Here is a 102,495-nt window from a genome sequence, read left to right as displayed (position 1 = left end):
TCTGCAAGGAACCTAACGTCAATGTCACAGTTGTTTGTTTGTATTGCTTCAGTGTTGGGAAATGTACTAACATGCCCATCTCCATGTCCCTTACAAACAAAGACAGCTTTCGTTCAAATGAAAGAACTTCTTCCAAAAGTGAAATTGCAGTATTTCCTTTTCCCTGTAGCTTCCGATTCAACACGTTTAAATGAGAAGTTAAATCCACCATGAAATTGAATTTCTGCAGCCAGTGAGGATCCATTAGCGCTACATCCATTAGGCCGTTTCTTCAGAGGAACACCCAAATTTCCTCAAGACATGACACAAATCTCACCAGGACTGCACCTTTGGAAAGCCATCTTACCTTGTTATACATGAGAAGATCAGAATATTGGCTGTTAACTTCTCAAAGAAGCTCGCAAAACTGCCGATGATTGAGAGCGCTTGCTGTTATTTTGTTAACAATCTGCACAACCATTTCCATTACTTTTGAGATTTCCTCTGGAAAGGTTTGTGCACACAGTGCCTCCTGGTGGATTATGCAGTGAAATTAAATTACATCGTGCTCCATACTTTAAGTAAAGAAATTGCTCGGTGGTCCATCTGTAGCAATAGAAATTATTCTTTTGGTGTCAATATCTTTTTGTTTGACGTTCAGTGACAGCAGATGCAATATCTTTGCCCCAAGTTTGTCCTTTGAGTGGCAATAACGCGATCAGCTCTTCTTGAGGACCTCGATCATTAATGTATCTGCTGAGTAAGGCAACCTGAGCAATGTCATCCACATTGCATGTCTCATCGCAGGCAATAGAAAAACCTGGTGCGGATCTAATGTCACTAATCTGCTGGCTGGTTATGTCTGTGGCCATCTTAATAGTTTGGTACTTTACAGTCCTCACAGATAATGACATTTCTCTAATTTTCTGAACTATTTCATCTTTGTTTTTAAAATCGCTAAAGAGGTGCTCAGGTGTTTTAATGAAACAGTCTTTCACATATTCTCCATCTGTGAATGGCTTCCCTCATTTGGCAATTTCTTGAGCTGCCACGAAACTAGCAATAGTGATTCCGCTTGGCACCTTCATCCATTAGGCAAATGTAAATCTTGTTTGTTCTGCGTCGGAGCTCATCTACTGCATTTTTCCTCATATCTGGATAGGTTTCAGCAAACCTAGGTTTCACAGCTGGATAGGTTTCAGCAAATGTCCAATGTTTCTCTTCAAAATGTCTTTCTAGGTTTGATTTCCTATTGTTGCATAGTTTCTCATTGCAAATAAGGCACAACGGGAGTCCAGCTGAACTCTCTATAAAAGCATCAGACTCAGTCCAATCATTTTGAAATTCTCTATGTTCATCTTCTATCTCTCTCCTTTTGGTTGTCATTTTTTTGATTGAAAGTATTTATCTGATCTATTTTATTTCTGACTTTAGACTTTCAAACTGTTGGACGTTGGGAACCGGCCAATGGGAGCTGCGGGGGCGGTGCTTGAGGGCGTGGGCAGCGCACAGAGACCCGCTGCCCTCCTCCTCCCAAGGGGCGCACAAAGATGTGCCAGCAGCCGGCCACTTCTGGGAGCGGTGTGGGGCCAGGGCAGGCAGGCAGCCTGTCTGAGCCCTGCTGCGCCACTGGCCAGGAGCCACCTGTGGTAAGTGCCTCCCGGCCAGAACCTGCACCTTGCACCCCCTCAAAAAACAGCTGCCCACGAGGGGGCAGCCAAAGAGCCGCATGCGGCTCCGGAGCTGCAGGTTGCCGACCCCTGTGCTAGGCACTGTTCAAACACAGCGCACCAAGACAGGCCCTTCTGCAAAGAGCTTACAATCTAAGTGTAAGACAAGACACAACAGAAGGCTACAGACAGATGGGGAGTACAAAGAAACAATGAGACACTATTGGTCAGCGTGACAGGCTGTGGTCTAAGCACCTTGCAGCCTAACTGTTTTCTGGTGTTTATCTGTTTCATTGGTCACACCTGGCGGGTTCTCTCTACCATACCCAAGCCCCATGCTTTTCCCAAGCTCTGCAGCCTTAGCACTTGGCAGTCAATCTACCCCTCACTGAAAAGGTCAGTTCCAGAATCTGAGCTTTTTGGGTAAAATTTCTAGTGTTTAAGTGACATAAGGAGTCTAAGACCCAGTGAAAGTCAATGGGATTCAGGCACTTTTGAAAATTTTATCTGTATTGTTTTTTTTTTAATTGCTTATACACTTAACCCTCATGGCTCTGGCTGTGAAGAAAAGCTGAAAAATATGAACAGTGCTGCTGTCTTCCTCAGTTTGCAAACACTTGAAAGAATCATTTCGAGAGTTATATTCACTATATTCTCTATTCACCTTAATGGATTGTTGGCTTGGAAAAATCAAGAGGACAATTTAAATGCCAGCATTAACTATTTCATTAACTGAGCATTTTAATAGACACATGCGGGGGCGGGGGGGGGAGGGGACGGGGAGGGAGTTTAACCTACAGTCCCAAATTCCCTGGGCTCCAAAAGCCCCACTTTCAACCCAGCTGCCAACACCTCCATGTCCTGGTGACTTCCATGAAGCTCTGCAGTGTCAAGACAAAAATCTGCACTATACTGAACTCTGTGCGTGGGAAGAGTGCCACATAAATGGCCTTTAATATCAAAGGGCCCAACCCCCCCCACTATTTATTGTTCTCCTCGGTGGGATTATTTCAGGAGTAAAGTAATACTTGATACAAGTACAGGTGTCTGAATTGTGCCCCCCAACAATAATACAGGCCTTCATGTACCGATTAGACTATTCTTTTTCATATTCCAGGCAACAGAACGCCTCCATTTTAGTATTTAAATTAAGCGGCCAAGGAATTTCCAATGTATATCATCACCACAGTGCTCCAGATGCCACGGGTCTTGTAGCAGAGTTCAGGTCCATCTTACTGGGCTGTATTGGACCAGCCTTGGATGTACATACTTTCCTTCCATCTCTTTGTACTCACCACTACTGAAGTAATTGTTACTGCAAATACAGGTGTTTCTTTTCCTAACATTTCCATAGGATCATGCCACATGGGGGCCCACCTGCTGGTATGGAAGAGGGGCTCCTTTGCAGCACGTGGTCCTCTCCAATGCAGCTTCTCACAGCGGGGGCTCCATGGCAGTTGGGGCAGGGCCCACGGGAGGGAGGGAAAGGCACATGGACTGGCTGCACTCTGTGGCACAGTCCTCTTTGCTTTAATTGCCTGTTGATTCCCTCCACAACTGCTGCACAACAAGGGTGGCCTGGCCACCTCCTCTTACAGCTGCGTGCTTCAAATCCTCTGCTCCCTCCCACTACAGGGTGTAGTTTGTGGAAAATTCACAGAAGTCGCTTGCTTCTCTGGCCTCCTCCCATGTGTTTCTCCAGAGGCAGGGTGATCTGGACCTAAATGTTTTAGTCATCAACTGGGAGCAGCAAGATCCAGTGGCCTGAATGTCAGGAGACCTGGATTGAAATCCTGGCCTCTTTGAAGTCAATGGAAATTTTGCCGTGGGGCTGAGGATTTCACCCATGGGTTCGCTTCCTGGCTCTGTGCTTTGTTCTCCCCAACTGTAAAGTAGCAACTATGTTCCTTAATCCTCCTTTGTAAAAATATGTTAAGGTCTATGGATGAAATGTACTATAGGAGAATTAAGCATGACTTAAATTCTTGCAGTGGTGAATCCTTTTGACCTCAGCATCCAAACTGTTTGTTGAAATTTTTTTCCAGCAGACTTTGTTCTGCAGAGATCTTTGGCACCACATAGTAACGATTAATGGAAACCTCTCACAACATGGACAAACTGACCATTGGGAACTGCTGCAGAGCTGCCTTTGATTCTGAAGAACCCCTGCTAAAGCAGTGGTACGTGGTGTGAGTAGCTGTTTTGCGTGGCTCTAGGATCTATTCTGCACTGATTATGCAGGGAGCTTTATTCCAGAATCTCTGGATGCAATTTTATTTCTATTTTTCACCCATGTTGGATTAGATGGCGAATGTCAGGGTTTTGTTGTGGCTGGAGCTGCACATGTACTGTACACCGAACCAGGGTCGCTAATGCTGCACTTGGAAGTAAATGAAGCTCTGGTGAGTGCTGTACCCCCAGCCACTGAAATGGCATGTGTCCAACAAAGCCAAAAGAAGGACTTCTGCCTTTCGCCTGCTAGTGGCTTGCCAAACATGCGGTTCTGCTTTCCGATAAGTATAGCACCTAGTTCTTACACAGTGCTTGTCATCTGTAGGTCTCAAGGGAGACATCACAACAACGTAACACCAGGGTGAGAGGCGAATCAGGCCAGGAGGGGTAATATGACCTGCTCAAGGCAAATCAGCAACTCAGCTGTGAAGCTGGGATTAGAATGCAGGATTTGCTGACTCCCAACCATTAGCCCATCCTGCCTCTCACTACAAGGATTTCATTTTGCTTTGCAGTGAGAAGGTGGCTTTCATTTCACTTCCAGTCCATTTCTTCCTATTCAGTGCTCAGTTCATGACCCTCTGTCTCTGCACACCAGGCAAGGAGTTAGGGGTCAGACAAGCAGCTTTCCCCAGAACACGCCCCTTTATTGGTCAGAGAAGCGTAGCGGAATCTAGGTATTTTGCCGCCCTAAGCAAAAAAATGTTTGGCTGCCCTCCCCCCAGCCCTGGGCTCTCTCTTCCCCCGCCCCAGCCCTGGATTCTCCCACCCACACCTGCACCCCCCAGTGCTTGGCTCTCTCTTCCCCACCCCACACCCGCACCCCCTGCCGCCCCAGCCCTGGGCTCTCTTCCCCCACCCCAGCCCTGGATTCTCCCACCCACACCTGCACCCCCAGTGCTGGGCTCTCTCTTTCCCCCCACCCGCACCCCCTGCCGCCCCAGCCCTGGGCTTTCTTCCCCCCCTCCCACCCGCACCCCCTGCCGCCCCAGCCCTGGGCTCTCTTCCCCCACCCCAGCCCTGGATTCTCCCACCCACACCTGCACCCCCAGTGCTGGGCTCTCTCTTCCCCACCCCCCACCTGCACCCCCTGCTGCCCCAGCCCTGGGCTCTCTTCCCCCACCCCAGCCCTGGATTCTCCCACCCACACCTGCACCCCCAGTGCTGGGCTCTCTCTTCCCCACCCGCCACCCGCACCCCCTGCTGCCCCAGCGCTGGGGTCCCCCCCCACCACTGCTGACTCCACCCGCTCCCCTCTCGCCTCCAGCCAGTCCAGCGCTGGAAGGGTCAGGGTAAGCAGCGGGGCTCCCAGGCTGCACCTCAACCCAGGGTCCCTCCAGCTAGGGAGTGATAATAGCTGTTACACTTTTGCACCATGTTAGCATTCTTTACGCAGCAGAATATGCATTTATTCAATTCCACATCCATGCCCTAGAGAGTCAGCTTTTCAGTCTCTCATGAATGCTCCCTTTTATTTGCGTTAAGTGAAGAAGAGCCACTGCTCATAACCATAGGTTCTGATGAGCCTCTGTTCATGGGATGAGTTTTATTGTTCCACTGCCAGGCAGCCGAATGCTTTTCCAGGACAATTCTTTTATTTTAAAGCTATAAAATGAGAGATTCAATCGGAGATTGCATTTTTATGAAAACGTCCCACAAACATGAATTGCGTATTACTAGATTGTTCCATGCCACAGATTTATCCAGCTCCTTTCTCCCGCCCTTGCAGTACTTAATGTATTTAGGATTCCACTGGGGCGTGGCCTGAGCAATAGACGATGTGCACTTGTGCTGCCCCAGGTACAAAGCAAAGGCCAGATTGTGATGCTCTGGTTCCCGGTTCCCGCCTTGTTCTGGGGGGCAATGGGAAATACTGTGCTTCAGCCCCTATACCTGGCATGTTGGTTCAGCTGCACTGGCTGGCATGTTGAGGGAGGTGGAGCCAAAATAGCAGTTCCACAGAGGCTACTCTGCAACTCCTTGTGCTGTTACCCACGATGCGGGTAGCCAAGGCAAGGAAGTTCGATAGTCCCTTATGCCGATGTGTAAGGCAGCTCATAACCGAACCCTTATTTCGACAGAGAGCGAGGGGAAAAGGCCATGCTATATTTACTCTCTATCCCAGACACTGTGAACACCAGACTGTGTCATATACAGGAAGTTATTGTTTAAATAAAGCATCAATGCTGATGGGTCAGTTGGTTTGCCTTCACGCTGGCATGATACTGAGCCACACACAGTGTGTTGATTCACCCCTAGAGGAATGCACATCACGCCCCTTCATGTTCTGTGCGCGCGCTTGACTGGCAGCCAGGAAATCTGGGGTCTGTTCCCAGCTCTGCCATAGACTTGTAGGGATGGCTTTGGGCAAGTTGTTTAGGCTGTGATTTTTCAAAAACAGGTGCTTAAAGTTCGGCTTCTAAATCCACTGCGAGGCACCTAACAAGGGGCCTGATTTTGCAGCAGTGTTGAGCGCCCAACATCAGCTCAATGGCTGGCAGTGGGAGAAGAGCTTTTCTATTGTTGCTGCATGAAGTAGTTCCCTCAGGCTTGAGGCTGTGCTCTGACCCCTCCCCTCCTCAGCAGGACATTGCTGTCCAGGAATGTTGGGGAAGACACCATGGAACGTGGGCAGGTCACCCAGCACCCACTGGAGACCTCCTTGTGAACCTCGTGGCTAGGAAACACCAATCGATGGGAACATCTACATTTGAATTTTTAATTGCAACTTAACATGTTAACTAACACGGTTGTAAATTCTAGCATAGACAGGACACAAATGTTTATTATTGGTCATGTTTATCTTCAGCTTAGGGTTTAGACTCAACTGGGAATAAAAGTGTGTGTCCTGGAACAAACATTTGTCTAATATCTACCATAGAATTGACAACGGTGTTTGTTAATACTAAGGTGCGACGTTCCATTAAAGGTATTGCTGCCATTTACATGTGGATTTATTGTAGTCTGCATTCTTAAATATTTGTGATCTTAGAGGGATAGTCTATACATTGAAAAACAGACATATCTCACACCTCTATTGAATAGCTGAGGACATAAAATTGAAGAGAGCATTTTGAACAGCAGTGGTAAGTCCCTGACACTTGATGCCTAAAAATGACATTTGTCCAGTTCATTGTTTCCTTTGCTTCATTTCTGTTCCATTTGTTAAATTTTATAGAGAATGTTTTGTTTTTTAATTTGTAGCTAGTGCTTGGATTCAGCTAGAACTGAAAGAACAGCACAGACCTATGTATGATGGATCTCAGCCTTATGGTTAAATATACCTACAGGATGTATTCCTCAGCTATCAGATGTTAAATAGATACTAAAGATCTAGTAGGTATCTTCCACCTCTGACTTCTGTTCATCCTGCTTTCATATCCCCTATGAGTCTCCTACTCTCCAGTGTAGCTGCTCATATGCAGTGAGGTTTTAATGTGATGTCCATCACCGTGGTATCTGAATGCCTGCCACAATTGACGAGATTCTGACTGCCACTAATAGTGTTCTCAAGAACATACAACCTTCACCCTTGGACACTATTTGTGGGGAATTTTTTGTGCTCTGCCTTGTAGCCTGTGCAGCAGGCAATGGGGTTGCACAGATGTAAGCTGAGATAGAATTTGGTTCATGCTTTTTCGAATTTCAGAATATATTGTTCTGCCCCAGCCAGAGGCTTGTTTTAAGTCGTCCACAGTGCATCCTCTCCTATAAATAAATCATCTTAAATGGAGGTTTGCATGGCTTGTCAAGAGGAATGTTAGTATTAATAGAACTGAATGAATAAAAAGTGGGAAAACTTTGATTTGCCCTTTTGAAATGTTTTTTCTTTTTCTTCTGGGGGAAAATGGAGCATGGGGGTGACCACCCACTTGCAGTCAAACGTGCACAACTCTGCTTTTTAGCCATAAATCACATTATTCTCCAGTGGAGAATAGGCATTAAATCTACTTTTCTACTCATCTCAGTGCTTAGATGTTTAATGAAGACCTGAGAAAGTTGGTATTTCCCTGTACTGCGGCTTTATGCTGTAGAAACAGAACCGCCAACTCTTCTTTCCCATTAATATTAATGAGAGTTCTGCATATGCCATGACAGAATAAATGCCAAACTAGAGGAACCATTTACTCCCCAAGGGGAAGTGCAGCTACTTCAGGCAGTGTGAGAATAGGGCTAAAAGCAGCCAGAAAGACGAGAGGGAGCTTCCAGCAGTGCAGAGAAGAATCTACAGAAGATTAGTAATGCCAGGCAAGCAAGGGGTTATGGAGTCTAGCCACATGATAGTGCTTGGATTGGGCACTGGGAACCAAAGCAACCAAACATCACAAAGATAGTACCGGTAGGCAGGCAGGGCCCAGGCGCTATTGGAGCGGACTATATGAACTGGCTGACTGCTCCGACAATTCCTAGAGATGGAAGGCAAAGGCATAGCCATGAAATCTTTGGAAATTCTCCATGCACCAGTGAAGGTTGGTCAGACACAAACAGTAGGAACTGGCTGCAAAACCAACTCTTCTAGGACTAGCAGACTCAGCCGAAGAGCTAGAGAAGAGTAAGACACTGCTCAGTACACTTTCATGAGGCTCTTGTAACTGAGCTACTTCAGTAAAATCTGGTATTAACCCATTTCCAGGTACTCTCTTTTCACACACAGTTCCCATCCTGACAAGCATATCAGTAAACAAAGAGCCTCCCACTATATATTATAGTAAGTGCCAATGTGACAAGGAATGATACATTGCAAGAGAAATAGTCTTATTCTATTGCATTTATTACCTTGTGATACAAACCCAGCGCTTTCCTTCAGTAACTTCCCCGTGGCAGGCTTTGGCATGTCCCTTCTCCCTGTGCTTAAACACAAAATATGAACTTTTATATTTTAAAATTAAGCTGCTGGCTTGTTCACTTTCAAAAGCATCCCTCAGAGTGTAAACAATGAACACTTACCACTGCCTTGAAGAGAAAAGCAGCAGCAGCAGACAAGGTATTGAATCTGCCTTTCCACTCATCTTTGTGCTTAGATGTTTAAGGAAGACTCGAAAGGGTGGTATTTCCCTGTATTGCTGCTTCCTGCCATACAAACATAGCTGCCTGCTCCCCTCCCCCTCAAATTCCTATTCTTTTTAAAATGATCTCGAAAAAGGGGTAAACAGTGCGGTGGCAAAATAGCGGATACAAAACGACTCAAGATAGTTAAGTCCCAGGCAGACTGCGAAGAGCTGCAAAAGGATCTCTCAAAACTGGGTGACTGGGCAACAAAATGGCAGATGACATTTAATGTTGATAAATGCAAATGCACATTGGAAAACATAATCCCAACTATACATATAAAATGATGGTGTCTAAATTAGCTGTTACCACTCAAGAAAGAGATCTTGGAGTCATTGTGGCTAGTTCTCTGAAAACATCCACTCAATGTGCAGAGGCAGTCAAAAAAGCTAACAGAATGTTGAGAATGATTAAGAAAAGGATAGATAAGACAGAAAATATCAGATTGCCTCTATATAAATTCATGGTACACCCACATCTCGAATACTGCATGCAGATGTGGTCACCTCATCTCAAAAAAGATATATTGGACTTGTAAAAGGGCAAGAAAAATGATTAGGGGGTATGGAACGGCTTCCTGTGAGGAGAAATTAATAAGACTGGGACTTTTCAGCTTGGAAAAGAGATGACTAAGGGCGGATATTATAGAGGTCTATAAAACCATGACTGGTGTGGAGAAAGTAAATAAGGAAATGTTATTTACTCCTTTTCATAACACAAGAACTAGGGGTCACCACATGAAAGTAATAGGCAGCAGGTTTAAAACAAATAAAAGGAAGTATTTCTTCACACAACGCACAGTCAACCCGTGGAACTCTTTGCCAGAGGATGTTGTGAAGGCCAAGACTATAACAGGGTTCAAAAAAGAACTAGATAAATTCATAGAGGATAGGTCCATCAATGGCTATTAGCCAGGATGGGCAGGGATGGTGTCCCTAGCCTCTGTTTGCCAGAAACTGGGATTGAGCGACAGGGAGTAGATCACTTGATGATTACCTGTTCTGTTCATTCCCTCTGGGGCATCTGGCATTGGCCACTGTCAGAAGACAGGATACTGGGCAAGATGGACCTTTGGTCTGACCCAGCGTGGCCGTTCTTACATAATTCACGAAGAGGACCACTCACATCCCCACATCCTGCTCTTTGCTGAAGGACCCTGACATGGTCCTTGTGGGGCTTGAACAGTGATGTCAGATGAAGCTGGACCACTTGAGCTGCACCTTCCCCTCTGTTGAAATGAATGGGAAGACAAGCTGTAGAATCTGTATCCTTCCTCACTCCTCCCCAGGGGCAGCTCCAGGCACCAGTGCAGCAAGTGCATGCCTGGGGCGTCAAGCCACAGGGGGTGGCCTACCGGTGGCTGAGAGGGCGGCAGTCAGGCAGCCTTCGGCGGCATGCCTGTGGGAGGTCCACCGGTCCCACGGCTTCGGCGGCCCTTCAGCACGCGACTGGCAGATCACCCGCAGAAACGGCGCCGAATCCGCGTGACCGGCAGACCTCCCGCAGGCGTGCCGCCGAAGGCAGCCTGACTGCCGTGCTTGGGGCAGCAAAAAACATAGAGCCGCCCCTGCTTCTCCCAACTCCTCATACATCCCTTTATCCATGGAAGGGAGAGCTGCTGCTCAGGATACAGCTTTCTATGTGAACACTAGTCTGGTCATCCATGGATCTCAACTGAGTCCTCCAGCCAAAAGAGAGACGTAAGGAACAGATAAAAAGTGAAATGCAAGGTAGTGGGTCCCCTCCACCCCATCATAAAAGAGTGTGATGGCAAAACCACCATCACCTTTAAGGTCCCACACTGCATTGGATTAGAAGAAGCAACTGCTAATATGGGCCCTGATTCAGCAAAGCCTTGAGCATGTGCTAAAGCCTCATTGAAGTGAATGGGGTTTAAGCACATAAATCAGGGCTGTAGCCAAAAGCTGCTTCTGCCTAACGTGGTTTCAGCAAGTTAAGTTAGGGCAGCTCAGAACTGGAGAAGGATCTGCTTTGGTTTTATTTTTTTAAATGGGTAAAAGATATTTGCTCAACTGGTTTTTGAAAATGGGTAAAAGCCAGCTCTCCTGCCTTCCCCAGCTTCTCAGGTAAGGAGTCAGACCTGCTTAGAAAGTGTGTCTGCCAACAGGCCCAGGCCTACAATTTGATCATTAGAGAACACAGCAGTGAAACAGCAAACTCAAGTGGTCATGTGCCAATTTTAGGCTGGGATTTCCAAAGAGGGCTAAGGGAATTGGGCACCAACTCCCACATACTTCCAACTGGGCACCTAATTGCCCTAGGCCCATCTGGGGGAAAAAAAAAAAAAAAGCTTTACCCTTAATGCTGCCTTTCTTCTTCACAATTTTTCTGTGCCGGGCTCTTAGCCCATCCATCTCCAAAGCAGGATTTCCTTGTCTCACAACCTAGGCTGTAATTAAGAGTTTTTCTGCCCCTTATCTGTTTGTATTTTTTTCTTTTACCCTATTCCAGGGGTTCTCAAACTGGGGGTCGGGACCCCTCAGGGGGTCGCAAGGTTATTACATGGGGGGGTCACGAACTGTCAGCCTCCACCCCAAACCCCACTCTTCCTCCGGCATTTATACTGGTTAAATATATAAAAATGTGTTTTTAATTTATAAGGGGGGGGGGGAGTCGCACTCAGAGGCGTGCTATGTGAAAGGGGTCACCAGTACAAAAGTTTGAGAACCACTGCCCTATTCTGACCCCCTTCCCCGGCCCTGAGCAAGATATGTGACACTGCAAAGAAATCTCACAAGCCAGAACTGAATGCAAATGGAGACATGAAGATCATCATTGGGAGTGAATCACTCAAAATTTAGGTTATACTGACCTCTAGGGGACTACAATAAAAAGCCAAAAACATAAAGGCCTGAATTTCCATTTATACTAAGGCCCCTTCACAACACTGTGTGGCAACGTAAAGGGGCCTGAAAGTAAACGTAATATAATTAAACCCGTTTTCAGACCCCTGTACACTGCCACAGCTCTGTAAAGGGACCTCAGGTCCAAAGTGTTCCCATTCCCTAGTTTCTTTATAATTCTGATACCTTAAGAAAAGCACACACAACCATGCACCTCTGTGTATTTAAAACCAAGTAAGATACACATTTGCAAGTTATATAGTATTGTCAATTGCTGGGGCCAAGTGACAAATGTACGAGCAAAATATTTCTCCGATGCGGGAGGTGAACTATGAAGACCTATAGGACAAATGGGTTTGTTGTTGTGGGCTTTTAAAAAGGATTTATGGATCTGCTTAGATGGCATGCTTTCATTATGTTTCCTTTTGCTGCAATTGTGGTTGATGATGGAGGTGGGGTGGGCAGAGGCAAGATTTGCAATTTGTAGGCTACTGCTGGAACAAACTCTAAAGGAATTTTCCTCACCACAAAGCTAAATTTATCTACATCACTGGAATAGCCTTGCTCTTTTACTGACATGGAAGAGGGAGTGGCCCAGACAGTTGTATTGAAGCCCTGTGCCTCCTGAAGAGCTGTCTGAAACTCAGAGACAAGCTGGGTGAGGTAATATCTTTTATTGGACCAACTTTTGTGAATGAGAGAGACAAGCCTTTGAGTTTACACCGAGCTCTTCTTCAGGTCTGGGATCTAATCTCCTGCCTGATCCACAAAGGGCGGACACCTCGCCCCCAATGGGAATGGTTCAGGATACTCCACTGAGCATTCAGTGACATTTTCCTCTTAAATGGTGTCCCCTCTGTTGAAGGGAATGATTCCAGCCACGGAACTTATCAAAACAATATGTAGCGCGCTATGGTTAAATGCCTGTTCTTCACCAACTGAAAGTTATTTCAACATAGCAAATGACGGTGGATTTGCTAGACTGGCACAGTAATCTTTCAAACAAATCTGGGAACAGTACGCCAATTTCACAGTTGCATTTAAAAGTGCAGTGTTTAAACAGACATAGCAATGGACAAGTATTGCCATTTTCATTTATAGACAGAATGGATAACTTCCCAATTTCCACAAGACAGAGGACTTGTTAGGTGCTCAACCAAAGCCTGTGGAGCAACAGCAACTCATCTTAGGACAGTGCAACTACTGCCTCATGTTGTCAATGTTAAGGTTCGCTATTGGTCCACTTAGCTGAAAACAGCTGGTAGTGCTGAATTCTGGCCTCCCAAGACCCAGCTTAATCTGTAGGGTTTAGAACTAAATCTCATACAGTACCTTACATTTGCAAATTGTATTTGTTCCACCACACACTGATGCTGCACAGAAAATATTAAGCTCATATCCAGTCCCTTCTCCCTCTCACAGCATTTTCTTTGAGTTGTATACTCTGTCCTAGAAGCGCTGTTTAGTTTTATTTCACTCACAGAGAAAAGAATCCAGAAGTCATCGAAGTTTGGTAAGCTCTTTAATGGCAAGCTTATGGTGTAACTACATTGTTGGATTTGATGCCTAGGTGTCGGGGGAGAAAAAGTAGGAATGGAAGAATAGACAGGGTTCCATTGAAAGTTCACACCTTTTAAAGCATTTAACAAAAGGGCAACATCTTTTGGCAACCCATTTCACAGCTTTGTAGTCACAAACAGAGACAAATCTTCCAGCAAGAAAATGAGAAAAACCACACTAAAAACAGTTTTGCATGGCAAATGGCTCCTTATTTCTGCTTGATATGTTGCTGGCTGGATTGAGCCCAACATTAGTAGAGTAAAACTTGACAACAAAAATTGATTTAGACTGAACTCCAGTTTTGACATTTATTCCCCTACACCCTAAAAACTAAAGTAGACATCCTTTACATGCAATGTTATCACATATCTTTGTCTACATAAATAACAGTATGTCAGTACAGAAAGGGAATTTCAAAAGCTCAAAGTATTTTACATGAAACTGCTGTAGCTTTCCTGTGGTCAGTACTGGCTAGCTCAAATAATTTTTTCTACAGACAAATGAACACCATTTGTGATACTCTATACATTCCTGCTTACAACTGAGCTGATTGATGAAGCAATGTTACATGGCTTTATTTAAACTTGAGCTTGTAATAACGTAGCTGTGCCTTTATGCATAATACCCTTTAGAAATAATAAAACAGGTGATGTTAAAAAATCCCAACATAATGCATTTGACCAACAATTTAGCACACTGAACTGGTCATTGTAGGTGGGGCTTTTAAACAAATCTCCTACAGGGTGCAATGTGCATCTGCCATGGACATCAGATACCAACAATGCAATCTGGTAAATTTCAGACCAAGTCTGATTAAATCCTAAAAGGGGCAGTTTCTGGTTTCAGGACTCGAAATTTAAGTATTGAGGAACTCTGGGGAGAATGATGTGTCTCATTGTGTGTTTTTATTGTAATAAAGCCCTTTGGAAATTTAGGCCCCAATCTTACTCCTTCGCTCACAGAGGATGCATAACTCTCCTTCACTCCCAATGACTTCAGGGAATCCACCCACACAGAGCCTGTTAGGATTTAACACCTTCACTTCCTTCAGTCACTCCTGCCTAGTAATTAGGGACCATGGTTTTCCAACTGGGAACTCATATTGCAGAAGTGGGTTGGAAGAGAAGGGCTTTGCCAGAATTAAAAACCAAACAATAAAATGCCCCCCTTTGTTCAACACAATTCAGAACAGAGTACACACAGACACCAGATACAAAGTGCCTGCTTCCTTAGCTACTCAATCTTCAGAGCTGGAACCCCGGGCTGAGCAAGATTTTCAAGTGACTAGTGATTTCAGAGGCCTTCGTTTTTGGGTGCCCAAGATGGGACATCTTGAAGGGACATGATTTTGAGAGGTTGGGTGTTTAGCATTTCCTGGAAATCAAGCCTCATTAAGATGTCTCAGTCTGGACACCCAAAAATCACTAGTCACTTACCATCAAACCTTGACCAGTGTGCTTCAGTCTTGGGTCCTGGTAAAAGTACTCTTTATTGAGAGAAATTGGACAGCTATTCCCTGCTTCTGCGAAACAGCCATCTGAAAACTACTTTGACTGTAATGGATCCTTGGGACGGCTCTTCACAGCTTATTAAGAAGTAACTACAGCTGGGGCTGTATATGCCACAAGCTGATTCGCTGCAGAACACCTGCCCCACTCCTGCTCCCCCGACTCAAACAGCATGTCCTGCAACACAGGGTGAAATCACAATAGTTTGTACGCAGGCCACCGAGAAAGGAAAACTAGCTACAATTATTTTCAGCAAAAACTGCATTTTATGAGCTTACAAATTTCAAAGGCACAGAGCTACCCAAAGTGTGGGGGGGAACTGACTAGCTGAGAAATAATACGGGATAGGGCTCGCGATTTGGACAGGGCGGTCCTGAGAGGTTCAAGTTACTGATTACGACCGTGCGTGGTGGGGTTGTTAGTCCCCACATCTGTGTTAGTGAACAAAGAATTTAGTTTGTCTCTAAAATGCGTTGCCTGTATCCAGAGCAAGCTCTTTGGGGTCTTTTTGTTCTGTGTTTGGACAGCTCCTAGCACAATGGGGTCCTGGTCCATGGCTGGAGCTCCTATGCTACCACAATACAAATAAATAAATACCAACACCAGGCAAAAAAAAGTCTCTTAGGCCTGGTCTATACTTAAAATTTAGGTCAACACAGCTATAGCACTCAGAGGTGTGAAAAACCCACACCTCTGAGCCCAGGTCAGCATAGCTATGAACCCCCAGTTAGAATGCTTCAGTCCGCCTACCTACCGCCACTCAGGGAGGTGGAGTTCCTACAGTGATGGAAAAAGCCTATCCATCAACATAGGAAGCATCTACACTATCATGCTACAGTGGCATCGCTTCTGCAGCACAGCTGTCTCACTACAGTGCCTATAGTTGACAAGCCCTAAGTTAATCTTTTCTCCATCCCTCCCCCTTGTCACCCCCACATTTATCAATCATTATGCTAATTTTAACCTACACAGAACTACACCCCTGACTTTGAGACTTTATAGGAACATGTAGCAGTTTCTCTATGGACTGCATGGGATCCAGAAGCAGACTGCTTGGAGCTAAGTCTAAGATCTCTCAGAAATCCTGGCATTTTTTCTGAAAGACATCATTCTACTCTCTTGCCCTGTGCTACCCTCACCCCAACAAAACCTAGTTGTAATATTTATAAAACCTATTCCTTTTTTCCTGACGTTCCACCTATTTCTGAATCTTCCCAAACAGCACTCTGCTCATCGCAAAAGTGCAACATAGATTCAAAAGAGCCAGGTCTGAGAGTCTCTGTTCTGGTACATTTATATTTAGTTAGAAAATCAAATCTATACATGGAAAAAAGACTGGCTTTGCCCATTCTTTTTTACTGTCTTTTCGCCAACATTCTGCTTTGAGGATGGGCAATAATAAAATACTTATTAGTGTTCATCCCTAGATCGAAAAGCACTTTATATGGGTGAGTAAACATTACTATCATCTTCATTTTTTTTACAGGTTGGGAAACTGAAGTACAAGATTCAGGTTTCAGAGTGGTAGCCATGTTAGTCTGCATCAGCAAAAACAACGAGGAGTCCTTGTTGCACCTTAGAGACTGAGATTTTCAAAGGAAAATATAGGCCGTAGGCACCCATTTCCCACTGAATTTCACCAGGCTTTGGATGCATAACTCTCACAGGCTCCCCTGAAAACCGCAGTGACTCACCTAAAGTCAAGAGTGAATCAGTGGCAGAGCTGATAAGAAACCCCAGATTCCCTGACTCAGGCTCCCACCCTGCAAGCTCTTATCCATGTGTGTTTGCAGGACTCGGATCTCAGGCGGGTGTTCTATCCATTGGGCCATGACTCCTCCTTTTACTTACTGGGTAAGTGGCTAATAATTCCAACTCAGACAAGGGAAGTGAGAAGGAAAAAAAAAATAGTAAAAAGTTTGGAACCCTTGTGGTTCCACTAGATAATTCAGCATTTCTTGGATTGTTTGATAAATAAGAAACAATACCGTAACAACACAGAAACGGTTATGGTCAAAGTCTAAGAAACCAGTATTTTTGATAAAATACATTCTGTATTAATGCTAATTCAACATTTAATACACATATTAATTTATATTTTATCCTCGCTATATAAAATTCCAGTTTATTTTAAATGGTGCATGGTAGTAGCCTGACCCAGCAGTGGCTCAACATGCTCAGCTCCCGGCAAAATCAATGGGAGACGAGGGGGTTCAGCACTTTGCAGGACTAGGCCCTTTCAGGAGCCTGATCTTCAGTCCTTATTTGGGCAAAACTCTTGCTGGCTTCAATGGGAGTTTAACCGGAGTGAAAGCTGCAGGCTAGGACCCTAGGCAAGTTGCAGAAGTCACTCACATGGCATATGATGTTCAAAATAAAAACAAATGAATACAGGAAATAATATATCTATCTTCATAATTTACAGCTTCATGTTTGCTTATAACCATATTAATGCTCAACTGCTCATCTGCAGATCAGAGTCAATCAAAATGCAGGCAAAGGTGGCAAAGTGCAGAATACATCACAACTCCAATGTATGTAGTTCATAAGGGGTGGATCCTCCAGCCTTCACTCACTCAAGTAGCTCTTACTCACAGAAATAGTCCCACTGTAGTCAAACAGCCTGACTCTCATTTGCATTAAGCCTCCTGAAAATTACATCTATACTCATGTTAGAGCAGTGTGAAGGAGCCTTAATGTAAGGGAGTATCAGAAGCTGTGTGCAAAGTCATCTGCACCTGTGCAAAATCGGTTTAAATGGTTAGCAAATCAGAATGGTAGTATTTTATACCCACCTTGCATAGGTGCAAACAATGCACTGCTTTAGGTTCAAAGCAGAGGAAAATCAGCCCCAAAAGGTCTATTTGTATGAGTTGGAATCAAAGGATCAGCACCTAAGGAAGTAACCCCCAAAAAGCTCCTCTGAAGGACGCCCCTGTGTAAAGTTATGACAAGTCTCTTTTAGAGGGAAAGGAAAGAAAAACTTGGGTACTTAAAGCAGGGATGGAAACCACTCGTATTACACTTTATTTTGGTAAGCAAAAAGCCTATTGCTGCTGTACAGTGTTATACAATGAACTGCCACAGTTCTCACACCACTAGTCCATAGAAAATGTGTTGCGACTATCATATTTATATGCCTGCATGCCAAGAGAATGTACAAAGTTTCATTAAGCTCGGTTTCTTGTCTATTTTGTGATATTCTTAAACTCAGACTTTTACAGTGTTGCAGACACTTCTGTGCATATTCAAATACCATTTTCCATCCTAGTTACAGAAAGTTTTGCCTCTGTTAGAAAATTAAGTGTTATGCATCCCCATAGCCTTCATGAGACACACAAATCACTGAGAAAATTAACTCTTTAACTAGCCTTTAAAACAATTTCCTTTACAAATAGATCCAATAGGAGATACTGCTAATAACAGGGTTTTTAAAAGAGTGTCAGTTGTTTCTGAGAGTTGTCCAAGCATTTTCTCTTCACTAAGTGTTAATTTTTATAAAGCTAATGCTGTATTATAGGGCTTTGAAGTTTGTGACCTACATTTTGTGTTTTTAAAAAAGTTGTCTAAAAACAAACAGTCATTTAGAAATACTTTCCTAGATAGTGGAAAATTGCTGTACGAGAATGGAATCCCTTCTTTTCTTACATTTTCAGAAAAGGTGAGTAAATAAAGAGGTCCTGTCTTTTCACCATCTGACACTCACTTGAGAGTCACTTACACCTGGGCAATGAGGTGTAAAATACTATGGGTCTTACTTTAATTTACTCTAAAACCCCCTTCCACCACTCTGGGGGACAGGTCATCAGCTGATGGAAACTGTCATCATTCCATAGCCAATGACACCAGCCGAGGACCCACTCTAGGCAACGTAAAGGGACCTTAAAGTGGGCATAAATTACATCTGTGCTCCCTTCAAGACCTTTTTACACAGCGAGAACAATGTAAAGGGGCCTTAATGAGAATGAGAATCAGGCCCTACCATTCTGGTTTGGTAGCATTTTACACCAACTTTGACAAGCATGAATAGCTACACAAGGTACAAGACACTGAAGAACAAGGCCCAATGTGAAGCAGCGGATTCCATTATAACTTGAAGAGCCAGGTGCTGGGTTTATACCCTTAGGGCTTCAAGGTTAAGTTGCACTTTAATTCAGGATGCGGCAAGATTTGAATAAAGTTGTTGTTTTATTAAAGCCAGCGAAGCTGAAGGATGATTTTTGTGCAGGAGGAGACTACGCAATGGAAAATTTTTAATTCATTTAATGTCTATTAAAACAGTATTTGGCTTTGGAACAGATGGCATCAAAGTACCAATGTGTATCATCATGTGCACTGATCACACAAATGTCCTAATTATCCCCAGTGATTAACCCAGCACCTGTACATTCAGGTGGTGTTAAGAAACACTAAAATGTGCTGCACAAGCATTTCCCTAAATTTTGTCCATCCTAAGTAATAATTTTTTTTTCAAATCTTTATGTGCACTTCTGCAATATTAACCACTATGGAACTAGTGCTTTACAGGCATAATCACTCACAGTTTGATACTCTGACTGGTAGTATAGCAAAAAATAAAAATTAAAAAAAAATAAAATTGTTCAATTAAAACTAAAAGTGCAGATTGCATTTATTCTCTGCATTCATTTTCCTCCGTAAGGTCATATGTGAGTACTTCACACTCTATTCAACAGTTACTACATTCAAAGTACTCTACATTCATGTCAGTGAATGTTATTCTCAAAACACAAGTCAAAGAGACAGTCAGCAACAAAACTAGTTCTAAATTAATGATGGCAGAATGCTACCAAGACAACTCCATAGAAACCCCACTGAAACAGGAGTGAAATTCAGGTCACTTCTTAGCAAAGCTCATCACAGAGATATTTATGTTTTGATTTTTTTTTTTTTAAACTTTGATTCTGGGAGCCATATTTCCCATGTGATGCGCTAATTCAAAAATGCTAATGCAGGAGCACATGACCCAACCTGGTATCAAGGGATTAAGATCTGTTAATTCCTCAGATAATTACTGCTGGCTGACACCCATTTGTTGGTGATCGGCTTCTGGTTCCTCCTCTTCCACATCTGCGTTATATTCTTCAAACGCATCATCATCGACATCTGGAAGCCCCAGTAACTATTTTTAAAGAGAAAATGGGAAAGTGTAATAATCAACGGCAAAGATCAAACTGATGCCATGTTGCCAATTCTTGCAATTTTACCACGAGTCTCACCCCAATATTTGGCTTTTTTCTGAAAGCCCCAGAGTCACGAGGTTATGTGAGAATCTCAGCTCTTTTTTTTTTAAAAATAAATTTCCAGTCCTCATAGTTGCATAGAAAAGCTTCAAAATGTGAACCAAGTGCACCCTAAAGGCTCACAAACCAGCAGACAAATAAAATTATTCACAAACATTGGGGGACGGGGGGAGGAAGATACCTTCTGATCTTTATGCCAGTGATGATTTTTGAATGCTTATGGTTGGCAATACAACTGATGATGCTCTAAATTCAAAAGGACCCTGTGTAGTATACTTCAGCTCTAGTTAACTCCGTTTAAAATTCTCCATTTGCACTGCATTCAATAACCCTACAAGATGATCACACTTTTGCACCAAAAGGAAAACCATTCTATCCCACGAACACAGGATTGGCCAGAGTGCAGCTCATTGAGTTAGATGGGGTAGCCATAGGTGCTAAAGCCCTAAAAGACCAGAAGATCCCAGCAAGCAATCGCTTCATCTTGAACTATTCACCCTATCAATCAAGTTGGAGCATTTTATGCTGAGTTCAGTAGTCTTAGCAGGAGATAGCTACATATTAAAATCAAAATTGGCCACGATCCTCTCAAATTTCTACAAATTAGATTTAGGCTCCTGACAAGGTACCAATTAGGGCTGTCAAGCGATTAAAAAAGTTAATCGCCATTAATCACACTGTTAATAATAGAATACCATTTATTTAAATATTTTGGATGTTTTCTACATTTTCAAATACATTGATTTCAATTACAACACAGAATGCAAAGTGAAGAGTGCTTACTTTATATTTATTATTTCAAATATTTGCACTGTAAAAAATGAAAAATAGTATTTTTCAATTCACCTCATACAAGTACTGTAGTGCAATCTCTTTATCATGAAAGTTGAACTTAAAAATGAAGAATTATGTACAAAAAAACCCCTGCATTCAAAAATGAAACAATGTAAAACTTTAGAGTCCACAAATCCAATCAGTCCTACTTCTTGTTCAGCCAATCGCTAAGACAAACAAGTTTGTTTACATTTGCAAAAGATAATGCTGCCTGCTTCTTGTTTACGTCACCTGAAAGTGAGAACAGGCGTTTGCATGGCACTGTTGTAGCTGGTGTTGCAAAATATTTACATGCCAGACACGCTAAAGATTAATATGTCCCTTCATGCTTCAACCACCATTCCAGAGGACACATGTCCATGCTGATGATGGGTTCTGCTCGATAATGATTCAAAGTAGTGCAGACCGATGCATGTTCATTTTCATTATTTGAGTCAGATACCACCAGCAGAAGGTTGATTTTTTTTTTTTTGGTGGTTTGGGTTCTGTAGTTTCCACATCAATGTTGCTCTTTTAAGACTTCTGAAAGCATGATCCACATCTTATCCCTCTCAGATTTTGGAAGGCACTTCAGATTCTTAAACCTTGGGTCGAGTGCTGTAGCTATCTTTAGAAATTTCACATTGGTATCTTCTTTGCATTTTGTCAAATTTGCAGTGAAAGTGTTCTTAAAATTAACATGTGCTGGGTCATCATCCAAGAGTGCTATAACATGAAATATATGGCAGAATGTGGGTAAAACAGAGCAGGAGACATACAATTCTCCTTCCAAGGAGCTCAGTCACAAATTTAATTAACACATTTTTTTAACGAACATCATCAGCATGGAAGCATGTCCTCTAGAACGATGGCCTACGCATGAAGAGGCATATGAATCTTTAATACATGAGGCATGTAAATATCTTGCAATACCAGCTACAACAGTGCCATGCGAATGCCTGTGACATTGTAATTAAGAAGTGGGCAGCATTATCTCCTGTAAATGTAAACAAACTTGTTTCTCTTAGCGATTGGCTGAACAAGAAGTAGGACTGAGTAGACTTGTAGGCTCTGAAGTTTTACATTGTTTTGTTTTTGAGTGCAGTTATGTAAAACTGTAAGTTGTAAGTTGTACTTTTATGATCAAGAGATTGCACGACAGTACTTGTATGAGGTGAACTGAAAAATACTATTTATCATTTTACAGTGCAAATATTTGTAATAAAAAATGACAAAGTGAGCACTGTACACTTTGTATTTTATGTTGTAATTGAAATTGATATATTTTAAAATGTAGAAAAAAATCAAAGAAATATAATAAATTTCAACTGGTATTCTATTGTTTAACAGTGTGATTAATCGCGATTAATTTTTTTGAGTTAATCATGTGAGTTAACTGCAATTAAATCAACAGTCCTAGTACTAATACATCTCTCAGTGAGGCAAAGTTTGGATGCCTCAGCTCTATAATGTTTCAGATCATTGTAATGGCATGTGTTTTAGAAGATGGAAAAACTATTTGAACTTTTCCCTCTTCCTCCATAGAGACTGGCAAGCCAGTGAAATTCAGGAATACATAAACACATCCCAATGCACCTTCTTTGAAAATCTCATACCAGACTCCTCACAAAACTTACATAAACAGCTATTAATATCTGCAAAGCAAAATCATATGCTAAGCCTTATTGATAATACTAGGTATTTAGCCTGCTAAGACTGAAAGAGCAACCACAGACACACGCTGCACCTTCCTTGGAGAGGGATTCAGCTGTTGTCTCATAGGAGGGAAAAAACAACAGTCTCCACCAGGAAAGGGAAATTTTTATACAGGGATATGAAATTACAAGGCCAATTTTTAAAAATGTAAGTTACTTTATTATATTTTTGCATTCAAAACTATTCAATGGACACAAGGACAATATCCAGCTGTGGTCTTTGGGCCCAGCGAAGCTCATGGTTTTGGGCCCACCGTCCTTTGATCTGAGGGAAAACTAACCACATAAATGAGCTTCTTAACCTTCATATTTCTAGCTCTTTGCCTGAAAAAGTAGCACAAGAAGCATAATGAAATATAAACATATCACGAGGGTCGAAAAGGACAAACAACGCGGCCCTGCTTCTGTAGAGAGAGGCTGGGGACCTACAGATCACACACACATGCTGTACTCGTTATGTAAAATTAATCAGTTAAGTGAGGAGTCTACTCCAAAGAAGCATCTTGCTAGTCCTCTTTGAAATCCTTAGGGGATTAAATCCATGGACGTTAGGTGCCTAAATGCCTCTGAGAATCTGGGCCTATGTGACTTAAGAGCCTAAGTGCCATTTTCAAACATGACTTGGGCAGTTAGGTGCCAAAGTCCCTTTACTTTCAATGGGAGCTACACTTCTACATCACATAGCGCCTTTGGAAAATTTTACCCTTTGTTATTATTTGTACTGCAGTAGCAACCAAAGGGCTCAATCAGGCTCTGGGCCCAAAGCACTAGGCATCTGTACAAGCATTTAGGAAGATCCAGTCCATGCCTTAAAGTGTTTATAAAGAAACAGAAGGAGAGTGGGGTAGAGGGACCGAACAGGGAATAAAGTGATCTGGGTGATGGCAGCCACAGCACATTAGCATCATGTCATTATTCTTTTAAACATATAAGTTTAATATATCTGTCCTATTTATATTACAAAATCTTGGTTTTAGTGTGTTGGGGGGGGCATTGTGGGTTGAAGTGGTGGAAGAAGGGAAGGCTGGAACAAGAGAGGGGAATGGATAAAAGGAGAGAGAAAATGAGGAGGTGAGCAGGAGAACAGGATAGAAGAGAGAGGAGGGACAATGGAGGAGGGACAGAAGCCTAATGGGCATGGAGAGCTAGTCCACCCAGATGAAGGAGTGCACCAGGAGGAGATGGGCTGGATGAAGGAAGACCAACAAGCAATCACCGTACAGCAAATGATGAGAAAACAATCCAGAGTCCAACGTTTATTTATTCATTCAGTCCATGCTATTCATCTGTCAGGGATTTTGGGGTGCAGTGGGTCGATCTCTAAGTCTTACATAAGATTGAAGGCCATGAGCATATCAACTTTTACACAGAAAATGTCCTACTTGTATTTAGTCTTTCATACTGAAAGTACCACATAGTGTCAGAGGACTGGAATGTGCAGAAAGATGTTGCTGGTACATCTAACCAGAGAAGAGTAACAGTAATTTGTATTTACAGTATATGATTCAGTTGTAAATAAATAATTTGGGTAGGGACTACGTTCCCAGGATTTTTTTTTATCTTGTATATTTTAACTAGTGCAAAGGGTCTTGTACACTCATGGTGGTATCTAAATAATCCAATAGCTTGTAAACAGCAGACCTGGGGGAAGGTGATAATGTATTTAATCAAAATCTAACAAATATTAAAATATGTATATATATGGCTTAAGAAATACAAATGATTCTACTCTAAAAATAATGTGGCTGCATTAATTCTTTCCCATCAGGAATCAATGGCCAGACAAAAAGATAGGTGCTTAGAACTACCAGCTTCACGACCTGTATTCAGGAACTAAAATTACATAGTAGAAACAGGTGTGTTTGAGGAAATGAGACAAGGATGCAGAACACCAAAAAATGATGAGTGATGAGTTTTGTGGGGATTTTATTATTTGATTTTTTGCTAGGAAGAGACTAAAGAAGCTCAATTTAGTCCATCCAAGAGAAAGTTAACAGGTGACTTGATCACACTCTATAAGTATATGGGGAAGAGATTTCTGGTAATCTGATCTAGCGCAAAAAGGCATAATAAGATCCAATGGTTGGAAACTGAAATTAGACTAATTCAGACTAGAAATAAGGAGCAAGTTTTTCATAGTGAGGGGAACTTATTTCCAATGGCTAATTATCTAGGGATGTGGTCGATTTCAGCCACATGAAGCCTTTAAATCAAGACTGGATATCTTTTTAAAAGATACACTGCAGCTAAACAAGAATTTATGGGCTTGATGCACAAATTACTCTGTGATACAGTATGGTCTGTGTTACACAGGTGGTCAGACTAGATGATCACAATGGTCTTTTCTAGCCTTAGACTCTATTGCCTTTTATTTCTTCAGTTTAAGAGTGGCTTAATTTGGTTTATTTTAAACCAATTCCTAATAGACTTAAGCTAAACTTAAATAAACCTGATTTAAATAGAATCACGCGTGTCCAAACTGGGGTTTGCGTCAGTTTAACTAATTTGGTTTGAAACCACTCCTTTAGTTAAACAGCTGGAACTTTCCTGTGTAGACAAGGCTTTAAGCTACACTGAGGGAAGGAAAATCTCTCTCAAGGGATGGACGTTGTTCTGGGAAGTGTATTTTTATATGTTTACCATAATTAGAGTAGCTGCACAGATGGATCGAATTTCCAGTCCCTTCTAAGAAAAGTGTGCATTGGCTCTATTCACCTCTGCTCTCTAGATGGATTTTTTTAAACTAAGTTCTTTCACAGTTGCCACTGAAGTTGGCAGTTGGCCTTCTAAGGTTGCAACACAGAGTAAATGAGGCCCAGTATTTCATAGGCACACTCCTGGCCACTTGCCTTTTGTATTAAACTCTTAGGATGAAGTTTAGTCCTCATGATCAGCTGGTCAAAATATAATCAAAAAAAGTTAGAAAAAAAATTGTCTAAAATGTTTCACTTTTCATCAACTGTTCAAAAACATAACCAGCTTCGCTTACTGACATGATCTAAGCAGACATAGTGAAAGCACTTGACTCTGCCAATAAACCTCTACTCTTCTCTATGACACTCCAGTTATTCCACTCCTAGGCCACTCAAGAGGAGAGGCTGACAATATGCTGTATTATGTGGTAGTTTAGCAAGACAAACGTCCAGTCGGGACTATGCTGAGACCATCAAATTCTCTTCACTTTGACAAAAGCCACGTTTTAACATAGGTCTCTGGCAGCAGATGGCTACTACAGTAATATGAGGTATCTTAGCCCTATACATCTCAGCACTATATAAGGACTGATGAGCAGAAAATGTTAAGAGCAAAATATAACAAAACAAAAAAAAACAAACAACAAAAGTCAAACTATTACTATTCCACTCACTTGCTGAGACACTATCCTGAGCTATCTCAAATATCAGGTGATCTCAAGGCTAAAATCTGAACTTACATTTTGTGTTTCAAACTATTTCACTCTGCCTCCCCACACTATTTGCTTTATACAGGTCCTTGAAAACCTCCCAAATTCCAGTGCCAGGAAATGACTCTGCCACCAAGTCCTACATAGCTTTATAGTGCATGGGACCCCAGTAATGAGTGAGTGCTGAGAGAATGCGGAATCGGTCAACACTATGCTCGGCTGATGCGGCAACTCATGATGTCGGACGCCATCAGGTGATCAAGGGACAACTACATAGAACACATCACCGGACATTGGCTATACCAGGAGAGATGAGCTGGAGTGCTGATGAGAAGCGCAATCAGGAAAGTAACAAATACTTTCCTCATGGACTGTATTTTCTAAATGGACAACCTATCTAATTCTCAATTACTGAGGGACAATCTCCACTCTTTGATATATTTTGCTTTCCACAACCAAATCTCTGTACAACTTTTCATGAGTGATGTACCTGAGTATTCGGATTCTAATATCCAAATTGTATTGTTAAATCTATTCACCTAAATTTGGGGTGTTGCTGATTATGTACTCTATGTATCATATGACTTTTAAAAACTAACGTTATATTTGTGGGTCATCTAAGCGCTATACCCAGATGTACAGACACTTTTCCCAACCTATGTATTATATAATTTTTTTTAACATTAGCTTTAATAAAATTTTTAATTCCATTCTTCATATTCAGTGCTTGATCAACCATATACAATTCATCATCAAGGTAGGGTGCCAGTTCCACTGGCTGGGACATCAATTTGCTTCTCACCACAGCAGGGAATCTCAATTTGTCAAACGAGAAGCTAGAAATAAAAAGGCATCTGATTTACAAGAACAGGCTCCCTGTACTCACTGTTAGCTTGTTTGAGCTACTTGACTGGACAAATAAGTCATTGTGAAAAATCTGTCTTGTTCTCAATGGCACATTTTATTAAAATCACAAATATAGTAAATATATAGAAGTAAAACATGCACCTACAGGCCTGAAAGATTTGAAGACTTTTTCCAATATTTCATGGAGTGTCTTTTTACCACAGGAAGAGATGTAGTCCTGTGCCAACTGCAGGAAAGGTAAGCAGTCCTCACTTTCACTCCACACATGCTAAAAGACAATAGCAATGAAAGAAAGAACAGGAGTTAATAGGAATTCATGTGATGTACCAAGGTGTACTGGACCTGCAATTTAAATTTGTACTAGGGATACAGATTTTGCTTTACTTCAGGAACTGGGTATGGTCCCACATTTTTAAAGCAGCCTCCAGAGATCCAACTTGGTTGCATTAGCACAATATACCAGGAGATAGAGAAAAGGATGAAGGCTTGGAAATAAATTAGAAAATACACTGTTCATGATTGAACCAGGGTGGGGAATCAGAATGTCCCAAATACATGTCCCAGCTATATCATTTTACAAGTAAAGTTGCTTTTGTTTAATATCAGCCCTGCAAACTCAGCTTGGGATCTGCAAGTCAAGATGAGGTTTTTCCTTCTTATGCATCATCCACAGTAATAATGCCCACAGCAACACATGAGCAATCTCATTCTTTTTCAGGTTGTTTAACCCTGTAATTTGGTAAACAACTCTCCTGATGATGCACATGAAGAAATAGAATCCTGAATATGTCCATGGGGTACTCTGACCTGCCCCACAGCCTGGTTCTATGAAACTCCAGGCCTTCAACCTTTCCTGTAACCCCTGCATATTCTGCCAATACAATGTTGTTTGAAAAAGAATGCATTCAAGTGCTACGAAAGCCTTCAAACAGGGACATGACTTACATGGAAGTGCAGGGTGAAAATACTGTTTACAGGATGCTTTCTGAATGCCTCTCTGAGATTCTAATGAGAGAAGCATAACGCTGCAAGGAAAGGTAGATGCTACAACTTCCCTTACTTTTCCCCCCAAAGTACTGTGCATCTAATGTATCTGTTAGCTAGTACATGAACAGTAGGCTACACTTAATAAGGGTAGAGTAGAAACTCTGAAATTAAACTAATATTAAGAAAAGAATAAGAATAAAAAAAGTCTCAACCCATAACATGCAAACTTATTTCCTAGTCAGCAGAAATTAGCTGACATTAATTAAGTTCTACGTTTCTACAATTAAGAGATTGCAAAGCATCAGCTAAGTTACCTCTTTAAAAAGAAAAATTATAACTACCTTTGTACTAACCTCACTTGACCTACATTTTCTTTGAAGCCTGTGACAGTTTACAAAAGTAGTGTGTTTCTGAAGTGAAATTTCTGCCAATACATGTAAAAATGGCCCTTCCTACTGAGTAGATTTGCTTCTGGTATTCGTCCGGAGTCATACCTGCCCATTTTAGTGACAAAAATATGTTTTTTACAGGGAAATTTAATCCCATGTAACCTCACAATACTATTTTTTTTCTTTTTTTTTTTTCTTTTTTTTTTTTAACAGAGTCAGAGTCCCACCACATTTTAAACTCCACTGTGAATTTATCAGCATTTGCTCAAAATAAACTGGTCTGGTGCGTGAGGGGAAAATTACTCATCAGAAAATCTTTTAGTCTTCAAAAAGAGTTTTTTTTTATTTGTTTGTTTTTTTAACATAGTGTAAAGCAATTAAGGCTTCCAGCGATCTTCACATCTGCAGAAGATTTAAAATTTTGGTTGTAGCAACAAACGTATTATGGAAGCATCTCATACAGGAAAGGCTTGGTTTCATCTACCAAAAGAAAACATGAAAGTATTATCATGATATCTAATAAAGCTGCACCTACAGACTTTTCTGCAAGTTCAGTACTGATTCATGCAGCAACTTAAGAATGTGAATCTAAATAGTCTGATTCACGAGTCTCCAAAAGAACCTGTAAAAGGATTTTTTGTCTTTCACAATAAGATAAATGAAAATTGAAGATTCAGCTCTTGCTTTGGAAGTTATAGCAGGACTTAAAAACTGCACACACACAGGATGCTTTTGTTGAGAAACCCACTAAATCTCTGCAATCTCTTTGCAATAGGGAAAACAGCCTATGGCGGAGCAGTAAGGAAAAGGTAAACCTCATCCTCCAGATAAGTTGTTTTCAGGCTAGACCTATTTTGCTCTTGGTTGCTTTGTGTTAACACAAAAGCACACAGCTACTAATTTCAATCTCAGCTGACCCAGGATCAAGGTAGAAATATTTAATTCAGCATCTGTGCATACAGCATGCAATCTTTGGAAAGCAAGGCTGAAGCAGTTCATTGTATAGCGCTTGAAGGTTTTTCCATTCTGTCTTTAGCGGGTTCAGCAGTCTTAAACGATATTTGTCGGATCACTTTTTTCAAAACCTACCTGTTGAGCATGCTAGTATAATATTTTATCTTTACTGAGCTAATTTTGTTGATGAAGAATATTCAGACTAACTGATTCTGTGCTAAGGTATATTAGAGGAAATCTTGTAATAAGGTAACGCAAAATTGGTACTTGAAGCATCATTTAGTATGAATACTAGAAATAAAGTGACAACAGAGAATATATAATATAATAACAACTTATTCCACCCTCACCCATACTGGGTAAGGTTATATAACAAATCCAATGAAGTATTTGGAGGATACTGTAACCTATAAAAACAGAGATTAAGGCCCAGATGCTAAAGGTACTTAAGTACCTAAAGTGCAGATAGATACCTAGTGAAGAAGGCACCTCAGGTGTTTTTGAAGATCCCACTAGGTGCCTATCTGCACTGTAAGGTGCCTAAATACTTCTTAAAATCTAGCCCTTAGAGATCTTCTCGTGTAATTAAAACTATGAAATACTGGAGTTCTCAAATATTTTCATAGTGTGAACCACATCTTAACAGAGATTGCTTTATGGACCACATCCTTTGCATTCACAATCACACAACATTCCCCGTGGCAACTACAGAAAGTGCTTAAGCGGAAAAGTAATATTAGGAAAGTATTTAATATATGTTTAGCTTCTTTTAATGTAATTCAGCAGGTGCAAACTAGAAGGAATCACCTATACCCATTGACTAGCCAGTTCCCTCTAGACTGCAACCAAGTGCTTTGTGGGCCACAGTTTGGGGAATTTCTGATTTCATGCATGATTAAAAATTATTTTCCCCATCTATTTCTCAACTACCTCCTGCCCTTACTTGTCTTCCTCTTCCTCCTGTCACACTCCTCTAATTAATCATTTCATCCTTCAAAGTTCATGATTTATCACATACATCTCTGGCACCCCCTATGGCAGTGGTCCCCAAACTTTTCAGGGTCATGCCCCTCCCTTACCCCTGTCCTCATACCCCCCCCCCTTGAGAGCCGGGAGCAGGGCAAGGGGGAATGCAGGCAGGAGTAAGGGGGACAAGGCTGGAGCCGGGGCTGGAAGTGGGTCAGGGGCCAGGGCTAGGAACAGACCTGTGGCCAGGGCGGGAGCAGAACCACACTTGGGTCCGCGGATGGGTGTGGCTCTGCTCCCTGGCCCATGCCAGCAATGGAGCTGCGGCTGCAAGTGGGGCAGGAAGCAGATCTGCAGCGGGACCTGCAGCTGGGTGCAGAGCCGCGGCCAAAACTGGGGATGGGCGCAGAAGCCTGGGTTGTGGCTGGAGCAGAGCTCGGGGAAGGGTGGTGCTCCCTCTGACCCAAGTGGGGGCTGGCTCAGGCCCTGTCCCCCCAAACTTTCCTCTGCATCCCCCAAGGGGGGCACACTGCACAGTTTGGGGACCTCTGCCCTATGTACTCTGTTGAAGTCTCTTCCTTATTCTGAAATTAACATGTAAAGAAAAGTGATGAAAACACTATGGGCCTGATTCTCATTTATACTTAGAGTATATCTACACTGCAAGTGCAGGTCTGATATGTTTCTCATGCTAGCTAAATTAAAGCTAGCATGGGTATGCCTACCTATGCTACAATCACACCTGAAGCGCAGACATGCCCTTTGACCCCTTTACTACACTCTGACAGTGTAAAGAGGCCTCAAAGCATGTAATTACACCATTCTGGCAGTGAAAATGGGCCTGAAAGTTGACAAATTAAAGTCAGACCCATTCATGTGACCAAAACCATAGGAAGGGTCCTTAGTGCAAGTGAGAATCAGGCCCCAGGTTTTTATTGTTTTCTTAAAGTGAACTTTAATACACAGTTCCACATATAATGAAAACTGTCTTTTGGAACATTTAAAAAAAAAGAGTCTGCAAAATGAGTCTGTCAGGCTGGTATAATTAATATGGTGAACAGATCATTATTAGTGCTGAGCTGTTATACTAAAAAGACATCATCAACTGAGGAAAAATCATTCCTGTCTTTTTTGTAAGAGGACTAATGTTAAAAGTACCTCCTGAGGGGACTACAGTTGAAAGAGATTGGAGAAACATAGTTCTCTGTTTTTCTGGTAGCTTTGCGTTGGGGGGGATGGAGCCTTTCAAACAGAACTGGGAAGAAAAAAGAAAATGTGGTTGTAAAACCACAAAAAATGACAGGATAGTGCAGGGACAGGAGTATGATCTGAAACTACTTATACTTTTGTGGTTTGGGGTTTTTTTAATTGACTAGATTTCAACTAATGTGGATTATATAACAATACAATACAACACATAAATGAGAAACACATGAGCTTTCTCTGTGATGTAGGATATCATCAGAATCCCTGGATGGAATTATAGTCTTAGTTCAGATCCTGCAAATGGATCTACATGAGTGCCCCCAAAGTGCTACTGACTTCAGTGGGGCTTGGCATGGCTACAGGGGCTCACCTGCAGGTATCCAGTTGAAGAATGTGGCCATTTAAGCCTGGTCCTACAGGGAGTTGTACACATGCATAGGTGTTTGCAGAATTGGGGTGTCAGGATCCAGTCCTGCAATGGGCAAAAGGGCCTCCACACACTGGCAGAATCCTCACTTTTGTTATACAGTAGCTGGTGGATACATTAGTCCTTCAGTTAAACTCTACATCGTCTCTTGATTTGTAATTCTGCAACACCATCTGCACAATGTGATTAATAAGTATCTTCTGACTGAATTTTGTGCTCTTTGGGCAAGTCACTTACTGCACTTTGTCTCCATTTACCCAGCTGTAAAATGGGTTCTTATTGCACCTATCTATCAGAGGTTTTATGAGGGAGAACTTGCTAACATTTGTATAGCAGATTGAGGGATGTAAGGTGCTATGAATTAAAGTGCTATGGCATTTCTTCAATAATGCTAGAAACCATTACAAAAAAACAAACATTCTTTTATGTGTACTGAACTAGAGCTTTACAATTTATAAACCCTGCAGTAAAGGTCGGGTTTTCCCATTCAACACTAAGATGCTGGAGTTGGGGGAAAAACACCCTCTTGATCCTGAAGCCATTTTTGTTACCATCATTGTACGAACTTGCTGCTGAACTCCAGCAGGCCAGGATGTGCAGGCAACTGAGGCTCCTGAGGAGGGGGGAGAGGAAAGGCCAGCACCTGCCCCCCATCACACTGTAACCAAGATGGGAGTGGGGAAGGAGATTTAGGAAACAGTTTCCTGGAGGATCAAGGGTGACTAAGAGTAAATTCACACAGCCCTAGAGAGGGGATGGGACACGGGGGGGGGAGGGAGCCCTGTCATTCTGACTCCATTTTATTCTCCACATTCTCCATTTGCTGCGACAGCAAAGCAGCCCCCCAACCACAGCCTAGGGGGGCAGCGCACTTAGTGGTACACAAGCCATAAGCAAACCACAGCGCAGAAGCAAAGGGGGGGGGGCTCAGGCTCCTCCCCACCCCTGGGGGGCCTGCATCCTCGCCCAACCCCCAACTCCTCCAGCAGCACAGGGTGGGGCTGGGGGTGCTGCGAAGGGCCCCGTGGCTCCTTGCCCTACCTGGGGCGGGGGCCGCCTCCATGGGCTGCCCCCCGCCCGGCAGCCCAGCCCGCCAATGACCACCCAGCACCAGACTCCATTTTGCAGCTTTTTGCTACGGGCTGGGAATTCTCTCTCCCTCCTCCCGCCCCCAGCCAAGGGCTCTGCCAGCCCCGCCGCCCTCCCGGCTCCCTCGCCGGGCTTTGCCTGCAGCTCAGCCCCCGGCCTGGCTGGGGCCCGCGCTCCCCTCCGCAGCCGCTGCGGCCGGAGCCCGCCCACTGCGCCCCAGCCGCAGGGCAACCGGGCTGCGCCCAGCCGCACAGAGCGAGAGGAGGCGGCGCCCGCCGGCGGGGCGGGGTGGGGTTGGGTTGGGTGCGGCGGGTCACTCCCTCCCAAGCGGGCCGGCGGCCCCAGGCGCTGCCCGCGGGGTCCCACCCAGGCAGGCCGGGGGAGAGGGCGGATGAGGCGCGAGCAGCAGTACGGGGCACCCCCCGCCCCCGCCCAGCTACTTACAAAATTGTCCCCGCAGCCGCTGTCCGGACACAGCACGTAGAAGGAGACGCCGGGGTCGGCGTAGAAATCCATCCTCCGCTCCGTCTCCTCGGTGGCGATGAGCTCGAAGGGGGTGTTGGAGCACCACTTCTCCGCCACGTCCGCCAGCTGCTGGAAAGCCATGCTCGCTCGCTCGCTCCCCGCCGCCGCCGCCGCCTCGGGCCTGGCGCCGTCCCTCCCTCCCGCTAGAAAACGGGCGTGGGGAGAGGACCAGGCTGGGGAGCTCCCGATCCACTTCAGCACCTCGGGCTGCGGCTCCCACTCAGCATTATTTGCTAACTTACATGTATTGTTTACATGCCGTGCGTACAAGGCGCCCTCTTCCTCCTGGTGCTGCTGCTGCTGCTCCCTGTGCAGCCTGACATTGGCTAAGCGCGGCTGCGTTGTGTGTCTTGTGTGCAGGTCATTTGCGGGTGTGGGTAAAAGCTGGATGTGGCCGGCTCCTCCTGGATTCGGCCACAGCCAGGCAATTTTTGGACCCAAGCGCCCCCAATGCCACTGACTGTGTAAAGAACGAGAAAGATCAGTTTCTCCGGGGCATCAAAAAATTCCAGACCCCGGAGCATCCTGGCTGCGAAAAACCGTATTTGGCTGCTGGATCCTGCCAGTTTTTGAACCAGACTCCCAAATTCCACTGCATAAATAGAGACTAGATGCGTTGATTCCACCTAAAAACTCCAGACCCAGATGCATAGCAGTGCCACAAAAAGCTGGATTCAGCATCTGAATCTTGCTGGATCCAGCCAATTTTTGCTACCAACTCTCCAAATTCCACTGTCTAAACAGAGACCACGTCTAACCGAATTTCTCCACAAAGAAAAAAAATCTAGAAACCAAAATTTCGTTGTACAATGCTGCTGCAGGCACTGAGACCCATCATATGTTCTGTGTTGGCTCCTGCCAAGTTTAGGCCCCCAAACCACAAATTCCATTGTCTAAATAGAGAGCAATGTTACTACTCCTAATACTGTAGTAAAGCTTGAACCTTCATGCATGCTAGGTCCATAGTATTGCAAGCACTTGGATCCAACATATAGAGCCTACTGGATCCTGCCAGATTTTGGACCCAGGATCCCAAGGTCTACTGTCAGAAGAATCAGCACATATTGCCATACCAGTAAAAGCAAAAGCATTAAGTATTCTGCCACAAAAATGTATCTCTACCACTTGGCCCAAGATGTATTTTTGGCCCCAACCTCCCAAATTCCAATGCCTAAGTAGAGAACATATGTGGATGTTCCTACTGCACCTAAAAATTCCAGACCCAGACACACCCTATGCAAAACACATAACCCCAGAGCCAACACCTTGACCAGATTTTGGCCCTGAACTCATAAATTCTGAATAAACTTAACTCAGAACCATGTTGCTGCTCTGACTGCCAGACTAATCTGGACTTTGATACATCCTTGTACAACATATAACCTGCACCTAAAACCTGCAGGATCCCACTAATATTTGACCTAAACCATCAGCTTCTACCATCTAAACAGAATAAGAGTAGGCACTCCTTTTCTTCCCAAAAAATCTGAATTCTGCTATATCTTAGTTGCAACAGCACTGCAAAAATATGTATTAGAATCCTTGCAGATCCTGCCTATTTCTGGCCCCACCCATCAAAAATTTACTTGCTAAAGAGACATAAATTCCACTAACTGGACCCTGACACATAAGCACCCGAAAAATCCAAACATGAATCTGTATCCAGCAAGATCTAGCCCATTTTTTCAATTAGATTTCCAGAGTTTCACCTTCTATATAGAAAAGAAATGTAGTGATGCTTTTACACTAAAAAAAAAAAATCTGTATCCATTGTATTCTATTTCAGTGAAGCCACAATAATCCAGGTGTGCCATCTTTCTAAATACAGACATATTTCCACCAATAACACTGTAATTCCACTATCTGTATAGGCAACAAATGAGACTGATGTACCAGAATATGATGGGCTGTGTTAGGTTCAGATTACATGTGGTTTAGCTGATCAGCTAGTAGCATAAAGAAGTGAAAAGGTTGTTACAAATCCCAGAAACTAAGCTTTCAAATACTGGCTTATATAATTTTGATCCCTGTCATGAATGATCCCATTTCTGCTGTTTGTTTCACTGTGGCTACTCTCTGTTGGTTGGTACAGTCAAATGAAAAATCAGTTTTTAGACAATGTCAGCTAATTGGTATTTTTTGCGGCTCAACGTGTTAAGTTTGGATAAAAGCTTCAGGTTCACACAAAGCCTCAGCTGTTGGTGATCTGGAAAAGAGTCCTGTATGCATTGTTGAAATAATATATTCAATACATTATAATCTTCAATCAAAAGTATTAATTGGCTAACACGTAATCATGCCTTTGCTGCCAATGTAATTGATGAAATCCTGAGCAGAAAAAGAAAGTGAAGGAGGTATGAGCAAGGAAGCAATTGTTGTGGAACAAAGTATAGGGATCTACTGGAAACATATTATCGTGTTTGGAGCTTTTGCAATCTACCACAGAGGACAGGAAGAAAGATGTAACATCTATTTATAATTTACTACTCTAGATGTATATTACAAAAAAAAATTCATTAAAATATCAGGAAGGTTGCCAAATCAAGCACTGGTATGTTAGGAAATGCCAGAATTAAGGTTGCCTGTGCAACTTTAATTATCTCCAATGTATGTATACATGATGATACAATTACATGATCATAGACTCTTTGCCCACAGGACCTCTGGCCCATTCACTGCATGGAATAGATGGTGCTGTGAAAATGAATCAGGGTTATAGAGCGAAGGAGGCTGTTGTCTGTAGGACCCCTGCCTCATGTGTTGCAGGATTTGGAAGGTGTGTAGCGAATGAATCAGGGCATTGCAGGAAGAGAAAACTGGTCTCATGGGTAAGGCAGTTGAATGCTACCCTGGAGAAACTGATTCTGTTCCTGCGTCTGCCACAAAGTTCCTGTGTGATGCCAGGCAAGTCACCTACACCAAAGGTTTCGCAGTTTGCCATAATCTATGTGTTCCTCATTTTCTGGGTGCAACAGGTGTAGGCACCATAGTAATTACACCACAGTCTATCTATTGGCAGTCAGGGCTCTAAGGAGCAGGAAGTGGCTCTCTGCCAAGCTGCTGGGGAAGCGCTCCTGCCCCCTCCACAGGGGCTCTGAGGAGAAGGAACAAGGCCTCAGCCCCAGAGGGTTGAGGAGGCTGAGAGGAGAAGGTTGCAGGGAGGCTGGATGGGGAGCAAGTCCCCAGACCCAGGGGATGCAGGATGCCAGGAGAAGGATGCGGATCAGGTCTCTGGCTCTGTGGGGATGAAGGAAGCTGGGGGAGGGTTGCAGGGGCTGGAGGGTTGCTGGGGCCCCTCATGACAGAAATGCCTGGGAGGAAATTAATGATTTTGTATTCAGTGCAGGTGTGAGGTAAATAAGGCCTGGGTGACACATTGAATATGGAGAATAAAAAGGAATATTGAATAGCTACCCATTCATGGAATGAGGCAGGGGGCCTGTAGAAAAACATTACGTGAACATATTAATAATACTCATACCTGGTCTTACAAAGCACTTTTCATCAGTAGATCTCAAAGTGCTTCACCATCTTTAATGTATTGATCCCTACAACAGTGCTATGAGGCAGTGCCATTATCCCCACGTGATAGGGCATATAGCCCCCACAAGAATAGGAAGGGGCCAGAGAGGCCCCGGCCGCAGGGCTTGCTCCACCTCTCCATCCTATCAATCATGCATTGATAGGGAGGAGGGCTTTAAAAGGGAAGGAACTGCAGGAAGCAAGGCACCAGACTGCAGGAGTGACTCCTGATGCTCCAGATTGAATTCCTAGGCAGGAGACTGTCACCCCAACCCTGAGGAGCATATAGTAGACTCCCAGGGCAATGCAGACAGGCTGAGCCTGTCACAGAGACCCAGCCCAGGGCCGGTGCAAAGATGTTTTTCGCCATAGGCGAAACTTCCATCTTGCGCCTCCCCCTCCTGCGCCCCCGCCCTGAGGCACCCCCCCACAGCAGCTCCCCTCCTCTGCCCTGAGGTGCCCCCCTTGCCGCAGCTCCCCACCCTCCGCCCTGAGGCACCCCCTCCGCCCCAGCTCACCCCTGCTCCAAGCATGAGCACCCCGAGCACGCCATCGCTGCTTCACTTCTCCCGCCTCCCAGGCTTGCGGCGCCTAAGCTGATTGGTGCTGCAAGCCTGGGAGGCAGGAGAAGTGAAGCAGCCACGGCGTGCTCGGGGAGGAGGCGGGGCAGGGTGAGCTGGGGCGGGGAGCTCCCCTGCGTGCTGCCCCCCCCCTTACTTGCTGCAGGTGGCCCTCCCCGCGCTCCCCTGCCCCAGCTCCCTCCACCTAAATGCTGGCGGCGACCGAAGATCCGGCCGCCGTGGTTGCTGCCGAAGAAAATGGTGCCCCCCAAATCCCAGTGTCCTAGGCAACCGCCTAGGTCACCTAAATGGTTGCACCGGCCCTGACCCAGCCACAGCTATTTCCCCAAACCCATTACCTTGGCACTAGATTGTTGGCAGCACTGTAGAGTCACCCCTCCTTTCCCCTGGGATCTCAGGGTGAGAGTATCCCAAAGGTGTGGGTGGTTTGTGACTTCCATTTTGATCCCTCAACTAGAGAGACTTTTAAGGAGCCCAACAAAGGGGCAGAACCCACCTACCCGTGCCACGAATATTAGCGAAGAGGGGCTGGTGTTGTGACCACTCCAGTGTAGATAACTGGGAATGGTCAGGTTCACCCACCCCTGAGGGAGGAGCTATGTTACACCTCATTTGACAAATGGGGAATTGAGGTGCACAGAGAGGCTAAGTGACGTGCCCAATGTCTCATAAGAAATTTGTGGCAGAACAGGGACTTGAAGCCATGTCTCCCAAATCCTGGGCTAGGACCTAACCACTGGACCATCCTTCCTTTGTGTAATTAAAGATTTTATCATAATGAATATTTGCAAGAGGACCCAAATTAAGGTAGCACAGTTAGCTTTAATTCTGGCATTTTCTATCTTTGGAGGGCTTGACTTTGCAATCTGAACAGTCTTTTAATGCAGCATTTTTATATAAGTAGTACAAAAATAAGATATAAATAATACAGAATTTCCTCCTTCACCCTGACATAGTCAGTTAGCAAGTTACACATTGGCAGCATGGCAGAGAAGAGTCTTCAGGGAGGACTGGAATGAGGAGGAGCTTTGCAGATTAACCTAGGATGGGCATTCCAAGCATAAGGGACAACATCCAAGCTATGTCCAAATCCTGCCATTTCTTCCTTCTCACCACATCTAAGATCCAGCTTTTTCTCTACTCCTACCAGAGAGGTAAACTTAACAGCATTTAGTGAAGATGTGGCTGAATGAGCAGCCATTCTGATGCACACAGCATTCTCGCCCTGCTGAGGTCAGTCACAATGAAAGCTGCTGGGCTTGGCACGCCCTCTCCTGGATCACCAATAAAGGCTTGCTCTGTCTTGTGTGTGTTGTTTGTTGTGCCTGCAGGTGGATTGCTAGGTGCTAATGACTGACTGGGCTCTGGTTCCTGGCAACACCAAGCAGTCAAGGCTGAGTCTCAGGCTGTGGCAGTTTAAAATAAATGAGAATTCAAGCAAGCAGCTTAACACTTATGATTTATGTATAATTTCAGAGCACTGTGAGAACCACTAATGAATCCTTACAGCCCCCTCTGAAACATATATTGTTATCTCCATTTAATAGGTAGGGAATCTGAGACAGGTTTTGAAAGAGATATTTAAAAGTCTTATTGCAGCACATGCAGTCAAAACCTTATCACACCCTGCATTAGTAGCCATTTAAATCAGACTGTAAATTTTCTGAGGCAGGAATCTTTGTCCTTTATACATGCATACTTTCAAAACTGCCAAATAGCAATCCAAAATGAAGAAGTCCCTCACTCCAAATGAGCGAGACTTGGTTGGTCTCAGTCGCTCACAGAGATTATTTTCACTAGTGTGTTTGTGGCACAGCCAGAGTTCTCAGGATCAAAGGATTGCAACATTCTGAGATGGATAGGATGCCACTGAAAATCTGGGCAGCAGAGTTTGGATTTTTGCCTTTGAGAAAACAAACAGAAAAGAGACAGTTCTTAGGAAGAAACAATTAACGCTTGTTTGAGTAGACAAGTAGATGGTCAGTGGAGATGAACTCTGTCTAAGCCTTTTCAACAACATATTGTGTAAATCACTGATGATTTTGTTAATGGCATACTTTGAAAGCTCCAAACAGTGAAGGCTGAATTTGGGGAAGAGGGATTGTCTCTGGGAAGTGGGTGAAGGAATGAAGAAAAAGCTGACCTTGTCTGCTACACCAAGTGAAGAATACAAAGGGGAAGATACAATCCAGGTCCCTCATGGAGATACATTTATTTTTCAATCCATCAGTGGGACACAATGGCATAAATGCCTTTTATCATTCAGACTGTGACAGCTGCCTTTCCAATGTATTCAGGCTAAATTTGCCAAATAATTTTAAAGAGACAGTGGTATCTACAGTGATTGACAATAAAAAGGTGACATTTACCCTGAGTATTACTATGGTATGACCATAAGATTATATAGAAAGGTAATTATCAATATTGTAAAGGTGACCACTGCTATTGTACAGGTTTTCCATCATCCCAGATATAAAGGGCCACACATGGGAGGAAATACCAACCACATGCACCTTCTGGCAGATAAGCCAATTTACTAGCATTTGCATTGCTTTGCTGAAAAAGTACTCAGATACTGTGGTGATGAATGCAGTCTCAAAACCTAGAAAGCTAGCTTGGGAACCAGTAGGGTGACCAGATGTCCCGATTTTATCGGGAGAGTCCTGATATTTTGGGATTTGTCTTATGTAGGCGCCTATTAACCCTGCACCCTCTGTCCCAATTTTTTACACTTGCTATCTAGTCGTCCTAGGAACCAGAAACTGTCCTTGTCTTCTGCTGAGGGGAGGGAAAAACTGGACAATGAGTGCTCCTGTGTAAGTATATCCCACAATTACTATGCTGTCCTGGAGATCTTAGTTGACTCAATATGTGTCACGCAAGTGCTGTCTGCACTGCAATCCTGGAGCATGGTGGAATGATAAAAGGGTGCAGAACACCAGAGTGAGGCAGAATATCTGAAAGATTCCTGGAATACAGTCAAATTGCTGGACAAGAACAGGAGACAGTTTGCCTGCTGTATTTGTGCTCTTTTGAATACTGAGCTAATGTTTTCTGCTATATTGTCCAGAGGACTTAATATCTGACAAATCCAGTTCAGGAGCATGCTGCCTTCAGGGTTTGTTTTGTTCTGTTGTTGCTGTTTGTTTTTGTTTTAAGAGCCCTCTTTGGTCTGTTTGATTAATTGCCAAGTAATTCACACTAATTTGCTTGACCAGCTGTCAGAACAAAATTGTCCTCCTGTGGTCCCCATTATCCACACTTTCTTCAGGTCTAAATACAGAAAGGACATTAGCGTGAACTTCAGTGCATTATTAGAGATATTTCCCTGCTGTGCCTCATTGTTGTATCACATAGGACCAGACCCCTAGATGCCTTTGGATGCTACGTGGATCGGGATTTAAAATCAATGGTCGTAGGAGCCTGAATACCTTTGAGGATTAGAGCCATAGTGCTTAGTGAACCATACTCTATCAGGGCAGTTTGGCCCATTAACGACGGGGTGGTAGCCTTGGCTCTCTGCATATGCCTATGAAAAGAACCCTTTGAATCCTAACAAAGATGCAGTAGAAGCCTGAATCCATTGAAGCCAATGCCAAAACGCTCATAAGCCTTGACTGCACTGGGGAAAATTTCTAAATGATTCCTACTCTTGCTAACTCCGCTTCAGCTGCATTGGTGAGCAGCTCTGGGAGCTCTAGTGTAGGGAAGGGTCCTGCCACTGGTGTCATTTTCAGCACCATGTCTATTAAACTTGCTCTGGAGTGGTGCAATAGGCATGGCATTAATAATAGCTGCAGCTGTGGGACCTTTAGCTGCACTAGGACTCCCAGTGTTGCTAACACTGGTGCAGATGATCTAGTGTTAGCAATCATAGGAAATGTTCAGACACCCTAATATTCTGATAAAGCATACTGAGCCTTTGAGGTACTCAAATAGAGTATCCTCTGGTCTAGCACAGCAATTCTCAACCTGCGGGTCATCAAGTAATAGACAATAAGTCACACCCATCAGCTGACAGCTGAAAAAATCCCTGGCTCACTGGCATACCTTCAACCAAACACTTTGGACAAACCATCCTGTTTGGAAACATGACTGTCTAAGGTCTGAGTCTAGGTCATTAGTATCCTTTTAATTGCGTATTACTTGACTCCTTAGAAAACTCAATTTCTCAGACTGCATAGAAAGTGAGTTGTAGTGGATTCTTTTTTAATACGGAGTCTGTTATTTTTCTACCAGTTGTCAAGGCAGATGGAGAAGACACAAGAGGAAGGAAGCTACAAAATGATGCCAGCTGAGAGGAAGACATTGTTGGGAGGAGGAGGGGAACATGGCTTAGAAACATCTTTTTTTCTCAGCTCTATTTTTAGATCTAGGCTTTTTTCTTTTTTTTCCTAGGTTAAAATCTAAACACAATAAATTTGCTGCTCCTAGCTTTGAAGTCAATGGCAAAAATCCCACTGAGTTGAAGAATCATAGAAATTTAAGGCTGGAAGGGACCTTGAAAGGTTCTCTCGTCCACCCCCCAAACTGAGGCAGGATTAAGTATACCTAGATCATCCCTAACAAGAGTTTGTTTGACCTGTTCTTAAAACCCTCCAGTGATGCAGATTGATTTTAATGGGGAAGGATCATGCACACACTGAAGTGAAGATAATTTAATCAGGGTATGACAAATCCTCTTCCCTGGTGAGAATCATTTTCTGCAGAATTTAAGCTTTCATTTTGGTTGTGAAGATCACCTGCTAAATGTGACTAGAGTGTAACTTGATGCAGTGTTATCTTCCTGGCTCTGCAGACAGGCAGTTCCAGTGCCTCTGTTGCTGCTTATAGCTTTGCTCAACAGCAGTATCCTTCTTTGCCTCCTGGCCTGGAGTATTAAGTCATGTTTCTGGGTACTGTTAAATAGCAGCACATGCCACTCCAAACTGCATTCAAATAGTGGATGTTATGTATTAAGTGCTGACAATATGCTAGTGTTTGTGAGTAGGATGTTGAAATACAATGGTGATGTTTGACCATGCAGCAAAGTTAGGAGGCATAACAGGCTAGATTCTTCTCTGGTGTAACTCTATTGGCTTCAGTGGAGTTACACCAGGCATGAATATAACTCAGGGCTTGGCTACACTGGAGAGTTGCAGGGCTGGTGGTGGGTTTACAGCGCTGCAACTTACTCACCGTCCACACTTGCAAGGCACATACAGCGCTGCATCTCCCTGGCTGCAGCGCTGGCTGTACTCCTGCTCTGCCTCGGGTATAACTATTGCAGCGCTGGTGATGCAGTGCTGCTCCGCCAGTGTGGCCACCAAAAGCGCTGTAATTGGCCTCCAGAATTTTCCCATAATGCTTTTAACTAAAGAACTCTTTGTTTTGTTGTGAACTTGGGGCTCCCGGAGCTGCTTATCTAAAAAACAAACACAGCTCCTGTTTGCTGTGAATGAGGCAGGCAGGGGGATGAATGTCTACAACTAGTGTTTGCTTGAGGAGAGAAACAGCAGGGGGGGGGAGGGAGGGAAAGGGAGTCTGTCGGAGCAGCTGCTTATCTGGTCTGCAGGCTATTTGCATTTAAGAGTGAATGAGGGGTCGGGGAAATGGTCAGAATTTGCAATGCAGGGAGCTGAGTGACACAGTGGGAGCATGAACGAGGAGGTGAGAGGAGCCGAGGGTTGCACTGATATCGCTTTGGGCAAACTTAAAAGAAAGGAAGGGATCGGAACTTGCAAGGCAGGGAGCTGTCAGCTCCAAAAATCCACTCTCTCTCTCCCCCATGCTCCCTGTCACACTCCACCCCACGCCCCTCTTTTGAAAAGAACGTTGCAGCCACTTGAATGCTGGGATAGCTGCCCATAATGCACCACTCCCAATACTGCTGCAAATGTGGCCACACTGCAGCACTGGTAGCTGTCAGTGTGGCCACACTCCAGCACTTTCCCTACACAGCTGTATGAAGACAGCTGTAACTCCCAGCGCTGCACACCTGCAAGTGTAGCCAAGCCCTCAGTCCATTTTTATTCAGCTGAAGCCCTGAGGATCCCTCCGTTTACCCCCTCTCTAACTTTTCTCTCAAAGCCCATCCCTGCAGTTTGCATCCTACCTCACGAAGATGAAAAACACAGCGCACTAGCGAATAATTTTAAAACAGTGGAGTAGTCAATTTGATTTTTCTTGGAACATTTGGAAGTTGGGATGATGTAAAATTGTTTAGTATTTGGTATCCATTTGAAAATGGAACATTTCTGGTCCTGTCTTCACCATAGCTATAAGTTGGACCTCCTGATCATAGGAATGACAAGTTGTGAACTTTACCTAGATTATTAGGAGTTGATGTCATTAGGGAGGTAGTTTCCCCTAGATTTGCATTAAGTCTTGGGTTCAACCTAAGATCACAGTCATGAAGCACCATGATCTCCACAGATCACCAAATAGGACAATTTTCTATCATTTTATTATATTAAAATAAGAACACAGGCTCACTGACACTGTCTATCCCTATTTCTCAGATGAATAGCTCCACTAGTATAAAAGGTATTTTCATAATAATTCCAAATCAGCTGATTGCTTGGAGTGCCAGAATTTTTAATGACTTACTATTTTAAAAATATGTAAATTGACTCATCACCCATCATCTCTTTAGATATGTAAATTTATTGAAAAAGATGCCACTTCTCCTTCTTGAGATACAGACAAGCCCTGATGCTTAGTTTTATGTGCACAAATCTGGGTTTCCAGTACTGGTGATTTTAAATGCATTGCTTTGTTTTCCTTACCATGGCTGAGAGAAGCACTAGACAAATGATTATGTGTGTGGCAATACAGGAAGTTACACTAGTATAGATAAATTGCTATAGTTATATGGCTATAACTCCTCATGTGGAATCAGAGTGCCTTTTTCTGGTTTAGCTTATGTTGGCTTGGAAGTGGTTTAAGCTAAACTGGAGAAAGCCACTCTTATTCCATAATAAGAGCATCCATGTATACCACTATAACTCTAGTGGTTTAAGAATACCAGTATAGCTTCTTGTGTAGGTGACAAGCCCTACATTTATTGAGGATGGTGTGGGACATTAAGGTCTATCATAGGACTAGATCAGATGATCTATTCCTGGCTCTGCTGACTTCCTTTGTGACCTGGCCAAGTCACTTAACCTGCCTTTGCCTACTTCACAGGGATGCTCGCTAAAATCTATAACATCTATGAAATTCTCTACTGGAATTTTCTTGTGTGTTATTGTTAAGCATAAATACCACAAAAAGACTGCAGCATCAAGGTTTAATATTATGTTTCTGGGATAGAGTAAATAGTTTTTCTTAGTTTTTTTGAATCCCAGAACATGTACATTATTTGTATAGTTATGGGGCCATTCCACATAACATACTTGTCATACTTTGAACTCTGGTTCTGGTAACTGGGAAGCAGATGTTGAGTCATTAGATTAACTGTCCACCAAACATGATACCTTGGCTGAGTGATACATTATGGGACTGATCCTCCTCTTGTTTACACTGATATTAATTCTCTTTGTCAGTGTGTAACCTTTGGGTGGGCTAGAGATTACTTCATTGCCCTTCTCCAGTGTCTAAAAAAACCTGCAACTCCCATAGAAAAGTAGCTGGAGACTCAGAGTTGAGTCTCTAAGGATTTTCAGCAAGGATTGCACAGGGTCAACCTCCCCACATTCAAGTCTCAAAAAGAACTAAATAAATTAAACAACTTTATAAAATCTTATGATAAACAAATCTAATTTTTACTGCATAACATGGCTAGTTTATAATCTACACAGTTATACATAAATATCAAGAAAAATTAAAATCTGAACAGTTCAGTCCCCACAGAAACACAATGAGAAGAAACAGAATTCCCAAAAGCTTAGGCCGACTTCCCCTAAGTCTCAGTTAGAGTCTTTGATCACCAAATCTATACAGTCTGCTGAGTCTAAAATAACATCTTCCCTCCACTTGCTTATAGCAATCTTCAATTGGAATCCATGCAGACTCTTCCTCTGCTGAAATCACTGTTTGCCAGTCAGCTAACTGATTAACCAATCACTCAGTTAAGTGTATAGATTTAAAAAAAAAAAAAACAACCACCCAGTTACAAGAAAATACAAAACTGAGAATAGTAAAATATAAATGACTCTTTCCCTATTACTACATTTAAAGAAAAGTTGGTGAATCGCGCTAGTTGAGACAATTTAAAACAATTTGGCTAAAATCAAAACAACATTCAAAGCATACAATTAAAATAGAATAAATTATTTTCCCCTCCCAATTTCCCCTTGCTATAATTAACATTGCCCAGTAACAATGTCACTAACCTGCTGCAAAATGCTTCAGAGTTAGAGAAAACAGCCTGCTTTCTGCTCTTGGGCTCAGCTTCTCCCAGCTGCCCCTGCCCTGACTGCTTACCCTCATGAAGTCTGACCCCCAGCAACAGAAGAACCTATTGGAGCATAGCCAAAACTACCACACCCAATTCCAGAAAGCTTCTGGAAGATTCAGCCTAGCAACAATGACCCAGACACAACAAACTCCTACCTCCCCTTGATGGGTGTCTCAGAGAGATATCTTCGTATTAGGCACATGGGTTACAAATGGATTTACTCTTACTATATACACTAGCATGGGAGAAGAATCTTTAGCTGGTATAATGTATTTTCCTCACTTACAAAAGGCTGCACAGACTATTTTGTAACAAGATGGGTCAACTGCAAAGCTGGCTTTCAGTGTGGGACAGTTATGAAGTCACAGACAACCCTTCACTTGTAGGGCTCATAATCTGTCAGCATCCTTTTCCCAGCATGCTCTTCTGACCTGCCTCCCCATGCAATCCACCATTTCACTTTGAAAAAGGAACAAAGGGACATTTCAGCATCACAGCAATCAGTGCCCTTCCATCTGCCTTTCTTCTCCCACACCAGACAAGCCCCAGATCCCTTGCCCAGTTACTAAATTGTCCTGTCCCTACATTACTACCTACATCAGGGGTCGGCAACCTTCCAGAAGTGCTGTGCCGAGTCTTCATTTATTCACTCTGATTAAAGGTTTCGCGTGCCAGTCATACATTTTAACGTTTTTAGAAGGTCTCTTTCTATAAGTCTATAATATATAACTAAACTATTGTTGTCTGTAAAGTAAATGAGGTTTTAAAAAATGTTTAAGAAGCTTCATTTAAAATTAAATTAAAATGCAGAGCCCCCCGGACTGGTGGCCAGGACCTGGGCAGTGTGTGTGCCACTGAAAATCAGCTCACGTGCCACCTTCGGCACAAGTACCATAGGTTGCCTACCCCTGACCTACATAGTTTCCTGCCAACTGTTTTATTTCACCCAGGGCCTTACAAAACCTGGGGCTTACTCTTGGTAGAACATAAACATCTAAAGCTTGTTTGGAGCATAGGAATAAAAATCATGTTGTTCAATGTAATATTTGATAGCTGTTTTCCTGAACAGATGCTCAGTTATTTTTTGCTAGTGATTATAACGTCTGGCAGCCAACAAGATGTTAATTAGGATTTAAGGAAGTAACAGACCTAAGGAGAAAGAGGCTTCCCTCCAGGTTACCAGAGTACGATGGTGGAAGAGCTTATGGGGTGGCTGGTACTGTGAAGTTAAAAACCTGTTTGCATATTGGAGCTAAGACTTTGTATAGATAATTTTTTTTATATAGAACCAGGGCCCTGTATGTCTGTCCCATGGCTTTTTGCATCGGGGTCTAGCATATAGCTGAGCTGGCAATAATTTGAGCAAAAATGTTCATGCAAGTCTATGCAAAATTTTCAACCAATTATTTAGCATATTTCACACTGCCCTAAATTATCTATTTTTGCAAAGGTTATGGGGAATTGACAATTAATCATAACAAAACCTGTGAAAACAAAAACAATCTACCTGTGTGAATTTTAGCAGAGGTGCCCTCCAACAGATGCAACATTTTCAGATTGACTTAATAGCCTGTTTAATTTTCAAAAGTCACTCAGTGACCTCAGAGCCTAAATCTCATGGACATCAATGGGATTTAGGCTCCTAAATGACTGAGTAACTTTTAAAATGGGGCTTGGGTTCCTAAATCATGTAGGTGCTTTTGAAAATGTTACCAATGGCATGATAAATGAAGCCTAAGGCTAGGAGACAGGGAGCCCTGAGTTCTACTCCCACAACTGCTACTAAATGCCATTAATACTTTGCAGTTACATAGGACTATTAAATAATAGGCTGTTAATAGTAAAATATTGTTATTTATACTTTATAGATGGAGAGATTGAGAATCAGAAGCTAGTCACTTGGTAACATTTTCAAAAACACCTCAGTGATTTAGGAGGCTACATCTCATTTTTAGACTTTATTTAGGAAGTTACAGGTTTCACTGAAAGAAAATGAGACTTAAGCCTTATGTACCCGGTAGCGTTTTCAACATTTTTGTTGTTGCTGTCGCTATTCAGATCAAACAAAACAAAAAGAGCATAGCTACATTGCTTTGCCTAAAGCAGCTTCAGCTACTTCCCCTGTGAATCATAGCATCCAGGCAGTACTGCTCTTTTTCAAAATAAGCACACAGCATTTTGGGCAGGGATCCCAAGGTGCAATGTTCTGCTAGGCTCAATGTGTTATAGGCTGTTTATCGCAGTGGATTGTGGGACACCTAGTGGAACTGAGTGGAATTCTAGGACTTGAGGTCAAACTCATGATTCGTCCACAGTCTCTCACAATTCATTAGGGTTTTGCTAGCCAGTACATTTTCAAACTGTTTCGGGATCAAACAAATTTTCAAACCACTGTCAGGTAGCATGGAGGAAAAACTATTGCAAGCTTTCACCCTCTGTCCTTAGCCAGTGACAGGAACAAAATAAAACCTACATCTCACCCCTCTACTCCAGGGCAGTGGACACTCCCACCCTCTCATTCAAATCCCTCCTAAAAAAATAAAAATAATCTCCTTCTACAGAACCTTTCCCAGAGCCGCAAGATAGTGGCAGCAATGATGAATGCCGTGTCTAGCCCAGGATTTAAAGGTTTGACGTTGGCTCAAGCTATGAGAGTAGTTAGCTCAGTCAATTTAACACCTTCTAAAACTCTAGCCAACAAAAAGCAGTTGTACTTTAGAATGTGATAAACTGTTAACTAGGGGAAATTTTGGCTTTAGTACAAATCTAACATCACACTTTTAAATCCTAGGGCTCGTCTATGCTTAACACGCTATAGCAGCTCAGCTCAGAAATTCGGCGGCATTTCAGCGAGTGCTCCACCGCCGCCATGGTCCTTCGTCTGGCGCCCGCCAGACGAAAAGGTTGGGGACCACTGGGTTACACAATGAAGCATGAAGAGCTGCTGTAAATAAAAATATCCTCCACTCCAAATTAACTCCAAGCGACACTTCCATTAGTTTCCCAGTTTAAAAGAAAACACACACACATTTGGATTGCTAAACTTCATTTTTTATTTAAATAAACTGAATTTGAAAGAGAAAAAATGATATAGCTTTACACTGCAAATTATTTTTTCACATAACTGTAAACACGCGTATGTTTAGCCTATAATAAAGTAAACTATGCAAATAAACTTTAGGCACAGTATTCTCCAAATAGTTATATGTACTTCAATTTTGTATTATTCCTGAGTACCCATTTCTCTGACCCTAGAGAAAAAAAACACAAGTGAGAACGTTTTCCTATCAGCTTTTCCTCTTAAACCAATTGGTTAAGTCTGGTTTCTGAGAACATGGGATGTTCCAATTTGTTTTGCTGGAACATCAAGGAATACAGCATGGGTACACGAGAAGCCATAAAACCTTTTGAGGGAGTGGGATACAAGTGTGGCCTATGCTGACCTTTCGGGTATGTATATTTTAGGACTTCTGGCTTGATGAGTGCTGACTCAGTACTGTTAGTGTGCCTACTATCTTAGACATGATCATAAGCAATGTCTGGTATATTCCTTTTTATGTTGTCTTATCCCCTTTTAAACTGCATACACTCGAAGAATAATCAGAACACTTACTATGAAACACCCCATATTTTAGAGGGCACAATGCAGCCACTGAATAACTTATAATGCGTTGTTGCAGTTATTAGCTACTTCACTGCTTATCTAACATGTAAGTCAAGGGAAATTCAGGATGATATTTTGGAAGCACCATTACTACTAATTAGGTTGCAAACACACATTCAGTTAAATAGCTGCTATACCAATTGTTAAGACCAAAGCTTTTGCAGCTTGCTAGGAGAGAGCACCTGTATTCCCTTTGCTCACAGAGAAAAATCAAATCATTTTGGTTATAAACCAACTGTATTTCTTAATTATGCGTTAAAATATGTATACATATCATATTCTTTTAGAACCAAATATTTTTAAAAAAACATATGTACAAGAAAGATGCCTCTTTAAATATATATCGAATGCAGGAAAATAATCTGGGTTTTATAACCTTCCTTCAAAATTCCCCTAGTGCCCTCCAATGCATTTTTTTTTAAAGAGAAAAAAACCCTAACAAACAGGGAAACAAAACCACATGAATGATGGTATACTACCACTGATAGACAAAAGCCAGGAAAGTAAACATTTAGCTTTGTATTTCCTGGCTTACATTAGACGCCTACTGCCACTTGCCTTATGCCATGTGGGTAACAGCTGAAATTGAACTGTGTGTGGAGTGGGCAGCATGAACCTCATGCATCACTTAAGTCCCATGTATGCACAAAATGAAACAAACAAACAAACAAAAAAACCTTACAGGGGTAAATGTTTCTTGCTCTGAAGAATGACAGGACCCATTGTCCCTCATGAGATCCATGCCAAGGAACAACCTGGGGAAAACTCCATGTAGGGAACCTTGGAGAAGGCGGGCTGCTTCCAGTTGCATCTTATAACTGTTTATTCATCCGTTTGGTGTAATCATCTTGTAGCAATGGGCTCTAGCCCTGCAGTTGCAAATATCTTTTCTCCAGTTCCAAATGGAGTATTTTGGAGTAATTTAAATAAGGTTGATATTCTATATTTAAACCGTTTTCGTTAGAGACTGAAAACCAGAATTAAATGAGACTGTGTGATATATTAGAGAAAGTTGTCCTACTTCTTATTTACATAGGTAGGTACTTTTGTTACTTAAAACACCTAAGAACATTACTTTGAGAGAATACCTGTCTCCAATGCCAATTATTACACATACACAGTGTGTGTACATGCATGACTGTTTGTTTATGAAGGTAATTTGAACAGCTTCTAGTATTGTTTCCTTTAATAATGGAGGCAGCAACTGAAGTTTTATTTAAAATTATTCCATAAGGCATTGGTGCAACAAGGTAGTGATTGAAGAGGCAATTTTATAACTTCTTTTACAACTGTTTAAAACACTCCCACATCACGGTTAGCCAAAAATAGCAATAAAAAGGCATTAGAAAAGCCCCAAACTGAAGAAGACAGTTTAGTGATGAAATTTAGTTTAAACTCCAGCTCCCACATGGGTTTTTTAATGAATTGTTGGCTCACGTCTGTCCTAAACACACATTTTTCCTTAATGTACTACGGCACTGAACATCTCCCATGAACAAGAAACATTTAGATTACATCAAAAGAATATGCATTATGCTTTACAGATCAACAGTAGTCAGGATCACAGACTGGCTTATCTACTGTACATATCTATTTAAAACTTTAAAAGACTAAGCATATACATAAAATATACACTTAATAAACAAAGTAAAATCCTCCTCAGCTTCTGTTTAGAATAACATTTGATAGTCCATAGGGTTATACATTGCTTCTATTAAAATTCCATGCACAGAGCTATTCCTGTGCCAATTCCCTCATCAGCATTGGGCTCATTGAAAAGTAAATTAGTTCTTCATATATATGCAGTAGAAAAAGAGAAACCTCAGCCCTAGTCATCACTGTCACTTCCAGATTCACTCAACTGCAAGTCATTTCCTATTGGGGACAAAAAAACAAGAACACCAGAAGTTAATTCATACTTTGATTATATTCAAATTTAAGAATTATTGTATTTAAACTGGAGATTTAAATAAGAATTACACAGAAATGAACATGAACAGCATCTCAGCAGTTTGTCTAATATAATCATTCTTCATATTCAAGAACATTAAAATTTGCACAGTTTATTTAAGGCCCAATCCAGGCAAAGTTGAGTCTCCTTGGCTCCACAACCACAAAGGCTACTACTCCCTGTTCAAAAAGAAGCATTCGCTTTCTCAGCAGCTGTGGAATTAATTCCACACCCTCCGTCCAGCCAAAGTGCCATATATGACTTTTGGGCAGGACACTAGGGAAGTCCCTGGCTCCATCTACACTATTAAAATAACCATTTTTAAAAGATAGTAGTTTCAGTAGTGAAGATAGGGCTGTTCTATGGGGAAGTTCTATGGCCTATGTCATACAGGAGGTCAGGCTACATGATCACAGTGGTCCCTTCTAGCCTGTGGATAAATCAGGAAAGTGCGGGCAGCTCAAGAATATCGGGCTGAGCCTATTTGATAGCTCTGCTTCAGAAGTCAGTGAGGAAGGGGAAAACCAGGGAGCTCTGAGGCCCAAAGATAGGTCAGAAGCAGGGAGGCCCAGAGACCTACACTGTCCTTATAGTATGTACCAAAGGTCCCCAAACTGTGGAGTGCACCCTCCTTGGGGGGGGTGCAGAGGAAAGTTGCGGGGGGGCACAGCAGTGCCTGGATCAGCCCCCATGGAGGGTGGGGAAGGAGTGCCACCCAGCTCTGCCCACAGCCACAGCTCTGGCCCTGCCCCCAGGCCCTTGACGCAGCTCCAGTCCTGACTGCGACCCCGGCCTCGACCACAGCTCCAGGCCCTGGCTCCTGGCCCCCGGCCATGGCTCCCAACTGCGGCTCTGGCCCCCCTCCCAGACGTGGTTCCTGGGAGGCAAAGACAGGTTCCATTACGGGCAAGGAGGGGGCGTGATTGAAAAAGTTTGGGGACCACTGCTATATAGCAACTGTCTGCCGCCTCTCTTGCAGAATTCTGGTGAACATGAGAATGAGAAATGTCCTCTTCATTCTTGGGTAATGTACATGCTTTCTTTTAAGCTGGCCTATAACATGTGCCCTATCATCTTCCACATTCCTGCCCTCAAATGCAGGTCCACTGCAATGGAGCTACTGAAAAAAATAAGGGCTTGGCTACACTTACAAGTTGCAGCGCTGGTGGAGGCTTTCCAGCGCTGCAATTACACCCCGTCCACACTTGCAGGGCACAACCAGCGCTGCAACTCCCTGGTTGCAGCGCTGGCTGAAAACCCGTCAGGGCTGGGGTATAAGGAGTGCAGCGCTGGTGATCCAGCGCTGCTCAGCAGGTGTGGACACTCACCAGCGCTTTAATTGTCCTCCAGGGAATAAGGAGTTATCCCAGAATTCCTGTTCAGCCACTCTGCTCATCAGTTTGCACTCTACTGCTCTTGCCTCAGGTGACCCGCCCTTTAAATGCCCCGGGAATTTTAAAAATCTCCTTCCTGTTTGCTGCAGCCAGGTGTGTGTGGAGTGCAATCAGTTAATCTTTACAGATGACCATGCCTCCACGTGGCAAACGAGCCCCAGCATGGAGCACTGGCGAATTACAGGACCTCATTAGTGTTTGGGGGGAGGAAGCTGTGCAGTCCCAGCTGCGCTCCAGCCGTAGGAATTACGATATCTTTGAGCAGGTATCAAGGTCCATGCTGGATAGGGGCCATGATCGGGACGCACTACAATGCAGGGTGAAAGTTAAAGAGCTGCGGAGTGCCTATTACAAAGCCCGCGAGGGTAATCGCCGATCCGGAGCTGCCCCCACGACCTGCCGTTTTTACAGGGAGATGGACGCGATACTTGGGGGTGACCCCACTGCCAATCCCAGGACCACGATGGACACTTCTGAGCCGGGTGGGGGACAGGAGGAGGAGGCGGAGGCGGGGGGGGGAGGAATATGTGAGTGACACCCCAGAAGACACCCCAGAGTCCCTTGAGGCATGCAGCCAGGAGCTCTTCTCAAGCCAGGAGGAAAGTACCCAATCGCAGCAGCCAGCAGTTGCAGAAGGACAAGCAGAGCAGCGGGTTACCGGTAAGTGGCTTTTATTTTCTGGGTGGAAATGTTTCTGGAGAGGAAGGGGGGTTCGGGCTGTATGCATGCCAGCCTAGATGTGGAATAGCCCATTGATGTGGTCTATCACGTCGCGGTAATCGTCTGCAGTTATCTCAGCAAAAGTTTCAGCCAGAGCGTGGGCAATATGCCTGCGCAGGTTTATAGGGAGAGCCACTGTTGTCCTTGTCCCAGTCAGGCTAACGCGTCCGCGCCACTGTGCCACGAGGGGGGGGGGGGGGACCATCGCTGAACACAGGCAACCCGCATAGGGTCCAGGGCGGAATCCACATTGCTGTAGAAGAGCCTCCCGCTGTTCCCTAGTGACTCGCAGCAAGGAGATATCTTCCAGGATTAACTCCTGTGAAAAATGTTGGGAGACTCTTTAGTGAAGCTAGTGATAGAGATAGGGAGATAGTGAAGATCACCCCTGCAGCTGCATCTTCGCTCAAACCCTCTATCACTGAAGCTTACCCAAAGCAACCAGAACCCCTCTATCACTCAAGCCCCACTTCTCCCTCTATAAGCACCCCTCACTCACCATTTTGTGGCTTCTGCTGTGTTATGTGTGTGGTAAAAGAATGCTAAAGTGAGGACTGAGAACTCCTTCAGTGTGTGGGAATTTCAGTCTTGAGATAATGAACACAATGCTTCCCTGTTAAATGTTGTCAATTCTTTTTTTCTAAAGTGACCTTGACTGCTGGACTGACCAGATGTACCACAGCACAGAAGCTGCAGAATTTGAGAAAAAATCCCCGAAAGAGCAAGGAAGACATGCTGAGAACTGTTATTGCTCACTCTGCTAGAGAGAGTAAAAACTTGCAGGAGTGGAGAGAGAAGGAGAGCAGGATCGGCCAGAGGGAAAGCAGGACCCGCCAGAGAAATGCAGTGGCCAAGAGGAAAAGCACAGAGAAGCTGCTAAGCATCCTGTCGCGCCAAGCGGACTCTATCGAGTCACTCGTTGCCATGCAAGCAGAGCACTACCGTGCTACTCCACCCCCCCCCCCGTCCCAAAGCTTTTTGCCTTGTGCACCAATGTCAGTTCAAACCCCCCTTCCCCAGCATCCAGGTTCTTACCACCACCAGCTGCCTCCAACACCTGTACGTTCACCAACCAGCCCTGCTAACTACAACCCTTACCCTCTGCACTCAACCCCCATCACCATGCAGTTTATGCACCCTGAAGTGCAGGATTCATTGCACAGCACTCCAGACAGGACGTATGCAAACTTGTGACTGTGCAGTTCACCAACCCACACCCCTGCCCTCTTGTGTTCATGAAATGTTGTGTTTCTGTCTGTCAAGGAAGTTTTTTTCTTTTCAATAAAACAATTCTTGGCTTTGAAAACAGTCTTTATTATAGCAGATAGTGAAAGATACCTTAGCCCAGTAAAGAAAGAGGCACTGCAAATCATTTTAGGGATAATAGAATAACAGTGTAAACAGTGCAATTCACTCCCATGCAAGGCAGCAAACATTACTGTTGGCTTTCAGCCTCAAATTCTTCCCTCAAGGCATCCCTAATCCTTGTAGCCCTGTGCTGGGCCTCTCTATTAGCCCTGCTCTCTGGCTGTGCATATTCAGCCTCCAGGACTTGAACCTCGGTGGTCCATGCCTGACTGAATGTTTCACCCTTCCCTTCACAAATATTATGGAGGGTACAGCAAGCGGATATAACCGCGGGGATGCTGCTTTCCCCCAAGTCTAGCTTCCCATACAAGCAACGCCAGCGGGCTTTTAAACGCCCAAAAGCACACTCCACAGTCATTCGGCACCGGCTCAGCCTGTAGTTGAACCGGTCCTTGCTCCTGTCAAGCTTCCCTGTATAGGGTTTCATGAGCCAAGGCAGTAACGGGTAAGTGGGGTCTCCAAGGATCACAATGGGCATTTCGATGTCCCCTACTGTGATCTTCCTGTCTGGGAAAAAAGTCCCTGCCTGCATCTTCCTGAACAGGCCACTGTTCCGAAAGATGCGTGCATCATGCACCTTTCCAGGCCAGCCTGTGTAAATGTCAATGAAACGCCCACGGTGATCCACAAGCGCCTGGAGAACCATAGAGAAATACCCCTTACGATTAACGTACTCTGATGCCAGGTGGGGGGGGGGGCAGAATAAGAATATGCGTCCCATCTATCGCCCCTCCACAGTTAGGGAAACCCATTTGTGCAAAGCCATCCACAATGTCCTGCACGCTCCCCAGAGTCACGGTCTTTCTTAGCAGGATGCGATTAATTGCCTTGCAAACTTGCATCAAAACGATTCCAACGGTCGACTTTCCCACTCCAAACTGGTTCCCGACCGACCGGTAGCTGTCTGGAGTTGCCAGCTTCCAGATTGCAATAGCCACCCGCTTTTCCACTGTCAGGGCAGCTCTCAATCTTGTGTCCTTGCGCCGCAGGGTGGGGGCGAGCTCAGCACACAGTCCCATGAAAGTGGCTTTTCTCATACGAAAGTTCTGCAGCCACTGCTCGTCATCCCAGACTTCCATGACGATGTGATCCCACCAGTCAGTGCTTGTTTCCCGAGCGCAAAAGCGGCGTTCAACGGTGCTAAGCATTTCCGTGAATGCCACAAGCACTGTAGTGTCACACGCGGCAGGCAAATCCATATCGATATCATCGTCAGACTCCTCACTGTCACTTTGGAGCTGAAGGAATAGCTCGACTGCCAAACGTGTTGTGCTGGCGACACTCATCAGCACAGTCCTCAGCAGCTCGGGCTCCATTTCCCACAGAAATCGCGATTCACACACAGAACAGAAAGACACTCACAATGGCGCCAAACGTTGCCGGAAAGACAGAATGCTGGGATGTGAAGCGATGCACCACGGGGCGTTGGAACAGGAAGCGGAATGACCCACACATTTCCTTCCCCTTCCCACAATACTCAGCGCCAAAACGGCGCCAAAACGGGACGAGGTGCTCTGTGGGATAGCTGCCCACAATGCACCTCTCAATATAGCGCTGGAAAGTGCTGCAAGTGTGGCCACACTGCAGCACTGGTAGCTGTCAGTGTGGCCACATTCCAGCGCTGGCCCTACACAGCTGCATGACCAGCGCTGTAACTCCCAGCGCTGCAACTTGTAAGTGTAGCCAAGCCCTAAGACAGTGGCTGTTTCTCTTCCTTTTTAACATTTTTGGGGGGTTTCCATGCTATGGCAAGCCTTCCCCTGTAGAGGTGTTCTTCATGTTACAGAAATATCAAGGTTTATCCATGGACACATGTTGGATCAAGCCTTTGAAATTCAAGCACATTCCAAGCATGGCAAATCTGACCTCCTAAAGGAGGGCCTATCCAAGGCCCACTAAGTCAGTGAATAGACTCTACTGACTTCAGTGGGCTTTGGATATGTCCTTGAGTGAAGGTCTAAATACTAATTAGCAAAACTCACATTTCTCTCTAAGTACTGGACTAATCAAGGAGGATTAGATGCACCAGATTCATTTTCATATTTAATTCACCAAAACCCTCCATGTTTGAATTTACCCGAATCTGCTGCAGAAACCATGGGCATTTAGCACACATTTTAGGTCCAGTTCGTCACGGAGCATATAGCGGAACCACAGAGGGGATATAGCAATTTGACTAGCCATAATCTCCTCACCCTTGCCTATCTCCTATGGTGGACAGGAGCGGGTCTCTCTACAGTTCCTCCACGTCCTCACATTCTTTATGCTTTTAAACTGTCAGTGAAAGATGGGTGATAGTGATGAGGATGGCTGGGCACAGTAGCACAGGAGGGGAAAACGTTTGAGAGGACGTGATGCATAATTTAGCTGCACTTCTGACCCTTTCTCTGACCTCTCTGAATGCACCCTCCATAGATGCTGGCCTCGTACCTTCATCTCTCTCAGGGTGGAATCCCGTGATTCTCCCACCCTTAGACTTGGTCTCAGGATATAGAGACCAGCCAGCAGGTTACAGCCTGCGTGAGGCAGGGGACATCCTGCCTGCCTGCCTCCCTCCACACCGATGGTCCCCAAGGACTCACAAGGGAACAGTGAGCTAGCGAGGGACACTGGTGTAAGATGTTTGTTGTTTTGTATGATCTGTATTCTCCTAGGTGGTGTATGATTAAGTAAAAGAGCACAACGCTCTGTGTAAAGTGTGGGTGTTACAGGCTTCGCAACTGCCGCATGCCCCTGACGGAGTTAAACGGTAACCAGAAGCTTCACACCTCTTGGATGGAGATCTGGGAGAGGGGTATGTTGGAACAACTGTGTTATCTCGGGGGTCAGTGCTGGGCCTGGGGGCATAGAACAGAAGGGCAGAGGAGCTCCATTTTGGAGAAGGGGCAAAAGACAGAGTCAGTGCCCAGGAAATGTGCCCGAGAGGCCCAGGGAGAAAACAGCGCTGTAGCCTGCTGAGGCTCTAGAACAGAGGTGGGCAAACTACAGCCCGCGGGTCCCTCCTGCCCGGCCCTTGAGCTCCTGCCCCGGGAGGCTCGCCCCTGGCCCCTACCCTGCTATTCCCACTCCCCCGCAGCCTCAGCTCACCCCACCACCAGTGCAATGCTCTGGGCGGCAAGCTCCTGGGGCAGCGCAGCTGCAGAGCTGGGGCCTGACCCGGTGCCCTGTGCTGTGCAGTGCATGGCTGGCTCCAGCCGGGCGGCACGGCTGCCTGTCCCGCTGCTCTGGGTGACACGGCTGTAGCGCCGCCAGCCACCAGTGCTCCAGGCAGCATGGTAAGGGGGCAGGGAGTGGGGGGGGTTGGATAGAGGGCAGGGGAGTGCGGGGTGGTGGTCAGGGGGCGGGGGTGTGGATAGGGGTTGGGGCGGTTAGAGGGTGGGAAACAGGGGGGTTGAATGGGGGCAGGGGTCCTGGGGGGAGCAGTTAGGAAGGAGGGGAGGGTTGGATGGGGTGGCGGGGGGTCCAGGGGCTGTCAGGGAAAAGGGGGGTAAGATCGGGCAGGCTGTCAGGGGACAGGGGTAGAGTCCCGGGGGGGAGGCGTCAGGGGGCGAGAAGTGGGGGTGCGGGGTGGGTCAGATACGGGGCGGTAGCTGGGCCATGCCTGGCTATTTGAGGAGACACATCCTCCCCTAACCGGCCCTCCATACAATTTTGGAAACTGGATGTGGCCCTCAGAACAAAAAGTTTGCCTGCCCCTGCTCTAGAAGCTTAAACCATCCAGAGACACAGAAGGTTGAATTCCCCTCACAGCAGTCCCAGCGAGTGGTCACAAGAGGGTGCTCACTAGGTACTGTGACACCTTCCTGCTTGTTTAACAGCCCTGTTATTAAATTAAACCAACCTAGGGATAGTCAGAATCCCAATAACCCAATATAGCCATGCAGTAATTATTCCAATAACCAGGTCACATAGAGTATTCATCAGTTATTACAAGTTAGCTCCATGTCCTTTATACGTCTATATCAACTTCTAACTAACTCTCTCACACACACACACACAAACATAGCGACTTCACTAAGGGGTTTATTATATATGCAGCCAATCCCACATTTCAGAAGCTCAGATTCTTTTTTGTTAATTTAAAAAACAATTCTTCTCCTCCCCAAAGTGTACAGACACTCCCCGGGTTACGCAAGACCCGACTTACTCAAATTCGACCTTACACAAAAAGTTCCATAAGGCATAAATAAAATTTTCGAGTTGTGGAAAATATTGCATAGAGTACGGAAACACAAAGTACTGTACTGTAATGCGGTGTGTGGAGGAATACAGCAGTAGCATCTCCTGCAAGGGAAGGCTTTGCGCTCTCACAGCCTCGTGTTATTTCAGTGATACTGTATTTTGTTATTTCACCCTATTATTTCATTCAAATCATGCCTGGAAAGTGACCAAGTGATAGCAAGAGTGCAGGACCAGTTCGTAAGCAAAAGAAGATTGACTTAGAGCAGATAATATTGTAATTGTTTGGTTTTTATGCTTGCTCAATATACGTTTGCGACTTACGTAAAATTCAGGTTACGCAAGGCTTTCCGGAATGGAATGATTGCGTAACTTGGGGAGCGTCTGTATCCTACTCCTCCCTGATCGGGCTTTGCTGCCCAGTCACACTGAGCATCAGCTCCAAAACCCACTGAAGCTGATGGGACTCTTTTGGGTTTTGGCTCAAGCCCTTGATGCCTAAGTAACCTCTATACTAGGGGTGGGCAAACTTTTTGGCCCGAGGGCCACATCTGGGTGGGGAAATTGCATGTAGGGCCATGAATGTAGAGCTGGGACAAGGGGTTGGGATGTGGGAGTGGGTGTGGCTGGGGGCTCAGGGCAGGTGGTTGGGGTGCAGGAGGGGTCCGAGGTGCGGCAGGGGGCTCAGGGCAGAGGTTTGGGGTGCAGGCTCCGGCCCAGCAGCGGCACTCAGCAAGGCTAAGGCAGGCTCCCTGCCTGCCCTGGCCCCGCACTGTGCCACTCCCGGAAGCGGCTGGCACCACATCCTGCAGCCCCTGGGGGCAGGGGGCTCTGTGCACTGCCCTCACCTTCCCCCGAAGCTCCCATTGGCCATGGTTTCCCGTTCCCAGCCAATGAGAGCTGCAGGGAGTGGTGCCTGCATGTGAGGGCAGCGCGTGGAGACCTCTGCCCCACCCTCCTCCCCTAGGGGCCACAGGAACATGGTTCCGGCCGCTCTGGAAGCGGTGCGGGGTCCGCGGCGCCACAGGGATGGCAATCCTGCAGGCCGCATCCAAAGCCCTGACAGGCCGGATCCAGCCCACGGGCCATAGTTTGCCCAGCCTTGCTCTATATCTTCAAATAAATAAGAGCTTTTTGTTATAAGGTCTCCCCCCTTTCAAATATTTCAACCTGCATGCGAGCAACTGCTTGGGATAACCATTTGGTAAACTATATTCTGCAGCAGTATCTAAATCTGCTTAGAAAATCTATGCCTTTTGGTGGCATCACACAGATTTCCACAGCAACAACACACAAAACTTTACTTACTGAGAGTGTTCATTAGCTGATTGCTTCCTTGTGGCCTGCTGGTACCATTAGCAACAGCATTTCTGTTGTTGTACTGCTGGTGTGGTGGCTGAGAGGGGGAAATACGTGCAGCCTCTTCCCCGTCACTGCTAGAGCTTTCATCATCACTCCCAGAAGAGCTCTCAGAGTCTGATGAGCTGCTACCACTGCTGCTGCTCATCTGTTCAATAATTTCAACCTCTGCTCTTAGCTCTGGAATAAGATGACATATGTTGGGTCAAAACATTTACAGGCCTCTGTGAATTTCAGGAAAGGAATGTTAAAATGCACCAGTTTTGTCAAGTATAATTTACCAAGCACAATGAACAAGTCTAAAATCAAATCAAAAGGAGGGAATTGGGGGCGGAAAACAAAAGAAACATACAAAAGATACATACAACTGTGCCTAAGTGCTGCAGCTGAACCTAGAGAAGAGGTAATAATCACTGCTTCTCTAAACTTCATTTCTTTCACTACCACTTTATATGTTTTCTATTTTTAAAACCATTCCTTATTGTATTATTCATTTACTGAGTGCTCAATGTGCCAGGCACTTTACAGACAAAACAGGCATCGAATGTAAATGACTTGGGGTCACGGTATAACAGGTGACACAATAGGTGCAAATTTCAAAAGTACCCAGTGACTTAGGAGCCTAAGTTCCATAGAAAAACCTGTGGGATTTAGGCTCATTTGAAAATGGTATCAGATACAATAAGGGACAGTTACAATGAGGAGAGAAGGGGATTACAACAATAAAGTTAGGAAGTTCTTTAGATCTGCCATGCACCCTTCTTGGTGGTTCCAATGGTCATATGAAAGTTATATCAGCAAGAGTTTGGAATAGTCATATTACTTACCAAGGATTTAGATAAGTCATCCCAAATCACACCATTATTGTATATTTGAATATTCCATGTTACTCAAAAACCATTTGAAGGATTTTTTGAACATTTTGTGGGGACTACAGCTTGTATCCCTCCACCAATAACATTAAGCATGTAGTTACCATAAGTCCAAAGGTATAGGGATCAGAGGGAGAGAAATAATAAAGCTAGCATTATTTATATTATGAAAGCACCCAAAATCGTCAGAGTTCAAGCCTCATTGTGCTGGACATTATACATACACAAGCTAAGAAATGAGTTCCTATCTTAAAGAACTTACAGTCTAATAGAAAGAGTGGGAGAAATCAGGTATCATCTCCATTTTACAGATGGGGACCTAAGGCACAGAAAAATGTCAGTGTCTTGCCCAGGGTTACATAGGAATACTGTAGCAGAAGCAGAGTTTGAACCCAAATTTCCAAAGTCCTACTCTAGTGTTTGAATCACAAGACCATCCTTTCTGTGTAAAGTATCTCCAAAATGACCTTGAACAGATCTTTTCTATACATAACAATGCCATGACGTTAAAGTTCATGATCGCGAACGTTTCAGAATTAAGGCTAAATACTGTATCTGATTGGAAAGGAGAGGGTTCCAGATGCCCGATGATACAACAGCTACAGGATCAGGAAATAAGACTAAAGAACCCTGCTAAGTTCTCAGCCTCCACTGTATTTTGGCAATGAAATCCATTGGGTAATTATGCACTGGCTTAGAGTTTCCTTTTTCAATTTTAAATTAGCTACCTTTCGATTTCTAAGTCAGCTACACTCAACTGGAATTAAGGAAAACAATATTATACCTATACAATGGAGCAATAAACTGTCTAAATCAAGTTGTACTTCTTGAGGAAATGAGGTTGTTTTTGCAATTTGGCTGCTGAAGCAAAACATATTGGTTATGTTACCTACAGTTCATCTGTTTGTAAGACAGCCATTTTGGTTCAATCTTTTAGATTTAAAAAAATCTGTCATCTGTTTCTGTTGGATTTACATGACTGGGTCAATGGCAGGGAGTAATACATCTTTCAAAAGTGATTTCTTTCTCTCTTATTCTCCTCCCCACTTAGTCTTGCAGTTTTTAGAATTTTATTTCCTGCTGGAGTCTGAGAACTGGACAAGGAGCACTCCCAAGTCTGGGTTCTCAATTTATTCCCAAACTGCGGGTTTCTAGAATCCTATAACAACTTTCAGGCTTAGAGGATCTCTCAATGTCTAAACTAAGCAAGTTGGGGAAACTAAGCACAATGGAAAATGGAAATCCCACAGATGTGAATATCTTTTGCCCTAGCTTGATTCCGTAATTTTTCTGCATGCCTCAAGTGATACTTTGGATCAAGGGAGTTGATAATTATAACTACTCACTGAGCACTAAAAATGTACATGGTGCAAATATTCACAGTCTATGCCTCAAAGAGCTGAGAATCTAATGGACAGAAAAGATGTACTGGGAGAACTAGAGGAAGGGGCTTCCACCCATTTCCTTGTTTATAAGCCCTATGGAAGAAGCGAGTCATATGTGGAAGATATGAATGAGAAGTTGGGATGACCTGGCAGACTGTGACTGGGAGGGCCCTCCAACATAGGAGTGTGGTGCTCTAGTCAGGGCAACACAGAACCATAAACCACTGTTACCCTCTGCCTTAGCAAGGGAGAACTTTGCTGGAGATCAGACTACGTGTGATCTCCCTAACACACCAGTCTGTCCGCTTTGCAAGTAAAATCCTTGAGATTCTGCCAGTCTTAACCTTGTCTTGCAGGTAACAAATCAGTGAACCCCGGTTCCTGAGTTCTCCAGAGACGTCTCTCTGTAGTGTCCAGTCCCTCTGACTGGATACTCTCAAAAATTGTTAAGTGTGCTATCTCAAAAGAGGCAGTACGCACACCAGCTTGTTAGGTTAGCTGAGGACTCACTCTATACTTCAACAAAACAGCACTGAGATGGTTTACAGTAAAACTAGGAAGACGTTTTTGAAGAACAGACACTTACGTGATACTAAGCAGAGATAATAGAAAATAGAAAACAAACAAAATAAAACATGCTTTCTAGTACCTAACATTTAATTCTAGCTAGTTAAGCCTTTGCCTAAACAGCTTTCTCACTTACAGCAACTCCAGTCCTTCCTGGCAGGAGCTCCAATGTTCACAGAATCAGAGCTTGTTGTCCACTTTGTTCCCTAAGATATGGACAAAAAAGGGGTTCTCTCCCCTTCTTTTTCTAGTCCAGTAAGCCTTTGAAATGTATTATTTGAAAATTAAGCCCAGACACAGTTCCTGTCCTCTGCTGGTGTGTAGATGCCATGCTATCTTCCTCATCCTCTAATCAATTTGTTGTTTTGATTGGCTTAATCAGTTTGTTTACCATAGATGTAAATGTACTCTGGCCTCACCTGGCTCAATTTACATCGGAGACCCAGGCAAACTGGCAAAACAACATTCCTTTGTCTACAAAAAACTTGTTTATTTGCTCTACTCAGATTGCTTGGTCTGAATATATTTTAGGAACATATTTCCAGCACAGACATAATTCTTTATATACTAACCATACATACACCATGCAATAATATTAACGACCACCGTGTCAAGAGTTTTTACATATATCTTACAAGATATCGTTTGGCTACATATTCTGACAACAGCATGGTGGGTGGCATAAAGGGGCTCTTAGGGTCAGAAGGAGGCAGCATGGAAGATGGTGTGAAGACGACAGAAGGGAGAGGAAGACGGTAATTAAAGAGTAGAGGTTGGCAACACTGGTGGAAGGAAGAGGATAGGAGGTATGCAACCAGACAGTATTCAAGATGAAGGCTGAAGAGGAGGTTGGATAGGAAGTTTGAACTGGATATGGTGGGCAAGGGGGAGCCAATAGAATAATTCAGAGAGAGAAGTGACATGATCTGATTGTCAAGGAAGATAGTTTTGGCTGCTGTGTTTAGGATGGAATGAAGGGGAGCAATATGGGCGCCTGGCAGGTGAGTGAGGAGGACATTAGACAAGGCAGAGAATGATGAGAGCATGGAGATGCGTTTTAGCCACCAGGAGAGGAAAGAAAGATGTCTTGGAGAAAAGTGGCAAGATTTGTTGCCATCCTTGATGTGTGCGGAGAAGAAGAGCAAGAAAATGACATCAAGATTGTGAGCCTGGGGGACAGGGCTGGGAAGTTGGAGGTGTTATCAGCAGCAACAGAGAGCACTTAGGAAGGGAGATAAGTGGCTCAATTGGGGCTTTTTTTCTAATCAATTGCTGCCTCTTGGGCTTGCAGTTCCCTTTCAGATATCTCTAGTCTCCCCTCTCAGCTCCATTCAACCAATATTTTAAATTGTTCTTCTGTGCAGACAAGAAAATGTTGTTTTTGCTGATGTCACAACTGCTCTTATATCATTAAAAATGTATCATGCAGAGTTTCCACAGGACTTTTAGGAAGCCCTACTGAATCCCCGGTTGCTTCAGCCTGTTAAAGATGGTGGTTGAGTCAACCACAAGACGAGGTCCAAAAGGAAAAACAAATCTGCTTTATTTATGTCACAATTTGTATTTTCCTGCTTGTCTGCTCTGTTGCTTTATCAAGGCATTCTTTAGTGCAGTAATTAGTATGGATGACTTAATGTTCTGGTGCCTTTACTTTTTTTTTTTTTTTAAATGTGTGATGATTACATGGCATAGTCTATATGCTGCCTTTAACTGTGAAAAGTCAAATGCTTATCAGCATACTTTTCGTTCCTTAAGATCAAACAAACAAACCATGTTAATGCAATATTGAGGTTGAAAAGGTCACAAGAGTCAGGAAATGCAAAAGTTAATATTAAAAAAACCTCTCTATGTAGCATGTGTTAAATACATACCTTAATGAATGCACTACATCTGGCAAAGTTGATATTGTTGAGGGAACCATAATTTGAGTTTTGTGCATTTGATTTCTCAACCGTAGCAATTTACTTAAAAGAAAAGTGAAACAAAAACGTTCTTTTTTCTCCTAGGTGCTACAATAATAAATACCACTAATAAATCAAATCTACTTAGTTACTTCATTAACTAAGAACAGGGCTTTTTCCTCCTTTTCTCTGCTATCAGTAGATGCATTGGATTTTACTCTGTTTCATGCACCTTCAATAAAATTCTTAGCTGGCCCTGAGAAGGACTGAGCATCTAGAACTCCGACTAAAGCCAATGGGAGTTGTAGATGCTCAGCATTTGGCATTATGAGGCCGTAAGTCCCATATCACACTAGACAGAAGTAAACAACTTGATTTTGACAGGTTGAATTTACAGAGAAAGCAGATAGAAAAAAAATTTTTACACTGAAATTCAGCAAATTTGATTTACAAGTCCACAAGAGACAACAAATATGCAATTATATTATGTCATCTTTAGAGTTATTTTTCAAAGTACAACTTCACTTTAGAGCACATTTTAAGCATTAAATTCATAGTTTTCCAGCAACACTGGAAAACTTGTACTTTTTCCAGATGCTAGATACCTACATTATGTCAACATTATTAAAAATGCATCTGTTGTGATTAAGTATGCTATATAAATATGTCAACAATTTTTTCCCTGTAAATACCACAATATGATCATTCATTCTCATTGAACAGTGACATGTGATAAGGTGCAGATAAGTATTCATAATGCATGAGAGCCTCACCTGCACTCTGGCCCCTTGATGCTGTGTAAAAGGGATGCAGGGGCATAAAGAGGGCCAAATCTCCCCATAACTAATAGGTAAAGGATTCTCCTGCTGCTAGCACTGCAAAGTCAGCTCTAAAGATGCCTCCCAAAGACCCTCAACACATACCACAGAGGGACAGGTATGTCAAGTGTGGGGCCAGAGTATGCTGTGAAAATGCTGGGCAGCACAGCAGCCCACAGGGCAGCCTGTGGTGGTTGCTGGAACTTAGAGAGGATCCCAGAGCTGTGTTAGTAACACCAGAGGCATCCCACCCCCTGGGGCATCTTAGGATCAGGAGGGTGCAAAGATGGCTTAAAGCCACTTTAGATCCAGCCCCCTACGACTTGAGAGTTCAGTGCTGCACCGGTTACAGGCACAGCACAGAACCTCACCCAGTATGCTTTACTTTTCTTCTGTACAAAGTATGTCTTTCAACGACCAAGAAGGAGATGGCATGAAACAACAAGAGAAAAAAAAATCCTTTAACTTAAAAACCCTGTAGGAGTAAAGGAGAAATACAGGAGTCCCAAGGACTGAAGACTGTTTCCTGGATCTAGTTGACTTGTATCGTTCATTTTCGTTGTGTCAAAATGGCTTTTAATTGTGCTTTCCCTACACAGGTTCTCAGAATTATAAGACGTGTCAAAGTGTTGGTACTCTAGTTCTCCATTGTTAGAAGCTTATGTAAAGAAAGGACAGAGGAATGTTTAGAAAAGCTACAGAAGCACAATTATTCTGTGGCCAAGAACAAACTGTTGACGGATCCATACTCTCTCTTATTAGAACTTTATGTGAAGGGTAGATACTCTCTGTGAAATACAACTGATCTCCCAGATGGTACTTTGAAGTTCTCTACAATACAGGACATTCAGATGCTGGAGAAGTTATCAGACAGCCAGGACATTCACACTTTTGTACAACAGGTCTTCTGTTTTTAGAATACAAGGAAAGACTCTCTCTGGAGTAATCGTCACACCAGACAAATATGTATTTTTTACTGCAACAATACAACCTTTAGTCACTGCTGTATACCTTTCTGAAAAGTATCAGAGGGGTAGCCGTGTTAGTCTGGATCTGTAAAAGCAGCAAAGAATCCTGTGGCACCTTATAGACTAACAGACGTTTTGGAGCATGAGCTTTCGTGGGACCCTTGCATCCGACGAAGTGGGTATTCACCCACGAAAGCTCATGCTCCAAAACGTCTGTTAGTCTATAAGGTGCCACAGGATTCTTTGCTGCTCTTTCTGAAAAGGTGTCTGATGATTATTTAAGGCTATGTTTACACTAGGAGCACTTTACTGGTATAAGACTACTGGTATACTATACTGGCAAAGCACTCCTAGTGTGGGTGCAGCTATACTAGAAAGCTGCAGTTTGTACCAGAATAATAAAATCTTTCACATCCCCACACCCTGCACCCTCACGGAGTGAAAACAAGCTATACTGGTAAAAGTGCCATTTGGTTGGTGTAACTGTCTACAGTAGGGGCTTCTACCAGCACAGCTATGTCAGTCAAGGATCACACCTCCTCATAACTATGCCAGCAGAACTCTGTAGTAGATACCTAGTTTAACTAATATTTGTTTTCTAAACTATATAATAAGAACCATACCAGATAATTCGTTTACTAACTTAATATATTTCCCTGTAGTCTGCTTGTTTGGTTGGTTTTATGTATCTGAAGAATTTTCAAAATAAAAAATTAGATATAAACACAGTGAGAAAGGACAGAAATTGCAACTAACAAACCCTCAGACTTCAGCATGGTCTTTCGATCAACATCCTGGTGTTCACTAGATTAGAAACTGCGCAGGAGTGAATATAATCTGCTCCTACAACCAACATTCAGATTTTTGAAAAGTAAAAATGTCATAAAGGGACTAGTATAAGTCGAAGAAAATCTTGCTGAATAATATAGGATAAATAACGTAGGCTGAGCCCATAAGAAAACTAGCTGTATGGACCAAAGGGAAAAGACAATGCAAAGGAAACACTAGAAGTGGAGAAAGGAATAATATGGTCTTAATATACAACATATGCCTAGAAAGTACCTGACTTTTCAGTAAAATATAAACTAAACAAAAAAAGAAAGTTCCTCGCTACAACTGCATTGTCCACAATATACCCATGGAGTGCACCACCCAGGTGGAAGGGATTTGGGCAGAGATTCTGTGCATCAATCCCTAATAGGCCTAACTTTTAGGCACAGATACAGAAACACTGAGATTAGGAGCCTGCTGCTGCTGCTTAAGTAGGAGATTTATTTAATTTAGGCACTCAATCCTTCTTTCCCTCCCAAGATACCTGCATAATAAATATAGCAACTACATGGCAGTGTGGTCCATATTGTGCAAATTTGATCCCTATCCAATTATTTGATGGATCTCAGACCTAAAGCCTTTCTGTTGGATGAGATAGCCAGCCAACTCCTGTTCCATCCAACTGTGATGATGTGCATCTTGTGAGTTAATGTTATTTTTATGGAGAAAGAGTCTGAAAGAGATTAAATTATCAGCAAAAAAGGGATGCTCGCATGCAGAGAGATGGGGACAGTTTGGATGACTACGTTGACGTAAGAAAATAAATAATTCACTACGAATCCTTAAAATGAGATACATAGACTATAAACCAGCAGTCATGTACCAGCCTTTAATGCTTTGAAGTTCTTATGTATCTTTGTAAATGAACAATTACAGAACAGTAGATTAAAAAAACACACCCTTCTTTACCTCTCTTAATGTCATCCAGCTGAGGTTCAGGTGAAGGGTTGTCTTTCAAAGGGGAGGTTTTGGGCCCAGCTGCTGGCTTGGATGGGGCTTTGAACTGTGAGGAAGGCTGGGAGGCTCGGGCAGCCTGCTGTTCTATTCGTGCCTGGATCTTACTGCTGCCCTCAGCCCTGAAACAACATAAAAAAACAGTCAGTGGTGCCATAGAGCTGTGTTCATTTGTTCCAGTAAGATCTGTATTAATATATATTTAATTAGACTGAATAAAAATGTAGTTTGCATCCTGTAGAGCTATACAGTGAATTATGGATTTTAAATACAATACTGCTAAAAACCTACACTGCTTTGGCACTCAGCATCACCACTGACTTCCATGGGAAGCATGCCATAAAGTGACTGTAGAGTGAGGTCCTTACTAACTATGCTCCAGATCCATGTGAGGTTTAGCAATATCTTGTTCTCTATTCAAATAGCAGTAAAGGTTTTTCATTTAGCAAAGAACATCTTCTTAATACAATCAGCAACTATAGTAAAATACACTTACATAGCACCTTTCATCCTGAATGATCCCAAAGCTCTTCACAAACATTTAGACATGAAATACAGAGGGATTACTTCATCCATCACTGAAATGGAGCTAACTATTAGAAGATGCACAGCAAGACTGACTACCCAGCATTTTACAACAGGAAGTATCCTCTTATTACATGCAGTACATCATCAGATGAAAGTTACTATATAAGAGCAGAGAATTGTTACCAATATTGATTTATGCTCTTGAAACTACAGAAAGAATTTACGTGGGAAGAATGTAATTACTCCACTTTGAATTTTAGACTAAAACCCCTTCTCTTGCGAAGAGTGCCAAGGGATCTTTAAAGACCAAAGTGATCATGACAACAGCTTTACATCTCTTCCGAATGCCATGACCTCTAATAGCACAGTGCCTCGGAACATCATGCTCATGCACTTGTAGGGCATTGTCTCAGAGGAAAGTGTGGCAACTGTTGAATCACTACCCCCACGTACAACAGCCTGGATTTGTTCTTTGGAGATCTCTGATCTAGTTGCCAAGCATGGTCCCAGCCTGCATCACTATGAAGTTTTAGTGAGCTCTCAGTCAAAGATTTACGGCTGCAGTAATACAGGTTATTTTAAGTGTGTCATGTTTTAAAAGAATATTTAATAATGGCATGCTCTATAGAACTCAACTAATATGCATTCCCCACTGCTAAAAGATCTTGATTCAGAGACTTTAGGTACTTACATATTAGCACTACTCTGAAAGATATTTTATCTGAATACTTTCTAGAGTGTCATTTGTGTACTGAGGTACGGCTATCAGATCAGAAAGAAGTTCTGATCTCAGCAGTTTTTAGGCAATTACCCACACTACTATTTATTTCTGCAGCATTTGCTTTTTCAGAATCTTTGCCCATGAAGGGTTTGGATTTTTGCTCTGTTTATCTCCTTGATGCAACTATGTTCCCCCACTCTAATTGTTATATATAATTAGATTTCTAGGTCCATTACTTGCAACTTCACCGTCCACTTGACAGGTTACCACTTCCATCTTCTTCAGAAAGAAATCACTGTAAGCCATCTAATCTTTTGATCAGCTTCTAAACTCTTATACCATCAATACTGTTCAATCAAGAGGTACAATTATCACCTTTCAATAACGGAGAATCTACTAATTCTTTACTCTCTGCTACATACACACAATGGAGATTTCCATATTAAGGCATGATAATTGTCCTCATAAAGTCCAGGAAACTCAGTAATTAAACAATACTGCTTATTCACAAAACTCATAGCCATAGCTAAAGGTGACACTATTAACATGACTCTCTAGCAAGAATTCTTCTTCTTAACTGTATGTGCCCCAGTTTTACCTTGTTTTCTTGACTTGAATGCTGCTACTAAGTTTTTCCAGCACATATTCCCCAGTGTCATGATTGATAATAAGTACACAGTCTTTCTGATATGGTCTTTTATTTCCTTTGAACACAGTCATTGGAGGAGTTGAGCCCTGGTGTCAAAGAAAAAGCACACATTCATTTGCTTATACCCACACTATACAAGCAATTTATACACAATAAGTCTATATGCATGCTTCTGTCCTAATGTCAAGAGATTATCATTTAGTTTGGATTGAAAGTGTTTGTTCATTTCAAGAATGGATGAATATATTTATATGCATTACATCAGACTCTTCCTCACTCATTATTATGCTTTTAATCATTTTATGTGGCTTTGCAGTGAAACACATCTACCCTTCAGTTACTATCATTTACAGTTCTACTTTCCATCATGGTAACAACTAGATTTTATTAGTTTGCCCTGATAAATATCAGAAACCTCCCTGATACTTCTACCAGCTCTGAAAATCCTGGGTTTGGATACTGAATATAAATCTAATTACGCATTCAGTGAAATTGTGACCCAATTCAGCAAATAAAAAACAATACCTCTCTGTTCTATGTTATGAAGCAAATATCACATGCCATATTTTAGCAACAACTGATTAAAAAAAAATACAGCTTGTTTGCTTGGCAAACCTATTGCGTGAAGACCTGCAATCTGGGGGGTTCTCTATGATACTAATTAACATTGGGTGAATCAAAAAATTGATGCACTTAGTATAAGGGGTGTACAAAAGTATACTCTCTACTGTGAAACCTACTCAGATTTTATCCATACAATAGCTGGATAGCTACAGAGAAAGCTGAATGGTACGTACTTACAACTGAAGAAGAGAGTCCTGCTTCAGAGAACAGAAAGCAATCTTTACACATGTTCTTGGGAAGCATCCTGAATTGAGGACAGTGTGCAAAAGCACAAGCTTCCAACCCCACCCCTCTTCTAAAGAAAATATAATGTCTTCACAATTAAACTAAAATTTTAAACTCTCCGCACCATCAAAAATAGAGTACACATATTAATCTAAAATGGTTATGGAACAATACAGACTGCCTACATCTGGATTCTTCAGAGATGTTACAGTAAGACAGGTTCCAATTTGGATAAGATCATATTCTCATATAGTCATGCCTTCACAGATATTTACAATATTACTACATTAAGAAATTGAAAAGTAAAAAAGGATTGAAGAGAAAACAAAATAAGCTGGAAGTTAAGTCCTGGTCATCCTTGACAGATAAAGAGAAGTTAGACAAACATATAAAGCACAAATATAATGGAAATTGTGCTAAGCTTATATCCCACCACTCCCTATTCTGTGGAAAACCTGGAATTTAAAGAAGAGCATAATCTTTGCTGAGAAATAAAGAGAAGAAACCGAAAATCCAATGAAGCACATCAACAGTCCCTCTCACATGCTTAAAATTAAGCAGGTATGTAAGAGTTTGGAGTGCCTAAATACAGAGCAACAGAAACCAAAATGCTATGTTACAGACTATTCTGTTACAAAGGCCAGAAAAAACCCACTGAGTGAAAGAGCTAAAGTTTAACAGGATTGTGATGAAACCCATAACGAAAACAAGAGACAAAAATAATTCCTCAACAACTATTTGACCATCAAATATTAAACCACTACATCCACAAAGCACCCGTAATCCCTGAAACTGTCCACACACTGGAAGAGACAAAAAAAATCTCCTTCAAAACAGTGGTACCGTCAGGGATAGCAAAATTTCAAATGACAAATTGGAACCTGAATCCCATCCAATTGTTAGGCACCTAGTGCAACTGTTTGTTGGAATATGAGAAATAAAGCAGGATCCAGAAGATCAGTGAATCCTCTTATATTGTTTTATCAACATTTCAAGAAAGGGAAGCGTTGAGATCATATATCCCATCCCTTTTCAGAGAATTGTCCATTTAACTAGATTGAAAGCAGCCACTATGCATATGTTGCTCCAAATCAATATTGACTATGTTCAGTTTGGTTAACTGGAAAATCCTCTAGAATATAGAAGAGACAGGTCAAGCTGAAAGCTGTCCATTCTCATAAAATATTACATTAAAAATAATCTTATCAGAACAGACATCTGGAAAGGGGATGCACTACAAACAATCTTATTCACCCACTTCAAAAATATAGGAACAATACACTTCCCAGTCAAAAGGGAATATTCCAATTCAAAAGGCAGCATTACTGGCATTAATTATACTGCTTCTGCTCTCAGAATTACTTCAACAAGATTAGTATACTATATGGATTAAGCTGAGGCAACATTTCATATAAGAATGAAGAAGGTAACATTATTTAGAAAACTTTCTTGGGAGCAGATCCTCCCCGGTGTAAATTATCAGCTCCATCCATAATTTTTCCAGCTGAGGATCTGCCATTTGGATTCCAACCTGGAAGAAAACTGTTGCCTATCTATACTAAGCCTATCTATGTTTATAAATTCACGTATGATGGATTGGTAATTAGCAATAGCTCTAGCTAATATACAAATCCAGTTCCAGAACACAGGTGCAGTTTTTGTTTTGTTTCAACTCTTTATTAACAGAATATGAAAACAGAAATATGTACAATCATTTGACCATATTCTTTACTGTCACTTGTCCATCATCCTTGCACAATAAATCTTTACTATATAATTTCTGGAGGGATTGGATTTAACCTGATTGCAACTGACTAGGAATCCTGGGGTAGCTTCTGCAAACATGGGGTGCAGGATGTTGTTTGTATAGCTTTCAGCAACAGAAAGAGCTGTTTCAAAGGCATAACTTCAGTCTTTTGAAAATTGGATCTTGACCTGACTCAAGGATAATCAGACTCCCATACTTAAAATGCGGAACTAAAAACTGATGGAAATTAGTTGGGGCCCCAGTCAGGATTAAAAGTCTTTTTGTACTTCAAAGAGTACCAAGAAGGATTAATTGTAAGCAAAGTAGATTGGACGTTTACAGAAATAACACTTGATAGCGATTCCATTTTACAGCCCTCTCCCAGAATGATATACTGAAATGCTAGTACAGGGGTAGGCAACCTGTGGCACGTGAGCTGATTTTCAGTGGCACTCACACTGCCCGGGTCCTGGCCACCAGTCTGGGGGGGCTCTGCATTTTAATTTAATTTTAAATGAAGCTTCTTAAGCATTTTAAAAACCTTATTTGCTTTACGTACAACAATAGTTTAGTTATATATTACAGACTTATAGAAAGAGACCTTCTAAAAACGTTAAAATGTATTACTGGCACACGAAACCTTAAATTAGAGTGAATAAATGAAGACTCGGCACACCACTTCTGAAAGGCTGCCGACCCCTGGGCTAGCAGAAAGACAGTGCAAAAGCTGCTCAGACAGTGTACTCATTTGTTTTAGCATTGTGATCAAAGGTGAAGACGATAGATTTAAGTCCATTTACACTACAATGTTCCTGGCTAGCAGACACTAAAACCACACAATGACAATTTGCTACGAAGTCAAAAGGTAAATTTGCATCATAACACAAAGTAAACTTACTGGAATATGTGGCAGTGTAATTGTTACTTCATCTCCTTTACCAACCTGGAGCTCCCCCTCACAAGATGTGTCTATAGATGCTGGTTTAAAATCATCTGAAGAGGAAAATAAGTGGTATTAAATACATTTCACATCTAAATTGTTTCTAGAGTCTCCATGGTTTCTCTTCTGAGATAACTCATCTGCTTTATTTCTGATTAGAAGGAATGTAAAATGTGGGCCAATGCTACTATTTAAAGAAGAGCTGGACTAATGCATAGGCACAATAGATCAAATTCTGTGGATACCTGCTCCTTAAATCATGTGATTACCTCAGATTTTAATCTTTCAATTTAAAAAAAAAAGTAAATTCTAGCCATTCTGGTCAAGGAAAAGCTTCATCGTGTGACCCAGGTATAACCAATGCAGTGTCGTTTGAGTCTGAAGACAGTCTGAAACAAGCAGCCAACGCATCATGTGAGTGCGGGTCACTTGCCAGGATTATCCGGGTATATTCTCACATACTCAGTTCCCTGCCTTTGCAGGGGCTTGGTGCATCTCGGTCCCTCCTCTTCTCTGCCTGTGGCACAGAACAGTCTAGTCTCCTGTGGGCTGTACTACTTTAGTCTATTTTCAGTTGTTGGGTTTAGTCAGTGGGCGATGGTGGCCTGTGATATACAGGAGTCCGACTAGATGACTTGGTGATCCCTTCTGGCCTTAAAACTCTATGACTCTAAGTGGTGAACTGCTCCACGTATCTCAACAGATTGTTAACTGTAAGACTGAGCGGTTTGTGGGGAGACCTGCCATCATGACCTCAGAACTCCCTGTCTGACAGAAGCAGAATACAGTGAGCCCAGCTCAGCTACCCATGCAGATACACACTTGCTGTGATAAGTTTTTGTCAGGGCCCCAAAGCTTCTACCTCTACTTCTCCAGGTGGGAGAGGGGAGCAGAGAGAAGGCCTGCATGCTATTGCCCCTACCTGTATGGGAGAGGGGGCCCCTGACAAAGCCATTCCAGATGGAGGGTGGGAGCATGACACAGTCAGAATATGCCTAAGACAATTTAAAGCCCAAAGATACTCCTGGTTTATAGAGGGTTACTTTGAATAAAATGTACTTTGCGTCTCCGAGCAAGTGTAAAGTAATATCTCCAGTAACTTTTCTTAATACATCTACATATTTTCTATTAATTATCCTACCGCACTACTGAGCCATAAAGGAGACAAAAACAGATGATCAGAATGTATGAAGTTCAGACATGATTTAGACAAAACTGCAAAAGTAAAATCAGAACATGAACCAGATATGAGTATGGGGGATAATGCCATTTTCATAAGAGGGCACTCAATTACAGTGTCTAAGCATACAAAAAAGTGGGGCACGGATCAACCTTCACATCGCACTCCCCGGCAGTACCCGGCCTGGGAAAGCTAATGATCCAACCAGCAAAACAAATTTGGTGATTAATCCTGGCCACATGCCACCTGAGGCACATTGCGCATACGCAAAGAAGCAGCATACAAAACTATCCAGTTATATTCACTGCCAAGACTTCTCCTAATTATTGTATTAGTTGTTAAAATGTCCACTTCTTAGAGCAAATTTAAAATGAAGCTCTACTATGAAAAGCAAGTTTGCAAAAAATAGCTCCTTCTTAACATCGTCACTAAGAGTAATACCTGCTGGGCTTAATGATAAAAATAAATGTAACTGATTTTTACTGTGCTAGTACTACAGAGACAACACAGCAGATGGAGAAAGTGAGTGTACGACTATATTTAACCCCTTCTCATGCATTACCAAAAGAGTTAATTGTTCTAATTGCAGGGCCAAGTTGTGCCCTCACTTACGTCTGAGTAACTTTGTGAGTTAACAATTACTAGCTATTGTTTCCCCAAATGTATCACTGTGAACTTGCTGGGTCGAGCAAGCGGCAGCTGCAGAGGGTTTCCTAATCTAGTTTATCAGCCAAAAGGGAGAAGGCCTTTTGGCCCACCCTCATTTCTTATTAAATGCTATGTGTGCATGTATCATAAAATTTTTTTTTGAGCCTTACACTTTACCAGAGCCACCTCATGTACAAGTCTGGCATACCTCCCTCTTACATATAGGAATGGTATGAGCTGGGGTGACTGACAAAGGATTTCAATACTAGGCTTTTTTCCTAGGGTCAGTGGTAGATGAAGATACGCCATGCAAACATTTGGCCAACAATTGGGTTTCTCTTGGGAAGTTTACTGGTTTGTGTATACCCTTGGTTAGTTTTGTAATGGTTATACTAATTTTATGACCCTGAAAAATAGTCCACGATTTTAATGACCAAAGTTAAGTTTTCCTGGAAGCATTTTCCATGGATTGTCCAGGATACTATAAAACCTCACAAACAACACAGGATGAAAATGATTTTTTGTAGGTTATAAAAGAGAGCAGAATTTTGGCAAACAAAATCTTACATGTAGGTATGTAGGAAGGGGGAAAAAAAACCCCAACAGTATAATTGATCCCAGGTTAAATTTTCAGGCCCAGCAGTTATAAAAAAAATTCTAGCCTGGAAAGTAAATATGTCTGATCTGAAGCTCATTGATATGACACTCAGCAAGAGACTCACTTCCCTCTCCCCCACCCACCCCTAATTTTTACACTTACTTTCAAATTAGCCTCACTTTAATTTCCCTCCTCCCATCTAAATTTGCAACTGAAAGTTGCTGCTCTCCACATAACTAGGTAAGAGCCTAGGAAGGAGGAGCTGGTGAGGAATAGGCAGAGAGGGGATGGTGAGCTGGTAAGGGGTGTGTGCAGCAGTTGGGATGGTAGGGGCAATTGGAGAGTTAGGGGCTAGGGCTCAGAGGCAGAGGGTGGGAGCCGGGCAGGTGAGAGGAGGAAGATACAGGGGGAAGGGAATGGGGGATCCCAGCGCACAGAGTGTAACGAGGGTCCCTGGAAAAGTGGACAGGGTTGGACGACTCCTGCTCTCTCCACTGAGGGGGGTGCAGCACGGGGGGGTCCCAGGCTTGGGGGGGAGTGCAGGGGCTGTGGGCCGGGGGGAGGAGTAAAGGGCTAGAGTAAAGGTAGAAGAGTAAAGGGATAAGCCGGGGGGGTCCCCAGGAGGGGCGGGATCCCGAGCAGGGGGGTCCGGATCCCGGGCAGGGCGGTGGGTCCCAGGGGAGGCGGTGGCGGTGGCTCCCGGGGGTCAAGGGCAGGGAGTCCCGGGGAGAGCAGGGGGGGGCCGGATCCCGGGCAGGGCGGTGGGGGGCGGTGGCAGGGCGGCGGGTCCCGGGGAGAGCAGGGGGGCGGGGGCGGCTGGCTCACAGCGGATGGTGTGGAAGGAGGCCTTGGGCCGCCGCTCGAAGCTCTCCCCCAGCTGCAGCCCGTGCTCCTCCTTGTCCAGCAGCGGGTTCGCCGAGCCGTTCATGCCCCTGCCCGCGCCGGACCCGGACACAGCAGCACCCGGCAGCGGCGGATCCCCCGCGCCGCTCCCTTCCGGGGTAGCGTGTCACCGGGAAAGGAGTCCGGCTGCGGGGCGCGCCCCGCGCGGGTAGGCCCCGGGGAGGGCGCAGGAAGGGGGGTGTCTGACACGGGGAGCGGGGGGGTGTCTGACACGGGGAGCAGAGGGGTGTCTGTGGAGGTGGGGAGGGGGTGTCTGTGGGGGGGGGGAGGGGGTGTCTGTGGAGGTGGGGGGGGTGTCTGACACGGGGAGCGGGGGGGTGTCTGTGGGGGTGGGGAGGGGGTGTCTGACACGGGGAGCAGAGGGGGGTGTCTGTGGAGGTGGGGGGGGAGTCTGACACGGGGAGCGGAGGGGAATCTGTGGAGGTGGGGAGGGGGTGTGTGGGGGGGTGGGGAGGGGGTGTCTGTGGGGGTGGGGAGGGGGTGTCTGACACGGGGAGCGGGGGGGTGTCTGTGGGGGTGGGGAGGGGGTGTCTGACACGGGGAGCGGAGGGGTGTCTGTGGAGGTGGGGAGGGGGTGTCTGACACGGGGAGCGGGGGGGTGTCTGTGGGGGTGGGGAGGGGGTGTCTGACACGGGGAGCGGAGGGGAGTCTGTGGAGGTGGGGAGGGGTGTCTGACACGGGGAGCGGGGGGGTGTCTGTGGGGGAGGGGAGGGGTGTCTGACACGGGGAGCAGAGGGGGTGTCTGTGGAGGTGGGGAGGGGGTGTCTGACACGGGGAGCGGAGGGGTATCTGTGGGGGAGGGGAGGGGGTGTCTGACACGGGGAGCAGAGGGGGTCTGTGGGGGTGGGGAGGGGGTGTCTGAAACGGGGAGCAGAGTGGTGTCTGTGGGGGTGGGGAAGGGGTGTCTGACACTGGGAGCAGACTGGGGGTGTCTGTGGGGGTGGGGGTGTCTGACACGGGGAGCAGACTGGGGGTGTCTCGGGGCAGGACGGGGGTGCCTGGGGGAAGGGAAGGAGGTGTTGGAGAGCAGGATGCGGTGTCTGACATGGGGAACAGAGGGGAGTGTGGGAGGTAGAGCAGGATGGGTCTGACACAGGGAGGCGCTGTCTGGGGTGGGAGGCAGGCTGGGAGTCTTGACACAGCGCAGCCCTGTGCTTGCAGGATCAAGTTCCCAGTGAACACTGAAGAGCTGTGTGGCCCATGAGTTCTCTTTAACACTGGTCACGTCTACACCAAGAAAAAGCATCACGTTTGTAAACATGTTAACTAATGTGATGATAAACTTAACTTAGTATCTAGCAGAGATGGGGATAAGTTGGGTTTAAAAACAAAATAACTTTAAGATCAGGTAACATGTCTTTACATGTGATTGTCCATGTTCAGACCAAGCGCAAAATCATGTATAACACCGTTAGTTAATATTTCCCTTGTGTAAACATGACCAATGAAAATGATCAATTTGGGGTGTTTTTGGTCTATCTTGTTAAAAAATGTATCTGCTTCTCTTTATTGTCTGACAGAGCACATTGTAAAGCCTGTTAGTTTGCTCAGACTTTTTTTTAATCTGTAGGCTGAGTTGTGAGATTTTTGTTCTTGCAGGGTTTGGGAGTCTTGTTAGTATAACTTTGTCATAGATTTTTAAGACCGGAAGAGATCAAATAGTCTGACATCCTGTATAACTGACCAAATAATTTTGACCTTGTTTTAACTTGATTCTGTATGCATCTTTAAACTTTGTGTTTGTGAATGTATAATGTCATGACATCACTAAATAAATAAAATATAACGTTTTTGCTTTGGTGAAGTACTGTTGGCTTTTACCTAAAAATGGAGATGCTGTCTTCACCCTTTGTCTTATGTTTTTGAATTTCAGAGGTCAGTAGCTCACTTTTATTTTTTTGTAAAAGAACACAAAGGCTCCAGTCCAATCTGTGCTTACACCATCAAGGAATCCCACTGGAATCACTGGGGACATGAATGGGTGCAGGGTTCCTTTCAAGTGGATCAGGTTGCAGAATCAGGCCCATAGTGTGAGGACAAGGTGGTAGTCAGTTTTTGTGGTGTTTGTATGATCTATAAGAGGAACAGAAATGTGTCTTGTTGACTATTTTTGTTTTTAATCTTAGAAATCTTAGGCAAGTGAAGTCTGATCTTGCCTGGTTTTGATGGAGGACTTTCATGGAGGTTTCAGAAAAGTAGGTTTGGTGCTTTCTCAGCCTGGCACAGCGAGTTACAAAAACTCCCTAAAGTGCAAACTATAACTCTTTTCTCATTTTTTCTTATGTTTCTAGGGCCTTGATTGTTTTGTCCGAAATCAAAGATGGAAATATACACCTGAGGAAAAAAACATTTTAAATCTGCTTTGTCTGTATTCATATGGATGAATCCAGGATGTTCCAAGAAAACACATCTGATAATTACTTGAATTCGGTAGCCCTAATTTGTGAAGATGATGCTTTCCAAAAGAAAGGGCACAGTGCAAGGACCCTTAGCCCTGAAGAAGCTGAAAAACTGGCAAGAGATCAAGCCTTGGTGTCTGACTTTAAAAAACTGAAACTGGAGAAAGATGCACAGAAGAACTGGGATCTTTTTTACAAAAGAAACAGCACAAACTTCTTTAAAGACAGGCATTGGACAACTAGGGAGTTTGAAGATTTAAAAGCATGCCGGGAGGTGAGCCATATACACTAGTTCTACAAGTAAAGGGGCAAATATTGCTATTTATTTTCAAATGATAATCCGCCAAGTAAGATGTCAGTGACAGATCACTGTTATACATCAAATACGCAGTGTTGTGTAGTTGATAGTGTCCATGACTTCTAAGATTTAAAAACATTTTTCAATTTTTTTTATTGGAATTTTCATCCTGTTCTTTCCTCAATATCTCCATGAGTAGGCTCCATCAGGATCCATCTGAAAGTTTCAAAAGTTGGAATCTCTTATGAAATCTTTGAATAATAGTTTATAATTGACCTATATTTTACATTCAGACCCACTCTCTAGAATAGTGGTGCCCAAACTTTTCCTGTCGCACCTCCCCCTTATCAGTAATGGCATTTGTCCATGCCCCCCTCCCACCTCCCCACTCTCCATTACTGCACAGTTGGCTCAGCAGAGGAGTTTGGGCTGAAGGCAAACCTGGGGGCAGAACTGGGAAGGGGACAGATCTGGGGTTAGAGGCAGAGCTGGCCTGGGGTTGGAGAGGGAATCAAACAGACCTGGGCCAGGGATGGGAGGAGCCTGGGCCAGGGGTGTGGCTGTGTCTGGGGTGGGGCCATGGCTGCAGGCAGACCTAGGAGCGAGGCTGGGGCCAGGTCGGAGAGGAGCTGGGGGCTGAGTGGCGCTCCCTCCCCAATCCCCATGGGGCTGGCCTGGGTCTTGTCGCATGTTTCTCTGCACCCCATATGGGGGCATGCCCCACAGTTTGTGGACCACTGCTCTAGAATATTTGCTCTGTGTCCTATATTAGATCTAAGTTCCTCTCTCTCTTCCAATTTGCAGACACAAGTTGCAAAACTTTTGAGCACTCTTGTCACCTATCTAGAGTAGTCAATACATTAAAATATACATTTTAGAAACACATTAAAATGTATTTGTTATTCACCCTATTTAATAAAAGGGCCCAGGCAAGAAGGATAGCATAATTTGATCATTGCTGAAATGAGTAGATCACTAATGAGATTTTAGTAGTTTCTAAAGAGAAACTTAATGTAATAATATAAATTAAAGCCTACACTTCACAATGTCAAATTGCCAGTGGAAGGATACTTCAGGTTTTAAACTGATCCTAACTTTAAAATGTGAAAAGCAGTATCTTTGTACTGTGAGAATCAACACAAGTGATGTGCTGTATGCTTGGCCTCTTTCTCTCATATAGTTTGAAGATCAGAAACTGACCATTCTTGAAGCAGGCTGTGGGGTTGGAAATTGCTTGTTTCCACTTTTAGAAGAGGACTTGAATATCTTTGCATATGCCTGTGATTTCTCTCCAAGAGCTGTTGAGTATGTGAAGGTTGGTGTGATATTTATCTGCATTTTTAGTGCTTCTTTAGAAATTTGTGTTAATCAGATTACAGATTATCTAGCGTTGTTTTCTTCTATAAGTATGGTAAACTGTCTTGTATGGAAGAGGAGAGAAACTGATATATAGTACTGGAGCTTAATTTACAAGAAATTGAATCATCATTGAGGACCTGATTTTCTAGTATTAAATCATATTACTGTAGTAGTAAGTGTGAATGTTGTACTTGGATATTTCCTAAAAGTAAAGTTTGGCCAATGAGAATAATAGACTGATTGATATTAAGGGACCCCAAATCTGAAGTGAACTGTGACAGCTTACTGGTAAGTAGCGTATGCGTGGAGATCCATCTGCGCCCTGTTTCTGTGAATCTACTACCAAATTCTACACGTCTTGCTTAGGGCTTGGCTACACTGGGGGCTTGGCTACACTTACAAGTTGCAGTGCTGGGAGTTACAGCGCTGGTCATGCAGCTGTGTAGGGCCAGCGCTGGAGTGTGGCCACACTGACAGCTACCAGCGCTGCAGTGTGGCCACACTTGCAGCACTTTCCAGCGCTGTATTGAGAGGTGCATTGTGGGCAGCTATCCCACAGAGCACCTCGTCCCGTTTTGGCGCCGTTTTGGCGCTGAGTATTGTGGGAAGGGGAAGGAAGTGTGGGGGTCATTCCGCTTCCTGTTCCAACGCCCCGTGGTGCATCGCTTCACATCCCAGCATTCTGTCTTTCCGGCAACGTTTGGCGCCATTGTGAGTGTCTTTCTGCTCTGTGTGTGAATCGCGATTTCTGTGGGAAATGGAGCCCGAGCTGCTGAGGACTGTGCTGATGAGTGTCGCCAGCACAACACGTTTGGCAGTCGAGCTATTCCTTCAGCTCCAAAGTGACAGTGAGGAGTCTGACGATGATATCGATATGGATTTGCCTGCCGCGTGTGACACTACAGTGCTTGTGGCATTCACGGAAATGCTCAGCACCGTTGAACGCCGCTTTTGGGCTCGGGAAACAAGCACTGACTGGTGGGATCACATCGTCATGGAAGTCTGGGATGACGAGCAGTGGCTGCAGAACTTTCGTATGAGAAAAGCCACTTTCATGGGACTGTGTGCTGAGCTCGCCCCCACCCTGCGGCGCAAGGACACAAGATTGAGAGCTGCCCTGACAGTGGAAAAGCGGGTGGCTATTGCAATCTGGAAGCTGGCAACTCCAGACAGCTACCGGTCGGTCGGGAACCAGTTTGGAGTGGGAAAGTCGACCGTTGGAATCGTTTTGATGCAAGTTTGCAAGGCAATTAATCGCATCCTGCTAAGAAAGACCGTGACTCTGGGGAGCGTGCAGGACATTGTGGATGGCTTTGCACAAATGGGTTTCCCTAACTGTGGAGGGGCGATAGATGGGACGCATATTCCTATTCTGCCCCCCCCCCCACCTGGCATCAGAGTACGTTAATCGTAAGGGGTATTTCTCTATGGTTCTCCAGGCGCTTGTGGATCACCGTGGGCGTTTCATTGACATTTACACAGGCTGGCCTGGAAAGGTGCATGATGCACGCATCTTTCGGAACAGTGGCCTGTTCAGGAAGATGCAGGCAGGGACTTTTTTCCCAGACAGGAAGATCACAGTAGGGGACGTCGAAATGCCCATTGTGATCCTTGGAGACCCCGCTTACCCGTTACTGCCTTGGCTCATGAAACCCTATACAGGGAAGCTTGACAGGAGCAAGGACCGGTTCAACTACAGGCTGAGCCGGTGCCGAATGACTGTGGAGTGTGCTTTTGGGCGTTTAAAAGCCTGCTGGCGTTCCTTGTATGGGAAGCTAGACTTGGGGGAAAGTAGCATCCCCGCGGTTATATCCGCTTGCTGTACCCTCCATAATATTTGTGAAGGGAAGGGTGAAACATTCAGTCAGGCATGGACCACCGAGGTTCAAGTCCTGGAGGCTGAATATGCACAGCCAGAGAGCAGGGCTAATAGAGAGGCCCAGCACAGGGCTACAAGGATTAGGGATGCCTTGAGGGAAGAATTTGAGGCTGAAAGCCAACAGTAATGTTTGCTGCCTTGCATGGGAGTGAATTGCACTGTTTACACTGTTATTCTATTATCCCTAAAATGATTTGCAGTGCCTCTTTCTTTACTGGGCTAAGGTATCTTTCACTATCTGCTATAATAAAGACTGTTTTCAAAGCCAAGAATTGTTTTATTGAAAAGAAAAAAACTTCCTTGACAGACAGAAACACATTTCATGAACACAAGAGGGCAGGGGTGTGGGTTGGTGAACTGCACAGTCACAAGTTTGCATACGTCCTGTCTGGAGTGCTGTGCAATGAATCCTGCACTTCAGGGTGCATAAACTGCATGGTGATGGGGGTTGAGTGCAGAGGGTAAGGGTTGTAGTTAGCAGGGCTGGTTGGTGAACGTACAGGTGTTGGAGGCAGCTGGTGGTGGTAAGAACCTGGATGCTGGGGAAGGGGGGTTTGAACTGACATTGGTGCACAAGGCAAAAAGCTTTGGGACGGGGGTGGGTGGGGGAGTAGCACGGTAGTGCTCTGCTTGCATGACAACGAGTGACTCGATAGAGTCCGCTTGGCGCGACAGGATGCTTAGCAGCTTCTCTGTGCTTTTCCTCTTGGCCAGTGCATTTCTCTGCCGGGTCCTGCTTTCCCTCTGGCCGATCCTGCTCTCCTTCTCTCTCCACTCCTGCAAGTTTTTACTCTCTCTAGCAGAGTGAGCAATAACAGTTCTCAGCATGTCTTCCTTGCTCTTTCGGGGATTTTTTCTCAAATTCTGCAGCTTCTGTGCTGTGGTACATCTGGTCAGTCCAGCAGTCAAGGTCACTTTAGAAAAAAAGAATTGACAACATTTAACAGGGAAGCATTGTGTTCATTATCTCAAGACTGAAATTCCCACACACTGAAGGAGTTCTCAGTCCTCACTTTAGCATTCTTTTACCACACACATAACACAGCAGAAGCCACAAAATGGTGAGTGAGGGGTGCTTATAGAGGGAGAAGTGGGGCTTGAGTGATAGAGGGGTGCTGGTTGCTTTGGGTAAGCTTCAGTGATAGAGGGTTTGAGTGAAGATGCAGCTGCAGGGGTGATCTTCACTATCTCCCTATCTCTATCACTAGCTTCACTAAAGAGTCTCCCAACATTTTTCACAGGACTTAATCCTGGAAGATATCTCCTTGCTGCGAGTCACTAGGGAACAGCGGGAGGCTCTTCTACAGCAATGTGGATTCCGCTCTGGACCCTATGCGGGTTGCCTGTGTTCAGCGATGGTGTCCCCCCCCCTCGCGGCACAGTGGCGCGGACGCGTTAGCCTGACTGGGACAAGGACAACAGTGGCTCTTCCTATAAACCTGCGCAGGCATATTGCCCACGCTCTGGCTGAAACTTTTGCTGAGATAACTGCAGACGATTACCGCGACGTGATAGACCACATCAATGGGCTATTCCACATCTAGGCTGGCATGCATACAGCCCGAACCCCCCTTCCTCTCCAGAAACATTTCCACCCAGAAAATAAAAGCCGCTTACCGGTAACCCGCTGCTCTGCTTGTCCTTCTGCAACTGCTGGCTGCTGCGATTGGGCCCTTTCCTCCTGGCTTGAGAAGAGCTCCTGGCTGCATGCCTCAAGGGACTCTGGGGTGTCTTCTGGGGTGTCACTCGCGTATTCCTTCCCCCCCCCCCCCGCCGCCGCCGCCTCCGCCTCCTCCTCCTGTCCCCCACCCGGCTCAGAAGTGTCCATCGTGGTCCTGGGATTGGCAGTGGGGTCACCCCCAAGTATCGCGTCCATCTCCCTGTAAAAACGGCAGGTCGTGGGGGCAGCTCCGGATCGGCGATTACCCTCGCGGGCTTTGTAATAAGCACTCCGCAGCTCTTTAACTTTCACCCTGCATTGTAGTGCATCCCGATCATGGCCCCTATCCAGCATGGACCTTGATACCTGCTCAAAGATATCGTAATTCCTACGGCTGGAGCGCAGTTGGGACTGCACAGCTTCCTCCCCCCAAACACTAATGAGGTCCTGCAATTCGCCAGTGCTCCATGCTGGGGCTCGTTTGCCGCGTGGAGGCATGATCACCTGTAAAGATTAACTGATTGCACTCCACACACACCTGGCTGCAGCAAACAGGAAGGAGATTTTTAAAATTCCCGGGGCATTTAAAGGGCGGGTCACCTGAGGCAAGAGCAGTAGAGTGCAAACTGATGAGCAGAGTGGCTGAACAGGAATTCTGGGATAACTCCTTATTCCCTGGAGGACAATTAAAGCGCTGGTGAGTGTCCACACCTGCTGAGCAGCGCTGGATCACCAGCGCTGCACTCCTTATACCCCAACCCTGACGGGTTTTCAGCCAGCGCTGCAACCAGGGAGTTGCAGCGCTGGTTGTGCCCTGCAAGGGTATGGCTACACTTACGGTTTGCAGCGCTGGTAGTTTGCAGCACTGGTCATCCAGCTGTGTAGGAGCAGCGCTGGTGTGTGGCCACACTCACAGCTACCAGCGCTGGTGTGTGGCCACATTTGGAGCATTTGCAGCGCTGTTGGGAGTGCTGCATTATGGGCAGCTATCCCAGCATTCAAGTGCACCAACGTGCTTTTCAAAAGAGGGGGGTGGAGGGGGGTGTACTGTGACAGCGGGGAAGATAGAGAGTGGATTTTTGGAGCCAACACTGTGTGTTAGCTTCCTGGATTGGAAAAATCACAAAATGTTCATGAGCCCTTAGTCTTAACTCTAATTGCAAACAGCCTGCCTCCAACACGGACTCCCCCCTGTTTCACTCACTCCCTGTGGTGTACTGTGACAGGGAGCAGGGAAGAGAGAGATTGGAAAAATCACAAAATGTTTGCGAACCCTAACAGCCTGCATCCAACACTGTTTCTCCTGCCTCTCATTTGATCGTTCACAGCCAGGTACAGATAGCTCCTGTTTGCTGTGATCAGTGTTTGTTTTTATAGATAAGCAGTTCAAATGGAGCTCCGATCGGCTCCGTTCTGTTTCATTCACTCTCCCTGATTGTTTACAGCCAGGTACAGAACGGAGCTCCGATCGGAGCTCGTTCACAACAAAACAAAGAGAGGCTGCATAACAAAACAAAGAGAGTAATTTATAAAAGTATTCTGGGATACACCTTATTCCCTGGAGGCCAATCACAGCGCTGGTGTGTGGCCACACTTGATGACCAGCGCTGCAGCACCAGCGCTGGAATTCTTATTCCCCATGCCGAGTGAGGTGTACGGCCAGCGCTGCAGCCAGGGAGTTGCAGCGCTGGAAGTGCCCTGCAGATGTGGCCACTTACTAATTGCAGCGCTGGTGGAGGCTTTCCAGCGCTGCAAATCGCCAGTGTAGCCATACCCCAAGTGTGGACGGGGTGTAATTGCAGCGCTGGAAAGCCTCCACCAGCGCTGCAACTTGTAAGTGTAGCCAAGCCCTGGAGAGTTGCAGCGCTGGTGGTGGCATTACAGCGCTGCAACTCACTTATCGTCCACACTTGCAAGGCACATACAGCGCTGGATCTCCCTGGCTACAGCGCTGGCTGTACTCCACCTCTGCCTGGGGAATAACGACTGCAGTGCTGGTGCTGCAGCGCTGGAGTGCCAGTGTAAACAGTGATTAATCTTATTACGCTGTAACTGACCTCCAGAATTTTCCCATAATGCTTTTAACTAAAAAACTCTCTTTATTTTGTTGTGATGCCTCTCTTTGTTTTGTTGTGAACTCGGGGCTCCCGGAGCTGCTTATCTAAAAAACAAACACAGCTACTGTTTGCTGTGAATGAGGCAGGCAGGGAGATGAATGTCCACAGCTAGTGTTTGCTTGAGGAGAGAAACAGCACGGCGGGCGGGGAGGAGGGGAAGGGAGTCCGTCGGAGCAGTGCTTATCTGGTCTGAAGGCTATTTGCATTTGAGTGAATGAGGGGTCGGGGAAGTGGTCGGAATTTGCAAGGCAGGGAGCTGACAGTGTCGGCTCCAAAAATCCACACTCTCTCTCTCTCTCCCCCCCCCCACGCTCCCTGTCACACTCCACCCCACCCCCCTCTTTTGAAAAGCACGTTGCAGCCACTTGAACGCTGGGATAGCTGCCCATAATGCACCACTCCCAACACCGCTGCAAATGTGGCCACACTGCAGCGCTGGTAGCTGTCAGTGTGGCCACACTCCAGCGCTTTCCCTACACAGCTGTACGAAGACAGCTTTAACTCCCAGCGCTGCACAGCTGCAAGTGTAGCCAAGCCCTTAGTCATGTCACTTAACTCCTGCTTATGTTTGTTTACCAGTGATGAGTGCTGTAGTGTGTGCGTGAATCTGGGAACTATGAGAGACTCTTCAGTACCATTGAAGTATCTGCCTATTCTTTACGCCTCCACCTTAGGTTTCCTATACATGTCTTGTGCTAGTTCTTTGCTTTCACTACTTTTATAGGGGGCAATGTTAACTTTGTTGTTCAAAGGGATGACAAGTTATTTCCACTTCTAAACCCAGACACTATCCTGCAGATAGTCATATGTCGTGGTGTATAAATTTTCCCTTTAAAATGAGTGTATTCTTGAGAACTGTGAGGCTTATATGCAACTTATGACCACTTTCATTAGAGAATCTCAATGCTATTAATACTTCTCGTATACAGTGTTGTGCAACTGCTAACTAATTTTCACAATGTTTTTACCACCTTTACTACAACAATCTGTCTGGGGATTGGTCCTGCTTTGAGCAGGGGGTTGGACTAGATGACCTCCTGAGGTCCCTTCCAACCCTGATATTCTATGATTCAGCAATTAAGTGTCGCCCCCCCATACCCCTCCCCAAACATATCCATGTCCTGGTTAACTACACAGTACAGCCAAAATTTGATTTGGGACATAAACTCAGCTGTGACATCTTTTGTGAGGAGGGAAGAGGAACAACCAGAGTGATCTTGAAAACAAAAACTTAGAGGCTCTTTTCAAGAATATTTGAAGACCTATTATAAACAAATAGCATGTTTATACTCAATTCATTTTTATACAATACAGTACACCCTCTCTAGAATGCCCAACAAACTTTTGGCTATAGTGAACCCGGTCCCTGGATCCTACCTCCATCCCTGGGGCCGCTGGTGTAATTATATTGTGTTATTTTGACAAAATATGCAGAATTTTAAAATGTGGGCAGAATTTTTTAATTTTTTGGCACAGAGTTCCCCCAGGAATAGTGACACAGCACTCCAGTGGCACAGCTGCACCAGTGCAGCTGCTCCATTGTAGTGCTTAGTGAAGATGCTACCTATGGCAACAGGAGAGCTTCTCCCATCAGCGTAGGTACTCCACCTCCCTGAGAATTGGTAGATATGTTGATGGGAGAAGCCTTCCTGTCAACATAGCACTGTCTAAACCAGGGGTTAGGTTGATTATAACTCCATCACTCAGGGGTGTGGATGTTCCACATGCCTGAGCGACGAAGTTATACCAACATAATTTCCTAGTGTAAACAGAAAGCTTGGAGTGAATGCTCTTTGTAGTTCTGTTTCCTTTTGTTGATCTCCCTGTTTAAAAAAAATCACAAAATACAATTTTGTCTTTTATAATTTTATAGTGAATGCTGTTACTTTTCAACTAAAGCAACATCTTTTCATTTCATAGAAGAACGCTTTATATAATATTGAGAGATGTAAAGTATTCCAATGTGATCTGACCAAAGATGACCTTCTGGAAAATATACCAGCAGATTCTGTGGATGTTGCCACATTAATATTTGTGCTTTCTGCCATTCACCCTGACAAGATGCACCTTGCTTTGCAAAATATTTATAAGGTAAATGTGTAAGTATGACCTAATAGTTTTGGGGGTTTTTTAAAGTCTTTTTTGACTCAAGAATACTATTCCACTCTGAAAAGAAACTGTGTGAAAATGGCACCTCCTTAGTTAGTACTTTACTCCCTGGATGAATTCAGTCACATTTGCTTTTGCTTACTATCGGGACTAAAATAAGTTTTGACTACATTTTTCTTGTGTTAGTTCTGAGTGAGTGACCTGGATTCTCCTCTGGCTTGTGTATCATCAACATAACTAAATTAATGTTACAAAAAATTTCATGTTGATAATATGACATCTAAATTGCTGTAGGACTGACTGTTAGAAGAAAAATCTTTTTGCAAGTAACTTAAGCAGACTTGCTGTATGGTCCTTGAGATGCAGCACATGGAACCACATGATGCCATTTTTACAGCGTCACTTTTTGCCTTTTTAAGGAATACCGTTAAGAAAATGCAATAATGACTCATTTTTATAAAAAGGAAATCAGCTGATTAATTGGCTGAAAGTCAGATCAGAAATGAACATTGCTTTCTCTAGGTTCACCAGCATTATTTTCTCCTGTTTTTTTGGTTACCATTTTTATCTATACCAAGCATCTTAACACACTAAAATAAAAACAACTGTCATAACAGTGCATTTTGATGGGAACTAAGTACCATTATTTTTCCTTTATCTGAATTTAAAGGTTCTATGGTACTGTGTTATGTTAATAATGATTCAGGCCCTGATCCTGATAACACTAACATATGTGCTTAATTTTACATACAGTGAGTACTCCCATTGAAAATCAGTGGGACTACACACAGTATACAGAGTTAAGCATGTACAGAAGTCTGTGTGGGACTGGGGTCTTAGGCTTCAAACAAGAAGTTGAGGAGCATTAGCGTCTCCCCCTGTGATGTGCTGAGATTTTTTTCAACTCTGATTGAGGGTACTCAGCATCCTGTAGGAGCAGGCCCTAAAATGAAGAGCTGATAAATGCACAACTATTTTGAGATAACAGTTGTCCAAAAATATTGGCTACTTATTGGGAAGAAAGGTTCAAACTTTGATTTCTCATTCTGTTTCCAACATACATTTTTTTATTTGCAGTTTGTACTGTATTTGGATTTTTATATTATAGGATATCTGTTTGTATCACATCAGCTATAGTCTGAATAATAAAGGTTAGGTTTTGATATACTTCAGAGTTTGTTTTCTAAAATAGAGATTTATTTCTTAACTCAAATGGGACAGAGGCTAATTACTGTTTTCTTAGTGAAGATGGGTTAGCTCATTTAATCCATTTGTTCACTTCTGCAGAAAGTTACAAGTTCTCTCTCCTTTAAATAATTTTGTTATGTCCACTGTACTGATATATCTGTATTTTATCTGATAGGTATTAAAACCAGGCAAATGTGTCTTATTTAGAGACTATGGGCTCTATGATCATGCAATGCTTAGGTTTAAATCTGGCAGCAAACTTGGAGAAAACTTTTATGTTAGACAAGATGGAACAAGATCATATTTCTTTACTGATGGTAAGATTTAATAGAAACTTTTTTCTCTGCAAGTTTTTTGTTTAAACTTGCTTCAGTGAATTGTTGCTATGCCTTTAAGGGTTGCTTGATACATATATGAACTATGAAACCTCAGTGTTATGTTTTCCAGCTGTATATGGTTATTTTATAAAAGTGGCAGGACTGAAGGAGCAATTTGATCTGTTTACAGAACTACCTATATGTACCATTATGATAGGCCATGGCAGCATAGGTTTAGAACTTGTTAGCTGCAGTGGCTTCATTCAGATCAATACTCTGAAAGAAAGAGAAAAATGCTTAGGGAAAGATTTGGTCTCATACGTCACTAAGCAGCTAAGGGGTGCAATTATCCCATAATAGTCTTTTTGCAATGTTCTTACATATATGAAGCCTGCTTCAAAACCCACTGAAGTCAGTGGGCTTTGAAGCAAAAGTATGACTGGAATGAAGGAAAGCTTTTATTGAGGTAACACTGAGCTAATAATTTGACTAGTTGTGACTGCTGTCTCTTCTGGTAGATTATTTCCAAGTTCAAGCTGCTCTACATTTTAGTAAAGATAACTTTTAAAAGCATTTCATTATCATCATCTTAGGACATTAACAATACTTACAGTAGCACCTCAGAGTTACGAACACCTCAGGAGTGGAGGTTGTTCATAACTCTGAACAGAATGTTATGGTTCTTTCAAAAGTTTACAACTGAACATTGACTTAATACAGCTTTGAAACTTTTTATTAAGCAGAAGAAAAATACTGCTCCCCCCCTTTTTTTTAGAGGTTTATGTTTAACACAGTACTGTACTGTATTTTCTTTTTTTGGTCTCTGCTGCTGCCTGATTGTATACTTCAGTTCCAAATGAGGTGTGTGGTTGACCGGTCAGTTCATAATTCTGGTGTTCATAATTCTGAGGTTCCACTGTATATAGTCTTTCACTGAGTCACGTTTCAGAGGGATAGCCGTGTTAGTCTGGATCTCTAAAAAATCCTGTGGCACCTTTATAGACTAACAGACGTACTGGAGCATAAGCTTTCGTGGGTGAATACCCACGTCGTAAGACACATGTTTGACGAAGTGGGTATTCACCCACGAAAGCTTATGCTCCAGTATGTCTGTTAGTCTATAAAGGTGCCACAGCACTCTTTCATTGAGGGATCTCAAAATGCTTTACAAAAGAAGATAATTGTCCCAACTTTATGGATAGGAAAACTGAAGCACGAAGAAATTAAGTCTTGTACAAAACTGGGATTGTAACTCTGGTCTCTTGACTCCCAGTTTCGCTCACTGAACACTAGAGAACAAACACTTCCCTGTATTAATTATGGAGCTATGTGAAAGAAAAAAGTCTTTTTTTCTTCTTTAAAGCAAAATCAAGCATTGAAAGTCTCTTGGAGACCAATTTGGAGCCAAGTAAATAATTTTGATATTTTATGACATAGTCGATTACCTAGTTGCTGCTCATATTTAAAAATAAAACTAATTCCATTGATCATTTTTGAGATGTTTCTATTCTTTAAAGGATATTGATTAAATTTAAGATAAATAATGCAAGCAGCTATGCAACTTCACCTAAAAATTCCTAGGGTAATTTTTGTTCATCAAATACACCTGTTCCCCTATATAATGCTGCCTCGGGAGCCAAAAAATCTTACTGCGTTATAGGTGAAACTGCATTATATTGAACTTGCTTTGATCCGGCGGAGTGCGCAGCCCCGCCCCGCCGGAGCGCTGCTTTACCACGTTATATCCGAATTTGTGTTATATCGGATCGCGTTATATCAAGGTAGAGGTGTAGCTTGTGTAGTTCCACTTATACTGGTAATTGTACCAAACTGAGCTCTGCTGTTGGAGGAAGGGACTGGGAGAGCCAGCCAAGGAATGGAAATTTGAATCCACTCCCTTGCTAGGCATTTGGAGAATGAGATATCACAGTTGAGTGTTTGGATGGGAAATTCTTAGTGAGTTTTTTTCCCTTGAATTTTGAAGATTCTGCTATTACCTGCTGTCTCATTTTCTTGTGATGATATGAAAATAACTTGTATATTATGCTACAGTAGCAAATAACTCTAAAATATCGTTCACCAGTGTCAGTTCTTTCTAAAAAGGCCTGTTGAGTTTAATTGTGATCTAACAAGTTTGTTTTTCCAGGAGTTTGATAGGCAAAACATATTGTCTAGTGCAGCAAAATGTGCTTTGTGACCACTTGGTGGCGGTTCATGGTGGAGCTTGCCAGTCAGGAGGTGCTAGCTCTCCTTATTTTCAGCTGTGAGAAATAAAACCGATGAAAGAGAGAAGTGAAAGGAGGAGCAAAAGTGAAACAACAGACAGTGATTGTTCCTTTTTAGAAAGGGATATATGCCTGGCTCAAACAGGACTATCAGTCTCTCTCACCTTCTCAGAGAACTGATTTTTTTCACTCCCCCAAATTATTTTTAATTAGTAGAGGAGTGAGTGTGTAGATCTTGCTCATAGCCTGATTTCATTACAGTGAAGTTGTTCGATGGTGGCAGTATCTATTTATATTTCAGTAGCCTGTATTTCTCGCACTGTACAAACAATGAGCAACAATTTCTGCTATGGAGAGTTTACAATCTAATTAGGTAGAAGAGATAAAGAAAAGTGTGAGGGTAAACAAAGGAGAAATGACTCGCCCAAGATCACACAGCAGGTCAGCAGCAGAGCCAGGTCTTCTGAGTTCCAGTCCAGTGTCCTATCTGCTAAGCCTCATTCGCTCCTCTAGGGAAAGAACTTCACTAAGGTTTCTTCTATGTGTTTCTGTTTAACTACAATGTGGGAACTTGGCCTATTTGCCCCTCCGTAGAGAGCAAGCCTGAGGCCAATCCACCACGGAAATCTTCAAAGTGGGGTTGAAGAGGGACTTAAGATGGTGCATTGGCTTTGTGCTGGCCCACTACACAATGTGAAAATAATTTCAGAGTCATTCACAAAAGGGAATGGAAAACTTTCAATTTAAAATGATAAATGAACACAATTTGGGAAACAGGATTGTCTTACCAGTTTAAAGCCCCAGTCCTGCAAGCTGCTCTGCATGAAAGCAGAGCCTCATTGACTTCAGTGAAGCTCAGTGCAAGTGTCGGTGTCTGTCTGCACAGAGCAGCTTGCAAGTTTGAAACCTTCGTGATTTTCATGAAAGTGGATGTAATTAAGTAGTTTAAAAACAAATGCTTGTATAAATGCTCACTAGTGCTTAAAAACAGTTTAAACTAACTTTTAGTAACACCATCTTTTTCCCTTGTAGAGTTCTTGTCTCATCTCTTTATGGCTGTAGGATATGAGCAAGTGGTCAATGAGTATGTGCTACGAGAAACTGTGAATAGGAAAGAAGGCCTGCGTGTTCCAAGGGTTTTTCTTCAGAGCAAATTTCGAAAGCCTCTAAGTGAAGCATGAGTATTTGCTAATGAGCCACAGAAATGCTTGTTTAAATGGGGTGGTGAGGGGGGGGGGGGGGGAATCTAGTATCATGTTTTCCCTTGGCTGTACTATCCTGGAGTCTGCTAAACCAGAATGACAGAATCATGTTTTCCAGAACCTTCTGTTGTTTTTAATCCTTGGGTACAGAAGACAAAAGTGACTATTAGAATACAATTTTAAGATAGGATAAAGGTACATATATACAAGCAACCTCTTTGAGTGCCTAAATTTCCCCTTTTTAAAGTAAATTCTATGCACTATTGTTAGAGGCTCTTGTGTGATTTTAATATAAAAATGGTTTAAATAAGACAGTCTGTTTTTAAATAATTCTCCAAGGATTTTGCATAGGATTGTAATTTTCATTAAGGAAAGTATGTTGTTGAGCATAAACACGCTAAATGTTAATTATAAACCACTGTTTCCACTAGTTGCAAGAATGGATTAGTGTTGTGTCCCTTCTCTTTCATATTAAAACTATTTTATATTTCTGCTAATGGACACTTTTTATCTGATATTCATTTTTATAATAAGGCCTATTAAAAGTTATAGGGGTCTATTTTCTTTTCAGTGCATACAGAGCGTCTGCACCTAATTTATATCCGGTGTTAAGAAAACACACTCCATATGTGAAAGGTTAGCCAAAATACTGTTTTTGAAAACAATCATCTGTAGCAATTTGATGAAATATTTAAGACATCTATTAATCCTTTATAAGCTATTTCTGAATGGAATCTTAATATAAAGCGTGATCACTATTTTTATACATGCTTCCACTTTCTACCAGCAAAGAGAGACTTTTTGGAACTTAAGGGGGACAACAGCCCTGCAAACACAAAACCATTGCCTCCGTAAAGCATGTGACCTGATGCAGAACGTTATCTTGTTTGTTTTGCTACATCTTATAATGACAGGTTAGAAATAGCAGGAAGAAACATTTCTTTTAATTTATGTCCATTTCTTTTACAGGTGTCTGTTTCTTTCCTGTTCCACTCCAAAAATTAGTTAAGCTGTAGACCTGTGACCCACTAACAAAGCAATTGAGCCTCAAGGCCCCATCAGTTGATGGCCTGGTGGGGCTGTTAGTTAGTGAGGCTATCGGTGCTTCTTTGGCATGAGTGCAGTGTGAGAATTTATGTCCATTTCTCAAAATGTTTCAATTATATGACAACCCTTTTCAGAGAGGCTGAGGCTAACACTGTGCTGTTAACAGTGGATGCTTTTTGCAGACAAGCACCTGCCCATTACATAATGTTAGGGAATGGCCAAGAAGAATGAAGGGGGGGAGAGACCTTTGTCCTTTTCCCTTCACACACCCTGGCCTAATCTTTGTGAGTTGAAGAGCCAAGAATCACATGCCTCAGTTGCTTTAAAAGGCATTTTGAATGTCACAGGGCTTCTCTGAGTCTGGAAAGGGAATAGAGTCTCTTCTCTGAACAGTGTTGAAAAAGATATTGACCCTCCACCATCCCAGAATTCAATCGCTGCTAGCAGAGAAAGCCAAGGAGTTGATATCTTGCTCAGTGAGAGGACTGGTGGTTATTTAATCCAGAAGGTTACAAAGTCCTCTGAGTGGTACCCTAGTCCCCAAGTGATGTCTAGGTCCCCTAGACAATCCATGTTGCAAGAGGATAATCGCCTTTCCCTGAGGTTTATACAATACTGTAACCAATGCCTGATTCACACTGGTCTAAAATTTACTATTGTTTGAGGTATCTATTCAATGCTCTGCTTCCTGGGTGAAGCATGGCAGGTTTGTCATCATCCTGTTCTCCAGATGATTGAAAGGAAGGAGAAGCTGGTCCTAGCGCATACCACATCCCAAAATCAGGCTGGGTTTGTTCTCCGTAGGGTTGTATTGGGGGAGAAAAAGTGGGGGAAAGGAGGTGGTGCTCTTGGCTCAGCTCTGAATGCCATTAGCATTGTAATTCTGTTTGTCCCAGAGGGAGGAGGTATTTACCTGCTCTAGCCCTGGCGTGCTGTAGCATGGTTCATCTACCTTGTATGTATTTAGGGAGGAGAGGAGAAATGCATGCTAACTCTTTCATGGGGACCAGGCTTGCAGTGGGGATTGGAGCACACCAGGAGGGTGGAGTAGGATACAGTGGAAGAAGCCTTAACCCTTCCCACCTACAGAGAACAGACAGCAGGAAAAAACCTTGAGGTCCCCCTGACCCCATCTGGTGATGAATGGGAAAAAGAAAGAGGGGAAAAGTCCAACTCTGCACAAAGGAGGGAAGTGGAAATGCCCCCTGCAGGTGCTGAAGGTGGGAATAAGCATGCTTTCCTGTTAAAGACAATGGGTGTGGGTAGTAAATCACTGCCTTCCTCTCCCCCCAGAAGATACATGTAGGTCGAGATCCCCTTTTGTTGGAGATTATTTGAAATGGATGATCACAGGGCCTTGCTCATGGGCTCCATACTTCTGGACCAGCATCTAGAATTCTGTATACTTCTCTGAACCATTAGAAGTCTTCATAATTAATAATTAATTAAATTATAATAAAAATAACCTACCTTAACTACAGCTCACACACAACCCTCTGGCTGCTGAGGATTTTGTAGCCCTAGAATCCTGTCTTATCTCAAGAATTGTCAGGGGGGCAGAGGCAGAGGGAGAGGAATGAGGGTAAGGTGTGTAACAGGATTTTAAAATATATATCCATGGTATCCTCCTCACCTATCATGCTGAGAAATTGCTATGCAGCACTTTTAATGATCATGTGTTATTCATCTTGCTACTTCAGTTCTTGTCAATCAAGCAGGGCTGCTGTTTTGTTGACCTGATTATGGGGAGATGACTTTCTTCCTGTCCCTATTAATCTCAATGGGCTGCTTGATCTAGCTTGCTTAAACTTATCCAGGGAGTTGCTCCTGGCTAGATCTGTTTCAGGCAAAATTTAAAACAGAAAACAATTAGAAAAATAACCATGCATTCGAAGGAGAAAACAGGCCCATAATGGAAGGCTTTGTGTTAACCTTGGTAACTAAAAGTCTGTTTATAGATTGGGTTCCCTTGTGGTGTCCTGTGGTTCTGCAAACACAGAGGTACTTTGGTGTTAAGTAATTATCACTGTGCTCAACCCCCTACTGAATATGCACAGCTTGAATGGAAACAAAACAAAAGCTATGAATATTGGCCTGAAAATGTAATTAACTCAACTTATACATCTACAAATGTCAGTAAACCATATGCCAATGTGTGGGAAAAGATGCAGGCTTGGTCTCACAATAGCCAATCTGCACATGCTGTTCACCATGAAATCAGGGAAATGATTAGACCTGACAACCTTTTTCTGTTGTTTGGAATATTAAGTTCATGCATTTGAACATATTGGAGCTATAAGATGCCACCAAGGAAGTATTTTACTGGAAGAGTTATTCCTGATGTGTATCTGAAAGCTTGCAAGGAAATAAATAATGAGAGTAAGTCTTCAGAGAAAAAAATTAATTTACCACAGATCTGTCGACTTCAGAAAATACTGTTCTTACTGGACACTGGATAACATGCAACTAAAATGAATTGTTTTTCTGGGTAGTGAATCTTCTGAAGGACGCCATGTAGGTTCCAAAACAAGACTGCCTTAAAAAATGCTGCAGACACAGATAATTATACCATTTTAATTGCAAATGATGGCCCGTGATACCGCTTCTAATATGTGCAAGACATTTTGAAAAGCAGAATTTTCCATTGTTGACTGGTTTTCCTTCGTTCAGTGCTGCTATGCATACACAATGGGTTTTCCAGCAAATGAGTTGTCTGATTATGCTTGTTATTAGGAAGAAAAATTGTGAGCAATTTCAAGCACTTTAGTGCAATGACTTCACAGTTATGCATTCTGCAAAAAGATCTTGGCCTCCCAGAGGTGCAGTTGATTCAAAGCGTAAGTACACGTTGGCTCTCTCCATTTCTACTGTTAGCACATGTATTAGAACAAAGGCCAGCAATGAGTCTGGGTTGTACAGAGGCACAGAGACTGTATTTTGCAAAGATAAAGTAACTAGCCTCGTCAGTGGCTTTTAGCAAAAAATGTTTTCTTTGTTGCGTTTAAAACAGATAGGAAGACTGCATAATAGTTTCAATTTACGTAGACTTTCTGGTGTTATATTTGTATAAGTTGTTAGTACCAAATATGTTGGTGTTTTTAGTAGCATCAATGAAGTGGCAAATGTAATACATGTGTCTTTGATTTATGGATCTATCCATTTATGGATCTATCCATTATTTGGCTTCAGCTAAATAACCTTCCAATTATTTGGTATTCATTTGTGCACTAACTTTCAACTGTCAGTACACCCATTACATGCTGTATGGTAAATGGTCAGCCTGATATGGTTCTCATGAAAGGATTGAGTAGGTCTGTGCAACATGGGCTGGTGAGCCTGGAGCTAAAATAGCCCCTTACAGGATGAGTCACACCTGGATTGAATCAGGTGCTTTCAGGCTAAGAAGAGCAGGAAGTTGAAGTAAAGGGGCGGCAGCCTGGGATACTGTAACTATGTTTGTAGATGCTGTAGGGAGCAAGAAGGCTCCTGTAGGGACCTGATTCAGCAGGGCAAAAACAGAAGTACCAGGAGAAAGCTCTCCAGGCAGGAAGGCCTGGGAGAGATTGTAAAGGCCAGCTGAGATGAAGACTGTGAGTTTGTGCTTTGTGTTGTTTTTTTGGATTAATCTGGAGAGAGAGACACTGAATTAGAGTTGGGAGGCCTAAAGGGACAGTTTGTAAAAGAGGACTAAAGAAATGTGATTCTTTGTGGGGCTTGTTTGAATGACTTATGACCTCTTAAAGGGCCCTAAAGAGTGGGAGAAACAGAGCAGGGCATTCCAGAGTGACCTGTGTCCATGAGGAGGCACTCAGGAGGTGGCTGCGCAATATTAGTCTGTAATAGCCCACAAAGATAAACATCTCCATGTATTTGGCTCCACCCTATCTATGATGTAGCTTTTCAAAATAGTAGAAAATACCACTGCCTTGTGAGAGACATGAGCGCTCTGCTTCTGCGGGGGTGTAGTGAGCAAGCACTCCAACACAGCTTTTGCAACAGAGATGATCAGTCTTAATTAAAAATTGGCCGCCAAGAGGAGTGATCTGAGAAGATGACCTGGATGCCAGAGGGAGTCTGGTGAACAGCTACTGTCCTTGGGAGACAGTACTTATCTCATTAAAAGAGGTGTAATTCACAATAACAAAGGTGGCTGGGGTTGGCAGAAGCAGAGCTTGCTCACTTGCCCAGGACCTTAGAGGAGTCTGGTGAACGATGTTCATGCCCTCTGCAGCTTAATCTCTTATGGATGTTCGTGGATTGGTCGAAGGATTAGAGGTATTGAACCACAGTCTGCCGAGTGTCCCAGTGCATGCAGAATTTTTTTTTTCTTATAGCCAGCCTCTGGACTTCAATTTGTGTATCATATTTGGATGCAAAGAAAAGCTGCTGGTGTTCCAGGCTCTATAAAATGGCTGTGATGCCACGTGTATATATGGGATTGTAGTGCAACGGAAGTCCAAAAAACGGTGACTTATGAGGTTTTTACTGAAATCTTAACTTCAAGCTGGGAAAATGCTCTGGGAAAATGATAATTTAATCTGAAATTTTCCCATTTGCTCTGGGAAAATGATAATTTAATCTGAAGATTTATTATGATGTCACATTTAGTGGGAGCTTGATTCTTTTTCACTTCACCAGACTTGTAGCTGCTACACAAAGCCTACACTGTAAAAACTGTTCAGAAGAAAATAATGTAAAGCTTTAAAATAAAAACTTGGTTCCTCTTTGCACCAGTACAACAAATAAACCTGTTAATTCCTTTAGTAGTGAAATGATGCTGATCAGAAAGGGGGAAATGCTTTCAAGAACTAGCTGAGACATTGTCTAGAAATACAGACCCCATTTGTCAGAGTGGTGCAAAGCCTTGGGGTCCTGTTTGACTATTCACTAAGCTTGGATGACCGGGTAGCATCAGTATCAAAAAAAATTCCTGCTTTCATCCCCAGCTTTCTAGGATGATGCCTCTCTTCCTCCTGGATTATGCCCTCTCTACAGTGATCCAGGCATGTGTCATGTCAAGGCTGGATTAGTGTAATTCACTTTATTTGAAGGTGAATGTGAAGCTGTTCACCTCCTTCAACAGTCTAGGCCAAGGGGTCGGCAGTCTTCAGCATGCGGCCTATCAAGTTAATCCACTGGTGGGCCACAAGACATTTTGTTTACATTGACCATCCATAGGCACAGCCCTCCGCCTATGGAGGTCAAATGTAAACAAAATGTCTTGCGGCCTGCCAGCAGCTTACCCTGATGGGCCCGTGCTGAAGGTTGCCGACCCTGGTCTAGGCCGTTATGAACATGGACCAGATGCTTTCACATCCCTCCCCCGGCTCCCACTTAGCTTCTAATACCAGTTTAAGACTTTGGTCCTGATCTTCAAAGCAATTAATGGATCACGCCCCCGCCTCCCAGCTACATTAAAGACCGAACTTTTAATCTATGAACCATTTGGACAGTTGCACTCCTCTGGGACAGTGAAGATCACTGGATGAAGTGGACCAGGATGAAGCATTCGAGAGCTGAGGACAAAGCACTCTTGATTCAGGGGATCCAATTTTTGGGAGAAACTTCCAGCAGAGATTAGGTGGATCTGGAGTCCTGACTGTCTTTAGGAAATGCTGCAAAACCTTCCTCATCAAAAAGGCCTTTCCAGTCTAAGAAGGGCACTCACAACATTGACACTCTTTGAGCCCTAGCCCCCCCCACCATCTAAAAGGGGGGGAAAATCAAAACTCCTATCCCAAATGGATTTGGTTTTGTTTTGATCCTAAAAATGGAGAAGCGCCAGAGCCTCCATGAAATCAACTAAGGACTTTGTTCTTGCTATTGGTTTTATGTGGAAAGTACCCATACTATGGTGATGGGCAGCGATATACAAATCTGAGAGACTATGGTGCTATTGCTGAAGTCTCTGGAACTGAGGTAAAAGGGGCTTAAATCCCTCAACTGTAAGGATAGCATCTTCCAAAGATGATCTTGAAAAATCCCCTTTCTTTACTTTCATGTTTATTATGGTGGTACCTAGAGACCCCAGCCAAGTGAGGCTCCCTTGTTTTATGTGCTGTACAAACACACGTGCAAGACAGTACCTCCCATAAAGCTCTTACAGTTTTTAAATGCAAAAGGGTGGGGGAAAAAGTAATATTATCCCATTTTACAGATGGGGAACTGAGACACAAATTAAATAACTTGCCCTAATTCTCAAATGGTTGGTAGCAGTAGTAGTACTCAAATCCTGATCTGAGTTCAAAAGGAACTTCCTCTTGTCACAGAGCATATTCTCTGCTACAGTGAAAAGGAAGCACTGGTGACGAGGAAATATGGCTAATACATTTGTTACCAGTAAGATGCAAGAGACCAGGGTTCTAACCCCATCTCTGCCACTGGCCTAATGGATAACTTTGGTTAAGTTATTTAATCCCTCTGTGCCTTAGTTGTCTGTCTATAAAATGGGAATAGTGCTACTGGCTTCCTTTGCAACGTGCATTGAGATCTATGGATAAAAACTGCTATGTGAGAGCTAGATGGTTATTTATGAAGTGATGTAGTCTTTTTCCTGAAATTGCTACTGCCTCTGTTGAAGTGAATGGTAATATTTCAATTGACTTAACTGGGAGCAAGGTCAGCCCCCAGCTTGTAGCTTTTACACAAGGCTCAGGCATCAGCTTTGGTTACCAGTATACAGTACATTGAAGTATGAATTGGCTCATAGCTATGGCAGTTCTGACGTATCCCTCCTTTGCTGATCCTCAGAGGTTGGGAAGGAAGGGAAAGGAGGCACTGCTCATGTCACCAACCCCAACCATTCAAACTAGTGAATCAGACCCCTCCAAATCATGTAGTTTTTAAAAATAATACTTTTTGGGGGGTTATTTGTCTTCTGGATTTTGAGCCCTTGGAGTTTATAAGCTTTTCCCTATAATCATGAGTGCTAAAAATGTTTTTCTTTAAATGGAAGCCAAGATTCTCATAATCACATGACTCCAGAACCTGGGGCTTGAAGAAAAGTACCAAATATGATGATTGGCAACCCTGATCTGCTCCTAAGCCCAGTCCC

At 43.6% G+C, this 102,495-nt stretch overlaps 3 protein-coding genes and 1 long non-coding RNA gene across 7 annotated transcripts; 1 reads left to right on the top strand and 3 right to left on the bottom strand.

Moving 5' to 3' along the window:
• Positions 1-13,299: 13,299 nt before the first annotated feature.
• MTURN (maturin, neural progenitor differentiation regulator homolog) lies at positions 13,300-33,896 on the bottom strand. Its single transcript, XM_045004649.1, has 3 exons — positions 33,384-33,896; positions 27,067-27,189; positions 13,300-20,002 (listed from the first exon to the last, which is right to left on the bottom strand). Exons 1-3 carry the CDS (start codon positions 33,543-33,545, stop codon positions 19,892-19,894), a joined length of 396 nt encoding a protein of 131 aa, XP_044860584.1. The 5' UTR covers positions 33,546-33,896; the 3' UTR covers positions 13,300-19,891.
• A 5,112-nt stretch (positions 33,897-39,008) lies between these two features.
• Positions 39,009-45,940, bottom strand: LOC123363547. The gene is made up of 2 exons (XR_006576797.1): positions 45,883-45,940; positions 39,009-39,470 (listed from the first exon to the last, which is right to left on the bottom strand). It is a non-coding gene; the product is annotated as an uncharacterized LOC123363547 (long non-coding RNA).
• Positions 45,941-48,976: 3,036 nt separating this feature from the next.
• EAF1 (ELL associated factor 1) lies at positions 48,977-77,739 on the bottom strand. The gene is made up of 6 exons (XM_045005321.1): positions 77,564-77,739; positions 74,271-74,365; positions 70,726-70,862; positions 68,834-69,000; positions 60,532-60,762; positions 48,977-51,486 (listed from the first exon to the last, which is right to left on the bottom strand). The coding sequence occupies exons 1-6, from the start codon at positions 77,664-77,666 to the stop codon at positions 51,440-51,442; spliced, it is 780 nt and encodes a 259-aa protein (XP_044861256.1). The 5' UTR covers positions 77,667-77,739; the 3' UTR covers positions 48,977-51,439.
• Positions 77,018-94,895, top strand: METTL6 (methyltransferase 6, methylcytidine). Of its 4 annotated transcripts, XM_045005317.1 has the most exons (8): positions 78,683-78,890; positions 79,515-79,682; positions 79,768-79,836; positions 79,933-80,314; positions 81,519-81,653; positions 89,274-89,444; positions 90,826-90,967; positions 94,225-94,895. In XM_045005317.1, the coding sequence occupies exons 4-8, from the start codon at positions 80,018-80,020 to the stop codon at positions 94,371-94,373; spliced, it is 894 nt and encodes a 297-aa protein (XP_044861252.1). In that variant the 5' UTR covers positions 78,683-78,890; positions 79,515-79,682; positions 79,768-79,836; positions 79,933-80,017; the 3' UTR covers positions 94,374-94,895. The 4 variants fall into 4 exon arrangements, with proteins under 4 accessions (XP_044861254.1, XP_044861255.1, XP_044861253.1 ...); XM_045005319.1 differs by lacking the exons at positions 78,683-78,890; positions 79,515-79,682 and adding an exon at positions 77,018-77,036; XM_045005318.1 differs by lacking the exons at positions 78,683-78,890; positions 79,515-79,682 and adding an exon at positions 77,606-77,789.
• Positions 94,896-102,495: the final 7,600 nt, after the last annotated feature.

Source organism: Mauremys mutica, chromosome 2 (genome assembly GCF_020497125.1).
Source record: "Mauremys mutica isolate MM-2020 ecotype Southern chromosome 2, ASM2049712v1, whole genome shotgun sequence".
Lineage (NCBI taxonomy): Eukaryota > Metazoa > Chordata > Testudines > Geoemydidae > Mauremys > Mauremys mutica.
This window is presented reverse-complemented; position numbering and strand designations above follow the sequence as displayed.

What these genes read in the sequence shown, in the direction of transcription:
- MTURN (XM_045004649.1), bottom strand. Translation starts at nt 33,545, where the DNA reads ATGGCTTTCCAGCAGCTGGCGGACGTGGCGGAGAAGTGGTGCTCCAAC. An exon ending in GCGGCTGCGGGGACAATTTT is followed by an intron (nt 27,190 to 33,383) that starts GTAAGTAGCTGG and finishes ATTGTCTTTTAG; the next exon opens with CATGTGTGGAGTGAAAGTGA. An exon ending in TCTTCAAATCTTTCAGGCCT is followed by an intron (nt 20,003 to 27,066) that starts GTAGGTGCATGT and finishes CTTTAAAAATAG; the next exon opens with TTACTGGGGCTTCCAGATGT.
- EAF1 (XM_045005321.1), bottom strand. Translation starts at nt 77,666, where the DNA reads ATGAACGGCTCGGCGAACCCGCTGCTGGACAAGGAGGAGCACGGGCTG. An exon ending in CTCCTTCCACACCATCCGCT is followed by an intron (nt 74,366 to 77,563) that starts GTGAGCCAGCCG and finishes TTTCCTCTTCAG; the next exon opens with ATGATTTTAAACCAGCATCT. An exon ending in TCAGCTAATGAACACTCTCA is followed by an intron (nt 51,487 to 60,531) that starts GTAAGTAAAGTT and finishes TGTCCCCAATAG; the next exon opens with GAAATGACTTGCAGTTGAGT.
- METTL6 (XM_045005319.1), top strand. Translation starts at nt 80,018, where the DNA reads ATGGATGAATCCAGGATGTTCCAAGAAAACACATCTGATAATTACTTG. An exon ending in ATTTAAAAGCATGCCGGGAG is followed by an intron (nt 80,315 to 81,518) that starts GTGAGCCATATA and finishes TCTCTCATATAG; the next exon opens with TTTGAAGATCAGAAACTGAC. An exon ending in CTTTGCAAAATATTTATAAG is followed by an intron (nt 89,445 to 90,825) that starts GTAAATGTGTAA and finishes TTTATCTGATAG; the next exon opens with GTATTAAAACCAGGCAAATG.